General features: G+C 44.0%; 1 protein-coding gene across 6 annotated transcripts; it reads left to right on the plus strand.

Moving 5' to 3' along the window:
* Positions 1-6,449: 6,449 nt before the first annotated feature.
* On the plus strand, positions 6,450-110,022 carry raskol (Ras GTPase-activating protein raskol). Of its 6 annotated transcripts, XM_077648261.1 has the most exons (24): positions 6,450-6,780; positions 12,666-12,817; positions 15,961-16,075; positions 24,890-24,949; positions 40,252-40,364; positions 41,157-41,384; positions 43,588-43,901; positions 44,852-45,128; positions 55,927-55,992; positions 56,083-56,179; positions 56,596-56,738; positions 60,475-60,593; positions 60,674-60,825; positions 63,691-63,766; positions 65,200-65,290; positions 65,443-65,577; positions 70,155-70,276; positions 73,070-73,154; positions 79,974-80,094; positions 89,448-89,550; positions 96,204-96,273; positions 97,713-97,751; positions 107,978-108,171; positions 108,838-110,022. In XM_077648261.1, exons 1-24 carry the CDS (start codon positions 6,714-6,716, stop codon positions 109,085-109,087), a joined length of 3,189 nt encoding a protein of 1,062 aa, XP_077504387.1. In that variant the 5' UTR covers positions 6,450-6,713; the 3' UTR covers positions 109,088-110,022. The 6 variants fall into 6 exon arrangements, with proteins under 6 accessions (XP_077504387.1, XP_077504388.1, XP_077504389.1 ...); XM_077648262.1 differs by lacking the exon at positions 24,890-24,949; XM_077648263.1 differs by lacking the exons at positions 24,890-24,949; positions 97,713-97,751.
* The last annotated feature ends 5,408 nt before the right edge of the window (positions 110,023-115,430 follow it).

The raw sequence follows: 115,430 nt of genomic DNA on the forward strand, positions 1-115,430 counted from the left end.
TTTGTAATATTATAGGGTCCACGGAGGGCTTTTAAAATTTGACTTACCCAACAGACCACCTCTACATATTTGTTGCACTATAACCATCAAAATCAGTTCAGGGTCTCTTTAAAAGGTCCATGAAATGATGTTTACTGAGGTTAGGAAAAGCGCACTAGTGGTTGGTATTCTATCACTCGCCAGCGCACCGCAATAATGTTTAAGCTTGCGTCATTAACCCTGAATATATCGGCAATTAAAAATGATGCTCTTCTCTCCTCGTCTACTCGTACACACTAATGCGCCAGAAAAAAGAAATTAGGTAAGGTTTAACTCAGCTTAACGTAGGTAACCAAAGTGAAAGCTTGAAAGTTAAGCCTGGTGAAGCTTGGCTAGACTTGGTTGTTGCTTGGTGGTAATGACTGACGTTTAGCCAAGGTTTGCCATGCTTATCTTTCGCTCGACCCGCCTCTCTTCGTCTCTCTGCGGCAGCCTCTCGGCGAGCTACGTCCACTGGATGATCGGATTCGGCCTGTCGTCTTCGCAACCTCTCAGCCACAGACAGTTCACGAGGCGTCTCGCCTGGATCATCCATGACGACTGCTGCCGTTAAACTGTCGAGAGCTGTTGCAATCCGTTGGCGCCGGCTGAGAGGCAGCGGAGGCTATCTAGACAGAGCGAGCGCACGGCTCCGGCGTAGCTGTGGTTGAGTGACGTCATGGTTGTCACGCGTCTCCTCGATTTGGCTGCACTTTCTGCACTAGTTCACAGAAGTGCAGCGCCAGTGCAGCGCCAGTTCTTGCGTCGCGAGTGTAGCCTGACACTAGTGCCCTCGGTGCAGCGTCCAAACCGAGTACAAAAGTGCAGAACGTTCGTCTGCTGCGACCGTGTGTTGGTGTTTGTCGCGTGTTTTGGCATATTCGCGGATTGTGCTAGCTGTATTGAACGCTGTGCATTTGCTCGAAGTTGCACATCTCGTGGAGCGGCTATGAAATTTGTTAATTCCAAAAGTGGTGAAGAATTTGACACCGTCTTTTCCGTTGCGTTGTGCAAAGTGGCGCAGGCCGGCCGACCGTCACTGTTTCAGCTGGCACCTTGAAGAGGCAACAAACTTTGAATTCGAGAGGTTATTCAGACTTCCGCTCGATACGACCTTTTACAGTCCATACGCGTGATTCGGGCTGTTTGCGTTCTACGGAAAAGTGACTGCGTGGTTGTCCGCCAAGAGTTGCCTGATAACTTGGACTATATTTGAACACTCCATCGCGTTCACTTTCGGAGGACGGTGACGACGACGTGACTATCAGAGACTAACTGGCAGGCGAAGGTGTGGGCTGACGGCGACCTCAAGCGTTGCTGCCGTAAGTGGAGGTACTGATATCGCAGCGCGTCATCACAAACGTTGCGATCACCCACGTATATGATAAAACATCTCACCATCTGCCTTTTATGGAAACGCTCCGTCGCGCTGCGTGTAATAATAATAATTGCACACAAAAGAGAAATGGTGTAAAGCAACGTGCGAGGCTGAACAGAACGATGAGAACCCATACGCAGTGCGCCATTCCAGCCAGTCGCTTGCGCGTGTACACACACGCACACACACGCACGCATACACACACGTACGCGCGCTGTCATTTCAGCTGTTTGATGAGGACACCGCGCAGAAGCCGCGTCTATCACGGGTGCGCGGCCATCTCAACCATGGTCTCAACGCCGCTCACTAAAATAAGCATGGCCGTGGAGTCGTCTGCTACGAAGCGCCAAGCACCTTGCACTACTTGTACGAGAAGAGAGCTCGCCGGGAGGCTAGCGCAGGAGTGCAGAAGAACTCGTGCAGCACGAAGTCAAATCGAGTGCCGAAGTGCAGGCGCGCTAGCTGCACTGTCAAATCGAGTGCGGTAGTGCTGCACCACTTGAACTGGTGCAGAAAATGCACCAGTTTGGCGCGGCGGCGGCTGAGTGACATCATAGTTATCACGTGGCTTCTCCTCGGTTCAAGGTCAAACTCACGCACACAGCGCACGACGCGAGAAAGGTACGGAGGAGAGCAGTAAATGTTTTTGCTTTTAAAAAGGTTGGGACTGCACTAGACTGCATCCCGCCGCGTCCCATCTAGCCCCGTCCCGCCCATGCCACCTGGGCACGCCCACTGAGAAGGCTTGCCCACTGACATCATCGGGGCAGGGGCGGCTATGAACGCGTGGTCAGGTGTCGCCCTAATCGGCTGCGAGCTACCCCAAGCAGCAATTAAAAAAATATTTGTGAATTATAGTATGATGATAATAGGTTCTATGAAGAATTTTTAAAGGGACCGACCGCTGACCAAAACGTGTCATGATATAACGGCGGTAATGAAAAGATGGTGTTTTATATTGTAAGAGTATCAAACTGCAGTATCAAAGATTTATAATTTTAAGTTGGCATTGAAAATCGCATAAAAAGATATCTTGCGGTGAAACCCGGCATTATCAATGTGACCCACCGCGAGACCATATCTCTGTAAAATATCGCTTATTTGTTTTAAGTGCACAGTGCTTGTTTCTTTTTTTTCTGGAGTCTTCGTGCCGTTTTATTATAGTTTACACACTCTCCAGCGCCCTTCAATGAAAAATAACCATCTCTTCGCATTGTCGGCTATGAGCTTTTAGCTTTCGTGCCAAAGCTTTTGAATTTCTTAGCTGGAGCGGCAACCATGCTGCTAAAACCATAACTAAATCTTTCATTGGCCAGGCGCACATCACTGTGCCGTAACATCTTTCGGTGTGGAAACTAAAATGGACATGTACTAGAACTTATTATTACTGTCTGGCGGTAATAAGTTCTAGCACATGTCCATTTCAGTTTCCACACCGAAAGAAGTTACGGCACAGTGATGTGGGCTTGGCCGACTAAAGATTACGTTTTCTTCCTTTCTTCTTTCACTCCCTCCTTTAGCTCTTCCCTTACGGCGCGGTTCAGGTGTCCACTGATGTGTGAGACAGATACTGCGCCATTTCGTTTCCCCAAAAACGAATTTTTTCAGTTTACTGTCTGGCGGGTAATATTTACATCAGTTTTTGGTGCAGCACTGGAGATGTACACTGGTGGTGTTGGTGCAGTCTTTGGTGCCGACGTGAATCGTCACCGCGCTTGCTGATCAGTTTCCAGCATCGGGATGCACAAAAAATCGGCGCCTGCGCCGATTTAAAAATTATCGGTAAAAGTTTTCTACAGCGCTTCCAACAAAACCGTTGCGGAATCCAGAACCTTACACAGCAAGCTTTCCGTTGTGCCGAAAAAAATTGGGTCCTTGAAATCCAATGTTCGGTCCCTTTAAATTTGACTCGAATACTGACAAAGACCACCTCTACAGATCTGTTGCACTATAGAATATGACCATCAAATCCATTTCAGAGTCCCACAAAGCTGCCGCGGTGGCTCATTGGTTATGGCGCTCGGCTGCTGACCCGAAAGACGCGGGTTCGATCCCGGCCGCGGCGGTCTCATTTCAATGGAGGCGAAATGCTAGAGGCTCGTGTACTAAGCGACGTCAGTGCACGTTAAAGAATCCCAAGTGGTCGAAATTATCCGGAGCCCTCCACTACGGCGTCCCTCAGCCTGATTCGCTTTGGGACGGTAAACCCCATAAACCATCAGGGTCCCGCGTTGAGCGGCTTTGCTAATCGGCAGTACTGACGTCCGATCGACTCTTCGACAAACTCGACTATGTGGGCTCTCCGCCTGGCTGGACGCGAAGTTGCAGCTTCGGATTCCGCACAGGATCAGATAAGGCCAAGCCTTGCCGGCACGTACCGAACGGTGTCTCCACAAGTTTGGAAATGAGAGCGCCCTAGCTTCTCCATTTGCAATAACAGAGGTCAGTTTTCATGCGATGAGAAGCATGCTCCTCTTTCTGAGGAGACCCTCTGGGATGCCTATCTTCCGCATGGTTCGGCGCATCACCTGCAACCGAAAAGGCATGAGAGAGGAGGATACAATCCGACTGATGCATGCTCTAGTTATGAGCCGCCTGTGATACGGTCTCCCATTCTCCCCACTTCCTACCATTCCTACCACTGGGGAATGAACGAGACAAGGCCAACGCCACCATCCGTACCGCCTACAAACATGCATTATGCCGCCCGATGTACACGGCCAACTGCCGCCTCGTGGAACTGCGACTGACAAACACCATTGAAGAAATTCTAGAAGCCGTCCAAGCTTCGCAAAAGTAACACCCCCCCCCCTCGCCCAAAACTGGACGCGCAATCTTGCAGAGTGGGGTCACCGGCTGACATACGCGCCGTCCAGGACAACCAAGACCTACCCTCAACTCTCCGAACTCGCGTGTATGTAGCCCCACCCCCGAAGAACATGCACTCGGACCCACAAAAGGGACGACGAAAGGCGCGAGTGGACTATCTGCGCCGCACACACCGACAGGCACGAAATGCTGTATACGTCGACGCAGCCATGTACCCCAACTCTACAAACGCGGTAGCGGTCGTCTTGGACACCAAATTCAAGTAAATCGCCAGCGCCTCCCTACGAAACTGCCCCCTACGAAACAGTAGCGGAAACTGCTGCAACCGGCCTTGCCCGCCAGCACGGCGATACCACGGGAAATGACCTAAAGATTGTTACCGACTCCCAGTCAGCGTGTCGCCTCTTCCTCTCTGGCAGACTTCCACGCTTCCATTCTATCTACTCCATATGTTCAAAATTCCACATGCAAGCACCAAATCACTTGGACTCCAGGGCACGAGGGGCTCAGGGGAAACGAGGCCGCGGACAGTCTAGCTCGAGGATACACTAACCGAGCCACTAACCTCCCTGACCTCACCCCTCTCCCTACGGCGAACGCCTCCTCCTCCTCCGAACACAAAGGCAAGTCTATCCCCCACCATACCGTAAGCTAACGATGGCAGAGGAGAGGGATCGGCGACAACTACAGACGAACACCTTTCCTAACCTACACAAATGCCATATCATCTTCCCCGACAGATATGACGAAATCTGTCCCATGATTTGGCGACCCAGCGTAATCTGATATCCCAAGCAAGAGCAACTACGGTGGACATCGGGGTCCTGAAGTCCGGACTCCACTCAAAATCTGTATTTTCTCCTCCTTATCCTACCTTTTAGTGAATAAATGTTTCCTACTACTACTACTACTACTACTACTACTACTACTACTACTACTACTACTACTACTACTACTACTACTACTACTACTACTGGGATGCCTCGGCTGATATCGGCAAATCCAGGATCGTAGCGAAAGCGGTACCCCAACTTTTGAGTGTAAACCAGTGTTGTAGGCGTTACCGAAAAAAAGTAACTAAATACGTTACTCGTTACGCTAAGAAAAAAGGAACGCGTTACTGCCCTACGTTACCAACAAAAAAAAGTAACGCGTTACCGTTATCGTTACCGAAAAAAAGTACCGCGAGTTACTTTGCCGTTACTTCATGCCCATAAATTTTAATTAGTGCGCCTTCGCCTGATGAACTCACGATAACAATTTTATAAAGCTCATATTTCGCATATAACTTTTAGCCCAAACAACCATTTTACGCGAAACCCTGATTTAACGAGATACTTTGCACAAATGTGCACGAGCTTATCAATGTTATAGCGGCCTAAAGTTGCCTCTAGAGTTACATGTGATGGATTCAAACTCTGTGGCACATGGTGAAGCCATTTTCTGAATGTGACATTAAACACAATATGACACTTCAACATCAATTCTAAATTCACAAAGGAAACATCACTGAACTCTCAACAAATTTACAGTACTTCAGAAAAATATGATGTTCCAAAATGCTCGGCACGCTTCCACTTTGTAGAGAGTTGGGTTTGTGAGTGGTTCAGGAAGGGAAGGCAGGTGAAGGCAAGTGTGTGAATGCGTGTTCGTGCACGTGTTTCGTGCTTTATGGCTATTCTGTTTATTTTTTAGTTGGGTGCGTCGTCAAGGGCAGGTGTTTTCTGGCATGCATGCAAGCCGAAAAAAAAGTCATCGAGAGCACCTGTTTGTTTATTTGCAACATCACTTCAGGTGCTGTGCGCTTTTTTTTCTAAAAGAAAGAGGGCGGAGTGGGGGGGGGGGGGGGAATTGGAACAAAAAGTAACTAGTAACGCGACACGTCACGTTACCCAATAATGTTAACGTAAGTACGTTACCCGTTACAGTTCCCAAATGGTAACGAGTACGTTACCAAGTTACCGAAAAAAGTAACGTGTTACCGGTAACGCCGTTACTTGTAACACTGGTGAAAACGACCCGAACGCCTGTCCGTCTCAAGCCAACGCGCGCGCGCGAAGCAGCGACGATGCGCTAGTCAACACGATGTCAATCCGAATCCAACACTTTCCATTCTCCATGGTGGATGAGCGATCGTAGCGCCACTTTTCCCTCTACGTAATTGCATGAAACTCTATGGTTATTTAGGTCGTCTTTCTATCTATTTCTCTTTCATTGCACCGTCAGCTTTCTGGTTTTGACCAGTTTCAGGTCTGGCCCCTCTGGCGCTGCCGACGCTGCGTGTGGTGCTTTGCAACGGTTTTTCGTTAGCGTTAGGGGCGCAGCTGATCCCGGTGCCGATCCAGTTACGCGATCTGCCGGCTGCTTTGCCCAAAATCTACCGTTCACGCAGAGGAGTGCATTCGTGCGCGATGAGTACGGCCGGGACGAAGTGTATCGCCAGCGAACGTTGGGTCTGAACGGCTGCGCGATCGCCCGTTAGGAAGGCATGCAGGACTCATCGTTGAGCAGCCAAGATCTTCAGGGCCGTCTTGAAGGATGGCTTTATGTTTGCGGTGCGTATTCAGTGTTCATTAAAATGAGCTGGCATATCTGTAAACGTCTACGATTCACCTGAAACTTGTCTCAGTTCTCTTGGAAATGTGCGCTCCTGGGGACATCGCTCTCAGACACTCCCGCGTGCAGCAAGCTTGAACTTTTTTTCCGCGAACGCGCGCAGATGTGTTGGGAGGCGGAAAAAAAAAAAGTTTTGAGGTGTGGGCCAGCACTGCATGATTAGAGGTCAATACAGTGATGAGTAGGCAACGAAAAATGCCTGTATGCAGATCCAGTTATTTCTGTGGAGCATACGTTCCTTGCGGGAGGGAATCTCGAGGTGGAGATGAGATCACCGCGTTTAAATTAGGAAGACCGTTGCTTCTGGAAGGGAGTATTTGCTGCTGTGTGTTAAAATATTGTTGCGCTTTGATGAGAATAGAAACTTGCTATTTTTTTCTCTACCCTTGTATTTTTTCGGCTAACCCTTCAACCGCGCCCTGTTTTAAGGATTTCGCCATGGAGAATTGCTTTGTAGACGTGCGGTCGTAAATGTTTTGCTTTTACCGATATAGTGCAAGAGGCAACGCCTTACCCAAGATAGCTTTGTTCAAGATACCAGCTCTCGGTAATCGCTCCTATCTTCGTTCATTTGACATCTCAAGTGGGAACCTGACCTATGATATTACGACGGGCAAAGTGTTTAGCGTTGCTAAATTGGTCTACTGAACAAGAACCTGGACATTTCGTACACACTACATGTAGCTGTTTCGGTTATCACAAAGTTTTTTTTCTCTTATTTCCGGTCATATTTGTCAGTGAAAGTTAGTCCCTCTTCTACGTCTGAGATTGGTCGCAAATGTGCCTTGTTTCAGCGACCGATCACTGCACGAGTACTTTTGATATGTAATGTGCTTCAATATCAAAACTGTTTAATTGACGCATTATGTAATCGATGGCTACGTAGTATACCATTGTTGTGACAGATTCCAAATTACATTAGATTTTCTGGAGGCCAGCTAATTTTGTGCTCTTATAGCTATGCTGGGGCAGTCAATGGGATGTTCCTTTTTGGAGGAAAGATGAAGTGTAGTTGTGCTGTTTTGCCAAGTGCATATATATGAACAAGCCAGCACATTTTGTTCTCTTGTATCAATGTGTAGTTTCGCCCTGTTTTTGCATCTGAAGCAGAAGGTTGTGGAGTACATTGCTGAGCTGGGAAAAAGATTTGGAAATGCATATGCTACTAGTTCTGCTGCGTGCTGTATGATTGCAGCACCTAAGAAGTAGAAATATTTGATATTTTCAGCATAATGAGCTAAGATTGTAGCCATACCCACATACCTTGTGCATATTTTTTTTTTCCCCCGGGCTTGCTTAACTTTCTGATGGTGTGGCGTACAGCTTCTGGTTTCATGGATGTTGCTGCTTAACTTTATAGAAAATATATTGTCCGTTGCTGGCCCCAGCAAAAAAAAAAAAATGTGATGCCAAGGTGATGTAGCATATGCATATGCGTTAGGGTTTTGCTGAGGCTCATATTAATCTCTTTTGATGCATGTACCAAAAACTGCAGAAGCCATTTGTAGAAAACAGCAGGCACTGGGCGCTAATGCTTTGTATACACGCTGGCTATGTGAACCATTGGACGTCACCTTGCTAGTGCATTGTAAACATATACACTGTCCATGGTTGCCTATTTTGTCTTAATAATGCTGGAGAATGCAGATTGGAGAATTCTTTACGAGAGGAGAATGCAGTTTTCACTGTGGGTTATATACCGTGGCAGCTAAATGGCTGCTAAATATCCTCAGCAAGTTCTTTGTTGTAATGTTTCCCTGGCACATCATTTAAATAATGACAAATTATAGTAATATTTTTTTTGCTGTTTACTTACGCATATTTTGCCTAATGCACTCAGTAGAAAAATGCTATGCTGTAGCAACTCCATGTATACTGGCATCTACATCTATAGTGACCTGCTTTTCTTACTGTGCAGATGAGCTCTTTGTTACCCCTCTCCCTCCTTTTCCTCTCACCAACTCATTGTTTTTCACACTTACCACTTATTCACTTGCAAGGACAAGGTGATGTCCCTGTGAGAAGAGGTTACCTCACCTCATTTCTTTATGAAAAAAAAAGGAAAAATTATAATTCACTGACCTACAATTGGTAGTTTGTAGCATTTTGAAACAAACTATATATTTGCTCCTGCTACTGTTGCTAGAACTACTGTTACTGCAGTTATCCGATGCCTGAACTTTCTTACTATGGTTGTAGCCATCCGTGTCTTATTGCATATCTATTAATGCTTGTATTGATCCATTCTTTCAATATTTTATAAAATTTTGTGGAGGTGAATAGCGCTCTACAGATAACAAACAAGTAAACAACAAATCAGTGATCTTGGAAATAAATTTAGCTCTTGTTAATGAGTCACGTTTAATATAAGTAGGTTTTCACTACTGCAGTGCAAAGTGCACCTGCTAATACTGACTTGTGAGCTCTGACGATACATTTCTGTCCGCGGTCATGTGTTTCCTCAGTGCGCACCGAAAGCTCAGATCTCTTAGTATTTGCTATCATGCCATTTCTACCTGTCTTATTCTAATTGCCCTCTTCCTACTCTTAAAATCACCTTGAATTACGTCAGTGTTATCATATGCCTTAACTATCGGTGAGTGAATGAGGCAGAAATGACAAAGGTGGTTTAGTTAAGTCTGGGAAACTTGCTGCACTGGCTTAGTGGCTATGGTATTCTGGTACTGAGTATGAGTCTGTGGGTTTGGACACAGCCAGGGTGGCTGCTTTTCGATGAGTAGTGGGGAAATGAGAAGACGCATGTGTATTGAGATTTTTTTGTGTGGTGAAAAAATTCCAGGGGGTCGAAATTAATGTGGAGCACTGCACATCATATCTCATAGCCCACAGTACAGTTTTGAGACATCACATTCTATTAATCTCAACCCTGCAATAACGTCCGTCAAACTGTGGTGAGCTGGGCTTGAGTTAACTGTCACATACCCAGCCAGCTTATAAGAGCTGTTATGCTGAAATTTTCTATGCCAGCTGTTTCAATTTTTTCCTTAAATGTCTTCATGTCCTGCGTTGCCTCTCATGTCACTAACTCTACAGGTGTTAGTCACGGATGAAGGCACGGGCCATGAAAATTGATAATCCTGTTTTCAAAACTACTGATATGAAGAATTTACTTGGTTAATTGTAATGACAATCAGGATGCTGCATTTTTTTATTCAGGCATGGAGCCTTGATACTTACAGTGATCCTGAATGACTTTATTGTATACCTTTTCCTGGTAGGGAATTCTGAGTACATGAGATGTCCTTGGTTGTTCATTGTTTCACGTTTCGTCCTTGTGCTTACATTAAGTATTAAGTTTGTATTTGCACACATATGAACAAATGTAAAAAAAAAATGATTATAATGTTTACATACATGGTAGTGCTGACTCCTAAGCCTTATTTATTTGTAGACTTCATTGCCTTGTGAAGCATAGAACAAACATCTTTGACATGGTTTGTATGATTAGCATAGCTGTTCATTTTTTTTTTCATTGTGCAAAAAACTAAATTTCATTTTACAGTTATTCAAGGGAATCAGTGTAGCTCATATTAGCCAATGTGTTTTTTTTGTCCTTAAGGTCCTCGTTTGAGTCACAGTGGTTTATGTTGCATTAGCAAAAATAAAATGCCATTATTGGCAGGTTTTTTTGCTTGAGAAGGAGAGTGAAAGAAAAAAAAGAAGCTGACAAGCGTAGCTCATTGATGCGTGGTTAGTCAATGATTGCATACATTGCCTGTGCTGTGCAGGGCCTTCCCCTGCAGCTTCCAACATGGTAGCAGTGTTGAGAGGAGAGGGAAAGCCTTGGACGCAAAGGAACTGCACTGGCAACAAAGGTTGTTTCAGGGCCCCTTGAAGCACCTTAACCTCTTGCCAACACTGCTAGTCTATCTTTGCTTCTGAGGTTGACGTTCTGTTCAAGGATGCTATTTCTAATTGCCATCGAATTGCTTTCGAATGTAAAAATTCAGTACACAAAATATTTTAATGTGGTAGACTCTGTACTATGTGGGACAGAAGCACTCAAGACTTGCAATCATCCGCTTGAATGCATTGCTTTGTCACCTAGTGGCCCGGGACTCTGTTGTTGCAATTGCACATGGTGTGTCTATTGAACCGCATAGGGATGCTAGACTAGATACATTTGCTTTGCTTCCATTGAGCTTGGTGTGAGAAGTGGTCTTCACAGTGAATCAGCAAGTAGGCACTTCTCCTGGCATACTCCTAGCAGCATGCTGCTGTCGGCTGCCATGGTGTTGCTTTGCATATTAAACCGAAAGATTGGAACACCACTCCAGGAACATTTTCGGATGACCGTTCCTTTTGGCACGAATTGATATGCCATATGCAGTTTCAACAATAGAGTGCTGGGGCACAAGAGTACACAACAGTATATTTTAGTGGGTGCTCACGTAACCTGGGCACATTTGTCCCTTATAATGCACCGAGTATCTGTAGTTACTCTTCAGTTCCCATCCAGTCATAGTCATCAATGTTCAATACCTATCATACACTCTCTTTCACATATAGTTCCTATGGCAGTAAAAGTCTTGGATCAGGGCTATAAAAACTGTATAATTTGTATCTTTAAGCCAGTTCAGAAGGGTTGAATTATGTATCATTTGTCAAAAGTAATATATATCAGTGTATTTCTGCTGATTATTCGAGTTAAGTATTACATTAAGAGGGCGGGGTTATGGCCTTTCGATCAAGTGATGGAATCGAATGCATTCAAATAAATGTTTGGACTGCCTAATATAGGCCCACCAGAGGATGTGTGCTTCCACCATTGATGGCATAATATATTGCATGGTGTCATAGGAGAATGAAAGCAGCTGTTTCTCCTCACCCGCTTCATAGCTCAGGTATCATGCAATTGGTATTATGACTATTTTCCAAGATGAAGGAAAGTATGAAGGTCGCATGCTTTGCACCCTGCTATGAGGTCACCAATATAATGCAGCATTGGTATCATCAACGGCTGCCCTTTTTTTACAGCGACTTGCAGAGAGTAGTGCACCAGTGGCAGTAATGAATCACTACTGGTGGGCACAATGTGGACAAGTGGTGTGCTCCTGGGAAAGAGGACATTTCAAATTTTCATTTGAGTAAAACAGCTTTCATTTCCCTAACATGATAAAAAAACTAACAGGAGGCAAAACTTTCAAACGCACCCTTATGTTGGTTATTTATTACTTAATATTGAAAATAAATGCTGAGGAAGTCAACAGTCACTGAAATCAATGAAAGTATAGGGGAGTGTAAGGTTCTTCATTTTGTTGTTGATTGGAATGGGAAATTAGTTGTGTGATCGTTTTGGACAGAAGATAAATTTCGTAGAAAGTAGATGAAAAGAGAACCATATGCCGCCATTGGGATCCAAACCAACGACTTCCTCATGTCGCGTGCCGTGATCTACCAACTTAGCTATGATGGCAGCTTTCTGCCTTTCTACATATGAGTGTATTTGAGTTACTTGTAGCAGAACCTTGAGTGTTTGCCAGTGCCGCCCGTAACCATACTGGCGGTTGTGGAACATTCATTTATACCACAGGAGCCGTATAGAATGTGGAAAGGCGGCAGCTGTGCAAGAACCCTTTTATGCAGCCTGTTGCATCAAGCCTGCCAGAAATGAGGCCCTTGTTACACTAATGAGCAGACAATATCGAAAAAGCATTTCAGTATTTCAGGCTGTTTTTGTTGTACCTTCCTTTTTCTTAAAAGGAGTAAGTGCTTTTTTTTACTTGTCTGATGTGAAGTGGGTGCAGCTTTATGTGCTGTACTTGTGTGCCGACTGAAGCACGAGTTTTCTTCGGTCATGCAGAGCTGGAAGCAGGGCCAGAACCCAGGGCACCAGCTCTTAAGCGTGCCCGCCACCAGGGGCGCTGTTGGCAGCAGCGGTTTTGTGTGCTGCTTCCCGATAAGAAGACATTGACACATTTCCCAAGTGAAGACATAGCAAGGCGTTGCCTGCACGTAAGTCCTTGACCCGTTCTCACAGAGCGCACACGGGAGTTAATAATTCTTCAGGAGAGGCTTTCACGTGTATAAAAATCCTCATTTTTACAGGAACCTTACCTGGGCGGCTTAGCTTTTAGAGCACCCATGTAAAAGTAGCTTTTGCTGATGTGAAAGTCAGTCCTTCACTTTTTCTGGTTTCTGTCAGAGCATTTTTGTTGTTTTTTTAAAACTTTGAGATCACACTAGATGCAGCACTGGAAATATAGCCCTTAGATGCCTAGCCATTAGTGTCCAAAGGGAGGGATTCAGTGGTTTCCAATGCCTCTGGTAATTGAGTCATTTGTAACTGTTGCTTGTAAATGGGGTGTGAATACTTCTTAATGTGCTACAGTTATTTGGTTCCTGTTACATTACTTGGACTTCGTTGCTCTTGCTGCTGTTGCTTGTGGAGTGTCCTGAAGGGTTTCCAGTTCTTCAGGCTTCTTTTTATATCTGTTAATACTATGTCATGAAGGAGTAGAATTTCTTCAACTGATGGAATTATGAAATTGATTCTAGATAGGGATGATCAAAGTGAACGCGCTGCAGCAATATGTTTACTTTTGCCTACAGAGACCATGGAACTATCAGTAGCTGGACTGATGATGAAGACAGTGTATGTCTACACAGAAAAGTATGCAAAGAATGCATTTCATTCCAGAAGGATTTCCAGATAAAGTTTTTTTTTCTGTGGAAACCATAAGGAGAATATATTTTGGTAGCTGCTACACTAGGTAGTATTATTAAGTTTGCTATAATGCCATTTACACCAGCCAAACAAGAAAGAGGCTTCGAACATTGCAGTTAGCATTGCTTTTACAGGCTCTGATCAAATAAGTTCAGTCACATTATAATGTGCGAAATAATGGGGAAAGAATGCACAAAATCTCTTTTTAGTTATCTGCTGTAAATATTCCAAACATCCATTAAATTTTTGATAGAAGGCTTAAATCTTTTATCTGTCACAAATTTCACTTCAGGCAAACTTCCTCTAAAGCTTTCCAATAACAACTCTTTAATAAAACTGGAGACCAGTCGCCAAAAGAAAATTTTTCATGCAGGAGGCATCAATATTCTTTTCCACAATAAAAGTGAATACGGTTTTACAATTGTGCAGTGTTGTGGCATAGTAACAGCTTTGCATAACTGCTAGTTGCTTATAGCTATGCATTTCTTGTAGCAAAAAACCCACAAGATTATCTGGGGTTGCAGTGGAGTGAAGATTCTGTAATGGAGTCATTTCTACAAGTGTACTTCATGCTTTGCGCACAGTGTTCTGTGAAGTGCCTAAGTATTACAGGAACTAGTTTGAGTTCTAAAGGTAAAAGTTGGGCTAGTTTGAGTGTGTTGAAAAGCTCCAAGACTGTGGCATGCAAACACACAGGACGAGGAAAAAGGCTGTCACAAGACAATGCTAGACACCTACTGAAGTTTATTGAACACAGAAAAGTGGTGCGCTGCAACATCCCAGAAACGCATCCACTAAAAGCTTTCTTTTTCTCTCTTTTGTTATACAGCAGAGTGATCAGAAAGCCTTGATACGCATGTTTTTGTCAAGATATGATATCTCCTCCTTTGTGAGGACTATGGACTGGGTGGTTGCACACTTAGCTCATGATTTTTCAACACAAAACACTTCAAAAGTCTTCCTGTCAGCCTTCTTGCTAAGCCATTTGAGCACTAGAGTGCAGTCAGAAAGTGGTTTGGACTTTTCTATACAAGTGCACTTGTCACAGTGGCCAACCAAGACACCACCTTCCACCACTTTTACTGCTGCACGATCACGCAGCCTGTAATTTAAGCATTAGTCTGTCTGACCAATGTAGCACTTGCCACAAGGCAGTGAAATTAAATAAAAAACTAAAAATGCTTTTGACGAAGTGGTGTGGCATGCTTATTTCCACAAGCTTCATTTTACTTTGTATTGTCCATGCGACACATCTTTGACAGGTCTTTTTCAGTGCCGAGAAAACAACACGAATGTCATACTACCCTTTCAGGGAGACGGATACAAGCTAAGCATGTAAGGTACCAACACTGGACGCACCTGGGGCCCATTATTGCCACTGCGTGTAGTCTTGTACCTATACCTAACCTCTTAAGTTCAGAAGGGTGACTGACCATGCTAGTTGGTGCATGCATGTCATTTTCTGAAGCGCTACAATGAACTCGGACACAGAGAGAGACAGACAAGGATGAGCACTTTCAGGGTGAGGCTTTGAGAAAGACAATTATGATGCCCAGGAAGCCAGTGCTATGCAGTTGGCAAAGCTGCTGTTCAACAGTCAATGTCACCTTGGGCTCATAAAATTTCTGAAGAGTGGCTTTTAATCAGCTCAAAGGTATCCCTCTCTTAACTATTTTCAAATGTGCCAAATTAGAACTGAGAATCGGCTTCTTAGAGTGAGGGAAATGCTTCCAACAGGGTTAGTGAAGCTAATGTAGAGATCAAGATATTGCAAACAACCCTTGTCTGGGACCTCAGAACTGAACTTCAACTCCTTCGTATATTCTTGACAAACACGGTAAACGCTCTTTATTTCATTAGTCCAAGCCTTTAGGCACATAAATTTTTCAATAACACATTGTGCTGGATCAGTGACTTTGGCGTTCGGCTGCTGATCCCAGGGTCACAAATTTGATCCCACCCACAGTGGCAGCATTTCGATGAAGATGAAGTACAAAACGCCTGTGCTCCCTGTGATGTCAACGCGCATTAAAGAACCTCAGGTGGTCTAAATTAATCCGGAGCCTTCTACTATGGTGTGCCTCATAGCCCATATGTCGCTGCGGGATGTTAAATCTCACAATTTACATTTTACAATTCTTACAATTAAAAAAAAAATCAACATATCTACAGATTTTAGTGGCAAAACTGTTGTCGGGGTGCAAAAAAGTTTCTAATCAGTATGAGATTTCTGCCCTACAGGAGACTGGCATGTGCCACCTGGATCTATAGTTCTGAAATCGTATTGCACATTGCCAAGGCTATTTGCTCATGCCGCCCATTTTCTAAGCTTTCATCCTTCCTTCCTTCCTATCTCTGGGCGTGCTGAGAGGCCTTTGATTCTGGCTGAAGCGAGGCTTGAAATGGTGGTGCCATTCTGGCTGTTTCGCAGGGCCGGCCTTGGGGTGCAGACTGGGACAGAGTCCTGCCTGAAGAAGATGAGGGTCCACTCTCAGAAACAGGCTCTCTACGCGATGATCGTCTGTTAGGCTGCTGTTCTCCACCAGGTGATTGCAGGGGAATTGCACCTTACAAATGCTTCTGCTTGTGGATTTTATTGTTCTTCATGTAAGCACTAGGTGACAGTGCCAAAGGAAACGTTGCTGTATGATAGCCTATGAAGAGACTGCTAAGAAAAGTGTACTAATAACTGACACTTTACATTCCAGTGCATCAGCAAATCTTTTATGACATATAAAAGTGCTGCTGATGCAATCTGCTTCAAAATTTACGATAGTAGTTTAGATATTGCGAAAAGGACATGTTTCAAATTTGTAGAGGTCTTTTTTTACTTTATTCAAGAGTTGCAAAGCTGAACCGTGTATCATGCGCTGGGTGCTAACCAGTTGTTTTCAGGGGCAGGAGGCTTGCTTTGATGCATATATCTGATGTAAAAAACAAGAACGAAGCTACCTTTTTCTTCTGTTGTACACCTGCTATCCTTGAATGAGTGAGATATGTGCATGGCAGAAGCACTTTCCATTTTGTCAATAGTAGTCTCCTCTGTTCACTTTACTGCAATTTCAAAGAACTGAACTACTCCTTCTGTTTGCCTTTTCCTCCAATGGGAAATTCATCACGTGCTGGTACTCATGTGAAGGTGAGAAAATAGGCAGTATCATGACATGACGTTTGGCATGTCCTGCATGTCCTGACGGTGCTGTTGTTGATGATATGTGTGAATCGTAACTATTTTCTTTCTTTGGTTGGAAATCTTTCTTGATTAGGCGATATATGCTTCCACAAAGCTGGTGCAGCTTCTCGCTCTAAATGAGCTACCCTTACTTTGCCTTCATATGCTCAGGGCCATTCACATTGTTCTTGCACAGAGCAGGACGTTACAGTATGGTAACACCTGTCTTCATTGTGTTTGTTATCTTTTGGTCGAAGTGCCACAGTTATGCCTTGTGACGGTTTGGGCTAGGCAGGACCCTCTCCTCAACAAAGGGGCACGGAGCTGCTTGTTTCACAGTATACAAAGGATTCACGGCACGTGTGTCGACCCACTAGCATAACGCAGATTCAGTAAGAGTAGGTTTACTTCCTGACTATTTTAAAGTATGAACAATATATACAAATTCCGTTGTCATGGCTTACGAGCAAAAACACTTGGGAAGGCTGCTAAACTGTGCGTAGTAATAGGTAAGGCTAGTCTGGTAGAACTCTTCTAGCCTGGCTATACATGTTACAAAGGTCTCTGCATCAAACCTTGTTAGAGGATGCTGTTGGAGATGGCGCTTCGATCCCACCGCTGGGCACCAGTTGTTGGATGTGGGGCTCGGAGTCGCTCCCGACGGGACCACGGGTCAAAAACGACGCTTGCTCCGAACAGCGCCACCACCACCAGGACAGGACTGCCGATGAGTTAAAGGAGTTTAATGATGGGAGGAAAGATTACTAGTGGGTTTATTTACATTATTTACATAGTCAAAGATTACAAGTGAACTTCTCTTCGAAGAGAGGATCTAAACTGGAGCATCCCAAAAGGGGCATCGAGGAGGAGTATTAAAAGGGAACATGACTGAGCATTATATGGGAGGACACAAGAGGAGCACGATTTTCACTGCACTCGCTGTCTAGTTTTATACAGTTCTCCATCCCTAGATTCCCCAGGTTGAGGACGTCTCCGCCAGGGTGGGAGTGGCCTATCTTGTATTATCACGCACGATTGCACACAGGGACACGCCCTCGTCACGTGTCGAGCCAGGGAGAGAGGAGGATGCCCTGGTGTCCACGTCGACGACGGAGGGAGATGATCTCGTAGCCAGCCGAAAGATTCCACACACCGCCGACACCTGTTCTTTAGATGTCAGTCGAGGCCCCGGACAAGGAACAAGAACGCACGGTCGGGTCCAGTAGCCGAAAGGGTCGCTTCGTTCCTGGCGACGCCTGCGAAGGCTGGCGGACGATGACCGCTAATCCGCCGCCGTTTTTCCACGCAGGCCGTCTTCTACCGGGAATGAGGCCGCATTAGTTCCGTCAGCTTAGTCACGGGCATTTGGGAAAAATAATTGCCGCTGGCTCGCTGCGGCGGCCTCTCCGCTTCGCCCGGAGTCCGCCCGGGCGATTCTTATTGCGTGGCTCGGGACCATCCCGAAGAAGCTTAGTGATGGCTTCCAGCAGGTGAACCTTGCCGACGACGCTGCCAACCCAGATGGGTGGGCCCCCGAATGTAACAATGTGTAGAAGAAGAGATTATGATCAAGGTCGCATACTGTGCTGTGCCTTGACATAGGAGAAATGTTACACTCCTATATTGGTGTGAAATGCCACCTGAGGGCTGCTGGACCTTCTTTGGCAGTGTTTACTCATGAGGGGCATCGCTAAGGAACAGTGACATTGCAGGATAAGATGATGACCCCCAGGAACGGTGTTGAGCAGCTAGCCCTTGCTGCATGCAGATACATGCATACTGGGAAAACTGGGCCTTATAAACCCCACAGACTGATATGAGTTTTTCTTCTTCAGCAGTCAACTGTTGTCCACTTGTGATTTGAAAAAATTGACAATGTTTATGCTATGCCGCGTAATGCTATGAACTCAGCAATAGCTGCTTGTCTCGCAGCACGCTGTTTCAGGTTCAGGTGAGCCACGCTGTTATTTTCTCGATCATCCTCGTGAGGTTAGGCACTGGCTGCATGTGATACGATCCACCTCATCCATATCCAATGATGACGAGAGCTGATGTGCTCGCACTTTGTTGAACCAATGTGATGTAGCATTTCCTAGCCTCCAATTAATGCACAGCACCTTTGTGATTGGCTTGCTGCAACTCTCCTCCTCCACCTTCTCCACCATGCTTTTCTGTGTTGCGGATTGCACACTGTGCATTGCACACAGTTGGTTGCCATTGCGCGCTCACCTTCTTCTTTCTCGCCGTGTAGCTTCGGCAGTGCTTCTCTTCGCTGTGGTGCAGACAGAACATTGCAGCTTTGCAGATATAGCTATTACTGTAGTACAATGCCTGTCACCAATCCTTGTATTGTTTTATAGATGAAGCCAGCCGACAAACCTACCTCTGATCCTTTCGTTTTCTTTAACTCCCTCCTTTTTTTTTTCTATGCATTGTAGCATACTTCAGAAGGAACAGAAGTGTCACTTATGAGACTGTGTTCTCTGCGTAAATGAAAACCTTTTTAGCCATGTTAAAAGATAGCCGGAAAAATGATTATAATTGGCTCCCATATGCCCATTTCATCTCATTAAGTATGCCTAAGGCACCTAACTTTCTGCGGCAGAAAATATTAATTTCCATGAATTAAGAACAAGGAATCTGCGAAATTCCACAGGAGGCATGAAATAATGCTTCAAAATACACCTCACTTTATATTCGGAACCAAGGTATGAATGTAGTGCCAATTCTTTTTTCCAAGTTTTTCAAGGTATCTAAAGTTACCTTCGCCACTGGTCTTGGAAAGCCACCAGAACTGAAGCCAGCTTTTTTAATGATCTTGTGGTGAAGCGCGCAGTAAGCAAGTGCAAAGGAGGATGTGGCTATGGATATCCACCAACTGTAATCCACCAACAGCTGCTCAATCAGACAGAGCTATTGCAGGGTGTTTCAGACATTCTACATATGCATCTCAAGAACCATGAAGGCTTGCACTTTGCAGAGAAGTATGCTGCGTTTAAAAGAGGATTTAACAAAACTGGTGAACATTGATGTACAATTTTTTTATGCTCTCTATTTGGCTACTCTATTTTCCTGGCTACTAGGTTTCCCAGCTGGTGTGTTCTTTCTGCAGTATTGTGAAAAACGTACCAGCGGGGCTGTATTTCAGTAGTGCTGTGTATGTATACCCCTCCTCTTCCATACTGATTTGTTGTGTAAAGAGATACTGTTGTCCATATTAACTGCCATGCTTTCTGACCACTAAACCTGGACCCTGGGTGCTTTGTGAAAATAATTTAACAGTGGTAGTTGGGAGCCCAATCCCTCCCATTTTCCTTTCGTATGCTTTTCGTACTGCTTTTCACGCAGTGTCACATTGTGCACAGGGTTTGCACTTTTGCCTTGATGGCGCAGTCGCTGCTGTTGCCAGTGTTTTGTCAAAAACTAACACAACTTCTTGCTGCCAGATGTGCCATTCCTAATCAGTCTTTGCTCCTTCCTCCTCTCATCACTACTTTGCATCACATTCTTGTTGGTTCTGCCTTTTGACTTTCTTTGTGCTGCTCTCGCATTCCACGGTACTCTCAACTTCTCGTTCCTGCCGCTGCTCTCCCTACTTGGCCAATCACTCCCGTGTTTCCTGTGCTTTCTGAGCCTTTCGCTCCTGTTGCTGCATTTCTGCTGCTACCTCATCCTCTTATTGCCGCTTTTTTTCTTTCATCCCTGTTTTACTCCTTCATCTCTTCCTTCATTGTACTTTTCAGCACAAATTGTCTCTAGCTGGCAGGCTAGCTAGATAACTTCTCAGTTTTCACAGGTATGTGAGTGGGCTGTTAAACTTGTGCTATCGCATTCAAGAGCACAATTTGGAAGTTTCATTGGTACAGTTGAAAATATGTTGGTTCCAGTCGTGCTTTTCTTTGCTTGGACGTATAGTTGTTCATACTCTATAAATTGGTGTCCAGACCAGGGGTGATGCTTGTATGTATGAGTTTCCAGTTGTTTGTAACTGCGAGATGGGCTGTTAATGAAGTTTGGCCACTACAGTGGCAGAAATTTAGTTCTGTAGATCAAATTATTTAGCCAAGATTCAGTTGATACGACCAAATTAGGTTCATGTTCCGGAAAACACTTTAAAGGCATTTTATTTATAATACTGCAGTATAATATTGCATCCATTGAATTTGATAATAGCTAAGCTATCAGGAACAATCTCCAGCTTCTTACGGCATGCTCTAGTAGTCATTACACCATTCTCACATCACTGTGACATCATCCAAGTAATACTTTTGGCCATCCATGAAAGGGATTCGTTGACAATCTGTATTAGCATTCCACTTAGCTTATCATTTTTCACACTTCCCTGCAAACACTTTCTGCGATATGATACTTATTTCAAAAAGTCATTACTTTTAAATGTTCTGCTTCTATGAAGCTTGCATAAAGCATATTTGATTCTTTTCCTTAGAATCATGTATCCAAAACATTACTGGTTAGTTATGCTTTCTTCGAAGATAATGGATCCTTTCCAGCTTGTCTGGCAACGCCTGTCACGGAGTAAAGCTTTTTTTAAGGTTTCTAGCAAAACATCTTGCATTTTGTATTTTTTCTTCTGATCGACCATACACAATGATTTTGTGGTGTTGGGGGGTTCTTTAAATGTCATCCCTGTTCAAAGGGACTTTCTTTCTTTATTAGTCAGTCACAACCTTCTGCATTTTAAAGTTTTTTAAAATGCGGTTGTTATCTTATTAAATGATCTTGAAATTTCTTGATTGTGTTTCTACTTTTCTGTACTTCTTCTTGTGTTACTTAGTATTCTAATAGTGCTTAATATCCCTGAGTGCTTATGCAGGCGTTCCATATTTGAAAGATTTGATAACATTTTTCTCCAGGGTTGGAGGAGTTCTTTATTCACCTTAGCATTTCCACCTGTAGCAAGCTTGTGAGAAATACATCAAAGCACTGAATTATTAGTATAAAAATTTTGTCATTCCAACGCTCAGCTACACACATTGGGCAGATTTGCTCGTCAGACAAACCTATAAGGCAACATTCTTACGTTCAGATTGGCCATACTGCAGTGCATTCAGTAGCTCAGTGCAAAATTTTTATTCTAATTAAGTTCAAGATGGCCATACCTATAAAACAAAATTAAAGTAGTCTCTCATCACTCTGGTTTCAGTGCTGACATTTGTTTAGTTTATTGCTGCAAGGGCTTTCTTGAGCTGCTGCTGGCCAGAAGTGGGATTCCTGCCTGCTATGGCTGTGTCTTCATGAAATGGCCATAGCCACCTTTTCAAGAGGTGTCTACAGTCATGGAGTGTCATAGTGCTTTCTAAATGGTCTTTTTGAGCATGTTGAAGGACATGAGGCAGTTGGAATTTATCCAAGCCCACTGATAGGATTTTGCACATGCAGTAATCCCTCATTATAACGAAGTCAGCGGGATGGCGAAAAAATTCGTTATAAGCGGTAATTTGATGTAAACAACCACCCGAGAAAATCTAAAGCAGTCGAGCTTCAATTGCACCGCAACGGCGAGGAAGTCAAAATTACAATGTATTCAGTGAAGCAAAACTTTATTCAGGTGCAAAAAAGGCAGTGAGCTTTGGCTGTTTCAAGTTGTTACCAGGCGCGTGCAACCCCTGCTCTAATCTGACCAAGCATTGCACGAGGCCGCGGTCGCCGTGCCCATGCATTCAACCTTCGGGGTATTTCGAATCACGAAGGCAGTGGCCGCTTTTATGGGGGTATTTCGGGGCATTTCAAAGGCAGTGGCCGCTTTCATGTGGGGGGTGGTGTCATGGAAATGCCGTGGCTCGAGTCTGAGGTTGTGTTTGTTGTGCTGAAAAAACGATTAGCCGCTCATTGTAGGTACGCAGCGCGATCGTGAAAACTGAACGGTTTTGCAATAATGGCTTCGCATGATTACTGGGCAGTTTTTTTTCCCGATGCGTACAGCTGTGAAGTTTGCAATTGAGTTTTTTGGCACACCGTTGTCGACGACACTATGCTAATTCTACGGTTCAAGTGTCAGTGTTCGCGCAGCATCGCGTCCGCGCCATTGACAGATGTCTAGGAACAAAATTCAATGACCCTACCACGCATTTAGACCGTTTGTCTAGTCGGACAGCGCGAATCAAGCATGACCGGCTGGAGAAAATCGCCGGGGAAACACCGTGGTTGCGTTTACCCGCCATGTTGACAGGCTGACTCGCTGCTGGCGATGCTCGGATTTTTCATGTTTTCGGCAAGTTATCGATCTATTTGCACCATCAAAAGTGCAACAAAGCTAGGGGTGGTGTTTTATTGCGATGCAGAGTGATTATGACGAGTGGCAAGCAGATTTCTAGACCGGCTTTGCCAAAGTCGTCTTCTCGATTTGTTAACGTAGCTCCTCGTGTCGAACGCGGCAAAGGGCATGCGACCAGCAGTCGCTTGCAACCAGGCAGCAGCTCGCCAACACCGTTGTTCTCACTTGCAAGCGCGACGTGCGGGTCGCCTTCTCATTTGAAGCAAAAACTCTCGGGAATGACGTTTTTGCGCGCTTTTGAGGGTTTCGTCTGCTTTGGCCGATGTGAAACGATGTGGCTGTTGTGCCTTAGCGACGACTACGACAGCCAGGCAGCAGCTAAGTTCGTTGCCGAAAGCTCACCTCGCTCGCTACTCGCAAGCGTGAATGGGCTCATAATCAGAGGAACACTTCTTTTGTGCTTTGGCACATTTCAGCGCCAGAAATGTTCTTTAGAGCCGTAAAATTTTGCTCACCGAGCGCACGCCATGGAATGCTACGTCACAAATCTGCCCGCGGTCTTTTGGCCACTCTTCAGCATCCAAGAGACCGCGGTTTTCTGGCATCGCAAAGCGTCACGAAAATTTTCGTTTGAATTCTATCACGGGGGACAGCTGTGACGCGGTTGCGACCGGTTTGGGCACGCTTCCGTTTGCATCCGCTGTAAACAGCTGGGGCACTCGCTTACTCGTTACTAGGCAGATCATCGGTCGTAGGTTTGGTACTTTTGTGGCTTGTTCTGTGCCTGCCTGAGACTAATTCGTCAGCTGTATTAATTTGACACTGAATGCGCAAAATGGTCGCTGCCGCGGCGGCGATGCCTCCGCTCACCGCTTCGCTCTAAGCGGGTCAAGCTCTTCATGCGCTTCGAGCAATGCAACCTAAAATGCATGCATTTGGGTCGGGACCGGAAGTAATTTCGAATAAAACGATATTTCGAGTAAGGCAATTTCGTTATAACGAGGGATTACTATATCTAACAGTTTTGCTGTGGGGTCTAAAGCATTGTTGATTATTTGGTTTTAAATAAGAAAATATGATACGATGATATAAATGTGTGGGCATTATATTGTCAAGCTAATGAAGCACTACTCAGATGTGACAGTTGACTACAAATAAAATAAAATTGTGTCGTACGCAGATGGGGAATTCAGACCATTATACATTTTGTCATTTCTTGAAACCATCATAGCTGACATGCTTTCGTATTATTTTTCTATTTTACAATGTATTGGGCATTATTTTTTTTTTTTTTCATCTTTGAACTGTGGTTGTAATTACAAAACAGTCTACCTGCTACAGTGAGTGCTACTTAGGCTTTATTGTTAATTCATTGTGCAATGCACACATGTTAATGAAATGTAGTGTGTTGAAACCTCCTTTGCCATGAGGCGATAATTAAGTTAGGGGCAGTGATCTATGTTTCAGAAATTGTTCATATGGTTTCATTGGTTTCATTAATTTTTCATGGACCAAAAAAATCAGAAAGTTGAATGCTTATTTTTTGCATTATCACACTTTACTATGCATATTTTATTTTATGTTAATGGGAAGTCTTGATATAATGTCTCGTTCATGTACGATTCATGCAGTGGGTTCTTTTATGGGTCAACTTTTGTCTACCACTGTTGACAATGCTCTGATTTTCAGTAGCATAAGCAGTTGAAGTAAGGGCAGTCACAGCAGGAAGGAATATGAAAGACACCACACCTGTTGTATCATCCTTATTTGCATTACTTTTACACTGTTTCAACAGAAACCACCATTTAGACCAAAATTTTTTCTCGTCTCCAACTGTCATCCATTAATCCTGATGATCTATATAGGCAAAGGCCTCGGAGCTGGTGCAGCCTTTATATGTCTGCAGCTATTTAGACTATACCGTCTGAGCATAGCAACCACCTTCAATTACAGAGCTCTATGCCACTGTGGCGCATCTCAAAGGCTTTCGCCACATCATGCGCTGTCAGCGGAGTAAGTTCCTTCATTTATTTTCTGTATGATTATCACTTAGCAGTTGCACATGTGTATTGGCAGTACCCAAAATACCTGGCTAAAAGGATTTTTTGCTGTTACATGATTTTCAACAACTCCTTATCCCAACTTCACTTGCAGGGCAGCCTTTTGTGTTTTATGTAGACTGCAGGAAAAACAGTAAAGGTTCATGATGGAATCATTATTATTGAATGAAATGGTATAATATAGCATAATAAACTGCAGATCTTGTTACATTCACTAACATTCACTTCAGTTAATTTATTTTTTCAGACATACGTAAATGCCAGGATTTGGTTCCTGGGCCAAAAGCTGCTTGTGTACAGTTTGGCTATGCCTAGCTGCAGTAACAGTAGCAGTTATAGTCTCCCGTAAAAATCTCTGGGCTTCAGCTCTAACTAATAGTCAGTAAACAAATACAAGCCATCTCATGTAACTTGCAATGCAACTCGATACATGGATTTTTTTCCCGGGTGTGAAAATAAGCCCATCTGGTAAGGCAAGGATGGCCTGGCAGTTTGAGAGAGAACATGTGGGAAGGTGTGGCGAGATGATGATGGTTTTTGTCATGTTATCAGGGGGACCACGTGCTTTTCATTATTATTAGGGCTAAACCAAGTTCTTAGTATGCATAGTGGAATTGGTATTTCGAAGTAGGTATTTATAGAAAAAGAAAATCAAGGTAGAATTTTTAAAGTGCATGATCAAGCGCATGATCACACAAAATTTTAGTGCATACTTCTCTTATCTTGAAGCTCAATTTTTCTCAACAGTTTCTTCCATTTTTACGGCTTAAGATAATGAGGTTTACCTAGCAGTGAGCCTGGCTAGCTACTCCAGGTGACAACCATGAAGTGCGATGCAAAAACACATGCATATGAGTGCAAACATAATTGTAATTAAGAGCATAACCAAATCTAGAGTTACAAGTTTGAATAATATTGTTTGAGTTGTCTGCAAGTTTAAGTTTCAGTGGTGCACTATCTGTTGATTCATCTTGAAGGAAGGGAATTTGTCTTGAAAAATAGGAGTATAAGGTGTGGAAATTGTGCTTGCGACCCACAGCAGTAATACTGTGAATGATACTGGGAGTGATACTGGGAACATGAAAGGCATTTTTAGTGTTTTCAATATGACATGTTAGTAATGAACTGAGTAATCTTTATTTTTCTAATTAGCCCTTTAATGTGCTTTGTACAGTCGTCCACAGACCTGTCTAGAGTGCTGGACCTCCGTGTCTCTCTGCAGTGAGCAGAATGATGTCTGGCGGCAGTGGCTTTTTCGAGATAGCACAACTTTGAGTATCGTTTGAGCATCAGACACGCGCTATCTCGAACCAGACGCTGCCGCTAGACATCACTGCACGCTGTGGAGCGCAGACAGCACGAAGTTCCAGCGCTCTAGACAGGTCTGTGGATGACTGTACACAACGGTGTACATTGCAAACTCGCAGCCTTTTCTGTAAGTGTGCTCTAGCTAGCACTAATTCCTTCTTTGAGGCAAAATTAGTATCCTTCACCTTGCAAATAGGGTCAGTGCACTAGCACTTAAGACCATGTTCATCGAAAAGGCCGTTTATCGTTCTGGTCCACCAGTTGACAGGTGTTTGCCACCTGCCATGGTGGGCAGGTTGTAATGTATCTACTGTGCTTCATCCATGTCATGCTAACACACACAATGCACAGAATGCACTTGATGTATTACTTTAACCAGATAGCAGTATAATGATAAGCAATACAAAACCACAATAAATAATGCAAAACAATGGCCACGCAGTGCTAGCGTACCTAATTTATATTTGACCTAACTATACAAATCGACCTTTCATTTTTAAATTTTATTTTGGACTTGGGTTTTTGGATGTCAGAAAAGTTGAATGCCATGATTGCGCAAGCAAGCCAGAGTGCTGCACAAGCAAGGAAATGAAGCACTGCATTGAAAGTACAGGCAAAGTGAGCGCATCTATTTTTTCAGTGCTTCTCTGGATTCATTCATGAACCTAAGGCAGTTGTTACATGTCTTGCAAGGTATCAGCTCGAAAGTAATACATTAACTCATCGGTGTCGAGCGTTTTACTTAATGTACTTTTTTATCACTGCAGCTGTTTTACTTAATGTACTTTTTTATTACTGCAGCTGACTCCTTGCAAAAAATAATCCTGGCAATGTGATTGAAATTCAGCAATCCCTCTTATAGCACATTCACACTGGTTCTTCTGAAAAATATTGATTTATATATATATATATATATATATTTATTTGCTGAGGATACATATAGTGCCAATGCCAAGAAGGCATTATTGTAGAAGTAAGTTGCCTACTAAAATGTGTGCATCAGTGGCACTGGAGAAAAAATGCAGCACCAGCAGCAGCGGTGGCGGCGCCAACAACAACTTCAACAACAACTAACAGCTACTTTGAAAACACGCAGCTTTTGTAGTACTATACAATACAATAGTGCTGTTGAGTAGTTCTGTAGTTTGTATTGCACATCCATACTTTATCTGTGTAGCCTTGAATATGACTAGGAATTGGATTTTTCAGTTTTTATTTTTTGAAAATTCAGCGGACGTTTTTCGGTATTTATTTCAGAATTCAATTTTAGTCTTTTTTTTTCGTTTACTTAAGGTGGGGACAAAGACCCCCCCACCTAAGGAAACGAAAATACCTTGTGCCGTGGAGCTCTTTGGCCACAGATGTCCTTGCGCCATAAAAATTCACTATCATCATCAGTTTTTTTTTTTCCACGAATATTATTTTCTATGCAAGACGATTCTTTTTTTTTTTTTCGGTGAAATATATGATGTTCTTGTGCCGTCAGAAATGACATAGAGTTAATCTTTTCCTTTTTTGTTTTCAACAAGTGGCTCATGTAGCAGTAATCAACATGCAAATGGTCGTAATAAGAGCTATCCTTGCAGAATAGAGTTGTAAAGTCATCACAAAAATTATGGCAAAAACATGAGTAGAGATGTAGTTCTGAAAGCTTTGCTGTAACGTTCTTATTGCATTCAGTGTTGAACGAAAGAAGTGTGTGTGCATCATATGATTCGCGTGCTTATGGCAGCAATGGAGCTGCCATTTAACCATTAGCGAAGAAAGAACATGATATTTTCGTTCAGTTTATGCATGGTTCCGTATTGATGGCTGCTTGTTACAGTTCCAAAAGGTTCAGTGTCCTTACATTCTGTGAAAGAACATACTTTCACCAAGCGATGGCCCCAAGCCAGTGATAAGTCTGAGCAGACGATGCTATGCTAGCTGACCACACTCACTTAGCTAGGAGGTGGAGCCTTCCTATCTTCAAGGGTTTATATGAGTTCGCAGATTAATGCCTAAAAACTCATCACCACAGTACTAAATTACAAAGATACCATTATTATCCCATATTCCTAGTTCCAGCATTTTTTAATTTTCTCTAATTGTGACATGCCTGCCAGAAACACTGACCTTTTCCCTTAAAACCGCATTAAAAAAAATGAATTTGACGTACTTTTATCGCTATTTTTTGGTTTAAACTCAAAAGTCCGACCCATCATTATGACACACCAGAGCTTTTCGTCCTTTACCAAAGTGCAGTGTTCTTGATCTGTTCCCATTACTGAAGGCAGCCAAAATGAACACAAGCATTGAAAGTTCGTTAGCAGTGTGCTGTGCCCAAATGTCTGACCAGTTATTCTTGTGGGTGAAAATTCAGACCTTTAGAGTGCCGCTCCTAGGTGCCCGTTCCTGCATTGAGCGTCGCCGTTGGCCTCGGTGAATGAGCGCATCAGAGGATAAAAGAGCAAACGCAGAGCGCAGCAGAGAAGGAAAGACGGCAGTAGCAAAGCGAGTGCAAGGAGGAGAGTGGAGAAGGAGGGAACGACGGCAGCATGAAGAGTAGAGAAGAGTAGCATGCGCCGTTGTCTGCTTGCCTATGACGTCACGGATAAGGTATGCATTGCTCACCAGAGATGGCATCATTGTGAGACGGTTGGCGACTATGGAGCTTGCGCCGAGTCCGCCGGCTCTCTCAAACTACAGTGGTAGCAAAGAAAGCATGAGGAGGAAAGCAGAGAAGGGGGGAACGGCAGCAGTGTAAAGAGTTGAGAAGAGTAGCGGGCTGGTCGTTCGTCCCGAAGCAAGGCTCGTCGATGTTGGAACACTCTACGCGCTGCCCAAGTCGAAACCCAGAGCCACTGCCATTCTGCACTGTGTGTTCCTTACACGGTCACCTACAGCTCGAATAGCGCAGCAGCTGTGCTGAAAAATCACATTACTGAGAAGCATCTCATCATCTCATTAGCTTGACTATGCCCACTTCAGGGCAAAGGCCTCTCCTATGTCTCCCCAATTAACCCTGTCCTTTGCCAGCTGCAGCCTCCGTATCCCCACAAACCTTTTAATCTCATCCACCCTCCTAAATTCCTGCTACGTATTCCTTCTCTTGGAAGCCATTCCGTTACCCTTAAGGACCAGCGGTTATCTTGCCTTCACATTACATGCCCTGCCCAAGCCCATTTCTTCCTCTTTATTTCGACTAAGATGTCATTAACCCGCGTTTGTTCCTTCACCAACTCCGCCCGCTTCTGGTCTCTTAACCTTACGCTTATCATTTTGCTTTCCATAGCTCGGTGCGTTGTCCTTAACTTAAGCTGAACCCTTTTCATTAGCCTCCACCTTTCTTCTCTATAGGTGAGTACCAGTAAGTTACAACTGTTGTATACTTTGTATCTTACCAGTACTCACTTATGGGGCAGAAACGTTGGCAAATTTTTTTACACGTTAAAAACAGAAATAGCCAGGTAGTTTAAACGAACATTAGCAGCACTCACTTACCATTATAATTGCTTCAGTTGTCAAAATTCTTGTAAACCATTTGATGTCTGATGTGCCAGGAACTTAGTATTCCAGTTGCCATTTTTTCTGGTCTTTTCTGAGGTATTCTTGTGCGATTGCTGCAGCAGCATTCTAGTGGATGCAAAGCAGATGAGTTATATTATTTTTAAGTAGTGTTAATTTTAGTCTACCCTATCTTATTGCGAGTGTTGTATGATACTGAACTATGCGGTCAGATTTGTGATTACTATTGTGCATATGGCCCCTTGTTGTAATTTTGTAATAATGATTGACTGGAGGGTCATAAAGTTATGTACCACTCAGTGATGGTGGTGTAATGCAACTAAACGAACTTCCCAAGTCAATTTTGCTGCATATTACATAAAAAAAATCTGTTGCCAGATTTATTCATAACTGGATACATCAATAAATGCATTTTTGTGATTGTTGCTTTTCTAGGCTTTATGCGCCTTTCAAGTACTTGGCATCAGCCAGCAGTGATTGCTGGTTATGACAACTGTGCAATGGAGACACAGTTCATTTATCAGTTCAAAGTGTTCCCAGTGACCAAATTTACTGCAATCCTTATGTGACATAGAATAGTGCCCACACATTTCCTTAAAGGAGTATAGGCACCAAATTTCGGTTGCATGTTTTCTTTTTTGTAGTGATGTACAAGACATTACTATACATGGATCACCACGTTGTATTTGCCTGCGACTGCTAAATAATTTTTAATCGATTTTCATCTCTTACCTGTTTCAGTTTCGATTTAATAGCTGAGCAATTGCAGTGAGATCAAAGTTCGGTATAGGTCACGTGAACCATGAAGAAAATTGCGATATACAGTAAGACCTCGTTGATACGTTCCCGGTTCATACGATTTCCCGGTTCGTACAATAAAAAAAATCGCGGAAATTAAAAGCATCCCATAGAGTTACACTACACTATTTCTCTCGGTTAATACGTTCCCGGATAACACAAATTCCCAGCTACTGCGTTTAAAATTTTCACATATTGTGGTCGTGTAATACGTTTATGGACCAACCGTACATGTGCAAACATATAAGTCGGTCGAACGTGAGGGCAGCCGAGGTGAAGAGCTGAAATTCAGCGGCAATGCATAGACGCGAGGCGGCGAAGCACCACCAATAACAATATAAAAGTAGTAGTAGTAGTAAGTGTTTATTGATAAAAAATATAATAAAAAGGAAAGTTAAAAGATTTTTGCTCACCCCGGCATCTGCCATCACTGTATCGGCAGCATCTGCCATCACTGTATCGGCGGCACCTGAGCTGGGGCAGCGGAAATAAGGGATAGAAGGCAGTATGAAGAAGAGAAATGAAAGAGGTGAGGGGACAGCAAGAAAGGACATAGGGAGTGGTCGTATATACACTATTTACAAAGAGTCAAAATAAAGTTGTCCAGGTTGTGCGCGTGTACAGTCAATGAGAAAAATAAAATAAAACAAAAACACACGCGCACAACACTTTGCACACAACAGCTGGGGTGGTGGGGCACCCAGCTGTTAAACGTCCTAGGTAGTGCACGGGGAGTGTTCGGTCACAGCGCATCACTACCTGGCGCAGAACAGACGGGACGTCAAGCCCGTCTGTTCGAGAAATGCACAGAGGCTCACATAGTTCGCTCACGGGTGCGCGCACTGCCCTGCGGCCACAATAGTGTCTTGACCGAGTCTGGGAGTATGCCCAGCGCTCTGTAGGCCGCGAGCATTCCAATATAAAAACGGCGCACATTCAAGACAACCGTTTTTGCGGGGACGCGACATGAAGAGGAGAAACACTGAGGTTTCTTCGCGGTGCATAAGGGCAAAGAGGCGAAGCATCCACGAACTACAGCGATGCACTTATGTACGAGCGGGCTGGGTCTCAGGAAAGCAGCTTAAAAAGCAGGAACGCTGCGACAATCTGCCGCCGTAGTGGCTTCCCCGCATTACTTATATGCAAAGGGGCGAAGCATCCCAAAAAAAAAAAAGAAGCGACGAGGAAGAGGGTTTGGTTGGTTTCGTTATTGCCGTCGACGGACCGGATGTGTTACGAAGTTCGTTCTGAGCTTATGACAGCGCGAAAGCGGGCTGAATTATGCGAGCACTAGAAAAGATTCTGTTCAGATCTTGTGGTAAGAAACACTAATCGACATTTTTATGAAGTGAAATTATCAATAAATGTTTTTGCACCTCATTCAAAAGCTATATTTCTCAAAATTAGGCGGTTTTGATCGTACGTTTTTCCGCAATTTTTAAAGAAAACATATCAACGAGGTTTGACTGCTATCGCTGCTTTATTGTTTTTACTCACCACAACACTAAAGCCAGCCTGTCTCAAGAGCTGGAATACGAGTGAAGAAGTAGCGATTACATTACATTTTTTCTCATGTTTCACGTGTGCTGTATGGAACTTTGATGTCATAGCCATCACTGCTGTTGCAACCGAAACCGAGACAGGTGAAAGAAAAAGTTTGGTTATAAATTTTGTTGTGGTCACAGGCAAATATCACGTGGTGATCCATGTATAGTGATCTCTTACGCATGATTACAAAGAAGAAAACATGCAACTCCTTTAAAAGCTCTTAATTTTTTTTTTTAATTTGAAAGCATCATTTTCAGGGCCTTAAGGCTTTCCGGTTTGTAGGATTGCTTGAAAACCCTTGAACTGCTGGCAGTTTTTGTGGATAACTGTTTGGAGAAATAGCACTATAGTAGGGTACAACTTAAAAAAACAGCAGTTCTTAACACTGGGGCACAGTCCGTGGCGTACTGTATTACCCCGCTGGCTAATCGCAATAATAAACGAAATCAACTTTTTAATGTTTGACTTTATTAAACAAGCCAGTTGTCAAAATTCTATAGGTTATAATTTTTTCTTGTGATTAGCTTTTTTTAGATAAGAAATGTTTTAACAACAGACTACTTTTTTTGTAGTGGAGGAATTCTGTGTGGCAGTCATGAATGTGGGTGGAGCTTCACTGCAGGCTTGAGTTGTTTCCTACTATAGTCTTACTTTTCACATATTTCAGAGGTTTCAGTTCCTGTACTTTTGATGGAATATTTCACTTTTTCTTTTTCTGAGCTGATTTAGTGTATGGGGGTTAAGTTGGAGGCATTCTAGTTCGAATGTATTCCCTCTCACAATTCCCACTTCACCTGCATTATTGTAGGATACAACTTACAAAAACAGCAGTTGTTAACACTGGGCCACGATCCGTGGCATACTGTATTACTCCGCTAGCCAGTCACAAAAGTAAACGAAATCAGCTGTTTAATGTTTGACTTTATTGAACGAGCCAGGTATCAAAATTCTAGAGCTTGCAGCTTTTTTCTCGTGATTAGCTTCTTGTATAGATGACGAGAGAAGTGTTTAACAACAGACTACTTTTATGTCGTGGAGGAATTCTGTGCGCCGGTCCTAAATGTGGGTGGAGCTTCACTGCAGACTTGAGTTGTATCCGAATATAGTGTTCATTGTTCATTGCTGTCAATAGCAGACTGACTGGTATGTGACAGCGGTTATTTTCAGCATCATTTTCTGCTTACTTACTTATTATTCCTACCAACCACATAGCTCTGCCTCCTTCATTGAAAGTACAAGTCCTAATGGGCATGTTCAGGGTTTGATGTGTATTACACACGAAGGTTATGGTTTATAGGAGTTTAACGTCCCAAAGCGACTCAGACTATGAGGGACACTGTAGTGAAGGGCTGTGGAAATTTAGACCACCTGGGGTTCTTCAACGTGCACTGACATCGTACAGTACACGGGCCTCTAGAATTTCTCCTCCATCTAAATTTGACCGCCGTGGCCAGAATTGAACCAGCATCTTTCAAGTCAGCAGCCAAGTGCCATAACCACTAAGCCACTGCAGCAGATATATTATGCACAAAGGTATGGGGGAGCAGGGAGGATGAAAATACTTCTTAGGTGCACACTACGACATTCAGTTTGCTTTGGGGGGTCTTTCTTGAGCAAATTTCTATTGACATAGTGAGATGGTTTCTGTATTATTTTTTGTATTAACCCTTTTCCTTCCGCGGTCAGTCTGTAATGGCACAGCACGGCCTGGGTTACTGGAAAGTATTAGCAATAACTTGTACTGAAAAGGTCGCATACAAGAAATATTTATTTTTTTCAGCTCTCATGACAATTGCAAACTTAGGACAAGTCAAATTGGTCTTGTTTGTGAAAAATCTTGAAGCAGTCAAGTGTGTGAATTGTGATGTGGCACATGTCGCACTCCTTACAGCTTTCGCAGCTTTTTTTTTCAGCTTTGGACACTAAAATTTGTGTCATGCTTTCGCTATGTCATCATTCAGAGGAATTTGGTGACCAAAATGGTGCCACTGAAAGGCCTCTAGACTTACTTAGGATGGAGCTACAGCTAGTTTTCTGTGTTCCTCTTTCGGTGGAACAGAGCCACGTGAACGACCATTTTGACGAGGCAAAATTCTCTCGTGATGTAGCACATTCTTTTTCAGTCGCTCTTGGTAGAATATGTTGCTGATGTAAACAGCCAATTACATGACATTGACGAATGTCCGCTTGCACGCATTTGGATCTCAAAGCTGGGGCTCAGGCTACATCTGAAGTGTCAGGCTCAGAGTCCGAGTAATAATCTTCACCAAGCTTGTAGATCAAGTCATATTGCTTTCAAAGTCACCCTAAAATTTTAGTGTATATGCAGACTGCATCCCCCGCGCTGCCAAAAAGCAGGTGCGCATAAATTTCACTGCACCAGAAACTTAAGTCTTCCTGCAATTCTATGCTTGTGTTCAAAAGAAGCAGCGAGAAAATAATATTTTTCCTGCAATGTATCTTCGAAACTAGTGAGGAACTACTGTCATCTGGAGTGAAAACTACTATCCAAAAATTAATGGCCAAGCATGTGGCACCATTTGTTCATGCATATTTAAGTGAATATTTTAAAGCGAAGACAGCGAATTGCCCTCTTTGGAAGCAATTGGGTTAAGGGCCGCAAAGTGAACTAGTAGAAATATGAACAAAGCTGGCTTATTTGCTTCTCTGCACAGCTATGACAAATTTCTGTTTGAAGCATTTCTGCGAATTCTACTTTTTCTTCGCTCTTACAGCCTGTTACAGCTTGGCATGCTTTTGTGACCGGATAGTCACGTTAAAGCATGTCTTGAAAACGTCGTTGTGCGCCTCGAGCATTTAAAAGCCATGCACTCATTGAATGCTAGCACCGAGTTCTACTTTATGAATGCCTCGTCTAGACAGACATAGCTTGCAGTAGTGTGTGTTCTGGCATTTCACTGTTGATTCACTGCCTTATTGCGTTATATCAGCATATTAAGCTGAAATATGTGACGCATTTGCACTATATATTTGCTAGGCTGTACCGTATTCCATAAAGTTTGTGCACACGGACATGCAGAGGCACATTTGCGAGAAAAATCATGATTAATTAGTTCTGTTAGTCCTAGTCTTCACTTCACAGCCGTCTTCCTGTTGTGTCAATAATAAACGGAGCGGCTTCGCGTTGGCAGTTAGTAATCCTACGTTCTACTGGGAGTGGCTCGTCCTGTTAGCTGTGTCTGAACGAGTCTTGCTAGTGTTGTCAAATTAACGTCTAATGCCTTCTGATGCCCTCCTACATACTTCATGTGACGTGCATTTATTGTATTAGACACAACGAAAATTTGTGTCACATTGGCGCCGGCGCTTCGTCTGTAATCGCCTCAATTCTTTCGTCGTGCATTCGGTGCGAGCCAGTGTGTCGAGACCTTTATTTCGCTTGCGCCGGCATCGTTATCATGTCCTGTATCACGCCTTCTTTCGGCCAACCGATAACGTTGAGAAGTCGAAACGGGCGGCCGCATTCGCACCTGCCGCTAAACTTCTCCGTGGAGGAAATAAGAAACCAAGAGAAGCGGACAAAAAGTTGCGAAACAAAAAGTAGGGCAGGCAACCAGCGCACACCCTTCCCATGCCCCTTCCTCTCTCCTCTCCCGCAAAAATGGCGGCGTCTAGCTTTGGAAAGTAGATGGAGGTCGCCCGGACCGTCTCGTCGGCAGCCGCAGCTGGTTTTCGCTCTAGGGCATTGGGAGTGTAAACGGGATCCTCGAATAACCACCCTGTTGATGGCGCTCGACTGCCTCGCCTCTCCTGAACAAGGTGAAAGCATAACCTAGGGCGGTTTTGTCAGAGGCGTAGCCGCTCACTTCCGCTCGTCGTCTGCCAACGCTCTCGCGTTGCATCTGACGGTTCGCCCCCGCACGCGGACAAAAACAACGCTCTCCTCTCTAGTGTTGTGACATCTAGCTAATTGCAAATTAGCGAGCGGGTGAGAACAGACCTATTGTTGGTGACGTTGTGTTACATGGGCAATCGCCGGATAACACGCGCGACTGTTCGCTGGTGTTTGTGTTTTTGTTTTCCTTCGCGGCGATCGCGGGCACGATGAGATTGCGCGACAAAGCCAACGAAGCGCGCTCGCTCGCTCATGACCTCCCTCGACCGACGCGCTCGGTCGGTCGCGCTGCGCCGTTTTCTGTTGCTTCTTTCCTCAAACCGAATATAGACGCCGCCGCCTACTCTGCTGACATCCCGTTTTCCGAGCCAACGCACTGCCGTCGGTACTTGAAGAGGCCCCAGTGTGATATAGAAAGAAGGCGGATTTGTGTTTTGTGCGTGTGATTGTTGCAGAAAGGTTTTATCCTCGCTGTAAAGTTTTCAAGAGACCCTGCAAGTCTTTGCTTGCAGCCACTGGGTGGTTTCGTCGCTGCTACCCTCTCATCGCGCCAAGTGGTCTTCATCACGCACGCATTTGGGCTTGTCGCAGCAACGTAGCGTTCCTTCTGACGCACGTAGCGAGGTCTTCGCACCCTAACGGCACTCATCGCGTATCTTCTGCCACTGTTCACAACTGTGCTTTGAAGCGGCTGTTTGCACTTGCTGGACCTGTAGCAACTGTAGAAATCATCGCCATCGTCTTGCGCGCTGTAGATGAATGCGTGAGTGGAAGATCAGCTGTTCTCATTCATTTGGTTCACCGCGTTTACAATAGCATGACGCAGCGAATTAATATCATGGACACTGTAATCGAAGGCTGTTTAGCCACAGCTCAGTTTATTTTTTTTCTTTTTGAGTCGCGCAACTGATTTTGTTGTCAATCCGTTTATTGTTTCATGTTCGCCAGCAAACTTTGCTAGACCTCATAAATATGTCATCCGATTTACACAGCCCTGCTTGTTGCTGTTATTAGTAGTAATATATTTTTGTTAGACTTCAGAACTTAATGGATATCGTCATGTGAAGTGGTGCCTATAAAATATTGGTGTGGGCTTTTGCTTTTGTTGAGAAGTTTTATTCTTGAAAAAGTTTCATATTTATTACTATGTTGCCATAGTACCTTCTTTATTGTTGCGGAAGGAATATCTTAAGGAACTACTGTTAATAAGATGTCCGAAGCTCTGGTTTGCGAATTGTACTGCATTGTTTTATGTGACAGCTTTCGGGATCGTAGCAGGGTTGCATTACACCTTTTCAGGTACTGTTATAGGTTTTTTGTGCAGCTAAAGAATGTCTAGCAGTCAAAGCTAAGCATATGTGCATGCTAGACATTCTTTGGTTGACTATGGTTATCACGATGCTACAAAAATGCTTTGGCAAGCTGCTGCTTTTATAGATATTTAACATGTATAGTTGAGGGTTTGATAAAGACTCAACCAGCAAGAGGGAAGCAGTACAGTAATCAAAATGCAGCAGTTATCTCAAGAGCAAAAAGGAAAACAAATCTGTCATGGCAGTGGTTCAGCAGTCGCAACACAAGAAATGAGCGTCCTTGCTAACATGTGGACAAGGTGCCAGAGTGGATATGTGTGGATTAGCAGTATTGATTATTTGTGTAGAAACTCTAGCAGTGAGGATTCTTCTGTGGTGGCAATGTGTGTGGAGTCACATTTGGTGTGCTGTCTCTTTGCGTGTTGTTCAGGTAGCAAAATTCATGCTGCATTTTCCTTTGCTATGGTGTACTGATTTTGTCTGACTTGGTTGCTGAGATTGCCATATTCAGTGATGTAGGCACTGTGAGAGTTTTATTTTTTGCATGCATAAATTACTGCAAAAGACAACGTGTAATAGTTCAGTTTTCACAGAACTGCCCCTGACAGTACTTACTTTGTTTACCATTGTGAATACATTGATCCGATTACTGCAGAAGACCAGTAGGCAGTCGGAAACCGTATGGAGTGGTTTGGCATATTAATGCGTTCACAGCATCATGGATAACTGGTGGGTCATGTTGTATATTCATGCTGTGCGGACACAAATACTGAATTGTGCAAGGAAGCACTGGGGCAGCTCAGATTTTTCGAATAGCATGCGAAGAACATACATGCCAGGTTGCTGTTGCCATTTATTGGCAGTTTAAAGAAGCTGGCTTTGTCAGTCACTCTCTGGTGGGTCACACTGCACCCAAGAAAATTTAAAGGTTGCTCACAGGGATTAGGGCTCTGAAAAATTGCTGCTGCAGTGGAAATTAATATTCTTTTGAATTGCCCTGTAAGCTTTCAGTTTAAATATGCCATGATTACAGTTTAAGTACAAGTTCACCTTGGGTTTGTCGATCATGCAGTCTTTTAAAGCTGAGAAGTCATTTTATTGAAGTGGTAATGTCTGTCAAAATGCAGTGAAAACATATCCTTTCGGACAAATACAAACTAATGAGGTGATGCTTGCACACATCTCTTTATGCCTTTCTTGTATAGGGGGCACACTAGTGGCAACTTTGGAGCAAAAAAAGGTGGCCTTTATTGGATACTTTGGCCATGTGTGTTTTTTTTTTTTCATTCTGCTCCTGTAACAATAAAGAGGTTTGGTGGCATTAACTGTTATACACAGGAACATTTTACAGCTTCTTTTGTTAAGTGGAATAAATAGAAACAAAAATGAAGCGCACAATTTAATGTGCATTTTCATTTGTTGCTCACAAGCATGGAGACATTTTGTTTTAGCTGTTTTAGGGCCTCCAAACACCTACAGTACTGCTATAGCAGCTAAGGCAACCTGCTACTGAGTATTGTAATGATAGCAAAATGAAAAATATATTTTTGATGAGGCATCTCTACATGCTGAAATTGTATGCTACAAAGCTGTGAAAATGTGTAAACTGTTGCAGTATAGCCATTGTAAAGTATAACCATTATTTTTTGTTTTAACCTATCAGCTTGGTATTGAAGCCACTTTTGATAAATGTAATGTAACCACCCACTTGCCCCTATTCCAGCATTGTTGCCTGCATGTTATTCGATTTGCGCTTGCTAACACTTTGATTGTGCTCACTCATTGGGCCTAAATTCTGAGAACCCCCTTTATTTCTTTTTTACTTTCAATTTTTTACAGCGCTGTTAAAAAGTTACGATAATGGGCAAGTGGATGCCGTCTTCACTGGGTGTATGTTGGGCTGAACGGAGCACAAGACAAGGAGCTAGGGTTCACAATATGTAACCCATAAATCAAGATTTGTTAGTGATCTTATGCTCCATGTTGTGATTGATGTCTTGAAAGACTGAATTAAATAAAGACCAATGCAGTTTACAGAACTTTCCAAAAGTGCAATAGCTGTTGAGATAATCTCGAATCTATTCTCTTCTTTTTCCCCACATGATCCGGAAACTGGGCATTCAGTATTGGAAGTCTCGCCTGCAGTATAATGCGAGGGACTGACAATCTTGTGACAGCACATGTTTGCAGTTGTGCACCTGCGCTATGCCTCATTCAGCTATGATTGCAGCAGACAGGTGCTCTGTCACTTGTGAAGGTTACCGGCACGTTGTCATCTGCCCTTCTTAGCATGACAGCTTTGTCACTAGTACAACACACTGGAAAACACAAGGTAGTGAAATATCACATGTGCATGCTGCCGATATGACAGTGCAGGTAAAGCATCTTTCTACACTGTTGTCACGAGCTCATTACCCTGATGGCGCGACTTCCAGCACCAGAATCGGGTGGTAAAAAGCAAATTGATCAATGAATATCTCAAGATTTATTGCACTTTGGAAAGTTCTGTGAACTGCATTAGTGTCTAATTGGTGCGGTCTTTGAGACTGCTATTGTAACCTAGAGGAAAAGATACCATTACAGGCAAAGTTGGAAAAGCAATGCCTTGCCTCATGATTTGGAGTAACGTTGTCAGGTTCATTTGTGTCGAACGTCACCAGTGTCAAGGCGTGTTGCATTGAATTACGCTTCCAGGACAAAGTAGTGCATGGATCTATTAAGCAGTTAAATATGCAAACCCTCCCCCCCCCCCCCCCCACCCACCCACCTCTCCCTATTTTTTTAATCTGACATTTTTTTTTTTCCCCACTGTTTGCATGAGGCTGTACTCTAAGCTGTGTGAACTCTCTCTCTATTACTGTCGCACATGCCCTTTTCGCTGCTGACTTAGATTCTGTGCCCATACCCATGTGGCTGCTATCGCAGAGGCAGCCCAGGAGCGTGGCAGTGACGAGGTTCGGCAGGGGGGCAGCGCCACCAGCACCCCTGTCCTGGGGGGTCGGGTGCCGGATGCTACTGCCACACCATCACGCATAGTGGTGAGGGACCTTAGTGTTCTCCTGAACTGGCACAAAACTGAGTGCGCACCTTGAGGTTTCGCATCTTGTGCCTAGGCTTGCATTAAATCTGTTGCTCACTGCATGTAATGAATCCTAGTTTTTATTTTCTGCGAAACAAAAATTATTGCTCATGTGTCACCTTTGAGTAACCTCATTCAGCAGCAGTCGCCAAAGAAAATAAAAAAAGGGTGTATTACAAAATTATTGTAACAGTAGTGTGCAATTAAAATTAACCTGGTCGTTGTCATGTTACACAGTTACTGTGAACTTGGATCTTCCCATTCAGCATATGTGTATATGATGTGTAGTATAAGCAGTAGAGGTTTGTGAAAATAGAAATTTTAAAGTACGAATCAAATATGAAGAAAATATTACTTCAAATATTGTTCTTCAAATAATTTGCCCAGATATTGTGATTTTGCCGCAATCGAATTTATGAAAGTCGGCATGGTATTCAATCGCTGGAAAATATTCAGAAATTCTCGAGTATCAATTTCTCTAACTGAATATGAACCGAATATTGAACATATTCGTATCTGAAATTTCAAATATTTGCACACCCCTAATAATCTGCTTTGTTTTTGGCAAACTATATACTCCATATATTTATTGCATCAAGCAGGTTCATCAAGCATTGCAAGTGCTTCAAGGTGTGTTGAGGATTTCTCCAGAACACATTTTAATAGCATGGAATGAAGCACTTCATTTCACTGGGGAGTACTCTTGAAGTAGTCTTAACACTGTCTTTCTCTCGGGCCTCTCATGTTTCAGAGCTTCTTCTCTAAGCGGTCCCTGAAGCAGAACCCTTTGAAGCGCACAAAGAGTGTGAGCAAGCTGGAGCGTGCGCGGCGAGCTGAGGCGCCTCAACCGCGGCTTCGTGGTTCGCGCTCGCACGAGTCACTGTTGCAGTCACCTGGTGGCCCCTGGGGCCTGGAGGGGGCCAGGCTGGGTCCTCTGCATCCAAGCCTCCGAAACCACCCCACACAGGGACAGGCTTGGGTAGGCTTTTCTCTCTTGTTTCCTTAAGCGGGTGCCCATGGTATGTTTCGATAAACTGGACCTTTTACTCTGTCGTATTCATTGCATAGCAGTACCAACAGTACTTAAATGGCAGCTGCATAAGTTTTAGAAATCGATGAGCTTTAAAGGGTTGAGTGTGTGAAACTTGCAGGTAAAACATGCGAAGTTCATTTGGGCTAGCATTTGAAATAGTGACGTAATCGCCTATTCAAATTGTGACAGCCTTCAAGCTTCTCTGCAGCACACAACACTAAGTTGGGGGGACATGATGACGTCATCGAAGGTATCGGTACATTTCCAACACACAAACGCCTGCTTTGAAGGAAAAAAATACAACGCCACCGAAGGAAAAGTCTGCTGGGCATTGTTTGGCAGCTTCCAACAAGGCACGGCATGGTGTGGCTGACGGCAGCAGTAATTTGAAATCACCTTCCATGACGTCACACTGAACTTCCCCGCGCTCCTCCGGTGCTTTGAAGAGAAGCACAAAATTCAATCGTCGATTACGTCATTATTTTAAATGCTAGTGCAAAAACATTTTGCGTGCTTTACCTACAACCTATATAGAATTTAATCCTTGAATATCGCGAATTTCTCAAAAAGTTGTGCAGTTGCCCTTTAAAGGAGAGTGTCTTGGCATTGGTGCTTCTCTGCATAGGTGTCTGTTCTTGTTAGGGTGACAGTGTAAGTATTGTTTTGAAACTTGACAAACTTTGAAAAAGAGATGAAATCTGCAAGTTGATGTGGGCTTATACTGAAAGGTGATGTGTCAAGGAGCAAATCACAGAATGGAGGGAAGGGCCCTCTTTTCGGTCTGTGCTTCATTCCATGGCACACCAGCCTTGAGCAAGGTTTGTCGTCTTCTGAAATTTTATAACTAAAACTGAACCAAATTGCAGTGATTGCTAAATGGCAATGGGCCTCTTCGATTATCCGCCTCTGGCTGCCTGCAGGCTGCCTGCGGGCTGCCAGAGCGCGGAGCCTGTCGCTTGATTTTCTCTGGCTGCTCCGCGCACTTCCGGTGACTGCCCAGAACACATTCGTTTTTCTCTGGTTGGGTGGTTTCGGGCTGCCAGCAGGCAGCCTGACTCGCCAGGACGATTTTGTGCTAGCAGCGCTCGGGCAACTGGTTGACAACGGAGAGGTGGTGTGGTTGCGAAAAGCGCGTGCAGCCATTTTTATATGGACTGGAAGGACCGCGGGTCTTCATGCGGTGTTTTGCGCGATACAGGCGCTTGTTTCGACAAGACCGCGGTGCATATCGTCTGTGTCGCGTGCAATGGCGCCTTTTTCAGTAGTTCTCACTGTTTATCTATGTTTTACGTACGTGTGTGTGATCGCAGCTCATTCGTTTCACCATCTCACAAGCACAAATGCTCACTTCATATTATGATCGCATAGTTCTGATTCACAAAATATTTCGGCTGTTAATTTCATGCGCCCGGCTGATATTGCGATGTGTTCAAGGCCTTTCACGAGAGCGGCCGCAGATTCTAGCTCCGAATACGCGCTCAAACGTGTGCATATATGCATGTGCTGGATGTGTTTGGCGAGGTGTTAGTTGAGCGCAATACAAGAGCATATGGTCTTCCTTGCGTTTTGCGCAATGGAAAGGCAGATATGGTTTGAGAAACGCTTGATTGATTGATCAGTTGGGTGGCTTTTGTGGCTTGTTGGTAGTACATAGCTTCAAGACGCTGTAGTGCAACCAAAGACGAGGACAAAAATGAACAGAAGGAACACGAGCGCAACAGTCTTCTGTTCACATCTGCTTCCAGTACCAGAGGTAGTGTTTCTGAAGCACATTCGGTAGCTCATTCACAGAGGAGATGCAAACCTGCCGAGGTAGAGTTTCTCTGAAAGCCATTTTCTATTTCACTCATGTAGATGTAAAGCTGCCTCAGTGGCTTATTGACTATGACATTCAGCTGCTGAACCCAAGGTCAAGGAATTGAATCCTGGCCATGGTGGGTACATTTTGATGATGCAAAAGCACTCATGTGCAGTGTGATGCCTGTGCTCGGTAAAGAGTCCCAGGGGATTAAAATTGATCCTAAGCCCTGGTCTGCGGCGCCTTTTGTAGCCCATGTTAAGGCTCCTTTTTTATAGTACCACACCACTTGTGTGAGTTTTCTTTTTTTTTGTGTGTGATACAAATTTTTTTATGTTCTCGATTATGCAGGGCCCTGCTCCACGGGGGGCTGGTGAACACTGGTTTGAGTTGGCACCTCGAGATGGCCCCGCCTGTGTGTATGCCTGCCGGTCACGACAGCAGTGCCTGCACTGGTTGGCCCGGTTGCGACAAGCTGCACAGCCACAGCGGGACGCTGTTCGGCGCACCGAGAATGGTCTCCGCCTTTGGGTTCTTGAGGCCAAAGGCTTGGCACCCAAGAAGCGGTACTACTGTGAACTGCGTTTGGATGGCACACTTTATGCACGCACCTCAGCCAAGCTCAAAGCTCAACTCTGCTTCTGGGGGGAGCACTTTGAATTCAGGTAGGTTGTGCTGGCCCATTTACTCTGTGGAGAAATAGACTGAGGGTTCAGTTTCTGTCGCCTGATCTCGTGGATACTGGTTTTCCTTTAATTCCATGTCTCTAGTGTAGTTATGAGGCACAACAAAATAATTCAGACAGTCGCTTTCAGTAAAATGGTGCTTCACTTTGTGGTTGTGTCATCATGTTTGGTATTGGTGTTTATTTTTTCAGTTTGGCAGACTGCTTCGAATGTAGAGAGGCTCAGCCTACTAGTTTGGCAGCAAGGTCCAACTAGTAGGCTCAGTCAATTTTCTGCTTATCTACTCATTGGAACTATGAGGGAAAGAAAATGTGCAGAACATTATTTGCATTTATTCCACAAAGAATTACGTAATTGTTAGTCATTTTACTTAATCCTGACAGAAAAGATTCCCTCAGCTTCATAACAGCAGAGACTCTCATCATACTGGGGCCTTCATTAGAGGCATTTCATTACTTGTGAACTCTATATCTATCATTGGTGGAAACCTTGATCAGGGGGACAGCATGCAGATTGTTTGTTGTTCACATATATGAGCAGGCTCTGCTATCATGAGGTGAGTGCAATGTCATTGTTATATTTTTGCTATCATCAGCTATTGACCGTATTGGCTCACACAGAGTATTATGCTGCTAGCTGTTCATCCGTTTAGTGTGGCTGCCTACATGCAGTGAACGCTGTCTCAGCTTGGTGGCTGAGCCTGTGTCCCTACTTTGTCAGCTGCAGTGGTTGTTGGGCATGGGGATTATGGAGTAAGTGTAAAGCTACTCCCTGATAAGTTAGCAAGCACCAACCTTCCTCTGCACACCTGCCTCAAGCTCAACAGCAGGGCTGAGTGGTTGTTTTGGAGAGCCCTTGTAAGGCATACCTTTATGTGAGTGCTTGTTTGTCCAGCAGAAGGGATGAGTATGTTGTGCATTGCGCTGCAGCCACCTGCCTGCAGTGGGTTCCCTTACGGTGACAGTGTTTCGGGAGGCTGACAGGCGCAAGCGGCGGGACAAGAGCACAGCACTGGGAATGGTGACAGTTCCTCTGGTGCCTGCACGTGCGCACCATGTGACGGAGAAGTGGTACCCTCTGGTGCCTGAGCTGAAGGGGCCACCAACACCAGGGGCCAAAGAGAGCACGCCTCCCTCAGTTCGGCTCAAATGGCGCTACCAGTCACTGGAGGTGCAACCCTTGGCCTCCTACCAGCCTTTTCTTCAGGTACCCTGCTTCTCTTGCGTCTTACTGGGGATTCACCAAACCCTGAAAGGGAGAAAAAAAAGTTCTACTGTAGCTTCTTCTTGTTCTCCTTCTGGCTGTAGTTCGTTTGTGCACCGTGTAAGCAGTTTCACTTTTTAGTCTTAACGCTATAGGCTCAAGTTGTGGATGAGAAACATTTTCTCATCTACAACTTCCACAAATAACATCTACAAATAAAACGAGTTGAATGGCAGCAATGCATTTTATGCATTTTCTCAGAAAATGCATTGCTGTCATTCAACTCGTTTTATTTTTAATTTTTTCTTTGTGGAAATCTTACACTTCATGTTTTGGCCATTGAAGCATTTATATTTTGGTACAAATATTGAATCATTATTGTGCCCCCCCTCCCCCCCTTTTTTTCTCTTTATCTCCCTTCAGTTTTTGTCTGAAACTGAATTAAGAGCACAGTGGAATATGTCAGAGAAACATTGTTTTAAAGCTGCACTGAAGAGAAATCTGAACTCGTCTTTTTACCGCTGGAACTCTACCTACACGTTCTGGGCATTCTTAGAAACTTCGAATTCTTGTCCTGTGTGGCCGATTGCCCTCATTAAATTGGATTAAATGTCCCGGCTCCCGCCTTTTTTTGAACTCAACGCGGTAGGTAGGTGGAGTCAGCCAACACGTGGAGTTCCTTTCAGCCAGTCCAGTGGCGGCTTCGCTTTTGCTTTTATGTTGTTTTTTCGGTTTCTATGAATAAACAGTTTCAGTCACAGACAGTATAGTCGCAAATTAGGCCCACAGAAATAAAAATACACGTGGACTCCTTGATTTACGTATCACTCCGCTGATGGCAGAGTGGCAAGCCGCCACGGGACTGGCCGATGCATTCGTTGACACCTCCTACCTACGCGTTGAGTTAAAAAAAAAGGCGGGAGCCGGGACGTTTAATCTGATTTAATTAGGGCAATCGGCCGCACAAGACCATAATCCGAAGTTTCTAAGAATTCCCGGAACGTGTAGATAAAGTTCCCGTGGTAAAAAGACGAGTTCAAATTCCTCTTTAGTGCGCCTTTAGGGCCCATTCACACTTAAGAGTCGCAGAGGTCGCGCGACCAGCAGTCGCCTGCTACTACACTGCAGCTCGACAACACCGATCTTACTTGTAAGGGCGACCTGCGGGTCACCTTCTCATTCGATTCTCGTTTGAAATGAGAACTCCTGGGAATGACGCCATTTGCCCGCTTTCGAGGGTTTCGTCTGCTTTGGCTGCGTCCCCTGCTCTCGCTCTTGCCCCTCGAAAGTGCTTTGGTCCCTCGATACTAGCAATGTACTGCGACGACCTGAGCGAAGAGGTAGATATAGCGGCAATGTGCACCTCGGTCGTACAAGCGGCCTGCCAGCCAGCCTGGATGCCGGCCGCTAGCATCAGAAAAATGCACTAGTATGTTGTTCGTTCGCGTTCATACCATGCTTTGGGAAAAATTCGAAAATCGAATCAATTTTGAGGGTCGTTGGCCAATACCGAGCTGCTGGATGCAAGCAGATTACAAAGCTCATAGCCGCTTTGCTGCTGCTGCCCAATGAGGTTCGATCGCCTGGCGTCTGCTTTCTCCGCTGCTGAAGGAGTCGCGGAAATCGGGCATATTTTTATATGATCACGAGATGGGGTTCACAATAAAGCTGTGACGAGAGTAGCATCTTGGTTACAGCGCAGGCGGTTGTGAAACGTCCTCAGCTGCGGCATCGATGTGAAACCGGCTAGGCTTAGCGACGACTAGGGCAGCCAAAAAAACAGATCGCTCGTCGTTCGGCGCACCCGTGAGCAGCGTCGATGCCGAAAGCTCGGCTTGCTCGCTGATTGGTTCAGCGGTTTGCGACTCGCAGTCGCGAGGCAGCAAAATCGAGCATCGAGTGACTGGCCCACAACTGTCGTTTTTCGACCAACGCAACTGTTTGCGACTGTCACTTTTCAACCAAAACTGTCGCATGACCTCTGCGACTCTCAAGTTTGAATGGGCCCTTAAGGAATGGGGATGCGGGTCTTGAGATTGGGAAAAAGCACGAGAAAGTCAATTTTTCGAAAATAATTCTCCGTACTAAACATACTTCAGATTGTACCTCCACAAAATATCCATGCTCAAATCAATTCCCAAGTATAGAAAAAATGAATATTTTGATAGTCATGTGGCTGAAAAACGAAGTGCGAGCTTCGAAATGATGTTCCACTTCATGCGATTGCAATTCGGAAACCACTCCCCAACCACCACCATTTTCCTACTGTTTTGAAAGCTCGTTTCGCGCTTTTTTTTCTTTTTTTTTTTTTGAAGCGATAAGCTTCACTACGCGGGTCAGAGCCGAGCTTCGTGTGAGCCGAACTGGTGTGTTATGCGCATGCGCGAAAACGAGTGACGTCACGCGCCGCGCAGGTGGTCGTTCCTCACCGCTGCCGCAGCCGTCGCCGTCGCCGACTCCGTCACCTGACCTTTCGGCGCAGCCGCCCGCTACTGCACATGTGCGTCATGTGCATGTGCAAGGAGGCTATATAATGCGCTTGCCAGAGAATAGGCGTGCGCACTCGACATGGAAGGGAAGGAGAGTGCGGCTGCTGCTAGATTACGCAGAAAAGCTGAGAAACTAAATTCGTCCGATCCAGAAGCGCTCGCTTGGGAGTTGGCTGCACAACAGCGAAAAAATGATAAAGCCAAAGCTAATCGTGCAGCCGAATTGCCTGAACAGCGGGAAATACGCCTTGCTAAACCACGTTGGAAAGAAGCCGAAAAGCGTGTCTTGGCCGCATCTTCAGCCAGCAGCAGCCAAGCGAGTGAGGAAGAGGAAACAAGAGCGTCAGAAGAGGAAAATCCCAAGAAACGCCGTTACAACGACCACGTGGTACGACTTAGTGAAAGTGCGAGTGTGACTAGGGTGTTCCACTCTCAACGTCTTCCTATGTATACAATACCAGCTAAGCTACGAAGCATAACCATGACGTCAAACCAAACATAACTGAAGCTTTTCGCTTGTATATCAAGGCTTAACTAGAGCTAAGCCACTGCCTAATTTTTTTGACACCTTCCAAGGTGGCATAGGAACAGCGCAGCCATTTTCCCTCGACTTGATTTTTTACGACTCATAAGTGCACACATTCCAAGTCTTGTTATCTCCGTTCGTAATTTTACAAATATAGTTGAACCCTGCTATAGTAAACTCAGTTATAATAAAAACTCGGATATAGTGAAGTAAAGCTGCAGTTTCATTGCACCTTCCGTAGACAACTGTACATTTTTTGTTTTCCGGTTATGTTAAAGATTTTTGTCGAAGAAATGGCTATAGTAAAGAGTGTCTGGCCATAGCGATGTACTTCTCGCAGTGTGATGGCATTGCGGCACGCGCGAAGTCTAGGATTGCGAAGCAAATAGATACCGAATGCGCTCTTTGAGGTGGCTTCAGCACCAGAGGAGAAGCCAACTTTGCGAAGACCTTGAGGCCGTGAAGCAAGGTGCGCGGCGCGCACAAAAATGTAAAGCTCGCTATGGGTGTGTGCTCTTGTGCTCGCTGGTGCTCTTGAGATTTTTCAGGCATGAACATGTGGCAAAGCATAGCGGAGCCGCTGTAGCCTTAGACTGGCTCCGTAGCGCTCTTGCGTTAATAGTTTTAGCGTAGCGCGATCTGCGCCCACTACCATGAACTGCATCCGTGGTGAGCAATCTGCTCATTGCTCAGATGGCCCTCAGGAACGTATGCCTGCCACTGTGCAGGCGTAGTTGGGCTCCCATGGAAGCGGATCACGGTAGCAGATTGTGCTGCTCTAAAAGCAGTAATAATGATGTTCTTTTTTTCTTTTACTCATCGATTTTCTTTTCAAACAAACCGTATAAACACGTGTAAGGGCCGCACCCGTGTATGGGCCGCACCCTGTTTTCCAGAAGGAAATATTAGAAAACTAATATCCCTGTATGGGCCGCACCTAAACTTTCCACACTACCCACGCGGCAATAGCCTTTGAAATGCACGCGCCGTGGCATCCGAGATCAGCTCCGGCTGCAAGAAACGGCGCGCTTGATCGCGGAGGCAACGCATGCGCACAGAAGCTTTCAGGTGCCGCCCACGGATGGCGCCAGAGGCCGCGACTCATTATCATTATCGTCAACTTTATCCTCTGTCGCGAGCTCCCACCGGCTTCCGCTATCCATATCGGCATAAGCATCACCAGCGTTTTGTAGCGTCTCAAAGTTGGCTAGAACTTTGGTGTAAGGTCCGCCTGTTATAAAGGAATGAGCCCCAAAATACAATCCAATCCAAAATCCGTGAAAATCCAATCCAATCCAAAATTTGTGGCTCTCAAAGGCTCGGGAGTTGTGGTTCACCATAGTTGTGGCTTTCGCATGCTGCCGCCGAGCGTTGTAGTTTTAGCACGATGGGTAAGCACCTAATAGCTACACGGCTGGGAGTTTGCAGCCGAACACGGCAAGTATGCGACAGGCAGGAAATTTGACGTGGCCGAGAAGTGCGTCCGACGATGGCGGAACCAAAAGGATGCATTGAGAAACTCAAGCTGCAAAAAGCGCACTTTTCGAGGTAAGCCGTGCAAGTTTCCTGAACTGGAAGAGCTGCTCAACGGCTACGCATTGAAAGCGGACGTGTTGCGCGACTTCTTGTGGAATGAGCGTGCACCAGAGCAACCAAAGCACTGTTAGCGTGGCTAGAACTTCTTAGCATAGCACCAGCTCGGAGTCGGAATACACCGCAAGTGGCGATTGAATGTAGAATAAATCTGCTGATTTTCTGATTGGTGTGTTTTACTTTAAAAAGGATTTTTTTTTCTTCGAAAATCGCATGTATGGGCCGCACCCCGAAAATTGGCCCTCAAATCTGGAAAAAACGTGCGGCCCTTACACGCGTTTATACGGTAGTTACTAGGAATGACAAAAGATGGCATGTGGTGGTGCGTCATTTTTTTGCCATATATATAAGTTGCACTGACGAAAATTATTTTGAAAAAGCGCGACTTTTGTAGTGGAAAATATGGTATATATCTGCGCCAAATGTTCACTGCTGTGTGCCAAAAGACACTTTTGGTTGCTCCAAAAGCTTCTCCAAAGGTACTTCGGCCAATCACATCACTGTTTTTCTCTTGTTTGCCTTTAGTTGAAATGAGCATGGCATCAATTTATTCAGGAAGAGCAGAGCTGTGCAGGGGTACTATATTTACTAGCTTTTACGTTAGGCATTAAATTTAAATTACCAACCAAAAACTTTTGCATGTTCTATTTATATATATATATTTTTTACCAATGGACAGTAAACCCTGGATAATTTGAACTTGGTTAATTCGAAATCCTGGATAATTTGAAGAATTTTTGCGGTCGCATAGTTTCTCATGTAAATTTTACTGAATAATTAGAAGCAGCGACTTGCACCAGCTTGGTTAATTCAAGGATCTTTGGTGCTATATAGGAATGTCTGATCCCTATTATGCCTCAAACTGGGGAAGCGACAGCTCCTTGGTGCTGTGAGGCAGCGCACAGAGCGATGCCGATGCTTGACATGCAAAACGCTCAAATCCCAGTATTCCCAGCACAAAAACCATTCCATGGTAATGCTTGCGTAGAAGACATGCTTCACTGCAATGTAACCATGGATGCCAGTAGAAGCGTCGGTGTGTGTGTGTGTCCGGCAGCGTGACCATTCTTGCTATGCACCTGCGACGGGTTGACTGTGTGAAACGGCAGTCTGCGGCATTTCTGAGTGATGTACCGTGGTTAGAGGGTTGGTCACTGCCATCTTTTATTACGGTACAGTCGCATATAAGTCGACCTTCAGAAAAATGACTACCTGAAATTGTGGAGTCTGCCTATATGCAAAGTCGACCTACTTGCGGGAGTCGACAGTTTTGGACGAGCCGTGGGGAGTATGCGTCCCTGTTGGCGGCCACTCCCGGCAGAATTTAATTCATATGCAAATTGGCTTTGCTGAAAATTCGAATTGCATGCTGTTTACCCAGCTCGTTTGCATTGGTGGTCGCTTCCTCCGACGAGTGGTAGGTAGCACAAGAGCAAATTTTCGATAATCTCTGGGGCGTGCACTGCGTGCATCAGGCCGGAATCTAAAACTACAGGCCTACAGGACCATTTGCAGTTTGGTTTGCCATTAATGGGCCGCATTGCCTTTCCAAATTGACTATGTGGGGCATGTGGGGCCCGATACCTACGCATTGCCTTTGTGCTTCGACTGTGTGGGCCATGTGGGGGGTGTGCCATGAAAAAAAAAATGAAGCCTTTCTGAAAAAACATGGGTCCAAATTTTTAGCCAGGGGCTGTATCTGCTATACCTTCTTGCGACAATCGTTACCAGCATCATCAGCAAGTTTCCCCACGTGTGCAACCTGAGCTGGGAGGGAAGCAGCAGTGAGCTGAATGTGCTTGCATGGCTTGAGGGACATGTTGCACAAGCTGCACTCATCTGGCCTGTGGTGGTGGCAGATGCACCATTGAAATATGTTTGGCCAGTGATAGTTGTGAAGCAGTGGTTTCACCCATGCTGTTGCTTCATTTTGTCGTCTGACAAGGCTTTTTTAATTTCAGTGGCCACTCATTTTCTTTTTCCTGACATTTGCTTCCACTGTTAAATTGACAATTGTAGCTTGTGCATCATGTGGAGGCTGTTTCATGTAACTTGAACCAAGGATTTAAAAAAAGCATGCACCCCAGCTTAAAACCAACAACATATTGTTTCTGACTGTGTGGCATTCCTTAGATTATATTTAAAATTCAGCATAATTGGTTAATTAGCTAAGGTTAATTATGTAAAAATTTAATATTCACTTTACAGTTAGTGCAGTTTGTTATGTAGTAGATTGGGGTTAAGAAACAACTGATCTCATTCTTTCTACCATTGTATCTCGTGCACGGTCCTTTTTTCCAGTAAGCTTCTATTAAATGACAGGAAAAAAGGACCATGTAGGAGGTACATTTGTAGAAAAAATCGAATCGGTTGTTTTTTACCCCCTCTATACTTAACGAAACACATTTGGCTCTAAAGTGAAGATTAAAAATTGCGTTACTCATCTTAGTTAATTAGCTAATGAAGCATAATATAAAAAATTATCTAAAAAGTGCCACATGACTGCAAGCAACATGTTGTTAGTTTCACCAAGGTGCGGTTTCCCGCATTTTTAAAATCCTTGGCTCAAGCTATGTGAAACACCCTGTATACCCCTGTATACGGCAGAAATCATGTATGTCTAGTTGCTACTGTCCAGCTGAAACTATGCTTGTGTGGAATGTTGCCAAGGACACCAGTGGCTGCCAGGACACAGTACTGTAGCTACTGCTGACTGTGTGCATGCATTTCTCATAGTTTGGTGCCCTGCACTTGCCAGCCACATGAAACAAGCAGCCAGTACGCATATTTTTTTGGTGTTTGCTGCTTATTAATGTGAAAGCATTATTAGGCTATGTGGGATAAAAGGCTTAGCAAAATGTGGAAGCAAAATGTAAAAGATGTCCAGATCTAAGAGCTACTGTGCCCTTTCCTTTCCTCAAAATACATGCTTTGGTGAGGTTGAGGTGTCCACTGAGATGTTGAGATCTGAGAGTTACTGCACACTTTCCTTTCCTCAAAAGCCCTTCTTTTCCTCAAAATGCATGCTTTGGGGGGGTTGAGGTGTCCACCGAGATGTCAAGATCTGAGAGCTACTCTGCCCTGTCCTTTCAGCCAAAACCTTTCCTTTCCTCAAAACACATGCTTTCCTTTCCTAAAAACATGAGGTTGAGGTGTCCACTGATATGTCAAGATCTGAGAGCTACTGTGCCCTTTCCTTTCTGTGAAAACCTTTCCTTTCCTCAAATCACATGCTTTGGTGGGGTTGAGGTATCCAAGAGATGTCAAGATCTGAGAGCAATGGCACCCTTTCCTTTCCTCAAAAACCTTTCCTTTCCTCAAAACACCTCAAGATCTGAAAGCTACTGCACCCAAAAATGTTTTCTTTCCTCACTCAGAACACATGCTTTCATGGGGTGTTGAGGTGTCCCCTAAGATGTCCCAGATGTCCAGATCAGAGAGCTACTGTGCTCTTTCCTCAAAAACGTTTCTTTTCCTCAAAACACATGCTTTCGCATTCCTCCACATAAGCAGACTTAAGTCCCTTCAGAATTTTTGTACTTCATGGCAGGTTTCATCTTCATGGAAGTGAAACACAGGAGCTGTGAAATTCCCTGACGAGCTATCCAACCAGCAGGTCCTACGTTAACTCTATATAATGCAGGCTCAAAAGGGCACCTTCAAGCTAAATGCTCTCAAGACATTTTCAGGACGTCATGCAACAAGAGCAGGACCTGCCTTTTAGTCTGTGGTAGTGTTTGATTCCTTTTGTTTCGTCTATGACCCATCTTGTTGACGTGCATTCAGACACCATTACAGTGGAGTTGTTAGCAGTGTGCATCATTCAGCTTTCCAAATTTGACTTGCAAGTGCAACTATTATGGCTGCTAGTGTAGCTGCACCTACTTTGTCTTTGTTACTACAAGCCAAGTGAACACACTGTGTTTTCAACATGGCTGCATGGATTTCTTACAAGGTTTATGTGAGCACACATTAGTTGTGGCTGAGAGCATGTCGTGTGGACACATCCACAGTGACAGAGCCATAATGTGTAGCAGTGATAACATTCGTCAATGCTGTCACTGCTGTACACACAATGAAGAAATGCAGCAAACTTCTGGCACAGTTGCAAGAATGTTAACAAGCTTGGCATGAAATTCCAGCTCAGCTGTCCACAGTAGGGGTGTGCCAATGTTCGAAATTTCGAATACGAGTTGAATATGTTTGTTATTCGGTCTGCATTCGCATAAAAAAATAACCACAATATCTGGGAAAATTGTACGAAGGTCAAGTTTAAAGTGTCAGGAAAACAGCACAAATGCATCCTCTTAGCTTTCTTCTCCGTCATTCTAGAGTGAACCGTTCACATTTGGGCGCTGATAGGCTTGGCCTCCATACGAAATTTCGGAAGTGGGCTTTCTCGCATATCACACGTGATGAGACCTACATGGCCTACCACCCACTTCTATTAGTCACATCGCAAAAGCGCGATTTTTTTTTTATCCGTCTGTTATGTGCTACAAATTTTAATGCCCGCACCTATGGCATCTGACCTTCACAACTCAGATTCTAACATGATGTTTACTAGGAAGTGAAAAAACGGACGAGGGACGGAGTCGTGAACGTGTTTTTGAGTCCCCTACTCCGTCCCTTGTCCGTTTTTTGCACTTCCTAGTACACAACATGCATCGCCAACTAGCCCAGCAGCTTGCTCTCCTGATTCTAACATGAGCTGTGCCACGTGGTTTTGGTCAGCTATGGTATGCGGGCAAGCCCACTTGCAGAATTCCGTGTGGGGCTCCAAGATTGGGGTCGAGTAGGCATGCGTAAATAGTGAAATTTCAGTTCAAAGCGAATAGTGATCTTGTTAGAATAGTTTTGAAGCAAAGTTTTGATGTACCGACCGGCGCATCACTGATCAGTTTCTTTTGAGAAGCAGTCTTACCATTCCGATATTGTTGCCCTCAAGTACATCTACGTTATTCTTCCGGCATGCCGAAACTACACGCTCATCATGGGCTTTTCGCTGTTTGTGTGGAGTGAAGTCTCCTTGCAAGGCTTCATCGCATTTTCAAATGTTTGCTTTTTTTTGGTTGGCAAGGCATTGATTAACTCATTCTTTGGATAATTGCTACATTTCCTACTCTACTTTTAGTCCGTATTAATGAGATGTTACTACCCATCGTGTTATCTGTAGTTGCCAGCCATGTGACATACATGGATTTCATTTTTTTACTCATTTTTCATGACCAGTGTACAGGTTGCATACAGTTATGCTGTCTAATCAAATACATTTTTATGCACTCCATTCTTTTTTTTTTTTTTCTGTGATGCTGAGTCAGTCTAGGCCTCTTTATTGGTTACAATAACCATACACTATTTGGAAAAAAAAAGGCATTTTCCTATGCATCTTTTTCTGAAAGTATTATTATACTGAACAGATATTCGATTCAGTATATAAGATATTTTTTTCATAATCGTATATGATTCGTATTCGAAAATTTCAATATTCACATATCCCTAGTGCACACACTTGAGGTAGGATAAATGCAACCACACTGCCATCATAGTACTGTTGCACTTTGGTGGCAGCCCACAAAACAATGCAAGGCATCCTCGTGGCCAGCTGTCCCTACAGTTGATACCAGATATATTGAAACTGAACTACAGTCGATACCTGATATATTGAAACTGGTTGTATGGAATTAGTATTGTTGATATCGAACATTCGTAGCTTCCTCTCAAAAATACTGTGCAGAAGTATAGCACTGTTGTTGATGTTTATCGAACTCGCATTCACCGGTACATTCTATATATAGTAGCCAACTGAATTTTCACACTTTAATATCTTTTATTGAAGAACTGTCGCACACATATTCACAACCAATATCTGTAGAGCTCAAAAGTTTGATTTTTCAGACAAAAATAGATGCCAGCCATTCTGTGGAGATCGTTTTTCGACTGAAACTTAGTTATTTCGACCTAACATAGACACGTGGGCATCGTTATCGCAACCAACCTGCTCTTTGCTGCCGTATCGAAGTTTGTATGACATGAAACATTGGTCTCGAGATATGCTAGTTTGAGTTAACAGGGGTTTACGGTATTTGGGCCTGTGCAGTTAGACTGGTAGTGCTATAATTTGCCTTGTAACCAAATGTTGTTGTACTTCTGTTTTTCTATGTGCACATTTTCTTTGCTATGATTCACGCAGTACCTGAAGCGTGATTATGGGCCCTTGTGCAGACTTCTGGAGCCTGTACTGGGAGTACGACTTAAGGTAGGTAGCTTCAGTTCCTCCTCCTCCTGTTTTCGTTTGCGAGCAGCATCGTAATATAATATGCTGCATGTTTTCCTGGTTCTGTTACAGGAAGAGATAGCAACTGGCCTGGTGAGCATAATGCACCGAGAGGAGATGGCCCAAGAGTTCCTTACTCAACTTGTCATGGCTGATCTTCAAGACATAGGTGAGTCATGTTTGCCTTTTTTTTTAGTGACTGTCTAGCCTTACTGCCCAATGGTTCTGAATAGTATAATACCTCATAAAGTGCAACTGGCTGTCAACACTTTTTACATGTTTACTGTTGTGTTTTTTTTTTTGCTGTCACAATGTGTGTTAATGTTAATGGAGAGGAGTTGTGTTTCTCTAATGAACACATACAAATATAAGTTCTGTGTTATCTTTAGGCATGGTTGCTTTACTGTAAGGACAGACTGACAGAATAAAGTAATTGGCAGAGGTTTTTTTTTATTATTATATTCACAGTTGCATATGGATGTAATAGTAGTGGCTGCGCAGTGGTCAGTTTTCTTGAGCACCACTAGCTCAAAATTGCATCGTTGTGTGCATTGTGCTCACTGTGTGTCTTGTGCCTTTGCATAGGAGACCAGCACCTTACATTTCGGGGCAACTCTTTAGCAACGAAGGCAACGGAAGCATATCTGAAGCTTCTTGGGGATGGGTACCTACAGGAAACCCTTGGGCCCTTTATAAGAGATGTTCTGGCATCGAATTTGGACTGTGAGGTAAGGGCGAGTTTCAGGCTCATTTGAGTGGCAGGTGTCGGAAGGCCAAAGTGAATTCAAAATAGATTAAATTTTTTATAAATGTGGCTGTGTCTCAGTGGGTGGGACACGCCATCATGTTGACATCCAACAGATTGAGAACTTGCTCAATTAAGGCTGAGCTCAAATATAAGGGAGTTCTTTTGAAGGTGTAAGTAGGGTGAAGGCTTACACTCCCTTTGCTGAACACATGATTACTGCTTCCTACATGCTTAGTTGTTTTCTAGGTGTCGTTTTTCATGTGTAGCTGCATGATATGGAGGAGTAGTAAAAAGGGTAGAAACATCAAACTTTTGTATTCCAGCATGGTTGCTTGCTGGGCTAGTTGGTTCATTGTAACTAACTTACGTAGCTGTGCAAATAAAAAAAGGAAGGGACAATGACAGAGACAGAGTGAATACGGTTTATGGGGGCTTAATGTCCCAAAGCAACTCGGGCTATGAGGGACACTGTAGCGAAGGACTCCAAAAATTTGGACCACCTGGGGTTCTTAAAGGAGCCCTGAAATGGTTTTGATGGCCATATTCTAGTGCAACAGGTTCATAGAGGTGATCTTTGTGGGTATCCGAGTCAAATTTGAAAGCTCTGCGTGCAGCCTATAATTTTTTAAAATTGCTGTTCACAGTACCTCGCAACCGATTAGGGCAATACACCTCACCGCACGTCCCCTACCCTGATGACGTCAGTGGGCAGAAGTGCCAGCCGCCAAGTTCGCCCCGCCTGCCCACTGACGTCGTTGGGGAAAGGGACGCGTGGTGAGGCGTGTCGCCCTAATCATTTGCGAGGTACTGTGAGTAGCAATATTTAAGCGTATTTCTAAGTTATTGGCTGCACACAGAGCTTTCAAATTTGACTTGGATACCCACGAAGACCACCTCTATGGATCTGTTGCACTAGAATATGCCCATCGAAATCATTTCGGAGACCCTTTAACGTGCACTCACATCACACAGTACACGGGCCTCTAGAATTTCACCTCCATCAAAATTTGACCACCGCGTCTAGGATCGAACCCGTGTCTTTCGGGCCAACAGCCGAGCACCATAACCACTTAGTCACCGTGATGGTAGACGGAGTGAATAGAATGCTGACTTCCAGCTGTTTATTCTGCCGAAGATGCCACGCCTATGTACAAATACAAAGTGCCAGCAGGAAAGGGAAAGAAAGAACAAAGAAAAAAAGTAAAACTAACAGCATGAATGGTACAGGGTGATAGCACCAAGGTCCTAATCACCAACCGATTCAAAACATAAGCTCTTTATTGGTCAGCGCATTGCAATGCAAAAAGGTCTGCTTTTGACAGCTCCGACAGAGTTTTTTACTACAAAATATGTGAGGTGTAAAAAAAAATGCAAAATGCATGAAAATTATAGCAATAGAATGTGCTTTTTGAAGACATTTATTTCAGCACAAAATGCTTGGTGTGAATAATGCGAAAAAAGTAGGCAAACACACAAAAAAGTTGAAAATTAATAAAAATATTGTATTGACAAGGTATCCGCCGTTTTCATTTTCGTTTTCAAACTCTGCACTATGAAGCAGTGTTTCACTATTGACAATTATATACTGCTTGCTGTTGGTATTCAAAGAACAGTGAAAACAAATTCGAGTTATATTCTCAATTTGATTCCGCATATAATGTGGTGAAATGCTTTCTGAAGCAGATGATTTGAGGAAAAAACTTGCGTTACATTTGTGCAAATACGTTAAAATTGCTTTCGACCAGTACCAGTATTGTGGCTCATCCCATAGAAGAGTGTGGGCACGTTTCTGTCAGAACCATGGTCTGGAATGGTCTTCCGGAACACATCGTCAATATTCGTGATCCAGCTTCTTTTAGGACTGAAATAACAGCCATTTTTTCTAATTACTGACGCGTCAATAACTATTGTATAATGATGTTCTTACTGTTTAATGAGTACTAACAGTCAATCAGCATTATATAATCGTGTCATTCATGCTCCTGTTATTACCCCTATTATGTAATCCCCCCCTCACACAATACTCCATGCTTGGAGCCTGTGAGGCAACGTGAATAAATAAATAAATAAATAAACCATAGCACTTGACACGCCAGCTTGCTTGAAAGGATGGGTAAGCAAGCATGTCAAGGCATCAGCACAACTTCATTCATTACAAGATTCTACATTTCAAGAGAATTTGGACGAATACAGTAATCAAATTTCAATCACTCCATCATTCCTACTGCTGTCCGCAAACCTGATATCAAATAAAGAGAATGCAGCTGCTAGCACATTTCTGTGAAGAATGCTGAAATCTGCTATTTCTTGTGGAATCGTGCAGGAGAAGCTCGGGGCCTTACTAGTTACTTTAAGTAATTGCAAAGTTCATCCAGTGAATGTAGCACATTCCCACAGCAAAATTTTTGCCCATGTTTCATTATTTTGTGTGGTCCTCAGTTACCGTATTTACACGATTGTAAGTCGACACCCCTGAATCACATTTCCAAAAAATAAAAAACTTCAAGGTTTAAGCTTGGCCTTGAGTAATTGAACGCGATAGCATTATCCAGTGGCCTCCGCTTATCGCCAGCCGCTATCGGCTGCCGCGCGCGGGAGCGCCCGTGGGCACATTCCAAAACGAAAATGTATTAGTCAGTGGACTACTCGTCCGCACTTGCGCCTTCGTCCTCACTAGAGATGCCGTCGTGATCGCTGCTGCGGTCCCACAGCATGTCATTCTAACGTCGTCGTCAAGCGAAATCCCGCACTTCGCAAACAGCCACATCACGACATCGCGTGGAACAGCTGAAATTTTTCCTCGCTGCAGCCGCCACACCTGTATCACCCATTGCGAACGCCGAACTTGCACCCTGGCGCGCAGTTGTTCATTTATTCGGCGTAATGAATGACAGCCATCTTGAATGTAGCCGTGAATGAGCGCCGGTCTGCCGGACCCGGAGCACAAATGACGAAATACTACATCAAAAACTTGTGAAACGCGACCGGCAGTAGTCAAATGCGTCAGAGAAACTACGCGTGAGTGGCGTCGGCTGTTCTGTCGGCTACCGACACTCCCCGGCGCCGCTGTGGTTCTGAGTGGTGGGGCTGCCACGATTGGAACAGCGGCCCTTCCATCAACTATCAACACTGCCTTGAGCGCCGAGCACGCGCATTTGAAAGTAAAAAGAAAACTTGTTGGACGCTTGAGCTTCCTGTAGAACACGAGTGCGTTATCGGGCCGCCGCCGCTTATCAGCAACCGCTGTCAGCAGCCACGTGTGGGGTGCCAGTTTGCCGCTCATCGATAGCCGCCATCGGCCGCCGCCCACGCGTGCGGGGAAGGGATGCCAATTCTGCGCTTTGACATAACGCTGTTCAAGGCTAGCACCAAGAGCGATGCGACGGAGCCGCGCAGCAGAAATGCAACGCAACCACGCTGTAGAATGCCTGATATCTCGTTTGTCTCGCCTTTATTTATGGTGCGATGCTTTTGTGTCGATTTTAAGTCGACCCCCCCCCCCCCCCCCACTTTGGATTTTCAAATTTAAAAAATAGGTCGACTTACAATGGTGTAAATACAGTAGTTGGAACATTTTTAGCAGACCCAATGACTACAAATTAACGATGTTTTAACTGCACATCGGTGAGTTTTGATCATGTTTAGCCCAGTTTGCCTCGGGATCTAGAGCAAACTTTTATAGTGGCCATCCTTTTTAATTATTATTATTATTCTAGGTTGACCCCGCCAAAGTGAGCGGTGGCAGTGGAGCTTTGCAGCGACAGCAGAGTTTGCTACGACAGAGGGTCCAGCAGGCTTGGCAGCGCATCACACAGTCTGCACATTCATTTCCAAAGTAAGTCGTTAGATTCATAATATGCAATTTCATGGTAAACAAAGCCAGTGAAAGCAAACAATACCTGTTTCTTTATGAAGGGACCTCCGCATGCTATTTCATGGCTACCGGCAACGACTTGGAGGAAACACTCATGAAGAGGAACTTTGTGACAACCTCATCAGTGGTTCTATCTTCCTGCGGTGCCTCTGTCCGGCTATTCTGTCACCGAGTCTCTTCGGCCTTGCACCAGGTCAGCTGCACAAGATCAATGCTGTTACTGTCAACCAGAGAACACCCATTTACTATGCTTGAGTGTGCATGCAATTTTTGCTGAGGGCGCTTGGTGGCCAATTTATTTGCTGCCTACTATGGGTGTGGAAATATTTGGAATTTTGAATGAGAATTAGGTATATTAGCTGTTGAGTTCATATTAGATTGTGACTTAGTAATACCAAGCGTGTGGTTTTAATCACGTAAGATCCAAAACACTGTCGTGAGGGTTTCCACAATGAAATCACGGATGAACATACATACTCCATTTCATACATAGCAGGCAGCGCTGCCAAAGCTAGCACACCTGTTTGCGCAAGCTAAGTCCGTGCCTGAAAAGTAGTTTGCCATACAGCCAAAGGGAACACGGACATATTTCGTTTCGACAGATATCAAGTACCGTGACTGGCTGGCAACCTCCTGCACTTCGTTTCACCTCTTGCCTCATTTTCGTTGCACGACTCATCCAAGACTGAGAAGTAAGAATGACGTGGCGGTATGATACGCGGCTGGTAGGGTGAATCGCTCCGACTCCATCTGCACAAAAAAAAAAAAAATAGTGCACACTCAGAGAAATTATAGCCAGAGGGCCCGAACACTGAATGCCTCACAGCTTCGACTGTGGTTTTCAGTGCTAGCTCTTTGTTTTATGCCACTCTTCGTTTTCGTCCACTCGCTCATCAAGGCTTCAAGAGAAACGAATGGTATGCGGTGGAGTAATACGGTTCGATGGGCGCACTACTGCCACAGCCTCCACTGTGTTGCCTGCTATGTATGAACCTGAGTATAGTTAAATTGAGACCACACGGAATACTGTTTATTTAGAGGCCTTTTTATGTGAAGAAATGCATTTAAATGCTAATGAAATGCAGAAATCATGGCCTAAAGATCCTGTGTTCGTATTTCCAGAAGCAATGTGGTGATATATTGAATCATCTTTTGTGCAAACATGAGCAAGAGCTTTATATACCAGGTGTCGAGCTAAATGTAATCAAGGTTTTAAAAAGGATGGAGTGTCCTATCATTGTCAGACCAACTGAGCGTTGTTCAGAGCTGTGTGGCCTAGTCTGCAGTTTTTTTTTGTTCTTTGAAGCTAAATAATTAGTAAATACTAATCAGCTAACTTCTTTATTATTGGCTTGAGGAAGAAAGTGTCAATACAGAAGTGTAGATCATCTTGAAGAACAGCTAGCAGTGCTGTTTGCATGAAGGTATTATTTATGTAGCTTTATTTATTGTCCTTCTGGGAAGACTATCACGTGTCCAGCTGCTGGCGCACATCTCTGCCCCAGTGCACTTGCAAAGCCTTATCAGGGAGAATACTCCAGAAAAAAGCAGATTTTGTTCTCTGAGATGTGTCTCGGGGCATTGAAGTGGCAGTGTTGTCACGTGGAAGCTTTTTTAATTTGATTGCATTTAAGTTGTCGTCTTGCAAAAAGTGCCTAATTTCTCTGGAACAGAATTCCCTGATTGGTGACCAAGAGGGTCGTGACATCAGCACCGCCATATTTGAAAATCTGAGGAGTAGAATGCTCCAGTACCGGAATGTTTCAGCAGAGTGCAAATTTCACACCCTTATACCATATTTACACGATTGTAAGCCAACCTATTTTTAAAAATTTGAAAATCCGAGGGGGGGGGGGTTGACTTAAAATCGAAACCAAAGCATCACACCATAAATAAAGGTGAGAAAAACGAGATATCAGGAATGCTACAATGTGGTTGCATTTTTGCTGTGCGGCTCCGTCGCATTGCTATTGGTGCTGGCCTTGAGCAGCTGCTATGCAACGCGCAGAACCGGCACCCCCCCCACCCCCCCCCCCCCCGCGCGCGGCAGCGGATGGTGGCTGTTGATAAGCAGCAAACCAGCACCAGCCCACTCCTCACAAGTGGCCGCAGATTGAGACTGCTGACAAGTGGTGGCAGCCCGATAACGCATTCAGGTTCTACTCTTAATAGGCGGCGTCCAAGTTTTTTTTTGTTTACTTTCAACCGCGCACTCGGTGCTCAAGGGAGTGGAGATAATTGATGGAAGGGCCGCTGTTCCAGTCTCGGCAGCACCGCCACTCGGAACCGCAGTGGCACCAGGGAGTGTCAGTAGCTGACGGAAGAGCCGACGCCGCTCACGCGTAGTTTCTCTTTGGCTCTGACGCATTTGACTACTGCCGGCCGTGTTTCACAAGTTTTTAATGTAGTGCTTCGTCATTCGTCATTTGTTCTCCAGGTCCTTGTAGCGACTGGCGCTCGTTCACAGCTACATTGAAGATGGCTGTCATTCTTTTCACTGAAGAAACGAACAACAGCGCACCGGGCCGCAATTTCGACGTTCACTACGGGTGATACAGGTGTGGCAGCTGCAGTGAGGCAAAATTTTCAGCTGTTCCACGCGATGTCGTGATGCGGCTGTTTGCGAAGCGCAGGATTTTGCTGCACGACGACGTTAGAACGATAAGCTGTGGGACCGCAGCAGCGATCACGATGGCAGCACTAGTAAGGACGATTGCGCAGGTGTGGATGAGTAGTCCAGTGACTAATACATATTCATTTTGGAATGTGCCCATAGGCACATTCCACGCGGCAGCCGATGGCGGCTGGCGATAAGCGGAGCCCACAAGATAGTGCTATCGTGTTCAGTTATTAAAGGCCAAGCGTAAACAACCTCCAAGTTTTTTTTTTTTTTTAGAAATGTGATGTCGGGGTCAACTTACATTCGAGCCGACTTACAGTCGTGTAAATACGGTAGCTCTCTAGCTGCTTCTAACATTTTATCTAAAACACCTGATAGCAGCAGCCTGAATGGTCGTATCCAAGTGATATAATTTCTTTTTTATCTTGTATGTTACAGAGTACCCAGATGAACGGGCTGCTCGTAGCCTGACTTTGATAGCGAAGACAATCCAAACCCTGGCAAACTTCACGAGGTAAAATGTTTCTTTTCAGGTTGTGGGCAAGAATAGGACAAGGTAAAGATAGGCTAGTGATCTCAGTTGGGATCATAGCTGCAGTGCTGAGAACTTCATAGAACATATACATATACTAATTGCCGCAGCTAACATTTAAGCTATTTGTCCTCATTCAAGCTCGTCCACAATTACTCCTTGCTTTGTTCTTTAAGGCTAACACCTAGCAGTCTGGGGATGTAGAACAGCTGTCATCATCGGGGCATATTACTGTACTTAGAGATTTCCTATTTTTAATTTGCTTGCTTGAACCCATCATCATGCTTGTCCAAAGTTGTGTCACTGAAAAATGGACCTATCTCTTTATTTTCCTGGGTGTGTTATGCTCTTTCCTTGTGGCGTCACAACCACATGGCAAATATGTGTATCAGCATGCTGAGCTGAATGCTTGTTCATGGCCTCTGAAGAAGCATGGCTGCTCAGCCGAATTTACTCTCTTGCCTGTTGCAGACTGGCCTTGCCTGAACATATTTTTTAAAGTGGGTTCGAGAGGTGGCAGATAAAAATGGGCATCTATTATGTATGAAACATACAGTTCATGAATAACTTTACCAGGGACTGGAATTAGTGCCTGTTGAAGCTGAGGTGGTGGTGGTATATGCTTTGCATATAATATAATGTGCTAAGGTGTTAAAGGGGCAGAGCACTGAATTTTAAGCACCCTTTTTTTTTTTGACGTAATGGAAAGGCTTGCTAAGGTGCTTGATTCCGCAGTGGTTTTGTTAGAAATGCCGTAGATGATTTTTGCTTATGTGTGGTGAAATATGTTCTAATGTAAGGATCGGTGTTTTGTAGTTGCTAGTGCAGTTCAGTTCCAGGTAGCTATTCATTCCTGCAGCTGAATTCTCTCGAGTATTGCGGGGCTCCTTCACTAACTCGGTTCCCTCACTAACTGCTGTGAGCACTTTTCACCCTGTCACTGTCATCACTTCCACCGATAAGCAAGGTGATTTAGCAGCAATACCATTAAAAGCTAAAAAAGCAAGCTATCAGCAACCAGTAAAAGCGGTAGGCCAAAAAGTCTGACAAGGCAGACCGAGATTTCTGTTTTAAGTGCCAGACTGTAAAACGCAGAGAACAAAGTGCAACTAGAACGTGTCTTGTTTTGAATGTAGCTGTTGATGTGTCTGTCATTGGAAATGTATGCTTGTGTCCAAATGCTTTTGGTTCTTAGTCTTTTACACAGCGGTTGTTTTGCTTATACTTTTGCAAAACAGTGTACTAGCTTCTTTCAAACATTCCTGAAGTACATGAACTTCACTGTTTAACTTTAATAACTGCAGTCAGGTACGGAGTGATGCTAGTCTCCTTATCCTTTATTTTTTTGCTAGTTTCACTTATACATATCTTTTGAGATGGCACTTCTGACAATGGTGTTACCATGTTCTGCACAGGTTTGGTGGCAAAGAAAGCTTTATGGAGTTTATGAATGACTTTGTGGAGAAAGAATGGAGCACCATGAAGACCTTTCTCAAGGTTATTTCGGTGAGTGCACTGGCTGATAATGCGTGAAAGTTCATTCTCATACAATAAATAATTTCGGTTTAACCTTGGTATAGTCTGGTGGAGCCTACATCAAATGTGGTCTCAAGACACAGACAGCAACAGTGTCCTGGTGTGTGAATTGCTGTTTGCAGAGTCCGGTGAGCGCCGAGACCAATTCATCAGGATCAGAGGCAGGCATTGAGGTTCCCTGTGTTGTGGACCTGGGTCTAGAGCTGGCCCAGCTGCAGATGATGCTCAGGGAGTGCCTACCACAGCTGGAGGGCAAGGTGCCGCTCTTAGCCTACCCTTCTATTCTGTCTAGCCTTGCTCGTGTTGGTTTTTTTTGGCTGGTGGAATGCTGAGCTTGCCAGCTTTATGTGTAGTAATGGGCAATGTAGCACAAGGAGGGCTACAAGCAGTAAATTTTTGTCATTGTCTAAATGGATGCCAAAGGCAACTCTGAACCCTAACTTTCATAATCTCATGGCATAACTTTGGCCCTCTTATTGCTTTCCAGCCATTTGACATTGTTTAGTGTACACTTCACTGGTGGGACATGCAGCCATAAGGGCTTGCATGCCTCTTACAGCTCAGGCCCACCTCTGTAATATTCTCTTTGGCCAGCAGGAAAATGGAGCGTTTTTTTTATTACAACATAGCTAAGGCCTCTAATTTCTGCTGCGGAAAATTTTAAATTTCACGAATTGAGAACAAAGAATCTGCAATAATTCTGTGGAAAGCCTCGGAACACGTGCGGTGTTTCTCGCAACAGTGGACACCAAGCCGTTGCTTTCTCCATTTGTGCTACATAATTCTCTGCATGCACGCTCTTACTTCTCTTGCCTACTCCTCACGGCTCTTTCACTGCCTTCTCTTTCTCGGCGGCCCGCGCTGACTTCTTGCCACGTTTGTAGCGGCTCTTTCTCACCAGTGCGTGCCGTGCCCTTTGCCTCGATGGCGCAAGGTCATCAAGGAGTAATTTTTTTCTCTCAACTAGGGAGCCTGGTTAGCTCGTGGCTATCTAAAAAAACTGAAAAAAAACTATTTTCGCTATATTCCTAGCTTGGTTACAAATACAAGGCCAGGTATTCTGAAGCAGATGATTTAAGAAAAAAAACTATTGTTATATTCGTGCAAATATGATAATGAGTACAACCACTTATTAGTAAAGTCGCTTGGACCACCAAAAATCTTTAGTAATAGCATTATCTGTATTGTATCAGTTGTTCGTGATGGCGTGGCTGTGTGGTAATTTAGGTATACTTACTAAACATATACTAGTGTTAATTTAGAAAAGAAACACTCAGAAATACCTTCCGTCCTGCTGTAATCATCCCATTATGTGCTAATGACTTATTTTCAGCCATATTATTTTGTGTTATCGCAGTTTTGATTTTGTCTTAAGTCTTGTGAAAGTATCATATATTTGCGCAAATATAAAGCAGCCACAAAACTATTATGAGGGCCAGTTTGAGTTTATGTGATAAGGAGAGCTTTGCGTGAACACAGCCTCGTTTTCCATTGCCGCTGTGTCATTTAAGAAGCAATACAGTAAAACCTCGTTGATACGTTCCCGGTTCATACGATTTTCCAGTTTGTACACTCAGGATCGCGGACATTAAAAATATCTCTGTCACGGATCCCCCCCGGAGAGCACTCGGACCGAAAGAGTGGACTAGGCGACAGGTGTACCCACACATACGCACATTTTATACACCCTACGTGACACACACACTAGCACACAAAACTAACAAAACACACAAAGGCTATAAATACACACGACCTGGGAACACTGCTACCAGCGTCTACTACTAGCGTTCTACTGTTAGTGGTCGGCGTTCGTGCTCACGGTTGGTTCGGTGCGGCTGCAGCGTTGTATGGATCCAGTAGCCGGCGTCGAGGCGGCGTTCGACGTGCTTGGGCTGGCGTTGCTGGCTACTTCGTATAAGCTCCCGGTCCAAGCGCCCTTGGAGGTGATGCCGGTGTTGTTGGCATTGGGGGTACCACCCGGATGGGTGGCAACTCCCCGGAACGGGCTCGTCCTGTCTCTTCTCTGTCTGCATCCCAGTTTTATGCGCTAGTCTTTTAATTAATGTTAACGGGCTTAGGAACGGCAGGAAGTCCATGATGCGAAGCCGTAGAACGCGAGTTCACCGGAGCAGTAGCCGGCATCGCTCTCTTCCAGCCAAAGCGTCCCTGACCCGCCGTAGCCTCCGCTTCTCTGTTCTTCCCCACCTCGCTCTCCCTCGCCCTTTTATAGCCTTGGTGTTAGTCCACGTAAGCCTTGTCGTCGTGTTCTCCTTCTTCTCTTCTCCACCAATCATCTCTCTCCACCTCACTGAATGCTTCTTCTTCATCTTTATTCTTATCGTTAATCCACGTCGTCTTCTTCACACCTCTTTCCTTCATAATTTTATTTTAGACTCGTTATATGTGACAATCTCATAGAATTGCATTATATTCCTCCCGGTTAATAATTACCTGATAACACGATTTCCCAGCTACTATTTTTAAAATTTTGACAAATTGTGGTTGCATAATGCGTTTATTGACCAACCGCACATCTGCAAACGTACAAGTGGTTTTAACATGAAGGCACATGCCGTGAAGAGCTGGAATGCAGCAGCAGTCACCTGTCGAGGTGGCTTCTCTGCAGGGTAAAGGTGCAAAGAGGCGAAGCGCCACCATCATCACTACCAACAACAAAAATAAAAACGGCATGCTAGCATTCGAGAGAGCCATTTTTGCGGGATGCGACGTAAAGAAGAGAAACGCTGAAGTTTCTTCGTGGTCAAACTGTCACATTGAGCATGTCAAGGCATCAGCAGAACTTTTTTTGTTACCATATTTCACCTTTCAAGAGAATTCAGGCAATTAAAATACTGTAGAACCCCTCTATAGTATACTCGGATAGAGTAAAGTGAAACTGCGGTCCCATTTCGTCTCTTATAAACGACTATAAATTTTTTTTTTCGATTGTAGTAAAGATATTTTTCAAAAATACGACTATAGTAAAGTGCGTCTGCCTGTGGTGACGTACCTCTTGAGGAACAGTAACAACGCGGGACGCGCGAGGCCGACTTTCGCCGGTAAATACATACCAAATGATAAAACAGTGCTCTTTGACATAGCTTCACCATCATGCTCAAAACATGTGAGGAGAAGCCAACCTCTTAAAGTCCTTGGGGCCATTAGGCAAAGTGCACGGCACACATGGAAAAAAAAGAAAGTAAAGCTGGCTATGAACGCAGAAGCGGTGTGCACTTCGCTCGTTCACATGCGCTCCAAGGCGCGCGCTCTCCGTGATCTTATTCGGATATAAATAAAGCACTTGTGATACGTTCACCATGCCAGATGGTCATCCCTCCTCGTGGTCCATGCGAGACAGCATGCTGAATACCCCCGTTTCTCTTCTGTTCGCTGCCCCACAGCAAAACAGGTCTATCAGAACTTCGAAAGCTAAAACGGTCTCGTTTATTGCATACCGTCCGCCGAATGTCAGGCGATATCTTCTTTTGCTCCAGCCTTAAAAATGCACGACAGCAAACGACGGCAAACTGAAGTTATCTGGCCATTAGTGCCGTGCCATGCCAGGTGTTATGCTCTGCGGTGAAGAGGCGTTAAGCGACGATGCAACTTGCGGCGCGAGAGCTCAACTTCAAAATTTTTTTTCTCGCTTTAAACAAAAATTACCCTGATAAAAATTTCTGAAATGAGAGATAATAAACTGTTCTACGTAACCTGCTTTTGTTTGTATTTTTACTTTGACCACCTCAGGGTGAAATTAACAAGCGTTTCTGGCTCAAAACGCACTTTTTGCAACTTTAGTATTTTTTTTTACCATGATGTACGCAGTTTCATCACCTGTAACATTTGTTATAGGTACTAGACATCTAGAAAAACAAAATGGCTATTTCTGAATTTCCGAGAGCAAGTTGATATTTAAAACAAAAAACGACAAAAATTGTACATTTTCATACTATTCTTCGATTTTTTAAACATATTTATGGCGTATAAAGCTGCATGCTCCGAACTATATCGAAAGCCAGAATCTGTGCAAATGTCAGTGAAAGAAATTTTAACTGTTTTCTAAAAATTTGAATATTTTATTAATTATTGAGCTGTGCCTGGTTTCTCGCCTTTTCTAAATATTCAAACTGCCCTCACCTCGTGAATAAATTTTTTTTTCAACATAAATATTTCAGGCTTTGATTATGCACATTAGGACAACTTTACATGAATTTTTTCGAACAAATTGGAGCTGGTTAAGTGCAACGTCTGGGACGTTTGGCATGTACTGACCCAATATCAAATAAAGATGATGTTACTGCTAACACTCAATTCTACGGAACATTCTAAAATTCGTTATTTTTCACAGTATAACAAAACTAGGGACTTCAGAGGAATACTATATGCATTATGGCCCTAATTTCCACAGTGCCACAATCCTCTAAAATCCTATGTCACCGTCATTCTTAAACTATGAAAAAAATCTACCCTTACGACTGTTGTTATACTGTTAACTAGTTTTGCAACAAATTTACTGTACAAGGCGCTTATGCGCAGCTAAAAAAGTTGCATTGCTGGGGTTCTTCAAGGCGCGATGTTAGCGCATGTCAAAGAACGCCAGGTGGTGTAAATTAGTTTTGTGCCCTCCACTACGCCGTTCCTCATAGCTTATGTGACGCTTTGGGACGTAAAACCCCTTTAATTCAGTTCATTTTAATTAAGTTCAGTTCAATTCAGTACAATACAATACAAGGTTGGGTGCAATTCTGGGAGTGCATATACAATCCTGTGTCTAGTCTCTGAGGTTGGATTGTGTTGTGCCATGCGGGACATAAGCTCATACCTTGATCTGCAGGAAGGAGAAGCAGCCTTGCGGGCTGCTTTGGATGGTCGACCACGCAGTCGAGGCCAGGTGCTGTCCTGCCTGGAAGCGAACCCAGCACCAGCACCCCAGCCTCGCTCCTCTACTCTGCCTAGGTGAGTGTGGCACTCTTTGTTGCAGGTGTAAGCTAAGCATTGAAATTGTTTGAGGTTCCATTGTTAGTTCAAAGTCTCACAGTTTACTCTTGCTTTGTCATAACACCCAGCATGATTATAAAGTCTATCAAGGATTTGTCACATTGCACAGAAAAATGTGAGCCATTGTGGGCCTTGGGGTCACACTGTGCTACAACAATAAACTATGCAGAAAATTGGTAGAACTATACGTATATGAAAATGCAGACATTGAGTGTTTGCTGTTATGGGGCTGTAGCATGATTCAGGTTTGGTTGCTGTAGCTCATACGCCATATTTTTTTTTCTTTTATCTCTGCATGTCTGCATTTAAATTTCTATTCCCATTCATGCTAGTATGACATTCCTGACAAATTCGCTTCTAATCTAATAGCCATACTACTATTGTCAGGCATCACAACTAGTTTTCTTTTTTTTACTTCTTTTGGCATAGCTTGCTTGCTTGTGCCATCTAATGTGAGTGGTCACTTGGAGTTACCGTATTTACGCACCGTATTTATGCGCATAATTTGGGCACCCTTAACTTATCACTCGGCTTTACAAAAAAAAATTTTTGCTCGCATATTTTACGCACCGCGCTGCGCTAGACCACCATCATGCACGCGGGCTCTACCTTATGGCTCTACCCAGTAGCATTCAGCTATTCCGCGTGTTTGTTCGAAAAGCGTTTTGAATCTTTTGTGCACTGGGCGTTCATCGTGGTGTCAGAGGCCACTGTTACAATCGCGGTGGCACCAGCGGCATCGCCACTCGGAATGGCTAGCAGCGCTTCCAGGGGGGATTGGCGGCTGATAGAAGAGCCAACACCGCTGTTTGTTTGGCTGATGTATGGGACTCGACTGCTGGCTACGCTTTTTTTGGTGGCTCTGACGGCTTGTGTTTGGTTGTTCTGTCGTGTCTTGCGATGGGATATCACAACTATTCGGCAAGTTTCAAACTGCTTGCCAGTGCCTTATAACGGCGTGGAGCGGCGAAGCCAGCTAGAATAACCGCGTGCTCACAAGTTTGCCCATAGACGACAATCGTGTCGGAAAACTTGTGCGCACGTGGCTTTTCTCGCTGGCTTCTCAGCTCCGCGCCGTGATAAGTCACCGACAAGCAGTTTGGTCGACGCTCGTGCGGTACTGTTAAAGAATTGTGTGGTGTGATAATTGATTTATTGATTCGCCGTTGCTTTCCCGGACGAAGTTGCGAAAGCAAACTTACGGAATCCGGAACTACCGAACAATTGGCTGGGCCACAAGCCATGACGCTGTTTTAGAGTCTTTTTCAGCTTCGTGCATGCACCTTCATGCCAACCCGCAAGGGGGTGTGTGTGGCATTTCATTATCGGCCAGTGCAGGGTCCGGGTGCTGACATATACGCAGCAACATACACTATACCTATATTGCGCGTTATGACCTTTGTGGTGTTTTTTAAGTCGCGCTCGCGAAATCCCCGTGTAATTTGCGCACCCCCTTCTTAGAGACCTAATTTCTGAATAAAAAGTGCGCAAATTATGCGCCTAAATACGGTATGTGGCAGAGTCTACGCAACTAGCCAGTCACAAACGACCTTGCACCTGGAAATTTTACCAAACAAAAGCAGGCACACTTGGCAACCGTTTGTAAATTCTTTCTTTTAATTTCCTTCATTTTTTCTCCTTGTTTGGGGATTAAACTTTGTCAAATACATTGGAGGCCACTTATAATGTAACCGCTTATAGTGCAGGACTGGATATAATGCAGTTTTTTTCGGCCACCAGTATGCCTTCCATAGGACTAACTGTAAGGTCATACTGCTTAATATGTAGTCACGCGAAACGAAATGCTAGTTGTAGTTGGTCAAACCAGTTAAAGTGCGGTTTTGAAATCCGCTTGGTGACCGCGCAGAACAGGAAGCACAGCGGATATGTCACACGAGGATGAAGACGACACACCAGAAGTCTCGTGCAAGGGCTCAATAGAATCCTTATCTAAAGTGAAAGTCTACTGCACAAGGAATGACTTGAGTGAGGAAGTGTTGAAGTGTCTCATCTCGGTGGAAAACGAGCTAATTTGCAACATCATGAAGAGGCAGCGCCAGGCCAAAATTGCGGCTTTTTTTCCTTGCTCTCAATGACGTGCCTGAAAAAAACGATGCTTCAGCATACTGTACACAGTGCAACCGCACACGGTGCAACCGCACACAGCGCAACCGCACACAGCGCAACCGCACACAGCGCAACCGCACACAGTGCAACCGCACACAGCGCAACCGCACACAGGCGACCACCTTCGCAGAACTGGGCATGCGCTGAGGCAAGCGCATGCACAGTTCCGCAGCGGCAGTTGCGGGAACCTCCGCGGTCGCACTGTGTGCGGTGTGCTAAAAGTAACCTAAGCGTGCAGCATACTTAATGGGTTGCCTTTTGTTCAGTGATAAATAAAGCGTCTTTGAAAAGGAAGCTGCCCATCTGGCATATATTTTGACATAAAAGGTTTTTTTGTTATAGTGCAGTACCGCTATTAGTGTGGATTTTCGCAGCCCCCGCGAAACATGTTGTAAGCGGTCTACACTGCACTTTCTTTAATCATGTAGTCACTGCTAGCCTGCCTTAGAATTGTTTTGAAATAACTGTTAATCACTGCCATAATGAGATCATAGAAACAGTGTTATGGGGCAGCTTACATCTTTTGTCTTGTATGTTTTTGCCGTGTTTGTGTGTGTGACCTGTGCTTTACTGCAGATCAGTCGGAACAGTTGTTGGTTGTAACGTGTTGCCACCTTTATGCAGGAGTGCCCTGGCTCCGAGTGCCAATATGCTGAGAGAAGTACCTAGAGCCCTTCCTGATTTGCTTACCACCATGCCATCTAGCCAGGTAAATCATTATACATCGGACCTCTTTTGAAGCCTCCATTCTAGTAGTTAGCCGCGGTTTGGGTGTTGTAGAATAGGAAAAGCTTTGTGGCTGAAAAAGGTAAAAAAATGCTTGTATAGCACTCAGCCTCAGCTAAATCTGTGCATTGAATCTCTGTGCATTGCAAAGCGTCGTCTTCATCAACTTCCATCTGCTCCGTCCGGCGGCACTGCCCGCTCATCGTTGTCTTCTACGTAGCACAAATCAATGCTTTCGCACTGATTTGAATGTACTAAACATTCTTTGTAGTTTTTTTTTCTTAATTCTTGAACTTCGAAATTGTTTAAAAATACAGTGATGCACGATTTTTCAGACTGCAATAATTCAGACATGCAGTATTTCGGACTTTACTGAAGAACCATCAGGCACTTTATAGGAATGTGTACATTTTCACAACAGATATTTCGGACTGAGTGAAGTCTAAAAGTTCAATTTTTCGAACTAAAGTAGACACCAGCAATGCTGACCAAAAGTTGTTTTCCGGCCTAATATAGACTTGAGCGGGCATCGCTGCCACAATAACCCGGCCCTTTTCTGCGATGAAAGGCCCCGATTTGAATTTAAATGGAAGCAATTGGACGGGCTGGCTTGGCTATTTGTTCCTCAGTGTTGCTGCTCAAGTTAATGGCAGCATTTTTGTTGCCATTGGGGTGGCCTACAGAGAAGTATAGGACAGCGGCAGCATCCGTCGTCTCTCCGGCCATATTGGGGTTGTTCAAAGTGTTCGATAAACTGCCGAAAAAAATTGTATTTCATCATTTTAATCACCTAGAAGGCTGGGAGCAGCGGTCGATAGTTTTCTGCACATTCTTAAGCTTCCGCATGATCACAATGCTTCGCAACTCGGCGATCACTGAGCACAGTTGACAGCATGGCAGCTGCTTTCATGCGCTCAGCGGCTGCACTGCAGCAAGGTAGCTGGTGAAAGTGCATGATCAGACAAGGCCAGATGTGAAGGTGAAAGCGCTGCAGCAGCAACTGCACAGCATCTGTCGTATGGGGGGCCCAAAACGGGAAGGGAGCTCCGGAAATGGCAAGAAAGTAAAAGGGTCATTCAAATTTTGAATACGAATCGAATACGTTTGTTATTCGGTTCATATTCAGTTAAATACATTTTTATTTGGTAATATCTGAATATTTAAAAAAAATCCAAACATTTGCAGCGATCGAATACCGTGTAGGCTTTCATAGATCTGATCACTGCAAAGTCACAATGTGTGGGCAGATTATCTGTGGATCGAGTTTAAATATAAAAGCATCCTCTCTGCTTTCTTAGTCGTTTGTCATATGGACCCAATCACATTCGGATGTTTGCTAGGCTTGAACCTGTCGTGAAATTCTGCAAGTGCACTGTTGCCCGTATCACACTTGATGAGAACAAGATGGCTGACCACCCGGTTTGGGCAGTCATAACGCAAAAGCACACCATTTTTATGCGATAACGAGCTCATTGGCTTGTTTGCCGGCGTGTGGTGTCACGGTCAGTCGGGTTGTGAACTAAAAGAAAACAGGGTTGGTTGCGAGCGGGATTCGAACCCACGGTGGCACAAACAACAGATCAGCTTCGCTGGCCACTGCATTAGACCACTACACCATCGCCGCAGCCTACTGTCCCACATGTTAAACTGCCTGTCTTTTGCGCTGTAGTTGCAATGTTGTCATCTTCATCCCGTACGCAAGTCAGTCCAAAAATGAGCAAGTCGAAAAAATCCAACAGCCGAAATTGGAGCGCGTGGCCATTCTACTGACAACAATCAAAAAGGCACTTGGAAGTGCCATCTCACAAGCATCCAGTAAGTCACACTAAAAAACGGGAGATTTGAACCAATAAATTATCATTGATGTGCATTCTATGCTATTGCATTCTGTGGTGGGCAAGGTGCTCAGTGTCTCTTCGAATTTTTTGTTTGATCCTTCTGTAATGTGTGACATACCTGATGCCGACACCCATGGTGCTCGTCCTGTCAGCCTCTCGACTCATCTCGCGCGAGCCATCTCGTTTTGGTCTACTCTAATGTGCAGGAAAGCGAGAGCCCACTTGCAGAAATTCGCATGGGGCTCCCGAAGTGGTGCCAAGTTGAGGTGCCACTGGTAGGGCGAGCGATCATGTAAAAATCCCACTTATTGTGCATTGTAACCCACACATCTCTGACAAGTGCATGACATAGGAGGGCCCCTATCAGTACACCTAAAAGTAGTTTCATAGTTTCGGCTACTGAGCTTCGCCACCAGCCCAAGGTCACAGCGACTACCGGCTACGCATTTACCAGCTGTCTGAGCCTAGCTGTGTGTCGCTTTTGCACGTCACTGGTCATTTCTTTAGAAGCAGACTTGCTGTTCCGATGCCAGTGTATATTCTCCTTGCTTACGTTCGCACTTTTCTTCCAGCATGCCAAAACTGCGTACTTATCACGGACTTTTCACTTATTGTACGATGCACCCTCCTCACAAGGCTTCACCACATTTTTGGCAGTTTAGTTAGTTTTTTTTTTTTTTCAGGAATGGGATGGCATTTTATTAATTATCTGATAATTTGGAAATTTCTTCCGGTGTCTTGGAGTCCGAATTAATTAGGCTTTACTACCCATCATGTTTTCAGTTGCTAGTTATGTGTCAATTCATTATGTAACTCATTTTGCATGACCACATTACAGGTTACGTACTGTTATACTGTCTACTCAAGCAGTATACATTTTTGTGCTTGTCATGTCTTTTAAAAAGGACGGCGCTGAGTTGGCCTAGTTTTGTTGATGTCAGTTCTAAAAACCATAAACTATATTGCAAAAAAACAAGGGCATCAATGCTTGCGTATTTATCTTCTGGAATTTTTTTTTTTTTTCGTACTGAACAGATATTTAGTTGAATATTTGAAGGCGTTTTTTTTTTTTTCATATTTGTATTCATTTGGTGTTCAAAATTTTTAATATTCTCTCACCCCTACAAAACATATAATTAGGAGGTAGAGCAGCCAACATACCCGTGGCAAGTGCTTTGCGGGCGTTCATTTCGTAATTAGTAGGAGTGTGCGAATATTAGGAAATTTCGAATACCGAAGTAAATATCCTCCTATTCGATTTTTCAAACTAATCGAATACCATTTTTACTCGTGTAATGAGCCCACTTTTTTCCAGAAAAGTCGACATCAGTTGGGGGGTGGGGGGGAAGAGTTCATTACGCAGGAAAAAGAAGTTTCCAACAGATTTTTTTGGAAGGGTCAAAATTTCATATATATCTCCGTCCGCCCTTCCGTCATCAACAAACGCATGCGGTCAAACGCATTGGTGCCTCTGTTAGTGTTTAGCATCGTTCAGTTTGACGCTATCTGGCAATTTCGTGCTAGGTGGGTGCGCCCCCCAATAACGGCAAGATAACACAAACACGCTGAACACCCGCCCTGAAGATCAGGCGCGCGTTTTTTACTGTGAGGTTAAAAACAGGGCAGTGACGAGTGTCTAATGCGAATGTTTAAGCTTTTGCTTAGAGTGCACAACGTCTTGGCACTCTGCCAAGTTCACCAAGCGCACAGCGCCCTCCCCCTTCCCCTCTCTCGCTTCCCTCCATCCACCCCTCTGGCTGGAGCTCTGCTCAAGAGATAAACAAACAATCGGGGGTGGGCAGCATCTTGGCGCGCTGGCAAGGTCTGCGCTGCAGGTGGTATTGAAAACTGAGGCATTTGCTTAGCTGGAAAACAAAAAAAAAAAAGTAAATTCTGGTTGACAAAAGGGGGGGGGGGGGGGGGGGTTCATTATGCGAGTGGGTTCATTACGCGAGTAAATACGGTCCACAAGTTTTCAAATACTTTTTGAATAATTGGCGCGAAGATCGAATAAGTCCTGCCGTAGTTTTTTTCATGACTGTTCCAAAAACAGGGACCATACACACCACATACCATGCTGCCGCGATCAGTATGCATGGGATAAGAGAAGCGTCAGGCCGTGATGTCAAGGAGATGCGGCGGGACCATTCGCACTGGGTGCTCCAGGCTTGCGTGTTTTGATGCATAATTCACAGCGTACCAATAAATTGCGGTGTGGTTGGTTGAGCCATAATGCACAAGTTTAATGCAGTCAGATAGGCACGAAAGTGACAGGCAGGAGCCAAGGAGCAGGAAAAGTTCGGCGACAGATCGGCTTCTTGGCTACCATTGCATTTCTGCATTGAAATCTAATCAGATGGCTCACATCTCTGACTCCTCATCCTTCTTCTTCGGTCGCGTGGCGAACAGTGCAAGAATCAAGGAAACCCTGCAACTCGTTCACATTCTGTCGGGCTCTCAGCATAAGTTTAAGTTCGATATTCCGTGTGCTTATGATCGGAAATTGAAAGCAGGGGGCCATTTTCAGATTCTAATCACCCGGACAACTTCCTGAGCATCGGGTCGCTCAAAAAAAAAAAAAGACAGAAAGCTTATGCCATTTGCCTTCAGTGTTCACAGCACAGCCTGCCTGCTGCGCTAAGCGCACGACATTTGAAGTAGCTCCGGACTCGGGTAGTAGTACGCACGAGAAGTAGTTTTTCTGTTTTCATTTTTGCGACCTTGAACAAGTGTGTCGTTTCAACACCGGTCCACCGACCTAGGATTTTGGCAAAGTCGTGCAGTGTTATTTCCCACATATTTATTGTAGGTCAATCAGAACCAGGTGAACACAGCAAATACCACACAAAAAGCTACTCCGATCAAGCAGAATGCGCACACGTGAATGTAAATTCTAAAATAAGAAGCAAAATGATTTATTTATAGCTTAGCAGAGTGAGCGTAAATTTCATTTGTAGCTCAAGGAAAATGTCTATGTATGCGCTTGTGCAGCTCTCGGATCCCATTTGCTTTATTCAAAGCAGTTATACCTATGACTTCAGTGTTTGTTAATTTCCGGAGTGAAGCAGCTCGGCGAAAATGGGCAGCACATCACAAGGTTCGTCTTGTGAAAAAGCTGCTTCGCGTCGGCCATCACGTCGTGGATCACGTCTTCCCACCCTGCACTAGCTATCAGATATGCTGTATCGGCCCAGAAGTTGAGAACTGTGAACAATTCATTTCTCCCCAGACCTCGCGCTGTTACTTGTTGCCAACTAGGAGCAGAGAAGCACCCGATGCAGAGCTACAGCTACTAATTCCGTCTGGCGAACAGGTTGAGGAAGTGCAGAATTACTCTCTGAGCATCAACAAAAATATTTCTAACCACAAACGACGCACGCGCTTTGAAATTTTCGCATACGCCAGTTGGTTTCGAAGGCAGTGTCGCTTGGTGCAGTGAAGGCATGCTGCGTTCTTGCCTGCACCCTGCATCGCTGCCAATTGCAGTGCCACCTGTGTTTACAAGCATGACGTCTTTAGGGTGCCTTGATACAGCGCTCCTATCAAAGGAAGCTGCTTCGAGGCACACTAGCGAGAGGGAGGGTTCAACGTTGGGTGCTGTCCATTCCTGTGACGGTGTTCTAAATCTTTATACATAGCCTCGGAGATTGGCCGAGTCGGCAGGGCTCAGGCAGATTCAGCAAAGCTAGGTTTTATGCCTGACCTCGGAGTCCTAGCCTTGTACGTAGCTCTCGCCCGTCTCATGCATGCACTGAGATGTGGCTTTAGTTTATTGTCATCCGTTATTAACAGCAAAAGTATACTTGTCTTATGTGAATAGCATGACAGTGATAAAGTTGATACACTGACTATCTCTTGTGGCCCCCCAAATGGAAATCAGTGTTGCGTCTTTTAACAGATACAGCTATAACTGCGAAAGCAGCTCTTCACTGTTTCTCATGATTGCTCATTGAATATTTGCACTAGTAGGTAATATTCATGCAAGTATTCGATTTGTATTCAATTCGTTTTTTGCCTAACCTCTTCGTACTCGACTCGGCAGAAAACCTATGCTATTTGTATTCAATTCAGTTTGGAAAAAAGTACTATTCACCCACCCCTAGTATTTAGGCTTCGGGTTGCTGAGCTGAGCATTGAAGCTGGAGGTCCATTATTATTTTACTTTGCGACTCGGATAAGATTGGGAAGTAGTTAGCATTGGCAGTGAAAATATCAGGGCTATGAAGCGGTTGGTTTCATGTTCACAGTCTTTACTTGGCAGAGCCGCGCCATCTTTATCTGTTCACGGTCTTAGCCTAGCCTCTCACTCACTTCACGTATTCTTTTTTGTGCATTAGGGAGAAATTCTAGACTCCAGACCAGTTCCTTGGACCTTAATTTGGGCAACGCAGAATGGGCAGTGACGTCTTGAGTGTGCATTCATGCATGTCGCACGATGCATTGGCTATGTGCTGATCCACAGGGAATCTCAGTGTGCCATCTGATGGGCATACTAACTGCAGAGGTTGTTTTTGGTGGAACTAAAGGTGTATTAAACTCGGTAGGCATCTTTGGATACATGAAAGTAAATTAGTTAGCTGCCTTTTTTTTCTTGCAGGGCAAAATGAATGGTCAAAGTTCTTTTGCTTTGTAAAAGCTTTGTTGAAGCAGAACCCCACTCAAAAGAGTTCATTGTTAACAGAGATGATTTGTGTTTCCATGTATGGTTTGCTGACGGGGAATCGAAAATACTTTGTTGTCACACAAGTTTTGTTGTAGCAGCATTCATTGTAGTGGGATTTGACTGTAACAAGTGCTGGCAAGTAAAGGTCACAGATAAACTTCTTTGGGAAAGCAGGAAAGATCATTGCTGCTGTCTTGGTCTGCTGAAAGGGCTGTTGTGAGATGCACTCTCTGCTGCATCATTGCACCTCTGACAGATTCATGGCTTTGTAAACTGTTAACTCCTTCCTGATGCAATGCAGGGACCAACTGCAGTTGGTCGTGTGTTGCCTCCACAGCCAGGCGGGTGCCCTCCGCTGGCGTTCAGCAACCCGGTGTACCGCTGGGGGGGCCTTCAGGAGCCCCAGCCGGAATCTCTTACTGGTAAGCTAGTATTAATAGCTGGAGCTCCGAAGCTGCTCGAGTCATTTTGCAGAAACATAATTAACGTGGGTGGCAGTTAGGGTTTGTACATTGGGTTCTCATCAGTAGAAGTGCTGCCAGCATCCCGCAGATTCCATGCACACTGTCTGTGCCTTGCTCATCACCTGTAACATGGCACCCCGCCTCCCAGCATCAGTACTAGATGTATGTGGATAGTGATATTCCAGCGCAAATCAAATTGCATCGAATATTGGCTGATCATCGTCAGCCACTGCAGGACAAAGGCCTTTCCTAATGATGTTCTAAGAGTCCTGTTTGTGTGAGCCAAGGCCACCCTTTTTTCAGAAATTCTCCTAATGTTATCTGCCCACCTGATTCTCAGTCAATCTTGATTATGTCTTTATTGCTAGGTATGCACTATGCAGTAGAACCCTGCTAAAGTAAACTCGGTTATAGTAAAAACTCAGATATATTAAAGTGTAGCTGCAGTCCCATTTTGCCTTCCATAGGCAACTGTACATTTTTTTTTCGGTTATATTAACGATTTTTTTTTTTTTTTTCGAAAAAACGGATATAGTAAAGAGCGCCTGGCCATGGCAATGTACTTTCCGCGGAATGATGACGTCGCGGCACGCGTGAAGTCTAGGATCGCGAAGCAAATAGGTAACAAATACAGTAAAATACCACTTGAATGAACTTCATTTACACGAAGTATTCAGTTGTACAAACTTTTTTTAAACCCCCCACCGTAGCGCCATTGAACCCAATGCAAACGCCCTTCAGTTCTACAAACAGTTTTCGGGGCGCCATCCCATGTGTCCTAGGTCATACTGAGCACTTCAACAAGTACAACCTGCCCTTTTTGCCTCGCTTTTTTACTTTCAGAACCGCGCCGACCGCGCTCCATTACCGCGTTAAGAAACTACACGAAGTGGCGTGTGCAGCGCATTCTGATAGATTTAAGAATGCAGAACCCTGAGGCAATTAATGTGCGGCAGGCAGCAGAAATGCTCACAGGAGCTTGGTGGAGTGTGAAACCAGCAACGATAGTGAATTACTGGCAAATAGCAGATCTGCATGCAGCCAACTGGACTGCTGTGGACACCAATCTCTTAAGCAGAAGACCATGGCACTGATGAAGAAAACAGTGAGCCAGGTGGCTGGCCGGAATTGTCAGAAAGACTAGGTGAAGATAGCCCTTTGTTTTTTGAGGAGTATGCCGCCTGTGACTCCCTGGTGAAGAGAGAGTTCATTACCTGAAGAAGGCGAAGACGAGAAAGATTCGACCAGTCATGATAAAGCACCAAAAATATCAGCCAAAGAGGCACTAATAGGCCTGGAAAAAGTTAAGTGTTTGCTGCCCAGCAGACTGCTATGCCAGAGAAGGTCCACGAGTGCTGAGACACAGTGACTCAGTTCACAACTGCTGGAGTCCTAAGTGGCCAAGTGCAGCAGAAGATTACAGCGTTCTTTGCAAGATGTTAATTAGCGGAACTTGAGCAGATTGACAAATAAATGGGTTTGATATACGATTTGACCACCTTTTTTTTTTTTTACCTAATGGCAACAAGCTTCTGCACACTTATTTCAGTTGAGTGAACTTTCACTTTAACAAACTTTTCCCTGGGGTTCCTTGAAGTTTGTTCAAGTGAAGTTTCACTGTACAGTAGAACGGCACTCTTTGAGGTGGCTTCACCACCATGCTAGAGTGCCACAAGGAGAAGCCACCTTTTCAAGACCTTGAGGTCGTGAAGCAAATTGCATGGCGTGCACGGAAAAAGTAAAGATGGCTATGAACATAGAAAGAAGGCGGCGCGGATCACTGAGAAAGGAAAGGCAGTAAAAGTGCAGTGAGGAGTAGAAAAGGGAAAGAGCGTGCATTCGTAGCTCAGCAGCGCGAAGCACGGGGATTTTTAAGCCTACCTTTGCCCAAGGGGTGTTCACAAAGCTCTGTTTCCTGGGCATTGATTCGTTTATTGGGTAATGAAATGCAAAGATGCTGCATTCAAATGAAAGTTTAAAGTGTACTTTCGCCCGGGAGGATATCACTTTTCGATGTAAACTCCTGTTAATATGAACTCAGTTAAGGCAAATTCTCAGATAAGATGAACAGTGTTTCCCATAGACTCAGTTTAGAAAAAATCTGCTTAAAACAAGCTGTTTCGCATCCCTCTCTATTAAGACTAGCTTTTTCAGAAATCGTGAGCCGCACGGACTTCGCACAGCAGTACTTACAAAGCATCCACGTGACACTATCAGGGCAAGGAAGAGAGAGAAAAAAAAGTTAGAAGAATGGTTTCCTGCAAGAAACCTTCCCCACACCTTCACGCTTGCCTCCACAAAAAAATTTCCCCTCGCCTTCACAGGTACCGGAAACTTACTTGTGATGGCATGCTTTCGTGCGGGCAAAGCAAGGGAGAGCGCAGACATCTGACATGGCCAAATCTCGGATGTCACGTGTGTGTGACATGCTGTGCATTGCCTCCGGTGGATGAATAGGCTTGTAGAGTACACCTTCTCTTTGACTTGGGGCTTGCACAGAACATCTGTATTCATAGCACAGAGATCTGACATGGCCAGATATCGGCATCGCATATGTATCACATGCATGGTGCATCTCCTCATAACATTGGTAACAGCATTGGTAGGTTTGAAGTGCTTTCCGCCGCCAAAACTACTTTCCGCTTAAAAGCCACGGACGGTGTAATGGCATCGCTTGGTGGGCCACAAACCATTGCGCCGCAAATACGGCAGTTTCTCGAACTTACGTGGCGACGAACACAAGCAAGTACGGGATGGCGATACCTTTGTTCACAACATTCGAACAAGCCAGCGCCAACAAGCAGAATGGAGCCTGCAAACCTGCAAGCAGCTGCAAGCTGTGGCCACAAGATGGCATTACGTGTCTAGCGGTTGTGGGCAAACCGCATCCTCGAATCTAAGCCGACCCCTGAATTTCGTAAAAGATATTTAAAAAAGTACTGGCCTAGATTCAATTAAATACGGTAACAACAGTGGAAGAACAAGCAAGCATACTGGGCCAACATTTCTGCGCAGTCTCTAGTTCCTTGAAATACAAGAAACCGCTGAAAATGAAAACTGCCCCCCCTTTCCACCCTGTCCCACATGATGTAGTTCAGTGCAGGATGGCATAATAGCGCATACGCAACTCAAATCCAGTAATGCACAACAATACAATTGCAAAGCCAGCAGTCAATGGCAGATACAGCAAAAAGGCGATAAGATGGCACCCTCACATGTTGCCTGGCTGACTAGTGGCAAACCAAATAGTAAGCGGCTCAGTTGTTTCGGATTCTGGCGCATCTGGGAAGTTACCGGAAGTTTGCAATTTTTCGTCTGGGAAAGCGACCACCTGCACGAGTGCAAGCAAGCCGGGTAGACAGCGCGCAGTTTTTTCTCTTGCCACTCACTCCTTTCGCAGTCACACATGGCGACACAGCCACTCCGATCTTCTCGGCCTGCCTGGCGCGCACCCGTGTGCATGCTGATGGATGGTCTGATGCAGCAGAGAGCATAAAATATGCGAGGAAAAGTTCTTTTTTTCTTTTTTATAAACTCTGGTAATAAATTGGGCGTGCGTGAATTATGCAATCAAATATGGTATACCGTTCCCTAGTAAAGGGGTTCTGACACTTTTTTTTTTTTTGGCTCAAGGAACCCCCTCCTCCCCCGCCCCTCTCCCACTCTTCACAAGCATCACAGTCTGTCGGCGTTGTTAGTGAATAGACCCTTCGTGCTCTAGTTTTCTTCTTTTTCGTTCACTTTTTAGGTATTTGTTTGTTTCCATGCTTTCAGCAATCAGTTTTTTATTCTTCGTCGCTGCAGTTGCTCAGTTGTTATGGCGCTCGACTAGGGGCCCGAAAGACGTGGGTTCGATCTTGGCCGCGGCGGTCGAATTTCGATGGTGAAATTCTAGAGGCCTATGTACTGTGCGATGTCAGTGCACGAGAACCCCAGCTGGTCGAAATTTCCGGAGCCCTTCACCACGGCATCCCTCATAGCCTTAGTCGCTTTCGGACGGCATAAAACCCCCGTCAACTAAACTAAACTAGTTTTTTATTCTTCACTGTCCATCTCAATCATTCTCAAACCTCTAATGCCCCCCCCCCCCCCCCCCCCCCCCCAAGAGAAAAATGCAGAAAACTACGTCACAAGACAAACGTTCCCCCGCTTTCACACACTCGGCATGTTGTGCTGCGCACAGAATCACACGACGCCTCGTCCGTCCGGCTTTCATTGGCTATCTACTGCTCCCTGCTCTTGCCTCAGTGGGGGTGATTTTTTTTTTTTAATTTCGACAGATTCTGGCTTTCCAGCGCAAATGGGCTAGCTGGCAGCAAAAATTCACCCCAGCGCCACCAAAGCCAATGAAACACTCGATGAGACACGCGTGCTTTTTCTTTTGCCATGGCTGGGCTCGACCAGCTCAGCGGTATAGCTTGCACACGCATCACCTTGTGCACCATGCCTCTTCCACCACCTTGCCAGCGTTCTAAACATATATTGCAACAGAGTTTTGGCACTCTGCCAAGTTCACCGGGCGAGCCACCGCTACCAGCGCTCCTGTCAAAACAAACGCACTTCGCTATTACTGGCGCACAGCATCTTGGCATGCTGCCAAGGTCTGGTGGGCCACGGACCCACGCCAACTGCACGAAACTGAAAAACGAGCTAAAAAAGTGAGCGCTATGAAGTGAGTTTTAACAAGCCAGGTACTGTATCTGCTTCACACACACCAGAAGCGGACCAGAAAAGGGGGAAAAGCCAGTATGAGTGCTCGCGGAACCCACAAAAGCAGCCCGCGGAACCCGGTTTGAGAACCCCTGCTCTAGTATGTTCTGTTTTAGATTACGAGTGTATGATATACGGATGAGCAAGGTCATCTTACCTGAAACAGATAGACCCGGTGCCAACTTGGGACTGCATCTTGCAGCAGGCACATACAGAACGTCACTTATAACTAGCCTTTATGTTGAAACCGATGAGTCTCCCCTTGAATATAGAACAATACAGACTTGCACATACGTCATTAGAATTCGATCACTTCCAAAGCATCTCTGCTACCCCTATAGTCACCGTCTGTGCGTCCAGAGCAATATTTTGTAATAAACCACAAGCAGTCAGGCTGTTACTAATGCGATTTGAGGATAAATGCTACGAACTGGAGTCAGTGGGAATGCTACAGTGAAAGATTGTTAATTCGACTGGCCTTAATTCAGAAAATCGGATAATTCGACCGTCGTGCCTGGAGTCTATGGGACAAAACTCTCGTTAATTCGGGCGGATTTGACCACACATTGGATAATTCAGACAATTTTGGACAGCTACCGAGGCTCGAAAATAAAATAACGAAAAAGCGGCACAAAAGCGATACCCAAACGCAGCATTGTCATGGACATCAGTTAATCAGCTTGGCTCGACTTGTGGCTGGATGGGTGCTTTTCTTTGTTTTTTTTTTCACATGCCGTCATTATCGCCGGTGCCATTTTGTCGTTTTGTTGCTGTCAGTGCACTGCATCCTTACATGCTGTTTTATAGAGGACCATTGGATTTAATGCGGCTCATTTATCGAACTCGATTATTGGTGCTTTTCTGTTGTGCGCCCATGTCAGCACACTCTCCGGCGATGGGAACGAAACGGTCAAAGTGCTACGAGGCCAAGGCCTTGGCTACCAAAGTGGAAATTTTGCAGGCCCATAAGGACGGGCTCTCTTGACAAGAAGCCATGAGGAAATACGATGTGAAAAGAAGTACCCTGATCACATATGTGAAAAATGGAGAACAGATTCTTCAGGCGTTCGAAAGCGAGAAGTTGTGAGCGTCATGAAAGTGTCTGCGAACAGCAGCTCATCTGGAGTTGGAAGAGGCCTTGCTTCGGTGGGTGGTCAACTCGCGTAATGCAAACCTGCCATTGAGTGGACCCCTCATCATGACACAAGCCGAGAGGTTTGCACTGATAATGCGCCTCGATTCATTCAAAGCATTGGAAGGGTGGTGTGCATGCGAAGATTCTGAGGAGGAAGAGGGGCCATGAGAAGCCGCGGAGGCCCTTGTTATGTTGGAAGCATTTTGTTGGGACACTGCAGACAGTATGCGAGCTGCTGAGCACCTGAAAAGACTTAGAAATATAGTACTGCGTGGATTTCTGTGGGAAAGCAGACGAGCATTCTCGATTACTTAGTGCAGTAAAGCTATGTTGATAATAGTCGTGCATTTATTGATTTTTTTTTTGTCCACTCGATAATTCGGACATATTTTATGGTCCCTAGAAATCCGAATTAACGAGCTTTTACTGTACCTGTTGCGGCGCACAAGCCCAAACCACTTCCTTCGTAGTACAACCTCCTTGCAGTGTTCGATTTATCTCTGACACACTTTCATAAGGAACGAACCCCACAGGAATACATCAAACAAGAATATCTTGTACTTCAAGAAAAGCATGAGAAATACACCCAGTTTTGCACAGACTGATCAAAGACAGCCCTGTATGTTGGAAACACAATTGTAAAAGAAAACTGGTAGACAATAATACGATTACCGCGGAGCTCATCAGCCTTTACAACAGAATGCTATACTGTCTTTGTCGCAATCAAAAAAATATTATGAGAGGAAGTTAAGAATGGTATAATCTACACTGACTCACTAATCGTTCTAAAAGCGGTACACTCCAAAAACGCAGTAAACGCAGTTCAACCGTTTATAGGAGATGTCATCCACAATACAGCAACAACCAAAACATACGGAAAAGAAATGAGCCATGTCGGCATAGTTGGTAACAAAAGAGCTCGCGCATGTGCGGCACGAGCTCACCAAAGCAAACAAGAGTAAGTAAATATTTTAAGATTGCTTACAGCTACTCTAGAGTAAATAAATAAATGGCAATCCACTTGGAGTAATGAGATCAACAATAAATTGCACCTGGTATAGCCAATCCTCGGCAAATGAAAGTTGTGTCAGCACCAGGAATGCTTTATTGAAGTCGTCTTACGTTGCCTATGCATTGGAGATGCGCATCTTACAAATAAATTCATACTTGTGAAAACTGGAATAACTAAGAAAAAAAGCATTTCACAGTAGTTTACAACAAACACATTTCTTTTCACCCCAACTTACTGTTAAGAGAGAATGCAATGGTAGGTTTATCACAAGTTGTTAAATTTCTAAAAAAGAAAGAAATGTCATCAACAAATTGTAGCACTGCAAGAAACAGTTTTCCTCCATCAGTGAGATATTTCCAGCCCAGTGTTTGGCCCATGATAGCCTCAGCTGCTTATGCGCCATAAAACCCAATTCACCAAGCAACCACATTTTTCCTCTGTCTTTTGAAAAGGCTGCAAAGTTAAGAAAATATGGCAGAAGGCTGGTTCAACATTCATTGTGTTCCTGTTGGTCAATACTTTCTTTGAACTTTTTTTTTTTTGCAAACCACAAATCTTGGTCATGAATTTTTGCAATGCAATGTTCATTAATATATCCAGAATGAGAAGAAAATTTCATTCAAAAAATTTAAAATTCACAAATTTTAAAAACAAAGAATGTCTTGGCCTGCACTATGGTCCTAGGAGTGCAAAAGCAAATGGGCTCAAAATGGATGGAACAGTCATGAAGAAATCTGCTTTTTAAGGTGATTATCTGGGCAGAAATCCGTAACGAGAAAAATGCCTTTTGTTCGAGCATTTCCCTGCAATGCATAGCTGTTGCGGTTTACGAAACAATTTTTTGAGTGCCTCCCGGTCGATTTGAGCAATGAAACTTCAAGACAACATAAAAAACGAGGCATACAAGCGGGTACAACAATTATCAAAAAATCAGTTATCAGAGCGCAGCTCTTAGGCATTCATTCCTACGTTCCACGTTGTAGTCATCAGTGTGGTTGGCATAACACGCCACCTGCCGCGGTGAATTTGGAAGAATGGACGGCCGAAGGTGGCTACCGTCGGAAGATCCCGGAGGGTTGCTAGCAGCGTAACACGCCACCTGCCGGCAGGCGCAGGTAGCATGTGAAGAGCTGCACTCAGATTTCGCATTACCGATTATAGTAATCGTCTTTCAATTTTTTGCCTATTTTTTTGGGACTTCAAAGCCACATCCTCCTCTGAGCAAGGGACTGCACATCACAAACACGGACAGGTGCAGGCCACATGGACTTGTGCTGTTCACGTCCATGTTTGTGTGGCACAGTCCCTTGCTTAACAATGTACAACCGACTTGTTTAACAAAGTGCACTGTTAAAAAAAAAAGAACACAGTTTCATGCCAGCACTATTCATATTAGTTTGTGTGTATTACAATTAATGCTCGCATTGCATTTGTCTCGCTGCAAGGCTTTTTTTGTTCTTGTAGCTTGTATTTTCACACACCTAGCATACTTGCATAGCCTTTTTGTGAATGCTTCTGATAAGATGAACAAATTTCCATGTTGCCTTGGAGTTTGTCTTGAGTCTATTGTAATCCCGACAAGTTGTGCTGCACTAATGCTGCCAATGTATTAGTGTCTAAATACCATCATACTAGAGTAAGGGTGGCTATTTTACCTCAGAATTGTGGCTGATTTTCCCAATATGAAAGAGCTAAAAAGAAGTATGCAGTTTGCATCCAACGAAGAGGCAGCCAGTGTAATGTACTTTTGGTTTCGTCAACAGCCACTCATTCTTTTATGACATCATGCAGAGACTAGTACACTGGTGATGAAAGTGTACTGCCACTGATGGAGTGACATGAAAAATAATGTGCTATTAGGAAAGAATGCATTCCTTATATTCATTTGAACACCACTTGGTTCAGTTCTGTCATTTATTAATTTATTAAGACAATAGACAAGGAGAGTACTTGCTGAGCACTCCTCATGCTTTGCTTGTTTACGTCCCCTGTAATGGCTGCAATTAGTTTACTAAGTGTTATCGTCAAATTGGACGTTGCTGTTTTCTGATTTTAACTTATGCTGTCACTATGTAACACTTCTCTGAAAAGGCCATGGTGACCCCACAACATGCCATGTATATGTAGCACAGGAGCTAGCAGTGCCTGTGCAGTGGCACTAATTGTATTGTGTGTCGTTGCATTTTTTTTTTTGTCTGAGAGCTTGTGTAGCCGACCTGAGCATTGAAAAGTTTTTGAGAGGTTTCAATTACTGCTAATTTTAGATCTACCAAAGAAGTTTAAAAACAAAGCTTGCCACCATCCCTCTTTACATCAAGTACGACCAAGGTGTAGCCCACAGTTGGCATCAATTCAGACTCCTTGGATGTCTTGATTCTTAAAAACGTGGCAAGTTTTGTCAATTTCTTGGATACCCTGTGTACTTTTTCACAGAACCATGTGACATCTTTGCAGGAGGAGAGAGTGGCAGTAGTGGTCACAGCAGTGCAGCTGAAAGTGAAGCAAGTGGTACCTCAAGTCCATCCTCACCGCACCTCTGGGAAGATAATTTTTTGGGGTACGACATTTTCTTGTGTATGAAGGTTACAGCAGAATTTACCTAGCCATCTCACTTTACATGAAGTACTACCTAGGTGTAGCCCACAATTGACATCAATTCAGACTCCTTGGATGTCTTGTATCTTTTCTAACTGAAATTTATTCTTTTTTTTTTTTGCCAGATTTGTGCACAAAAATATGGATGGTTACACTCGAGGAGCCTAATTTTGATAGCTTTTTGTCTGAAAGCCTTGTTATTATCTCTTATTGATGATATGTTGCTGAAAACCTTGTGACACGCGTCGAGCGCTGCTCTGAACCGTTGGCCAAGCTGTCATTAATGTCAGCCAAGTGTTGGATCTTCAGATAAAATGCAGTCATGTGATGCCAGTGAGTAGTGATCTTTTATTCCAGGCGGTTAGTTAGTGCTGGTCATCAGGCACGCCTCGTATCATCCATACTTTCAATGCATTGCGTATTTGAAGGATTTTCAGGGGCTGCTCTGATTTGTCACAAAAATGCATGTTGCTGTGATCACACAAGAATCGTGCAAGGCACAAAAGAATCACTACAATGGCTCCTTTTGCAGTAGGACCCAGCTATCAGCGACTCTGCCATGTTTGCTAACAAAAGTTGTGTAGCATGACCTTCATACATGCATTTTAAAATCTCTGCATTGTGGCACAAGAACTGGCTGCTTAGAAAATTGAAGTTTTGTTCTTAGACTGTATACCAGATATTATTGCACTAGGAGCTTTGAAATAGCCTACGGAGCACGTCAGTCACCCATGACCCATGCTCAATGAGTGAAGTGAGAAAAATGTTGAAATTGGGAGCATCCTAATACCGTATATACTCATGTAAGGGCCGCACGCCCAACTTGGAAGTCTGCAATTTGAAAAAAATTTAAGCTACAATAATTTTTATGTGTACATAATTTTTCCTGTGCGGTATGTTCCGCTGGGGCTGAAAGACAATGAATACTGCCTGTGACACTTGGTACGACCACGGATGCGTCAGCGATTTGTGTTCTTACTGGAAAGAAGAAAACGTGATCGTAATGATCCCCCTACTGCACAGTGGCCAGAATATATTGCACTTATGCTATCGGCACGTTTACTTGTGACAGCGCAACGTCCACTAGGCTGGGGCTCCAGCCGAACACATGCTTTGCATAGAAGCCGCAGCAAAGGTGCTTTGTATCTAATCACAATTTATCATAAAAGGTATAGCCTTGCTACTGGTTTACCATCACACAATAACCTCACATCAAAATTAACATAATTGATTTCCGCAAGGCCTTCAATGTAGAAGCACACGAGAAAGCAGGCCTGGCAAAGGCCACCTCACACCAACTGCCTCAGGTCACACGCGTGGAGCGCCGCTCCGAACCGTCGGCCAAGCTGTCATTACTGTCAGCCGAGTGTTGGATCTTCAGATAACATGCAGTCATGTGATGCCAGTGAGTAGTTATCTTTTATTCCAGGCGGTTAGTTAGTGCTGGTCGTCAGGCACGCCTCGTATCATCCATACTTTCAATGCATTGCGTATATGAAGGATTTGCAGGGGCTGCTCTGATTTTCCACAAAAATGCATGTCCTCTCATAAACCGCGGGACGCGCAGGACTGCTGTAGTCGGAGAAAATTAATGGAAAAATGCTGGTCCCGTGTTAGGGCCGCACCCCGCCAAAACCGAGAAAAAAAAGCGTGGCCCTTACAGAGTATATACGGTATTCGAAATTTTCAACACAAATCAGATATGTTTGTTATTCGGTTCATATTTAATTTGAGAAATTTATATTTGATAATTTCCAAATATATTCGAAACTTTGTGAATATTCAGTAGCGATCTGATGTTGCGCTGACTTTCATAAGTCCAACCAGGGCGAAACCATAGTGTCTGGGCAAATTATCCGAAGATTTAGTTCAAAGTGTCGAGAAGACAGTACAAATGCGTCCTATTCGCTTTCTTCACAATCGTTTATTACATAGACTAACCACTTTAGGACACTGCTAGACTTTTACCTCGTGAAAGTCCGCAGGTGAGCTTTCCCACATATCACTTGTGATGAGAACAAGATGGTAGACCACTCGCTTTGAACAATCACAATGCAGAAACGTGGGATTTTATGGTGATAGTCGTTCTACGGAGTTTACCCTTTGTCTTCATGTAGATGAAGTCCGTAATACCGTATTTACACGATTGTAAGTCATATTTCTGAAAAAATAAAAAAAAGGAAACAAACTTGGAAATTGTTTACGCTTGGCCTTTAATAATAGAACGCGATAGCACTATCCTGCGGCCTCCGCTTATCGCCAGCCGCTATCGGCTGCCGCGCACAGGGGCGCCCGTGGGCACATTCCAAAACGAAAATGTATTATTCAGTGGACTACTCGTCCACACTTGCGCCATCGTCCTCACTAGCGCTGCCGTCGTGATCGCTGCTGCGGTTCCACAGGTCGTCGTTCTAACATCGTCGTGCAGCGAAATCCTGCACTTCGCAAACAGCCACATCACGACATCGCGTGGAACAGCTGAAAATTTTGCCTCGCTGCAGCTGCCACACCTGTATCACCCGTTGCGAACGTCAGACTTGCGGCCCGGCGCGCAGTTCATTTCTTTGGCGTAAAGAATGACAGCCATCTTGAACGTAGCCGTGAATGAGTGCCGGTCGCTTAACGAACCCAAAGCACAAATGCTGAAAGATGAAGCACTACATTAAAAACTTGCGAAACGCGGCCAGCAGTAGTCAAATGCGTCAGAGCCAAAGAGAAACTACGCGTGATTGGCGTCGGCTCTTCCGTCTGCTACCGACACTCCCTGACGCCGCTGCGGTTCCAAGTGGGGTGTTGCTGCGATTGAAACAGCGGCTCTTCCATCAACTATCGACGCTTCCTTGAGCGCCGAATGCACGGTTGAAAGTAAACAAAGAAAAACTTGGGCGACGCCTATTGAGAGTAGAACGCAAATGCATTATCGTGCTGCCACCGCTTATCAGCAGCCTCAATCTGCGGCCACATGTGAGCAGTGGGCTGGTGCTGGTTTGTTGCTTATCGGCGGCCACCATCAGTGGCCTCGCGTGGGGTGGGGATGCCGGTTCTGCGCATTGACATAGCAGCTGCTCAAGACCAACACCAAGAGCAATGCGATGGAGCCGTGCAGCAAAAATGCAACCACGCTGTAGCATGCCTGGTATCTCGTTTGTCTCGCCTTTATTTATGGTGCGATGCTTTTGTTTCGATTCTAAGTCGACCCCCCCCCCCCACACACACACACACACACACACACACACACACACACACTTCGGATTTTCAAATTTTGAAAAATAGGTCGACTTACAATCGTGTAAATACGGTATTAGGCAAGCGCCCAGAGTGCACCCACTGAAGGATGCCATGGAGGAGATGCCTTCTGGGCCTAGAGGGTGCCCGGAAGTGGCCTGGTCTGCTAGGGACGCTGGAGAGTGGTGGTTTCATACATACATGTGCACGCATGCGCCACGGGTTCTTTGTCGAAGGGGATGGACCTTGAACTGCCATCTCGGAAAAGGTTCATACTAGGAAAGCCATGCAGCAGTGGGAATGTAGAAAGCCTCAACGCTGAGCAGCCACTGCCTCTACGTGAGATTTGCAACTTCCTTGCATTCTTCGCTGGCCTTCACAACTTTGGTTGTTTTCTTACAACATTCCTGAGGCTACCACATTGTACTCCTTGTGTGCTGTCTGGTCTGACAGGGCGTACTTGTGGTGGACAGTGCCTTGAGGAGCATAAAAACGCTTATGTTGCTCCAACTTTGCCATGAGATTTTTTTTTTTATGTGGGTACCCTGGTAGTTTTCATTGGTTGAGCTGTGCTTTCATTTATTTTTCATAGCTGTAGACCCAGGTCTCATCTTTATGGCATTTAAAAAATGTCCTCAGCTGTTAGCACCACCCAGCGAGTCCTGTGAAACTTCAGCACGAGCTTTTTTCTGTTTCCTTGTCTTAAACAAATCAAGGAATTGGTCACACTGCGTTTCGTAATTAAATCCTCAGTCATAATTTCAAAAACAGTGGTCTGTAGAATCTCCTTGGTTGTCTTCTAGTACAGTAGTACAGTACAGCCATACAGTAGTTATTGTTGAGTGCAGTTCGCGCCCACTTATTTTCAGGCATTGCTAGCTCTGAGAGGCCTCCCACAATGCTCGTGGCTTTCATTATTACTGCAACCATCCCTAGATCACAGCTGCCAGAATTATGTCTGTGTTTCACTAATGAAATTATCTCCAGAAGATTCACCAATTATTTTTAACACTTGAGAAAATGAATGCCATGCCAGGAGCAGCACTTGATGGAAACTCGTTGTTCCAGTCACTGCCATTCTGAGCACAACATTTACTGTGCTTCTCTGCATCCTTTGGCGTCTCAATTATAATCGAACGGCCGAAAACAAGAGTGACTATTCTTGCATATGTTGGGTCCTCTCTGGTAGATAATAAAGTGATGTGTCTGAGTTAGATAAGCAATCAAACCTGCATATATTGATCTTGCAAAAAAAAAATGCCTATGAGCTCGATGTAACGAGTAATTTGATACAAAAGTAGCAGTAAATTTAACAACTTACAAACACAATGAAAAGGAAAAAATGTATTTCTATGATAGCCACTTACTGCGTGCAGATTGCCTCTGAGAGAGCACATTTTTCAGTGTTGTTAACGGATTCCAAACAGCTGAGACCGCAGCCTTCTATTGACACACAGTAGCGATGAACAATGTGAACGCACGAAGCACGTGGGCACAGGTTCTTTCAAATTGTCACAGTTTGCATCTGGGGTGCTCTGGTTACCCACAACATTGGCAATGATGTCTTCGTCCGCAAGCTCCCCCGCAGTCACAACATTGTCGCCCGTGGAGACAAAGTCGTCTGCGGCTGCCCCATCACAAATAGCACCAGGAAATTTGGACAGTTGATTCCACAAACCATCAAGACCCACGACGGCTTCACCAAGCTTACCCGACAAAGAATTTGCTCCATCTATTTTGGAAATGCAGAGACCAGAATATTGGAAGCAAATCTGTGTACAGTTGAACATCTGTGTAATGAACTTCAGTGTGACGAAATCTTCGATGTAATGAAGTATCGTATTTACTCGCGTAATGAACCCACTCGCATAATGAACCCGCCCCCCACTTTGTCGGTCAGAATTTACTTTTTTTTTCGCCTTTAGCTTTTTGTAGCTGGTTCCTCAGCCGTCCCAGCGCAGACCTTGGAAGATGCTGCCGGCCCCGATAACATCACTTGCTTGTTTATCTTTTGAGAAGAGCTCCTGCCAGAGGTGTGGGGGGAGGGGAGGGGGAGAGCGCGGTGGCGGGCGAACTTGGCAGAGCGCCAAGACATTGTATGCTGTAAGCTAAGTCATTCGCATTACGCACTCGTCACAGTCCTTTGTTTTTTAACCTCTAGTAAAAGACGCACGCCTGACCTTCAGGGCCCGTGTTCGTGTCTGACCGCGCCTGTTTGTTGATTACCGAAGGTCGGACCGACGGAGGTATGATATGAAATATCGACCCTTCCAAATAAATCTGTTGAATCTTTTTTTTCCCCGCGTAATGACCCCCCCGCCCCCCCCAAACGGATGTCAACTTTTCTGGAAAAAAAGTGTGTTCATTGCGCGAGTAAATATGGTATTTCAGTTTTTATAATTTCGCGTCCTCAGAACACCATGTATTTTTATCATCAGTATATAACCAAGTAGATTTTGCCGCACTTTCAGTGTAACGAAATTTCATTGCTGTCTGGAAACGAACCTGAAGAAAAATTGTATCGCGGTCACGAGTGGCTGAGCAGGGCACGTGCCGAAGTGTGCATCGGAGCACGTATGTAATATGGTCATTGCCTGGCTTTCACATACAGAGCACATAGGCAGACACAGATACGATGATGATCATAGTGGCGAGCGTGCCGCAGGCCCCGCCATCTGGGGTAGTACGGGCAAAGCTTCGACCCCTTGAATTATAGTGCAAGGGGTCGAAGCATCTGTAAACAACTACGAGGAGATCCTGGCTACTTTTCCCATTGCCGTCAACAGACCAGATGCTTTGAGAAGTTTCATATGCGCTAAGAACAGCACAAACGTGGACTGAATTTTGCAAGGACTAGAAAAGGAGCTGTTCAGACCTTGTGTCAAGAAATGCTAATCGGCATTTTTGTCTAGTGATGTTGTCAATAAATGCCTTTGTAGCGCATTTAATAGTTAATTTTGAAATCTTGGGCAGGTTGGATCATCCATTTTCTTGAGTAATACATTTTGTGTGTTTTTTTTTTTTTTTTTTTTTTTTTTTTTTGTTTAACATGCCAGTGAGATTCTCTTCCATATCGTGAAGAGTGGAGAAGGGGTGCTGCATTCTGGGCTGCTCTCTTTTGGGGGTGGGGGGAATGAAAATTTACAAATGTATGGAGCATTCGGTTGCACACTTTACCTGGTACTAAGCTAAATGTTTTGCAATACATGACAAGAGTCATGTATTGCCCTTCTGTGTAAAGCATGGTTGCAAGCAATAGTGGTTTAGATTAGGACATGGTTGGAATTCCTGGAGCTTGCACTTTGCAATTAGTTGTGTTGTTTCAGCAAAGCAGTGCAAGTGAAAGAACAAAAGAGTGCATATGACATGTAGCTATGCACTCTGTTGCAGGGCTGCTGGTGAATTGGCTGGAAGGAGTCGAGAGGGCGATGAGAGGCTTGCTTGCAGAAGCCTTCGTGAAGTAAGTATCGGTGCAGCTGGCTTTTAGTTGTAGGTGTGACCTTCTCTACTGTTTCGTGGGGATCAGTATATGAGTGTTAAGGAAGCAATTTTGCATTACATTCTGTTAGTCTGCACCAGTCAGTAGCAAAAAGCATATCAGTGAGGCTCTTAGACTTATTCTAGATGTTCCAAGTGTGAATTCTTCTGAGCGTCATCACGAGCAGTTTCAGGAATGAAATTTACTGTGCAGTAAAGTTCAATAGAATCTAGCTGGAGGTCAGTAGAAACCAATTGAATCCAAAGCAGTTCAAACCTGACATTTTATATCCATCACCACACAGGGTCCCAAGCTTTGCATTTCCCTCTAATTGTGTACAGATAAATATGTTATGAACTAAAAACTAGAGGTGTGTGAATATCATATTTTTTTTATTTCAAAGCGACTAGATAATAAAAATTGCTTTCAAATCAGAGTGTTTTCAAAGGGTTTAAATATAATAAATTGCAAAAGTGCAGCCATGAAAGGCACCCAGTTGCTGTATTTTCTCAAATGTAAAGCAACCATAATTGTAATGTGAGCGTTGACATTGTAGGCACGAAACGGAAAGATAAAGTACACAAATGTAACTTGAGGAGCGTGGCCGAAGTATACAGAAAGACTGGTAGAAATTTATGAAGTGCCTAAAAAAACTGCTTTCCTGTAGCTAGATTTCTAAGGAAGGCGAGGGCACTTTTGAGCATTAACAAGGTATGGCAGTTGCTGCCACGGTTGCTATGTGAAGGTTTCCTGTGCCTCTTCTATTGAGCCGGGCAAAAGATTCTTGGGTAAGGCCGGCACAAAGATAAGCACGGAGTTCCGCCGGGACATCACCGTGTCGACCGTGCACTTCAGAGGCCTTGTCATAAAAATAAAACTTCCAATATCTCAACCACTGGGCGAGCCATGCCTCCCGAATGTTGATAGCCATTCTCAGCAACATTTAAATGCATCGCTTTGTACACATGGAGCCATTGGAAAATTGCGGAGCAGCGCACCAGCTCGATGTCGCTGAAAAGTGCGTCGGATCCCGATACCGAGGAAAGCAGCGAAGACTCCCTTTTCGCATGTAATAGCAACACCAAGCTTTCCATGCACCCGAAGAAGATTACTGCTTTACCATGCGGCATTGACGGTGCTAAGCATGTTGAGGGTGTCTGCCAAACTGTAATAGAATGAATGGAAGGTCTTTACAAATCACATGTTCTGTCGCGTTTCCCTAGCACAATGCATTGAAATCACGCTTGGTGCACAAGTGTGCCATCTCCGATAATGAGTTTCTCAATGCTCTGCAGCAGCTCCGATATGTGATGCACCATGCTGGTTACCCGATTTAGATATTTGCAGTTCGGAGCTTCCATTGGTCAACTAATATGGCATTCTGACTTTTGTTTGTTTGTTTCTTTTCCTGTTTCCCGAAGTTGGGGGCCAACCTGCACGACGCATCAACCAATATGCAAGTAAATATGGCATAGTGTGCCTTTGTCTCCGCATAATATTCGATTATAACATGAGGGGGGACTTTTAACTTATAATATTGGTTGAAAAATCTCTTTACATTTGAGTAAATGCAGTAATTGCGCACAAGTATTTCACTCATTGTCATTGTTACTTATTATACTTTTACTGCAACACAGAAAAAATTGAACATGGCCTAGCTAGATTGAGTACCTTGTTCTAATGAGAAAGGTTGCGCTAACTAAAAATAGAGCACTTATAAACTAAAGAAAAGCAAAAAATTAAAGATGGATATCCCTGCCACATGTCATTAGTAATCCATGACTTAACTAAAGTGACATCTGGTGCAATTTTAAGTGGGTCTGTCTGACTGAGTCCACCTCAGCATGATGAGAGGTGATTCATTCACACTCGCGAATATTTTCATTCGCCCACACGCTCTCTCCCATACTCACATCCACCACTCACCGGCACTCACATCTACTCCCAGTGAAGTTTCTTGCACATGTTGTCATGTGGACAGTGTCATTTTAGTATTTGATTACCTTTTGGACATGAGAAGGGATGCGAAATTTATTTACAGCCTAGCTGCCGATGCTAGTGGTAAAGCAGCCCTTTTTCTGGCTCTCCTACCCTAGCACAGCGTGCATGTCCAGACAACTCACAGGTGCAGTAACAAGCGGCTAAGGTTTGCGTTTAGCTCTTCAGCTAATTTTCGTAGTGTTGCTGTTCGAGGGGGGGGGGTGTCACTCCTTGCGTGTCATTCATAGTCCGAACACGTAAAAAAAAAAGTGTACTCCCACACTTAATGACTGCTGAGACTGAATGGGTGTTTTTCGATAATAGCGCAAGCTAGGGTGCTCAGTATTACTGTTGGCGCTCAAGGAGTTCTGCATGCGGGGGTATACGTAGATCAAAGGGTGCCGTTAAGTGGCTTGTGTAAATGAGCTTGCCTTAATCGTAGCTTGTCCAGGAGTCTGCATGGATACAATGGGCACAGGTGGTAACTGTAAATATATTAGCCACATGGGAAAATGAGTGTGTTTTTGCAAAGATTTTGAAATGAGTGGGATTCCAAAAGTAGTGAAAAGAAATTGTAGCACCGTACCGGTTGGGAAGAGATTTTTACGTAATTGCATTAGAGGACCCGTTCTCGAAAACAGTCGGTGTCCATGCGTGCATCCGTGTTCACGATAAAGCAGGTGGCAATGAAATAGTTCAAATAAATTCAATGCAGTTGCTACCTGCCCACCATGGCACTGCACATCAGCTCATTGGTCGAGACATAAACAGCCTCCCGAAGAGCCATCTGTGTAAAAATTTGTCTTACGAGAGCTCGGCAAGAGCAACCTGGGTCTCGCAAGCCCCACTGGTGGTTTTGTTCGAAACAGCCACATGCCAGGGCTGTGGCGCATTGCTTAACCGTTGCACCACTGTGCCAGTAGTGGTATGAAGACTTCCCGCGATTTATGAACTTATGCAAGAGAAGTACTTACGCAGGAGGGATGTCTGTTGCTATCGCATTGTACTCTTAGAGGTAGGTTAAGCGTCATCCCAACTTTTTAGTGTAGTGCGAAAGCACTGCTTCACAGGGTCAAACCTAACCAAGAATCATGTGGCGTCCCTGACCTTGAGGATGCAGAAATAAAATAGATATTGCTGCAACTGGGTTTCGAACCTGCGGCAACACGAACAGATCAGCTTCGCTGGCCACGGCACGAGAGCACTGGGCTGTCGCAGCAGCTGATCACGCTTTGTGTTAAACTGCAGCACACATTTGCACTGTACATTGCACATCGTCATCTTCATCAATTTCCATCTGTGGCGCGAACAGATCAGAGCTTAACCTGATTCAAATATTGTCGCCAGACGTGCCGATGACCCAGCAAAGCAAAACCATGAGCCAACCAGGCCAAACACATGCTATTGCACGGCTACTCAGTTTAACTGCATTAAAACCTGACCACTTTTTTTGTTATGTTGATTCATTGGCTGAGTTCAAAATCACATGAGATCAAATTATGGCAATTTGCCGTCGCTGTACCAAGGGTGGGGACACTAAGATTGAGAGAAATGGTTTTGGCAGGGTCTGGGGTTGATTTTTGCAGGTTTTCTCGTGAGTCAGTCACTTGTTAATAGTTTTGTACTTGCTAGTTTCCTTATCTGTCGTAAACAAAAACTTTTGGCAAAAGTTGTACTTGAGTGATGGGATTTAGAACATTAACAAACGTGCATGACATTTAGCAACACAGCATAGTGAAAAAATGGTAGCAGCGCAAAAAATTTGGAAGGGACACTTAAGCTCCGCCTTAAGAGTATAATAGGTTAGTGCCCATATATGTGGAATTGGTCATTCTCAACTTAACATTCATAGATCCTGGGTTCTTATACTAATACTGGCACAGTGGTGCAGTGCTTAAGCAATGTGTCACTGCCCTGTGATGGCAGGTGCTGCCACTGATGGGGCTTGTGTGACCCAGGTTACTCTTTCCGAGCAACCTCTCATGACCAATCATTAAGGGGAGACACTGGTCTCAAACCTATTTTCGTTATTTTTAGCCCAATCCTAATGAAACCTTATAACCTTGCTCAGTTTTTGTACTGATTTCAAATCTGAAATTACATTTACTATAAGTTGGTTAGTTCCTAAGACAATTAAATTTTATTTGGTCATTCATTAGTACGTCAGTGCAGAAAAAAACTTCAATAAAAAAAAAAAAATTTACAATCCATGGCTACATAATATGGTGAGTAAAGAGTGCAGTACTCAAAGCAGTTTTTTCATTTTACCCTCATTAGTAATTTTACAGCTCTTAGGATAGCAACACCAAAGGTGTGTATATCGTGCATTGATAGACTGCAAAATTATAAATTTTTGAAGCGTGATTGAACAGTTGTGCTTCGATTATTGCACACATTGTGCCTTCAGCTTCCTTTAGCAACCAATATAACATCTCTGTCTGTCCTTGATGTTGAGATATCGGCATACTAAGACAGCCAGGTGACCAAAATTTTCATGCCATTAAATCGTCTGCTCCTGCACGTATGCAGCCCACACTACGATTTGAATTTAATATTGTAGTCAAAACACTGATTTCCTGAATGAAAAAATAGCTGTAGATTCAAGGAATTTGATTTCTAGAAAATCGATTTTTGGGTCATTTTTTGGTCCAAATGACCAGTGTTTCCCCCTTAATTTAACTGCTACCTGCCACGGCGATCAGTTTGTTCACAGTCCAGTGGATAGGCTGTGATGACGCCGCAAGGTCACCTGACCTAGGTTGCTTCTCTGGGGATTTTTCACTCATAACGCCAACGACAAATTTTCTGCAGAATGGGAGTCTTGGCATTGTCGCGTTAAAGTGAGGACGGACAAGATAAAGAGGCAGGCCAGCTCTGAAAATAGAGCAGTTAGTTCAGCACTCTTCTGTCTCTATCTTTTTCCTCATTTTTTGCACTGCTGTCGTTTTTTCTGCAAGTAATCGGCGCGTCCTTCCATCAGTCTACTTTCCCTTCATGCCGTCCAGGCAAAAACTCACTTCTCACATTCTTATTCTCTTAATTCACTCATGCTTAAGCCTACTCGTACCCACAGTCACTCACATCCGATCGCTTGCATTTACAGATGTTATAGCGTGAGTGCGGTGAAATGAGTAAGCTCATGAGTGAGCCTGCCGGCCTGCATTTATGAAGAAAGAAAAGGAATATACATCTAATTATTAAGATCAGTTGTGTTTCACAGCTGCTAGTACAATTCTTCCACAGAAGAAAAACAAAACGAAAAAAAAAACTGGTATGGTGTGTAGTATATGGGTTTTAACGTCTCTAAATGGCACATGGGCTATGAGAGATACAAAAAAACTAAACATGCAATAAGAATCAAATCAGTCACTTTTAGCAGTACTGCAAACGGCTAGTTCAGGTTCATTTTTGGCTCAAAAACATTCTCATGCCTTTTGGGCTTGGTTCTGTAAATTGGAATCTGCAGTTCTAACAAGGACTTCATTGTCAGCATCACAAAATAGGTTCTATAGCAACACCAGCTTAATGCGAACAATGCGATTGGTTAGCATGCCTGTGGCCTGCAGTGCCCGACTGACGGCAGCTTTCATTTTGGTTGCTGCTCAACCAGGCCATTTGCTTCTTCTTGGCGCACAATCACCTTTGACAGCGTCTGTCATCAGCAAAGTAAAGAGTTTGAATCTCTGTGGCAGGGAAGGAAACTGATCTTTAATTCAGGTTTTTCATCCCTTGTAACAGAATGGGAATAAAGATTTGTATACCTATAAAATAAAAAATGTTTTTTTTTTTTTTTTTTTTTCAAATGAATGTAGGCAGCACTACAAAATACTTGACTTTTGAGCCTGTATTCTGCAAGTGCCCACTGTGGATATGTTCTAGTGGGACATGTTTAGATGGACTGAAACTGGGTGTCTCCTGTTTCTCCAAAAAACGGCGAATGCCACCGTAGTCTCTGATCGCATTAGTTGCATAGAATGTCCCACCTAAATCAAAAGCCTCTGCCTATTTCTGTTTTTGAGCAATTTAATATAAATTGTGTGAGTATTAATAGCACAAGTTTCGCAGTATTCACTTTTGCAGTATAGTTATTGATGCAATGGCCCGATTATTGCACACATTGTGCCTTCAGCTTCCTTTAGCAGCTAATATGACATCTCTATCTGTCCTTGATGTTGAGATATCAGCATACTAAAACAGCCAAGTGTCCAAAATTTTCATGCCATTAAATCGTCGGCTCCTGCACGTATTCAGCCCACACTATGATTTGAATTTAATTTTGTAATCAAAATACTGATTTCCTGAAGGAAAAAATTGGTAGAGTTGGAGAACAATAGGTGTAGATTCCAGAAATGTCATTTTTAGAAAATCGATTTTTGGGTCATTTTTTGGTCCCAATGACCAGTGTTCCCCCTTAATTGAACTGCCACCTGCCACCAACCAGTCTGTACAGACTGACACTTCTGGACAATGAGCTTTGGATTTTGAACCCAACGGAGCTGCTGCCTTTAGTGCTCTTAAAACCTGTTGGAAATTACAGTAGAAGCTCATTGATACGTTCCCGCCTTGTACAGTTTTCCAGGAAAAGTTCATACACCCAAAATCATAATCAAAATAAAATGTCCCGTAGAGTTACGTTGTTTCTGTTCTGATTAATATGTTTCTGGATAATCAAATTTCCCTGTAAAACCGTTCATAATTGACATCTTTTAGATTTGCAGGAAAGCTGATTTACATGAAGATATTTTCTGATCAAAACTCCTCATTCTCATACTGTGTTTTCACTTACTGCTCTGCCTACAAAAGGTCTTAGCACTAGGGGAGATGGGTCAGCTGCCCTCCATTGTTTTCTTTTTCAAAAAGGAGACAAGGGGGATGCCCCGTAATCTGTGTGAGCCTGAATCCCTCTTGCCTGCCACCAGCTTTCGAGATAAAGTGTAAAGGGCAGTTGTCAAAAGGGTACAATCGTATGTTCTCTTCATGTGTACCAGTCTCTACTTGCTCCTTGCATTTGCACCCCTGCTGTGAACACAAAAGGGGAGAGTGCAAGTATTGATTGTAAATAAGCTAGAGACCAGTGCTGGCGAGGGGGTGGCACCATTGTGCCCTAGCGTCGGTGGAAATTTTAGTCACTAGAAAGCATTGTTTGGCGACTCCATTGTGTAGTTTCGACAAATTACCTTTCATGCAGATTAAGGGGCATCTCCCCCCATTCCTTTTTGATAAAGAATGCGGGAATGCAGTCTTTGAACAAGGGTTTTTGGTTTCAGAAATATCTTTCTGTAAGTCAGGTTTCCTGCGACTTTGCAAGTTGTCAATTTCGATGAATTCTGATCGTATGATACATTTAGTGACCGACCATAGTTGTGTTAACATACAAGTGGGCCAGGCCTGGGGAGACTCGAAACAAATAGTATAAGTACAGCAGCAGTCAGCTGCCAGATTGGCTCCTCCGTGGTGCACAAGTGTGATAGGGGGAAGCTAATGAAAATGACCAGGATGACAATGAGATTTTGGCTACTTTTGCCCTTGCTGTCACTGGAATGAATATGTTACAAAGTTTCTTCCATGCTAAGGACAGCGCAAATGTGGTATGAAGTTTACAAGCACCAGAAAAGCTCATCAGGCCTTGCAGCGACAAGTGCTGACTGGGATTTATTGGAAGTGAAAGTGCTGATACAGTTGTGCCTTGTTAATATGACCCCATTAATATGGACAACTCGAATTTTTGAGCACCAAGCTTTTTCAATATATTTACATCTCGTTAATACGGAAACTCACTGTCCAGACAATGGACAGGGTGAAAATGCGTAGAACGATTGGAACCCGTGTATTTTTGTCGCATTAACATGGACAGCACTGAGAACAAAACCTTGACTGCCCTAGCCAGATCTTTCCTTTCCTGTATTTTGACCGCAAAAGGGAGGATTGTTGGGTCATTTGGTTCATGATTAATGTCGAAAACAGTGCGAAACACTGCAGAGAGAAAAGAAACAACACAACACAGCGCTGAGTGCATTTTTAGTGCAGGACACCAGTGGAAGTGAGCGCGAAAGTCCAGATGGCTGAGTGATGGCTTTCTTTTGTGTAGTCTCATACTATACATAGCCATGGTGACGCACAGTGCACCTTTACATTTGCCATATTACATAAATGGCTGTGACGAAAACTCTCTCTGCTGCTTTTGCTACGTTGACAGCCACAATCACAAGCTCTCAGCCGGCTGAGTACAAATATATGTACTAGTGGTTTGTGAGAAATGAACAGTCTTAATAGGAGACGTCATCGTGCAATGAGAGGCCATCACGTGCCTGATGGACGACTAGGTACTTCAAACTGCACTCACAATTTTAACACTAGGGCGACCAGTATAACACAGTTGGAGCTTCCAGGATTTTGTCTTGATTTCCACTTCACTGGCCACCACTATGCGCAGGAGCAGGTCTTAATCACTAAGTGTTTCTTCTGAACGTACTTTTTTCTTCATGTTTTGCTACTACGGACGACTCGCTTTATGGGCAGTTTTTCCTGGGAAACAAAGTGTTCATATTGTCACATAGGTGGATAGCAATATTAACGAGGCACAACTGTATATTCTTTGTACTACTCACGGAGGTCTGGTTACATAGTGCCAGACCTCCAACCGAGGGGAAAACTAGAGAACTACAAAGAGCAGCTCTTAAAAAATTTCGTACACTTAACGAAATATGCACATCCCACAGATGTGCCAAATATGCATGTGTTTTGTCGATTGGACAGAGAGCTATTGAACCCCTAATATACGTCATATTTGTTGTTTTTGGTCTTTTTAGAGTGCTGGTTCTAAATAACTGCTCCCTGGAGCCAAAAACCACTCTAAACATAACAAGCTTAACATTTCAATTAAATGGTGTACAAGCAGCCCTCTTTTTTGGTACAAGTTTTTCCCAAGCGCATCCTGCAAGGAGGCAGGTAGAACAAAAGTATTGCTTTATGCACTACGTTTTTTGCCCACTCCACTCGTACCAGCAATTATTGCTATTAACCATGTATACCGTTGAAACTTCAATATATTTATCTTTCTAATGAGCTAAAACTTGTATCATAACGGGAGTACTAAAGCATTATGAAAAACGGCCAGTGGTCGCGCAAGCATGGGACCCCTGCCTTAAGGATATGACAAATGATGAGCAGTAAAATGCTTGTGTTCAGTAAGTCTGTTTCTTTTTCGGTGTTTTTGTGGAAATGCATTTGCTGTTTAATGGCATGTACCGGTTCCAGAGAATGCGTAAGCGATCCGTTAATAGTGCTGATGCACAGCGAGATTCAATTGTTAACAAGCAGCGCGATGGAAAGTGGTGATACATGGGCTACGGTTTCATGTATAGCACTTATCGTCTTGTATCACGGGTTACGGTTTCATGAATTAGCACTTAACATGTTGCATCCCATACGTGTTTGTACATTTGTTCTTTGCATGTGAGTATATAAGGAGAGCAGTACATTTAATAAACATTTGAAAGATTGCGCACGTACCTGTCTTGTCCTGTTTTTTGTAAGTAGTCCTTGCGCCAAAGTATAGTGCACAAACCTAAAGAAAAAAAAGGTAGTCACCATTATTAAAGAGCTGGAAGAGAGGAAGCAACAGTCCTTCATAAATCACAGCTTGAAGCTGGACCTCAGTCATCAAAAAATAAGCTGTGTTGAATGGAAAGACTAAATCTATTTTCAATGCACCATTTGTAGTTTTATGTAAATAGTTTTTTGATGTAATAGTTTATGTATACCATTCTTTATCATCGGCTGGATTAGCTTCTTGTGCATCTTCAGTGGTCAAGAAAGCTTGACTGAAATAGTGAAAACATGGAAAAGTCAGGGTACTTTAAAAGACTTGCTCATGAGACACCCTGAATACTAACTTGCAGCGGTATGAAAGCTGCTGGTCTTTTCAGCCAATCAGGGGAGCAGAAAGTTCTTAAACATGTTCCAACACGCCTCATCATCTGATTTTTGCCTGCTGTTCTCACGAGAAGACATATCTACAAACACTGTGGCACACCACCAGTGGAAATATGAAGAAAACGATTTCTACAAACCATAAGGAAGCACTGAATCAACATTAGCGCAACAGTGCCAGTTTTCTATCAGTAGCACTGAGCAAATACACAGTAGAGATCATAAGCTGTAATTGCAAGGCTAGAACTGCATGCCAACATGACGACGCTCTGATGCAGGGCCCTCGCTTCGCAGTGAATTCATCGTTGTCACTATATTTTTCACTATGTCTAGTGGCTATAAATGGTGCCTAGAACTTTCGCTTCATCCTATCTCACCTATAATAAAATTGATGGGCAATAAATTTCCCCTTTTTCATTTCATTTGGTGATTTATCAGCTTTCATGCCTAAAAAAAGATGCCGATTTGTTGACAAAAACAGTTAACTTTATAAAAACAAGATGGCGCAACTGTGACTGGCTGCGTCTGCGTTTGAGCACACGAACGGTGGAACTAAGGCATGTTTGAAACCTGCGCATGTTTGAAAACTACCACGGGCAGCCACAATATTTACCGACAGATCCATTATTCAGAAAGTATTCCCTGATAAAGCCTAACCAATTATACTGCTATAGGCTCTTGCTACATGTTCAGAACCAGAAACTTTACAGCACAGCAATCCCCGTTGCAGAGTACTGCTTCCGCACGCATAGCAGAAAAATCCCTATAGTTCGGTCAAACTACGGTAGGCAACACGTACAGTTCCAAATACCGTCTCTACTAAATTGCACTGAAAAACTGCTTGATTTCAGCAAGCCAATTCCCAAAAAGTTCCTTAAGAATGTAATATTGCAAGAAAACATTGAATTCATTTGATTTATTTTTTCTTGTTTTTTGCTAGCATTTATTGCCTTTCAGTGTTGCTTGTTTTATCCCTTTTGTCCCCTAAATAGGGAATCAATTGTTCGCAATTGTAGTTCTATATGTAGTTCTTGTTTTTTTGCTAGCATTTATGGCCTTTCTGTGTTGCTTGTTTTATCCCTTTTGACCCCTAACAAGGGAATCAATTGTATGTTTCTGATGCCTGTCTGCTGACTGCATACAGAGCAGAGGCCTTTGTCAGGCTTCTTGCCTTATGCCTTTGCTCCGGTTTCTGTAAATCAGAATGAAACACATAAACTGAAACTGAAAAAAATGTGACATACAGCATAACGACCCACAAAATTCTTGCGTTTAGCGCATATAAACGTGCATGCGCTATTCTGAAACTCTCTATTGCATGTGAGAGTGACTGAAGCAGCAATGGGTGCCATTTTTGCAAAAACTGGATTACTACTCTTTTGCAGTGCTTCACTGTGTTTGAGACATTTAGTGATCATTCTATGTGAAACATGCGCTGAATTTTCTTTTAGTGACACCTAAACACTAGGCTGAAATATATATTAGACATTATGAACAGGGATACACAGAAGAATGTAGAGAACTATTTTTGAATTTCACTGCTCTTGAAAGCTACAGTGGCTACTTTCCTATCTATGCAAGCGACCAACCTCCTAATACTGCAGGGACCGGAAAACTGAGGTGTTTTGTGGCAGCTGATGTGGTGATGAAGCGTCGTTTTTTCTCTTTGTTTTGCTCCCTCTGTGCCTTTCTGGCATTGGTGGGTGCTCAGAAGTGCCCCTTTGTGTTCTGCACATTGTGAGCCACAGTGGTGGTTGTGTGTTTGCCTGCGCAGTATGAGCGAGAGGTCGCCCAGCTGAAGCGGCTCATGGGCCAGCTGCAGCGCAAGCTCAGTCTGGCAGAGACGCAGCTGCAGCAGCAGCAGCAGCAACAGCACCCACTGACAGCTTCGCTCGGTGCTGAGAGCACTGAGGAGCAACAGCAGCGCCGCCAGGAAAAGGACCTCCAGATGAAGAGCATCATTACTAGGTACACCCGACAACTTGTGCATTTCTTGTGATTCACAGTGATTGTGAGCCATCCTTGTAGAAGCAGCTTGGTGCTTGTGTACAATTCTGCAAGCTCTTTTTATGACTCGCCTGATAGTCTTTTTTTCTTGTTCTAAATTTTAAAGCCACATCCTCAAATAGCATCATAGCAAGCTTATTCATTGCAGATACTGTAGGTGAGTTTAGGCTTACAAAACATTGTTTTAGTATAACAGGTGTGGTGTTTCTATTTTATGAAACATGATGTGACAAGTGAGAACAAGGGCAGCTGTCAGTGTTGTTTGCAGGGTGGTCCCAGTTTAAGTGCGCAAGACATTGTTTTCTGTGCACCATGCCGAGGTGCACAAACCCTCTCATTTAAGCCATCATGCTTCCCGCCTTTTCATATTAATGAAAGTTTGACTTACGCTCAATAATGTGGGTTTTTAGGCGTGAAAGAGCAGCCTGCTACTTAGCATTTGTACTCATTTCTTATAAAATTGCATGTCTTCTGATGCCAGGCCAAGAGCTTAGCATGGCTTTAAGGGCTGCAACTAATTCTATTGACATGTGGCAATCACATTCATTATTAATGCCTGCAGAATTTGTGGTCATGGTCAGCCTTTAATACAGGGATAATGAGGGCACTGAAATTCATGTGGTGCAGGCTGATCACTGTAGAAGATGAGTTGCGGCGGGAGCAGCGGGAGATGCAAGGCATGATTCGAGCCAAGCAGCAGCTGATCGACGCCCAAGAGCGCAAGATCCAGACATTGGATGCAGCCAACCAGCGGTTGTTGGGAGCCCTTGCCCAGCTACGCCAGCACTACCAAGACCAGGTACAGCTGGATCCACGGCTGCTGGCCAACGGTGCCTCCTCGCCACCTCCACCGACATACAGGAGCAGCTCCTGCTGACCACCTGTGCCCATCACCTCTGCCCAAGCATGCCATCAGTAGAGGCTCATCAGGGTCATGGAGGACAAGTGCCTAACCTGCATAGCCCCCTTGAACACCTTAGGGATGACCACATCTTTGGTGGCTTGCGACTTATGCAATTTTGAATCTAAAGAAGCCAGTTAGCAGGCACATTGCAGAGTCGTCGTGTGTGCAGTACAGTAGAAGCTTTTTCTAGGACAACCTTGATATATGGCTGTATGATAGGAGAGAGGCGGTGGTAGTAGTATCGCACCATGTGGCACCAAGCAAAGACCAGAGGTCTTTATCTTTGGCACTTCCTCTCACTTGCTCTCCTATAACTTAGCACATTCAGGCAAGGGGTGGGACTCCCCTTGGGGGAATCATGGAATGTGCAGTTTTACCTTCTTTGTGTACTTTGTGTGATGTTTTGCTCACTGTGGACTTGAAATTGTTCCCGACTGAAACTGAGCAAACAGAATTTCACGCAACCATTTCAGGGTTAGTCTGCTTGCTTTGATGCTGTGAGTGAGAATTTGCATATTTCCTCTGTACATTTGTGGCCTGATGTATGGTTACAGAAATGCTACAGTGCTTTGAGGCTGTTTAACATTCTTCTTTCGCACCTTAAAAGATAAACAGAAAATAACAGTACATATATGCTTTTAAATGATTGGGGTCAGTATTTACTGTTAAAAGCTATCTTAATGGTCTCACGCCAGCATTTTTATTTTTCAGACCACATGAAGATGGGTTAAGGAAGGTAATTCTCAGTCTCTTGATTTCAACGCATGAGAAGAGAGGTCTTTTAGTCTTTTGAGCCAATACTAGGAAAGGCACAGGTGAAGGGAGTCTCCAAATGGGGTTTTAAGTCAGATCCTTTTTTTTCTTTTTTCGTGAATATTTTGTGAGGCAGAATGCTAAAAAAGCTTGTTTTAAATGGAGTTTAAATACATTATAAGTTGCACTGTAGTATGCCACTTATGAACATGTCACATCTTTACTGCTTTAATGAATTGCGGTAAACAGTCATTCCCTATCCATTGGGTCAGTAAGTCATTCACAGGTAAAAATTGCTTGATATTTGCTATTGCCGCTATGTATTACTCACGCACAGTTGAAGGCCACATGGATACTACTGTGATGTGATCATTTGCAATCCTTTCTCACTTTATAAGCTTAATGGCAACCGCTTAGCTTCAAGTCCACACCACAGATACTCCTGGCTGTAACCTCTCTTACCCATGGTGTCTAACTGGGAAAACTTAGTTTATTCAGCAATTATGAACATCGAATTCTATCATTGGTTACTGGGGTCAGTGTCACTAGGTTGGTGCAACTACAGCCTTATTGGGAAAGTTGGTGTCAGAGGTTCAACAAAATTGAACAGCCATTTGTTTAACAAAAGTACGGTTGTTTGGGCCAGTTGGCTCCTATGCGTGGTGCGGAAAAATTTGCAGTACAAATGAAATTCTTCCTGCCCTTATATCATTTGTGCTGAGGATTTTTCTACACCATGTTCACCAAATATCTGTGTATATTTCTTGGCTTCTGTCTCTTTGGTTTGTACATTTTCTGGTGCCAGTCTGGTGACCTTATAATTCTTATAATTCTGTGCATTATAAGCAGCTTGGTTTTGAGTATTGGTCATGCATCTGGACATTACTTCCTCAGAACTATAGAAGATACAGCTTGACCGAATGCAAAGATATGCACTGTCATCACTGTACTTGTCAAATTTTTGAGCAAGTCATTTAAATGCACAACTTTTTTGTGAATTTCACTCTAAAGGTTGTAAAAACCAGTAGAACTTGTTCTTCTGTGGCCACAGTGTATCATGAAGTGCATTTGCAATGCAAGCAACAGAGGTTAGCCCACTATGTATTGCTGGAGATGCAGTAATGATAAACTTAGTGAAGATAACTGCACCAATTTGTTGGAGGCCTTTTGTCAAATTTTGTTTACCCTGTGTAGTCGAACATGCTGGCCAGTTGTTTTTTTTTTAATGTACAGTAGCTGACCGATTTTTTGGACTTCAATAATTCGGATTTGCCTAATATTGCGGACTTCGGTGAGGAGCTGTGGGTTATAGGTTATGGGGGCTTAACATCCCAAAGCGATAAGGCTATGAGAGACGCTACAAGGAGCATTCTAGGAACATTCATTTCGCTGCAGCTCGACACTGTGGCCTTAAGTTTTTTGGCCAAGACCGTACATTTCACGACCAATATTTCGGACTTGGTGGAGTCCAAAAGTTCGATTTTCCAGACAGAAATAGATGCCAACGATACTGTGGAGATCGTTTTTCTAACAAAAGTTCATTTTTTCGGCCTAATATAGACGTAAGAAGGGCACTGCAGTCACAACCAACCCGTTCTCCGCCACCATGAAAGGCGCCATCTTGGATTTAAACGGAGTCGGCGGGCACTGATGGTACTGATTGAGTGAATCAAATGGACTGGCTTGGATAGGCTTGGCTGTTTGTTCGTCATCGTTCCATTCGAGATAATGGTATGCTCTGCGTTGCCATCGATATGGATTACAAAGAGCACGCGATCTTTTTGAAAGCGGGGCAGCTGCAGCATCCGCTGTGGCTTGGACGACGCCACCTGTGGGGCAGGGCACCAGAAGCAGTGGGGGGGGGGGGGGGGGGGGGGGGGGGGGGGGGGCTGGGCTCTCGGTATTTGGAAGCTTCATTGCCCGTTAGAGCTGACTGTCTGGTATCGTGATGATAGGTGCGGACATTAGAAAAGCATCACTATGGCTCAGGTAGTCTAATTTTATCGCTTGCTAGCGGAACATGGAGAGCTGTGAACTTCGCAATTTTTAAGGCCGGTTTTTCGAAGAAAATTCTTCTTTTTTTAGTTAACAGATTTTTCGGACGGTTCAATTATTCAGACAATTTTCTGGGTTCCGCTGAGTCCGAAAAATTAGTCGACAGTGCTATGAAACTTTTGACTGATGAACATTGGAAGCTCATGAAAATATTGGTGATAACATGGTACTTACGAAATATTCATAAAATACTTGTGATATAGGCTGCATGCATTATAAAACTGCCTCATATGCGTTCCTACATAACCTGCTTGCGTTGATACAGTTGAACCTCATTAACTCAAGCTCGCAAATCGTCAAGTGTTTGTTAAGTTGAAAGTTTTTCATGCAACAAATCCCTATAGGTGTCATATGTTTGTTACTGCTTATTTTGGTAGGCTTTCATAGCGAAATTCAGACACCTAAAAATCTGCCCTTTGAAAATTGAAGAATGGTCATCGGCCAACCCGCAGGTAATGCCGCAAACCATGCCAACCATGCCACATACCATCAAGCAAGTCTGTGCTAGTGTGCCACAGTACACGCCCCTTGTCACAGCTCTGTACTTTGCGCATTTCCATTGCCAACGCAGCGCCTTTGCTGCCGGCTTAGAAGGTTGGGGACTTGAGGGCAGAGTTTGCTTCCCAGGACACTGACTACAAGGCAGGCCAAGAGGTGCAATAAGACCAAGGGGAGGGCAGCAGCACAGGTAGTGACACACAATTGTTGCACTCCATTCTCTTGGTCGTGCAGTGCCACGCTGCTACATGGGACTTGTTTCACTGTAATTAAATGGTCAATTTACATAGTGGAGTTTGTGTTGAAAAGTGAAGCTAAATGCAAGCTTTACATTGCACAATTGGGAAACTGAAAATCTTGGTACTTTGCTTGTTTCGTTGAAAGTTATATTTGTCAAAACTTGTCTCCATCTTATGACTTTGAGTTAATGAGGATTTACTGTACACTGTTATAGAAACTTTCTGACAGGAATAACTAAAGCAGGTTGTGTGGCCTTCGCCCTTTGTCTAATTCAATACTATTTGTTTTTTTTGTGTGAGGTAATTGAGACTGTATTGTGCAAGTTGGATTTTTAAATGAAGTCCACTTGCATTATCAATAATAATGTATGTTCTTATTTGAGATTTACTGTATAATGGTTCCTTTAAGGAGGATTCTGAAGAGTTTTTGGATAACTTTATCAAGACACCTGGAAATGGCCTATATACTAGCTGATAGATTTGAACTGTACAGAGCACACCACGTTTGTCTTGCGGAGTGCCTTGTAACATGGACAGGAAAATCAAACAGCAGCTGCAGTGCCTGAGGTATAGTGCTCATGTATGTACAGCTTGCATGTCTGTTTGGATGCGTATCATGCAGAAGCGTCTCTGAACCTCAACCCCAATGCTCGGATGTCACTTTGTTCTGCAGTGCACCACTCACATGCTGTAGGCAACCGAGCAAGCTGTATGCCTTGTAAAATTGCATGGCCACAAGTAGCCCGTTCGTTTCCTCTAAAAGTATACCTAACCGAAAATTTTCAGTAAGACAATAAAGCATGCCTCATATTATGGCAGGGCTTTTAATATGCCTAGGTTAGAATGTGTTGCCACTTCCCTCGGCCGTTATTTGCTTGCATGTTCCAGCTGAAATGTCATCTTGGGTGAAGCTGGTTGCAAGGGCTCACTTTGAACACTTTGTTCAAGTTAGTCTTTGGCTTTCCGTTTGTGTTTTGTACTGCATATATACACATCTGTTATACAAGTTTTGCATTTAAATTTCATTATTTACTGTTTGCATGAATGAGGCAATGCTTATGCATTATAGCTAAAATATGGCTTGTACATATAAGACTAAGAGAAAAAAAAAATGAATGTATAGCTTTGCAATGAAAGCTGCAGTGACACGTTGTGTTTTGTACAAATTGCAGCTTTTGCCCAGCTACTGCATTTCAGGGATTGCTAGTGATTAATTAAAGCTGTCTGTTTCATTAGTTGTATAAAGTCTGTATTGTTTTGTTTACACTTTGACACAAAGTTTGATTTGCAGCATAAATGTGCCATTGGCATGTTTGGATACTGCAAATTTAGCTGATGTTGTACCCATTTATTTTTGTGGTCTGGATGTCATCCTTGGTTTTGGGATGCAAAAACTTGTTACCCTACCCCACTTGACTCCGGTGGCCACTTTGTCACTCCCAGATCCATTACCAAAGAGCACCACTTTTTCTTATGTGAAAAAGCTTTTTGTTTGTTGATTTTCATATGCACCCGGGGACATGTCATTGAGCGAGAGCACCATGGCTTGTGCAGTGCGATGCTCAGCGCTATCGATGCACACTTAAACATGTGCATTCTGACATGCAATACTGTCCAGAGGAGCTTATAGAGAACACTATACATGTTAAATACATAGATATATATATATATATATGTATATGTATACATATATATTACATACATGCATATATGCTATTCATATTTGAAGGGTTGTTGACTGCTTTTTTGTTTGGTTTGTGACACCTGAACTAAGTGGACCTTTGCAGTCTGTCATTAAAATGGAAAAATTATTACATCATGTCACATGATACTTTATGCAAAATGATTTCACGTGAGTCTGTGTGATGCTTACCCCTTGTCTTGTGCAACTTCGGTTCTTTCTTTTGAATTCACAAATGCTGTAGAAACACTATTGAAAAGTGTGCAAAATGTGCATGAAAAGCAGAATGAGGATGTGCTAGCCTGTGCTTGAAACAGTGTTCTTGCTTTAATGTTAGTTTCAGAAATTTTCTGCCAGCACTGAGCTTGAGTGAAGAAAAGGATGTCATGTGTGTTCACTTTCTTACCAGTGCTTCTGGATGGCATGTATTTGTCACAGTGTGATGCTTCTTTTTGAGCATGAACCAGCGTGTAGAGTCTGCACAATCAGAAGGTTGACATTGGGTGCAACAAAAGCTTTCCCCCTCCTCTTCCTTTTTGCATCTTGGATGCCGCATGCATATTGTTTAGTACACAGAGACTGTGCTAGCGTGAAAAAAAGCGGGTGCCAGTTTGTGAGCAGTAGCAGGTACATGTGATTGGTTGGCAATAACTTTCAGGCAAAACCTACTCATCCTCGGTACTCGGTTCAGCCTTTCTGGTCTTGCACTGCTCATGGCACTGTACTGAGAGGCACTGAAGTGTAACTAATGTGTTCATCTGAGTGCTTCCTTTGGGAGTATGATGTGGGATGAAATTTTGCAATTCTGGGTAGCAAGCGACCTCTGGAATGCAGTGTGCCTTGTGCAGCAGACCTAGAACCTGCACTAAGTGAAAAAAAAAAAGGAGGGGGAAGGCTGTTTGCTATAAGCTTGTATTAAGTGTAGTTTCTTTGCCACACATAACTCATTTTTGTAATAGGTGGCACTTAGCATTGTATCGTACCAATCAAATATATTTATATCTAGTACTGTGCAAAGTTTTTGTAAATAAATTGTCTATATTTTATGTTGTCTGTCACTGAACTGTTTACTGGCATGATTGTTTTCAAT

This window comes from Amblyomma americanum, chromosome 1, assembly GCF_052857255.1.
Source record: "Amblyomma americanum isolate KBUSLIRL-KWMA chromosome 1, ASM5285725v1, whole genome shotgun sequence".
Classification (NCBI taxonomy): domain Eukaryota; kingdom Metazoa; phylum Arthropoda; class Arachnida; order Ixodida; family Ixodidae; genus Amblyomma; species Amblyomma americanum.

Excerpts from the sequence above, each read along its gene's own strand:
- raskol (XM_077648261.1), top strand. The coding sequence starts at position 6,714 with ATGCAGGACTCATCGTTGAGCAGCCAAGATCTTCAGGGCCGTCTTGAA. Across the intron at positions 40,365-41,156 it reads CCACACCATCACGCATAGTG|AGCTTCTTCTCTAAGCGGTC; the intron begins GTGAGGGACCTT and ends CTCATGTTTCAG. Across the intron at positions 41,385-43,587 it reads CCACACAGGGACAGGCTTGG|GGCCCTGCTCCACGGGGGGC; the intron begins GTAGGCTTTTCT and ends TCGATTATGCAG.